The sequence below is a fragment of the Lynx canadensis genome, chromosome B2, assembly GCF_007474595.2.
Source record: "Lynx canadensis isolate LIC74 chromosome B2, mLynCan4.pri.v2, whole genome shotgun sequence".
Classification (NCBI taxonomy): domain Eukaryota; kingdom Metazoa; phylum Chordata; class Mammalia; order Carnivora; family Felidae; genus Lynx; species Lynx canadensis.
The window spans coordinates 28,541,903-28,686,081 of NC_044307.1; the positions used below are offsets into that span (position 1 = coordinate 28,541,903).

At 38.6% G+C, this 144,179-nt stretch overlaps 1 protein-coding gene across 3 annotated transcripts; it reads right to left on the reverse strand.

Annotated features, from left to right (window-relative positions):
* Nucleotides 1-317: 317 nt before the first annotated feature.
* DUSP22 (dual specificity phosphatase 22) lies at nucleotides 318-63,151 on the reverse strand. Of its 3 annotated transcripts, XM_030314976.1 has the most exons (8): nucleotides 62,858-63,151; nucleotides 49,030-49,063; nucleotides 40,252-40,334; nucleotides 16,042-16,091; nucleotides 5,943-6,017; nucleotides 2,924-3,095; nucleotides 2,410-2,482; nucleotides 318-640 (listed from the first exon to the last, which is right to left on the reverse strand). In XM_030314976.1, the coding sequence occupies exons 1-8, from the start codon at nucleotides 62,876-62,878 to the stop codon at nucleotides 594-596; spliced, it is 555 nt and encodes a 184-aa protein (XP_030170836.1). In that variant the 5' UTR covers nucleotides 62,879-63,151; the 3' UTR covers nucleotides 318-593. The 3 variants fall into 3 exon arrangements, with proteins under 3 accessions (XP_030170836.1, XP_030170835.1, XP_030170838.1); XM_030314975.1 differs by lacking the exon at nucleotides 318-640 and having other exon boundaries at nucleotides 1,016-2,482; XM_030314978.1 differs by lacking the exons at nucleotides 318-640; nucleotides 5,943-6,017 and having other exon boundaries at nucleotides 1,016-2,482.
* Nucleotides 63,152-144,179: the final 81,028 nt, after the last annotated feature.

The following is a 144,179-nucleotide window of genomic DNA, read 5'->3' on the forward strand; positions in this document are numbered from 1 at the left end:
GCCTGCTTCAGATTCTGCGTCTCCCTCTCTCTCTGCCCCTAACCCACTCGCATTCTGTCTCCATCTCTATCAAAAATAAACAAACACTTGGGGCGCCTGGGTGGCGCAGTCGGTTACGCGTCCGACTTCAGCCAGGTCACGATCTCGCGGTCCGTGAGTTCGAGCCCCGCGTCGGGCTCTGGGCTGATGGCTCAGAGCCTGGACCCTGTTTCCGATTCTGTGTCTCCCTCTCTCTCTGCCCCTCCCCCATTCATGCTCTGTCTCTCTCTGTCCCAAAAATAAATAAACGTTGGAAAAAAAAAATTAAAAAAAAAAATAAACAAACACTTAAAAAAATTGCTTAAACATCATAGTTAAGGTTAAAGAAATTGATGCAGCAGTGGAATTAAGGTAAAAATATTTTCTCTTGCTAAAAGAGTACCCTTAGTTCTCAACATATATCACCACCATCGCACATGTAGTCAATTTAAAATGAAAAACAAATTTACAAATCACTTCTGGATACTTAAAAATAAACTCTAGGTTGCTTTTCTTTTTGGCAGCACCAGCCTTAAGCTCTGTGGCTTTGCAATATTTCAGAAACTTCAGGTACATTACAGTCTTCTGAGAAAGGCCCAGTACTTCAGAATTCTTGGAGTGGCTGTGGAGAAAGAATATTACTGGCAACAAATATTAAAGCAACATTTTAAGACCTATAAGAATACATTTAGATGTTCATAAATGTACACACATATTTAAGGATTCCAGCTGATATCCTAAATATTATTTCTGTGAACATATTCACATTTCTTTTTGGTTTAAGAAAAAAAAAATGTACCTTATAGACAAATTATTTCAGCTGTAGATGGAAAAGTCCATGGCCACGCTGCCCTTTCCCAGTGTATATCAGGGGCCTATGTGGGTGTGTAGAGTTTTCTCTGGTCCCCAAAGAGCTCACCTGTGACATACCTTCTATATGCACAGGAAAACTGCTCTTCTTATTCAGGGGCTCTTTTGTTGGTGGAATTTGGAGAAACTGGGTTGCAACATCTTTTCTGGGAGAGGCCAAGCATACTTTTTCATTCTTGTGGCTTTGTGTGTTTAAACAATTTGAGGTGGTATAAAAGACTGAACCACGAGATTGCTCGCAGCATTCCAAGATTCCTGCTGCGCCACGCTGCAAACTGCAGACATTCTCCAGGCCTGCTGGCCTCGGCCTGAATGTGAAATTTTACCCACTAGAAAGCATCATTGGAGCTCCAGTCAAAAATTTTAAATAGCCCATTGATACTGATGCTTTTGTACTTTGGCTTCAAAAGCAATCATGACCAAACATTTTCAACTATGAGTTGATTACAGTAACGAAAACACCTTTTCAAAAAACATTTAATGAGGTAGCTGAGGTCGAATATCAAATCCACAGCATACACAAAAGTGCTTAATAAGTGCTCAGGCATTTTAAAATGTATTTTTAAATGCAAACTTGCTACAGTGCCTAATAAATGCTCTTCCCAATTCCTGAAGATGCATGCAAATGTTGCAAAGAGGCCCTTGCAGAGTGCTAACAGCAAGAGAACAAGAGGTTGAGAGCAAGTGAAGCTGGACAGGAGTAGAAAGGAAGGGCGCTCTGGGCATACAGCCTGGGTTGAAGTGGTTGGTCTCCCCATGGAACTTAAATATAGTCAGTGCCACCAAGAACAAACACTAAGTAGAACTCAGGGATATGATGGGCTGAGAAGGGGGTCTTGACTTGAGGTGGTAGGAGCCACAGCCTGGGACACTTTCACTGAAAGATTGAGGCAATGGTCAGAGCACCCCTTCTCTGTCTTCCAGGGCCCCTGGAACAACACTCAGGAGGGAGTCTGGACTCCTGCTGCTCTCACCATGACCACCCTGGATTCTGTTTGCTCACAGCCACAGGCTGCTTCCGGCTGAGAAGCTTTTAAAATGTTAACTTCAAATGACTTCCATGTGGAGTCTTGGAAAAAGGAAGGGTGGTGATACCAAGGCTGTCAGCATGGATTTTGTTACTGTTGCTGCAATATGAACATTCATGCTCACGGGCACACATGCACACTTGCCTGCACACAGGTGCACACATGAGTTGGTACGGGGCAGTCAAGCAGACTCCCCAAGCTCAGGCAGGGCAGAAGTTGGCTGAGTGAAGGGGCCTGGGGTGGGTTCATGGAGAAGAAGCCTGGATCCACCTTCGCCACCCTCCCTCTCCTGTCCTCCATGGGGGCAGTCAGTATTCCAGGGCACCCAGCAGAAATGCACTGAAGACAAGGGATGGAAAGGCAGGCACCAGATCACTCTGTTATTAGGTCTCCGTCGTATAGTTGCTGTAGGCCAGAGGAGGCAGGGTCTGAAAGCTGCTCCACCGCCTCGTACCAGGCTGGGACTCCACACGCCCTTGCTCTTTATATTTACCCAGAATGTTTTTGGCTTCTTCTGCATCCCGCAAAGGGCTCTCTCCATATTCTTCCTTCAGCCACTGTCGGTACTGGAGAAGTTAAAAAAACCAAAATGTCACACACACACCTGCATTCACATAGATTTTACCCATTACTTAACGGTACAGATTTTGCCACATATAAACAAGGAATAAATAGGCATTGGGTAATCATGGGTCTGTGGTTGGCCAGCCAGTGTCAAGCAAGAGAAATAACTGCTTCTTCCAGATTGTGGCCTGAGGACATGAAAGCAAGCCAAACCAAGAAAATGGTACTTGACCCAAAGGGAGATGAACAGAAGCTAATATTGGGTCTGATGGTAAAAGATATGTTCTAAGCTGAGGACTTTAATGGGGATGCAGGTGAGGCATTCTTGGACTAGATGTCTTCTGTGGGCCTTTCTAACTCCAACCTCCATGATGTACAGAAAGATTGTGGCATCTTCCCAGGGGCTGCTGTTTACATCACCAAAGTCTCCTGAACATGGTTACCTGGTGGACTTCATGCTTCTCAAACTCCTGGAGCTGTCTCTGGAAGCCCAGGTTGGGGTTGGCACAGGACCTCCCTGCACGCACAGTGTGCAGGGCATCCTCCCAGCCAAAGTCGGTGACAGTCATGATGTATGCGATCACCAGAGTCACGCTCCTGGAGACGCCAGCCAGGCTGTAGGGCCAAAAGAACTCACATGGGCAAAGGGTTTCAGTCCAGAAGTCTATCCTATGATTCACTGAGAGCAGGAGATTCTGTGGATCTCGTTTGAGAAAGTCATCCTGCCTTGGATTATGAGTGGACACCAAGCCAGTATGAAATTATTCAGAAACATATAAGCTTCTACTTTATTATACGCTTCTACTTTATTATACACTAGAATCTCAGGCATTCAGTATCTGTGTTAGCCTCATTTTTTTGTTGATTTCCTACTGGCTATGGCTTTGGACACTTCAGTTTTATGATTTTCTATGTTTCCTAGCCCCTCTTCACATATTCCCCATTTCCCAGGACAGAAAAAAAAAACTAACCAAAGCACATCAAAGGAACTTGAAGGGTCTTGGATCTATGCAATAAATCTATTCATAAACTGCAGCAGTTTAGAAGACTTCATTTTTTTTTTAAGTCTGGTTTTCTTAGATAACTGAAAAACCCATTAAATACAGAAGCTCTTAGGAAATATTTATTCTTCTTGACATAACTAAGCAGAGTACAAGAGAGGACACATTCCATGTGCTCTGGGATGTATGGGTCAAGAACGGTTAATTATATCAGGCAGGCTGAGTAAGGGACCAATTTTAAATGCATATGCAAATTAAGGTGGTCACAGAAGGCTGTGCTGCATCAGATTTAGAGTGTTCTAGCAACGGTTTAATATGGGGAAGTTTAGAAAATTTCTCATTTTTAGAAAAGCCTATCTTCAGATTTATACAACCATATGAAATACAAATTCCTAGAATATCATATCTACACATATTCAAATGATGATGATGATGATGATGATGATGATAATAATAATAATAATAAAACAATGACTCTCAAGTAGTGGCCTTTCTTAGGGTTTTATTTCAGAAATACTGAGAGCTTTTAAAAAAATACATCCTCTTGGGGTACAAACCTAGAGATTCTAATTCACCAGGAGCCATAGAAGCACAGGCACAAGATTTCAGAACTCCCCTTATATGGTCCCAACTGCACTCCTCAAAGTGCTTTTAATCAAATGCAGATTACCATTACAAAACCCACAATGTGTTACATGTCCTACTCTTTTTAAAAGTAAAAAAAGTAAATCACACTATTTCAAGAACTGCATAAAACTGCAGAATGCTGTTTTTTTCTAAAGCAATGAAATGATCTACTATCCCTGCTCTCCTATTATGGGTTACAGGTCCTTTGAACAGTTTAGTTTTCATTGATGGCTCTCCTGGATATCAAGCAATGGATCTCCTTGGTCAAGACAAGTTTATCACCAATCTCAGCAGCAACACAGCCCAGGAGACATCACTTCACATTTCCAAAGAGCTTTCACTGCAACAGCAACTTCTTTGGGGAAACTCAAAGGACTGTTAAGCTTTTTAAAAATATCTATATTTTACAATATAATATTGTCTCTTTTTTAAAAAACTGTGTATAGTTGACATACAATGTTACATTAATTCCAGGTGATTCTACAAGTTTTACATTATGCCGTGCTCACCACAAGTGTAGCTCCCATCTGTCACCATTCAATGCTAATACCATTGACTATATTCCCTACGCTGTACCTTTTATACCCATGACTTATTCATTCCAAAACTGGAAACTTGTATCTCCTACTCCCCTTCACCCATTTTGCCCATCCTCCTACCTCCTCCCCTCCAGCAACCATCAGTTTGTTCTCTGTATTTACAGGTCTGGTTCTGCCTTTTGTTTGTTTTTTGTTTGTTCATTCATGTGTTTTGTTTTTTAGATTCCACATATAAGTAAAATCTTATGGTATTTGCTTCCTCTGACATATTTCACTTAGCATAATACCCTCTAGATCTATCCATGTTGCTGTAAATAGCAAGATCTTATCTTTTTCTGTGGCTGAAGAGTATTCAATATGGAGCCTCATTCAATATAAAGAGGGAAATGCTCAGCCTGCACTTTAATGAACAGCAGAGTTCCAGCTCTAGGATGTTGGCTACTGGTTCCTTTGACATATTAGTTATGTGATTAGTATGAATACTAGTGGTAACAAGCATTTCATAATATATATAATTGTCAAATCACTACATTGTACACCTGAAACTAATGTCAACTATATTTAAATTAAAAATAAAAAAATAAAATATGAGAGCCAACACTCACTGAGAGCTTACCATGTGCCAGGTACAGTGCTAAGAACTTTATGTACATTGTCCTTGGATTATGTGCATTTTAATAGCTTTCTCTGCAGTGTGTACGTACTCGTGTATGTATATACATATCCACACAAAGTATAGCTGAATGCGGTAGAGAGCTATATATAAACTATTTATTTCTAAGAATCTATTCAGATCTTTTCAAAGTACTAAGCTAAACATACATAAAAGCCCCAATCTGCATATGTAGAAGAAATGGTTATTTTGGTGTTACACTAATACAATGCTAAATACCCACATATGTGATCAAAACTCTCCAGAAAGAAACGGTGTTTTGGAAGGTCATTGAAGTTTCAGGGATGAGCCCACAAAATCTGTACCCTCCACAGGAGGCTGTTTTGAGGGAATGATAGACATAGGCTAGAAAAGAGTTTTCTGTTGTCCAGTAACCTTGACAGTCACTACAGAAATCCTACTGTGAAAATGAAAATAAAAAAAAAAACATAGGGTTCTCTGTCATCAAAAACTAATGATGACTAACAAATGGCAGGGGTCAGATGGGGTGTATGTTCAAGATTCAGATGGTAGACGAACTATTAAGAGCTGAAATAATTAATCACACACAGAAAAACACTTGACAGAAATCAGGTTGAGAAGAAATGCTAAGCTATTATTAATTAGGTAGAGGCATACATACCAGTGTACAAGACAACCCTCACCCCTGAGTCGGCACTCGTGAATGAATTTAATACTTTCTTTGAAATGTCTTGTCCTGTAGGGGGAGAAAAAAAGAGAGAAGTGACATCTCTCTACTTTACTCAACATATGATGAAAAGAAAAAATCCATCTGAGGTTTCTTGAAAAGGTCTCAGAGTCCCACAGCTTCAAAACCGTGGTCACATTGTCTGGGTCTGGAGCTGCCTCAGCTTTAGAACCTTTCATACACAATGCTGAGGCTTGGGAAGGGCTGCCCATCTTCTGGGATTTTTAGAATTTCTCTGCAAGGAATCCCTGAAACACACAGTTGCCGCTCACCAGTGTGTGTGTGTGTGTGTGTGTGTGTGTGTGTGTGTGTGTGTGGCGGGGGGCGGGGCTTCTGCCTATCCCATTGGTCATTGGTGCCCCTGAATGCTCAGGACCATAGCAGTGACACCACACTGATGATCTGCACACCAGTTGTGCACATTCACAGATGTTCAGGTGAAGAAGGTGTCCTTATCATGCAGGCTTCCCAGTTTTAAAAGGTAGTTTACGGGGCGCCTGGGTGGCTCAGTCGGTTAAGCGGCCGACTTCGGCTCAGGTCATGATCTTGCGGTCCGTGAGTTCCAGCCCCGCGTCGGGCTCTGTGCTGACAGCTCAGAGTCTGGAGCCTATTTCAGATTCTGTGTCTCCCTCTCTCTGACCCTCCCCCGTTCATGCTCTGTCTCTCTCTGTCTCAAAAATAAATAAACATTAAAAAATAAATAAATAGGGGCGCCTGGGTGGCTTGGTGGGTTAAGTGTCCGACTTCGGCTCAGGTCATGATCTCACGGTCGGTGAGTTGGAGCCCCGCGTCGGGCTCCGTGCTGACAGCTCAGAGCCTGGGGCCTGTTTCGAATTCTGTGTCTCCCTCTCTCTCTGACCCTCCCCCGTTCATGCTCTGTCTCTCTCTGTCTCAAAAATAAATAAACGTTAAAAAATAAATAAATAAATAAATAAACAAACAAACAAACAAATAAATAAATAAATAAATAAATAAATAAAAGGTAGTTTACTTCTGGGGCACCTGGGTGGCTCAGTCAGTTGAGCGTCTGACTTTGGCTCAGGTCATGATCTCATAGTTTGTGAGTTCAAGCCCCAAGTCGGGCTCCGTGCTGACAGCTCAAAGCCTGGAGCCTGCTTTGGATTCTATCTCCCTCTCTCTCTGCCCCTCCCTCACTCATGCTCTGTATCTCTGTCTCAAAAATAAAAATGAACATTAAAAAAAGTAGTTTACTTCTGATGATTTGAAAAAGTTAATCATATTCTCCCATATTGGTCTCCCTTGACTTTGGTAGGTCCTGTCAGCATTTCACCAGAGAGCTGTGGGAAAATGGTAAGTGCAGCTTCAATCCCTGCTCAGTGGCTTACTGGCTGTGTGACCTTGGGAGAGTCACTTAGTTTCCCTCAACCTCACTTAAAAAGTGGAAATAATGTCTTACAGGGTGGAATGAGGTAATATATGCCAATATGCTTTGCAAACCATAAAGTCCTATATAATGATGAAACCATGATCCTTATTTCTTCTTATCCTTAGCTTTTTAAAAACCCTTTCTCCTACATATGTGTGTCAGCACCAACCACTTAGAGCACATTCTGGACTGCCTAGTGGGTTAACTATAAATATTCCAAGGGAACCTACAGAGCACATGCTTTTTGAGGTCTTCTACATTTGAATGACTTGTAAAGCAGTAAAACACCTGAAGTTGCCCATGGAATAAATTCATCTTCTTTTAAACACCAACTGAGTGCTGACTATTTCCCAGGAACTGTGCTGCAAGAGATTCAGAGAAGAATGAGATGTAGTTTCTAACCACATAAGCTAGGTCCATTGTTCTATGAAGGATGACAAGACAAATGAATGTAAAAAGACTGGCAAATTCAGGTGTGGCATAACAAACTCAGCCAGGTATCAAATGCAGAAGAAACTTAGCAACCTAAGTGTAGCTGCCCAGCTAGATTAAGACAGAGAAGCAATACAGGCAACTCAATGCGCATGCATACTTGTACATATTCCACAACCCACCATAAGGCATGATGTCACTAAACATGGAAGGTCCTAGGTGTCTAACTCAAGGGCTCCATATTCTTACCTAAAATTTCTAATTACCAGAATACTGAAAGACATGCTTTTGCTAACATTCCCAGGCACAAATGCTCCCAGACATAAACTTATAAAATGACTCAAGACATTGCAACTCTACTTGCAAACACTGCTTGGTATAAAGCAGGCAAGAAAAGATTCCTGCTGTAATTCCTGAAATTTGAAATGTCAACACTGAAACAGACCTCAGACAGGACCGTAAAGCAGAAGCCCATGGAAGCCAGGCAGTGTAGCAGAGTACACAGAAGGATGAAGGGATGCGGGCACTGTGATGTGACTGGCAGAATCCTGGCCCAAGGGCAAGGCACTGTAGGCAAGAGTGAAGGCTCGGTGCTGTTAGAGCTTCCCATCTCTCAAGCAAAAACAGTCTGCAGTGAAGTTTTCTGATTTTGAAGTATTAAAACTGTGGCAGACATCTTGAATCACTCTGATTTTGTTTGGGACAAATAGTCAGAATAGTTTGTCAGAATAGTCCATCCTACCTCTGACTCCAGCCATGGAGAACGAAAGAAAAGGTTGTGGGGTGAGGTGGGGACTTCTGGAAAAGTTTTCCCTTCCTGATGAAAGGGAAGCTATCTATCTCTGCCTCAGATTTCTGTTAGGAAACTAGAAGTGAGTGTCATGCTTACAGCTACATCAGCTGCTCTGTAACCACTGGTGATAAGCCCCTGGGGTGGAAAGGCAGCAAGGATACAAAGAGGGACCTCGGGGATGCCCTGGCCTGGGAGCAACCATCACCAGGTTTCTTGGTCAAGGCTTGAACTAAATTTCTTTATAACTTAAAACATTATCAATCAGACACTCTGCTACTTACAGCCAAATACAATCTACCCGGTATCAGCAACCAATTCAATAGTTTTAACAACACTGAGCCAACTCATCTGGCCTAGGAGCGGCTACAGGCTGCCCTTCTGCCATCTGCTTCATGGTTTGCGCAGTGCAGCCTGTCCTCCTCTGTAGGTCACTGCATGTGGCAGACACGCCAGAGGGTGGGGTGGGTCTGACTATAGATCCCAGGACCAGGACAGGCTGCCCAGAACCCAAGGCTCACCCCTGACTGCAGCCTGGCAGCTGAGGGGTGTGGCTAGAGGGCACACATATTTGTCCACTAGGTAGCCATGCTGGGATATCCAACAGTTCTGAGAGTCCTCTCCATGCCTGCAGCCCATGCTCATGCCTGTTTATGGGTCTCTTTCTAATCGTGCAGAGCTGCATCTGAGATAAGAGAGGCAGAGAAGAATACAGTAATCAGAAAAGGAAAAATAAATCTAGAAATGAATGACAGTTGCCAGTTTAGTGAAGAAGTCACAGACTGCCCCAGAACACACTGCAAAGCCCGAGTGCCATGAAAGTTAACTATGCCACTCTAAGTGGGTAGGACTTAGTGTTTTACGAGAACATGGTCAGTGCTATGGAGCTCATCAAGAACTTGCAAAATTCAAGTGACAACAAATGAATCCCTTTACTGAAACCTGAAAGTGGGAACAACTGCTTATATCTGGCTTTTATACCTGCATGTCCCAAACCACATGCATGATGAAACCTGGATCTTAAATATTGTGGGGTGTATCTGGGTTCTAACGTCAGTTTTGCCTCTTCTCAGAATAAGAGTGTGGGGTGGAGTGGGGTCAGCAGGGTAACATGCAGACCTGTCAGAGCCCAGAGAGAGCACATGAAAGAGCTGTGGGGACAAGGAAGTCATGAGGAGGTGCTCCTACTCTGCTCCCTGCCAGCCCTTTTCTCTTAGTTCTAACTGCATCAATCTTAAGCCTAAGACAAACCCACAAACAGCACCTGTCCACCACTGAGTTGGGGCAAGGGCTGAGGAACCCCACAGCAGGCATCTGTGAGAGAGAGGGTGGCTCACAGCCCAGCCTGGGAGTGTAATGATGCTAGTGAAGGGATGGCTTAAAGCCCCACCACAAAACTTGACTCATAAACACAATTAGGCAGGAGGCCACGCCAAGCAGACATTCCTAGAAATGCCTTTTCCAAGTAAAGCCAGGAGGCATGCGCATTCACTACTGCTTTGGTGTGTTGCAGGAGTGGGGGTTATTTCCAGGGAAGCTGATGACATAAGCTCTAGCACTGGTCATTAAACTCCCTCCTCCACAGCGGGAAATACCCGCGACTCTGGCCCTTGTTGCCCAATTCTCTGATGTGAAGCAGAAGCACATATCTCAAGCACCATCCCAACACAGACTGTTTCAATGAACACAGGTTCCCTATTCCTGCTCTTCATTTTGTACCTTCACTTGCATACCCACACATGGAGTAAGGTCTGTTGGAGGAAAGCCAGTGAGGCTCACTAACCTACATGTGTGTCACAAACTCATGTAACAGTGGTTGCTGCTGCCAATAATCTGAAGAGAACACCTTGGGTAGGGCAGAGGGGCAGGCCTTTGGTAGGCCCTCAGGGAGACATGTCCTCCATGAGCACTCAGCAAACAGCCCTGCAGCAGCCACTGTTGCCCTTCCTCCACTTCCTCAGTCTGTGCTGGCTGTCCTTCTTGAACAGCCTCCTCTCTCTCTCTGTCCAGAGGCCAAAAGCCAGGATCAGCCAGGTTTTCCTGACCTTCAGAGAGTACACAAAAAGACTGGTGGATGGGATCTAGCAAAACTACACCACATGATGATCATCTTTTGAGACTGAACAATGTGTGCTCACTCCAACACTGCAAGATTTTAAGGCTGTGATCCCCATTGTGGGATCTGAGGCAGCTCTGTCCTGCTGAAGACTCTGCTTATATGAGCAGGAGCTCAAGAGAGCTGGGCTCACTCCAAAGCCAGCAGTATCAGACTAGGCTGTATTGACAGCAAAGCCATGCGACCGAGGACACTTTTCCTTCCCACATATGTATATGTGTGTGTACACACAGACACGTGTACACGTCTGTACATGTATGTCGTATATGAAAGCAAAAGAGGAAAAAAAAAACAGGAAAGGCAAGCACTCTTAGATTTTTTTTTTCCTGGAAAAGGAATACTTAAAAAGATAAAGCAAAAAGTAAATGGGTGGAATGTTCTATCTGAGTGAGCCGGTGCTCTGGAAGGTGAGCTCAGATAGGAGAGCTGTTTCCTCCTGGGGCAGAATCCATGTAGGCCCCCTCAGCTGGAACACTCTCACCCCACCCAGAAGCAAGCAGGAAGGAACAGTCTCCACCAGTACAGACACTGGCAGAGCTGCTCTATTAGTGCACAGCATTTAACACATACAACTAACTCATATTTACATCAATGATTCCCCAACTTTTATATTTCCTGCACTTAAACATTTTTTTAATGGGGGGGGAATTTTATCATGCTTTTCATTTTGCTACATAAGGTCATTTTAAAAACAAAACAAAAACCTCTCTACCATCTACTATACCATCATTTCACAAAGAATAATTGAACACTAGAAAAACTAGGAGAAGAAAGTTTAAGACTAAAATACAGTTAAGTTCAATAAGTGAAGTCTTATAAAAAAACTCAATATCCATTTTCTGTGTATTTCTCATTCCTATGGGCTGCAAAGTCCTCAGGAGTCATGTGTGAGCATGTGTGTGTGTGTATGTGTGTGTGCACATGTATGCTCAAGTATGTATGCATCTGTCTGGAAACAGAACCACAGCACTCCAAGGGCCCACCTAGCTTTGATTTTGCAAAACTTCTTTTTAATAATTAAAACAAAGAAAAACTATAAGAGGACGAAAGAGTTGGATGTACAGAAGACATAAGCTAAATTAAAGAAAACATACACAAAAAGGGAGGTAGAATAAGGCAAGGAAGTTTTACTGGTACTTTAAATATAAGCTTTCTGTATTGCTAATTACCTCTTCTCCCCACAAAAACCTCAAGAAAGTTAGAGACCTGCTCGATACTCAAACCACTGAATGTCACAAAAGTTCTACTGCAATGATGCAATGCCACCAACTCCACAGCACAGACCAAACTCTCCTGTACTTGACATTAGAAGATTTAAAAAAAGTATTCCCTTAACAATATCTAAATAAAAAAATACCAATTTAATAAATATTAAAATAAGAATGAATAAATGATCTACCATATATCCAATAATTCACTCTCGAAATACATTAATACTCCTTACTTGGATAGCAAATATAATCTTATTTCTGGAATTGCTTACAGTTCATAAAAAATACTTTCACTTATCTAACCTAATACTACAAGAATTGTGTGAAATAGGTATTTTACAGATGAGAAGTGAGGTTAAAGTGACTTGCATAAGAAAATACACAGAGAAAGCAAAAGCAAGTATTTCTAAAAGCCTCAATTCACCACCCACCCCACATCAGCCACTCAGAGATCATGTAGTGTATGCATGTGATATAAGCTCTAGGATGCCTCTAATTGTGACAAATCATGCAAAACACCCCAGCCTTGGTCTGTGGGGGTATTACAACTATGAGAACTTGAACTTTCACATTTCCTGACTTTGAAAGGCAAGGTGGTTAGGGAACTGAGGTAAAATTTTAATGTGTTAATGTTATCTTAACCAGGTTTCTGCATTTTAAGTTCCTGGAAGATCAGAGGGGGAGTTTGTGAGGATTAAAGCCAAGACAGAAAATTGACCTTTCTGGGCAGCTTACAACCACTGAATGCCAAGTGAAAGCAGTTAGTTTCAAAAGGTCACAAACCTCTTACTAAGCATAATTAGCAAGAAGAATTCCTGTTGGTATAGGGGTTTGTGGGGTAATATTTAACATATAAAACTTTAAATTACATCTAAAGCTAAACAATTTAAAAAATCTGTAGGTTCAAAACAGTAAGCGATACAGTTTTCTAGAATTTATTTTGTCATTAAATATAAGACTTTTCAGGCATCAGTAATTAAAAGTGGCTAGACTAAAGAACTACTAGTTATAATTGTCTGAGTTAGCCAGAGCATATTTTCCAAGTGATGGACATGATTTCTCTTGCTTTTGTTAACCAGAGTATTTATCTCCTATTTGCATTGGTTGAGGGTACAGAAAGTGAAGGTTCACTGTCAGCTATATGTTCCTAATATTTGGTGACCACAGGCTACCTGAAGTGAACAGGCCACATAAAAAGTCAAGTATTCCATTTGCCAATGGTTAATAGTCTAATTATATCATGAAAGCATGCTTGCTGTTAAAACGTATGTTATGCTTCCAAAGAAACATTTGTAACACGGAAAGAGAAACTCCAGCTATTTCATAGGCTGTCTCTTAACATACACAGTAAACTCAAATTACAAACTTAACTCCACAATTGCCATGTAACTTCAGTAGAGCAAGAAATATTTATAAACTCATGGACATTGATGTGCCCGAAGTCTTACTTATGCATAAGATTTGCAATTACTAATGGATTAAAAATAAAAGTTTTCCCAAAGAATCACATAAATGCCTATGAACATAACTTTTAACAGGCGAGTGCCAGCTTTTCTGCCTTTCGATGAGTTATGGCCTTAACTTTCTTTTCCAATTGAAACAGAGGTTGTACAGCTGTAGGACTTCCCTCAACATAGCAGCAATGGCACGTCCTCTTGAAGTTATTCTGTCATTAGCCCCAAACATGGATGCTATGGTAACTACCTATTGAAACCTGGTGTCCCACCCTACACTTTCACCAAGATGTAAGGAAAGAGTTAAAAAGGCAAATCACACAGCTTAACAAGACCTCTGCACATATTTGGGACAGGAGAGAACAAATTCAAATCTTACAGGTTAGTCCTTTGGACCCAAGGTAACTGTGTTTGGGCTGGTTTTGCCAGAAGACCCGAACTGACCCATGAGACCCTGGAACTTGGAGAAGGTGCTGCTACATTTTCTGTCACTCTGGTCTTTCCATGTAAGCGTATCTTTCAAATCTCCCACTAAAGTGGGTCTCCTGAACACCAAAACTTGTTATTTCAACTATCTTCTTTTATAACTCTCAAGATATATGAATACACTTTTAAGAGAGTAAAAGTGTATTCTTATTCTCAAAAGTGCTTAGAGTTCATAGAGAACACTTTCATACATGTGATCTGATCTCCAAAAATCCTCAAGGCAGGTATTTTTTACATGAGGGAACTGAAGTTCAGATGGGTTTAAATGACTTGCCCAAGGTAGATACAACTAGTTTTAAATTTAAGATATCTAACATCAAGGTCTACTGCTTACTTGTCTATATAGTGCAGGACTGCTCAATGCTCAATCTTCGTTTGGTAAGTCAGTTATTGTCCTGGACATCAAGCACAATGCTTGGCTCCTAGCAAAGCTGAAATGTCCTGAGGGCAATCAAGTAGGTGGCCACCTTACCTCACAACAAATGCCCAGGATGTGTTATAATCTGATTCCTCCAAAGAGTCATATTGCCAATCAGGTATTGACAAGTTCAGCAGTATATTAGAATCTCAGTTTGAGATAAGAACAAAGCAACCATTTTAAAAATAGCCACCAAAACATGGGCAGAAGATTGCTGTGGTCTCCAGAGAAAGGCAGTGGCTCACTTCCTTCCGTATACACCATGCCCTTCCAACCACTTCTGTTTCTTGACACGACTAGTAACCAAGGAAGTTCTCTGGTGCTGCTTCTCCTCCTAGACCCAAGCTACTACTGTTTTCCTAGTGATCCTAGTAAAATCTTTCCTCTGTCATCCTCAGCCTTAAAGACTGACTTTTTCTGTGAAATATGGAGAGTTAGTGTAAAAAAAAAAGGCCTTATGCAGAACATATTTGTCCCTGCTTCAAATCTACCCTTGCCCTTTTCTCATCTAATCATATGCCACCTATCCCCTGTCCTATACCACCCCCCCACCCTTCCCTACATCAATCCATCTGACTCTAGCCCCATTTTTTTTTCAAACAGGTAGATCTCACAAAATTATTGTGTAACCTGGGATTTCACTGCTCTCTAGCAATCAAAAATCAAGATTTGCGAATGTTCCAGTATTTGATAGCTTTCAGAGAAGATGAACAATTGGGATACTAAACATAAGATTATATGGTCTGTAATTCCAATATGCAGGATTTGTAGGCAATAGAGCTTAAGAATCACGAAGGATGAATCCCAACAAGCCTGTGGGCTCCCAAATTCACAAACATCACCATAGCTTGTAACTTTCCAGATAAGATGCAGTAACCTGTAATTCTAGCATGGTTGCGTTTGACCTGCAATGTAAGCACAAGGCCAGCCTTGGAAGCAGGGGCTGGTATCTACTGGAGGCAATGAGTGGTTAAGTACTTTATTTCTGCCCCAGTGTCTGAGCCTGCAAGGTTCAAATCCATGCTTCAGTAAAATTTTACTCCATATCATGGTCTTCTTTAAGTTTATTTATTTATTTTGAGAGTGAGAAAGAGAGAGAGAAAGAGAGAGAGAGAGAGAGAGAGAGAGAGAGAGGGAGGGAGGGAGGGAGGGAGGGAGAGGGGGCATAGAGAGAGAGGGGGTGCATGAGAATCCCAAGCAGGCTCTGCTTGGGACTCAATCTCACAAACCATGAGACAATGACCTGAGCCAAAACCAAGAGTCATATACTTAACTGACTGAGCCACCCAGGTGCCCCTCTTTTTTACTCTTTTTAATTTGACTCCTAGAAAATTTAACATTACCTGCATAGCTTACATTTGTGGTCCACATTCTATTTCTATTGCACAGTGCTGCTTTTAGACAAAACCCAATAGCTTCCTTAAGGGTTTACTTCTAGAGAAGAGATGAACATGCTTAAGGTTTGGTTTAAGGCATCCTTTTTAAAAATTAGGCTCTTATAGACATCCCATCAGTGTTGTGTAGTTGAAGGACTGGCAAACAAGAAGCGTGCCTCCAGCTGCAGCTCTGCCTAACTTGGCAGCACAGACCTCCTATGGGCCTTGTTACCTCCCCTGCAGGGCAGCAGCTGTGCAAGGCATGAAGCATCCCATTGGCTCCAACGATTTCACAGTCCTTTACTTTACTGTCCTTTATTTGTTTTTAATATCTCCAAAAAATATAGGAAAAAACCAACTTACAGGTTTTGAGATGGCGAATCCGCTGCTGGAATGCACAGGTATTTAACTCCCTGTAGAATGATATAAAAAATTTAAGTAAAAAGACGATACTTAGTGGAGAAAAATATTTAAAGGAACTATTTACTCAGGTCAAAAAATAAAAAGTAAAAAGGAGAAGTTTTTCACTCATCTTTTGTTGCCAAGTAACCAGGGAAAAACTCTTTAATTAAGGTTCCTGGTTATTTTCCGTGACCATACATACAAATATTTATGCTCTAGTTTGCAAACAGCTTGTAGGTTTAGACAGGGTTTATCAAAAAAGTGAAATAATTGAGGGCTTCCCAGTAAGTGTCAACAAGTTTCAAAACTATGATTTCAAATGCTTGTTTACATATTTAGCATTTTTAAAATCTATTTCGTTTAAGATCTTGAGTGGCCAAAAAAGAAGCACTGTTAGTAAAAACTTTAACATGCTAAGTAAAAATTGTAATGTTATGTTACAGAGTTTTCTATATCATATTTTAGTAATCAGAGAGTTACAATTTCACTGATGCATTAGTAGGAACTTTACACATGCAAAATATTTTGATATATTTTGCTTGCTTTTCAAAAGAGTAAAAGTTTATGTACCAAACTAATACATTTTTTAAAAAGAATCGCCCCTGGGGTGCTTGGGTGGCTCAGTTGTAAATGTCCAACTTTAGCTCAGGTCATGATCTTGCAGTCTATGAGTTTGAGCCCCACGTTGGGCTCTGTGCTGACAGCTCAGAGTCTGGAGACTGCCTTGGATTCTGTGTCCCCACCTCTCTCTGCCCCTCCCCCACTCGTGCTCTATCTGGCTCTGTCTCTCAAAAATGAATAAATGTTAAAAAAAAATTAAAAAAAAGGGGCGCCTGGGTGGCGCAGTCGGTTAAGCGTCCAACTTCAGCCAGGTCACGATCTCGCGGTCCGTGAGTTCGAGCCCCGCGTCGGGCTCTGGGCTGATGGCTCAGAGCCTGGAGCCTGTTTCCGATTCTGTGTCTCCCTCTCTCTCTGCCCCTCCCCCGTTCATGCTCTGTCTCTCTCTGTCCCAAAAATAAATAAACGTTGAAAAAAAAAATTAAAAAAAAAAAATTAAAAAAAAAAGAAAAGAATGGCCCAATTTGAAAAAAACAAAAACTTCACATAGGTCTCCATAAAAATCTATTAAAAATGTCTGTGTGACCCAAAAAATAATCCAGTGAAGAAATGGGCAGAAAACATGAATAGACACTTCTCTAAAGAAGATATCCAGATGGCCAACAGGCACATGAAAAGATGCTCAACATTGCTCCTCATCAGGGAAATACAAATCAAAACCACACTCAGATATCACTTCATGCCATTCAGAGTGGCCAAAATGAACAAATCAGGAGACTATAGATGCTGGAGAGGATGTGGAGAAACAGGAACCCTCTTGCACTGTTGATGGGAATGCAAACTGGTGCAGCCACTCTGGAAAACAGTGTGGAGGTTCCTCAAAAAATTAAAAGTGGATCTACCCTATGACCCAGCAGTAGCACTGCTAGTAATTTACCCAAGGGATACAGGAATACTGATGCATAGGGGCACTTGTACCCCAATGTTTATAGCAGCACTCTCAACAATAGCCAAATTATGGAAAGAGCCTAAAAATGTCCATCAACTGATGAATGGATAAAGAAATTGTGGTTTATATACACAATGGAGTACTACATGGCAATGAGAAAGAATGAAATATGGCCCTTTGTAGCAACGTGGATGGAACTAGAGAGTGTGATGCTAAGTGAAATAAGCCATACAGAGAAAGACAGATACCATATGTTTTCACTCTTATGTGGATCCTGAGAAACTTAACAGAAACCCATGGGGGAAGGGAAGGAAAAAAAAAAAAAAAGAGGTTAGAGTTGGAGAGAGAGCCAAAGCATAAGAGACTCTTAAAAACTGAGAACAATCTGAGGGTTGATGGGTGGTGGGAGGGAGAGGAGGGTAGGTGATGGGCATTGAAGAGGGCATCTTTTGGGATGAGCACTGGGTGTTGTATGGAAACTAATTTGACAATAAATTTCATATATTAAAAAAAATAAAAAATAATGAGGAAGAGGGAAAGTCTATCTTTAGTGTGAAATAAAGATCTGAAATGGATTATATGAGTAAAAAAAATGTCTGTGTAAATTCATGCTACAAAAACTCAAGCTAAATTTGTTTTATTAAAAACCTAGTTGTTTCTTCTTCAGGGGGATTTATAGTTCCAAAGGTCTTCAATGTCAAGTAAAAGTACAAAATCTAGAAATCTCAGCAACTTCTTCAAAAGAATATGGCTCTGTGAGGACTTAAATGAATGATTTGTAAACCCTTCCTCCTTTGATAGCCTAATCTGATGGGATCTTGCCATGTCAAGGATAATAAATAGGAGAAGAAACACATCAAACACTAGAAAAATAACCAACCTAAGAGAGTAAATGAAGGAGAAATATGTAGAATCATGATATAGACTACCAAAAGTCCCTCAGCAAATAAAGCCATAAAGGAACTTGTCTTCTAGAGTTGCATTTTTTTTGCAGTTGATCATAAAATTTTACTGTTAATTCATATTATGAGGCATTTCTGTGTTGTATTTGCTAATGTAGTCTTATAAGGAACATCTAAATTTGCGGCCGCCCCAAACCCTTCCAGACTTCCACATTTCAATACTTCCCAACATTGTGAATCCCACTATTCCAATACAGAATCCACATAAATTATGTTTCTCAATCTCCTTTGCTATTAGGGTGTAGACTCTGGATTTAGTTGCATCACCTGACACACCTACTTGAAGTGGATTTGGAAACAGGACATGGGAAGAATTAGATGGGTAAAGAGCACCTGCTTGGCAGGTGCAGGTGGCAGCAGAGGCAGGTGGTACTGGGGGTGGGCGGGGAGACGTGGCAGCAGATCTTACTGTGTGATGTGGTCTGAGTGTTGTTCCTTTAACTTCAGCTGAAAGCCTGTTTCTCCAGCTCTTCTGAGGAGACCATAAGCTCTCAACAACTTCTTAATAAACCCCTTCCTGCTTAAACTGGCTCAGAGTAGAATCAGCTGTCTGTAACTAAGACCTGAGCCCTAAAATTCCCCTTCCTGTCTCCCACTATTATGAGAAGTCAGAAAAACCTTTTTTTCCTGTTTAATTCATATACACACTCCTGTTTTTCCAGCTTTGAGTCAATCATTACATCTTCCAACAAAGACTCTTAAGATGAGTTTTACCACTGTTAATACATATGAGAACACTTCAGCATGAGACCAAACACACTCAAACATGTCAAGGGTAAAGTTTAAGGATCAGCGCTAGAAGATAGTGAAGCAGCAGTTTCTCCCTCATTTAACTTTTGCTTTGTTATCCCTAATTGCCTCCTTTTGTCTCTATCCTCATTTTTCCCTGGACTCTGGGCACTGTGCTCTGCTGGAAATATTAAGGCAGTTGTTTGAAGTTCTAAAGCACCTCCAAACCCAAAGAGGTATTAAAGAAGTGATTTAAAAGGAAAAAATGGAAAAGGAAATGATACTGTAAAAATAAGTGATTTCACTCCTTCCCTCCATCAAGGTCAAACAAGCTTATTAGTATAGATACACATGCTGGTCATTTCATACACCCGTCATTGAAATGACTCATTTACTTTTTTCTTTTACTCTTAAGTGAGAGTTGGCCATGGATCGGGCCCAGAAGCTTATGAAATTCTTTCCTCCCACACACTTCTTCCAACCTCTTTCAGACCAATACTTCCAGAGGGATGTGAAGGATTTTCAGGTTTCCATGCTCCCTTCCACTGTGATTGTCATAGCCTGAGTACCTTCAATCAATCAAGGATGCTGAGGTGGATTCCTTCTAACATAAGATATAAAAATGCCTGTCACACATGCTGACAGCCACTTAATTCTAACAGAATCTAAAATCAGCCCAGCCCATATGATGGGAGGAAAGAAAAAAAAATAAAGAGAATGGACAGAAGAGGAGGTTAAATAGGTCTTAGCTTATTAAAAGCATTTACTATAAATGCCAACATCAGTGTGACTGGAAAGTACTTCACTTCCTTTAGGTGTTCCGTGAGTGGGGTCACATTCCCCTTTTTGGTGCCTAATGCAAAAAAGAAAAGGATACTGGCCCTATAAAGCAGGAGAAAACTGCACGAAGATGGCAAAGGATATCCTTCCCTCCATGCCCACAGATGATGAGGAGGTGACTTTCAGCCATGCTAGGCCCCTCACCCTCACTAACTGGGATGGGCATGTGGCAGCTACAGCTTCCCATCTGTGAAGCTCTAAGGAGGAACAAAGTAGCTCTCAGCCACAAGTTTGGGGATCCCCTACTCTTAAGGAAGGACAGAAAAAATATAAAACACAAGATCATATTCTCTCAAAAACAGAACAATAACCTACCTTGGCACATAGTAAACACTCACTAAATATCTGTTGAACAAGGTGAAAATCAATTAACATGAAAATCATACTATAAGAATACTACAAGTGAGAAAAATATTGTAAAGTGACCGTGCCTTAACCTGGTGACCACTAAAACAAGGGAGCTGAACTTTTAGCTATGCCATGGAAGGGCATGCTCCCTGCACAAGCTCCAGACATCAGTCTCCTGCCTGTCCACACAGTGAACAAACTATGCAAATACTATAAAGAAAGGAGTCAAAACTGTCAAAAAGGTTCAGCTGCTCACCACCCAAGAACATCTATTTATCTTGGCTTAGTCATTAACAAAGCACGAAAAGTGTCTCTCTTAGAGGCCACAGACTGCAGAACATGAAGTACCTGAAAAAAGCCTTCAGATGCCTGCACATGTGTACAATTCATGGCAGTTAATTACTAATTCAGAAAGCAGCAAGAGTGCTGACACCATTAAGGAACTCAGTGCTACAAGAAGGCTGGATAGACTTAAAATTATCCTAGTATTAATAGAACCCCCGCGAAAGACCATTCTCTAATGTTGAGGTCAGACAGAGAAAAGGGGCACGATGTGTTTAGATAAATTATGGAAAGCATAGCAAACAAAACAAAGTAATAAAAATCTTCTAGAACAAAATTCTAGAACAATCTGAAAAATTCATAAGTAATAAAAATAACACAGAGGGGACGTGGGTGGGAGGATGGGTAAAATAGGAGAAGTGGATTAAAAGTACATTTATGATGAGCACTGAGTAATGTGTATAGAATTCTTGAATCACTATATTATATACCTAAAACTAATATGACACTGTATGTTAACTATAAAGGAATAAAAAAAATAACAGTAATGTTTTCATTAGTATAGCACTTACTGTGTGATATTTACTCCTACTCCTACATATTACCTCTAAAGCTAAAAGAAAAATAAATAAAACTGAAGTTTATTATCTTTGAAATAAAATTATTAAATAAATAAAAATTCAGTATTTTCCATAATGTTTTAAAAAAGTGATTGGTGGAAAGCCAATTACCATTAAACTTTTATGAAGTTACTAAGCATCAAGTTGCAGATTTTCAAGTTAGGTACCTGGCCCAAGAATACAAAAACAGTTCAGTTAAGGGAAAGGGGCTCAGTATATGCTTTAAGACTGTCATGATGTCTAGGAGGTACAAAGAAAGAGCAGATAATTTCTTTTGACTACATGGCATTTTGAATGGCTTAACACATCCTGCAAATGCTATTAATACTGATAAGATGGGGACTAGAGGGAGGAAGAATGCAAAGAATTAAGAAAAATCCTCATATTTACACTGACCACATACATACTGAATATTCATAACAAGCAACATCAATTAATATTAAATAGTATGGAAAAAAACATTAGGAAAATACAGGAAAGAGGTTACATTTCAATGGGATCATCCAAAGAAAGCTTTTTGGGTAAAGCTTTTGTGTTAGGTTTTGAAAGACACCGTAGACATCAATTGACTGAAAAGAAAGTTTAGAAAGTATTCCAGAATATGCTTTTTGAGCAAAGTTTAAAGCTTTCTAAGTCCATATTCTCAAAAGTTCTAATATTTTTCTGTTTTCTGTTTCAACAAGCATAGTAACCACCAAAAGTAAGGTTTTTGCCTTTCTTTGGGGCTGAAACTAAAGATTACACTTAAAACGATACATAGACAAGTACTTGGAAAGCAGGGCCAAGATTCTGATTTCAGGACTAGTAAGAGATCAAACTCTCGCTTGTTTCAAGTACAATTTCTAAAATTCACTGTTCTTTTGTTTCTGAAACATATGAGGCTTTTGAAGAACCTAGCTGACATTCTACTTTTCTAAAGAAAGATCAAGCCCTTCAGAATCTGTTCTCTCTTTCCCAGGAAAACTAATAAAAACCAGTTATAGAATATAACTATTTTCTGTAAGGACTTATTCACAAACTAAGAGGAAACATAATAGGAAATGAAGTTCACTAAGGGGCCAGAATCAGGAAATCCATGTGATGGAAAAGTTATTTTAGCTGCTAATAAAAATGACCTTATTAGAAACCGTGGTTTCTTATCTTATCCCATCCAAATACTAGTAGCAATATGGAGTTGTCCTCTGAAGGAGATGACTGTTTTTTCTTTGACAATCACATTTACAAGATATCAGGGTGGCACACTGATATCGGACTCTGTAATTCTTACACACAGAACTCTATTAACACTGATCATCTAACCCCCATGACTGAATTGAGCAAAATAAGTTGGGGGCCCTATTAAGACCTAATTTCACCCAATTATCAAAAAATCTGACTCCAAAAAAGAAACAAAATTTTAAAAGATTTAAGTTTAGATTGTACCACACCTGATCAGAAGAGCACAGTTTGTACACCACTGTGAAAAACAAAGGTCTCTCCCACTCGAGAAAGTCACATTCTGCTTTTTTATTGTAGTAAAATATACATAAAATTTACCATTTTAACCATTTTAAATGGTTCAGTGGCATCATGTATATTCACATTCTCATCACCACCATCCATCTCTAGAACTTTTTATCTTCCCAAATGGAAACTCTATGTCTATTAAACACTAACTCCCCATTAACCCTTCCCCCAGTCCTTGGTAGCTCCCAGTCTCTATGAATTTGACTGCTTCTGCACTTTCATATAAACCTAAAGTAAACTCTGAAAAAATTAGTCTAGCCACACTAGGAAGGTCACAGACCCAAGAGATGGCAATTGCTGACTTGAAATTGTTTTCAGATGCACACAGGTTTGACAACCTTATTCTCCTTTATAAAGCCACCTCTTCACAGAGTGTCTCACTCGAGAGAAAGCATATGAAGATTTTCATCTAGTTTGTGTACGTGGATGCCAAACCCAGTAGCTGGCACACACATTTTGAATATTATTTCTCCTCAATTTAATAATTTTCACATGGCCAATAGCATTTTAAGGGCAAAAAGTAGAATACAAAATTATATCCACAGAAAGATTACATACGGAAAAACTTATGTATGTCTGTGGACTAAGAACTGGAAGTCGGCATAAAAAAACATGAACAGATAAGGTCCGGGGATGAGATTCTCAGCCATTTCTCTTTTTGTTTGTACCATAACCAAAATCTCATAGGAATTACTGTAGAAAATCACCACAGAAAATAAATGCAATCCTTTTGTTGTGCTATATAATAAATGTTTTGAGTCTAGATTCTAAACTGAAGATGCATTTTCTTCAGGCACCCATTTGCCACTGATTCTTCCTGCACCAGCTAAATTTAGGAAACACTACTACAAATAACAACTTCCAAGAACTCTGTGGTACTTGATGGGGTGGGGAGGGGTGGGAAGGTCAGAGTGGAGAAACAAGATTTAGCCCTTGGTTTGATTTTGTGAGAAAAAATGCAAATGAGAAACCTCCAACACCTGTTGGCTTCTTTCAGGTTAGTCAAAAAACGACATACATCTGACTCGTCAGATCAACCGATGAGGACCCAAATGCTTATTTTTGCTCGAGCTATTTCAATGAAGGCTAAAGTGGGCATAGTCAGCACATCACACATAGTGAGCCAACATGGGTGGGTTATGGGAAGGTAGTGAGGGAGATTCATGCCAGCTCTAACCCACCACTGAAAGCCGTTTTCTGTGATTTCAGTTGTGTCTGAGCACTGCTGATGTACCCAGTGTGACTCATGAAAACTCTCCAAACCAAGTAATTCTGCAGTATTACTTAACGAATGTTAATGATAAATGACCATATCAAAAAATTACCATGATTGAAAATGGATGCTTGTAAATCAGGAGAAATCAGCAGTAGATATTTTAGGAGCATTCTCTAATACCACTTGTAAAAGATACAAAGATAAATTTTTATCCGATCATATACCTCAGCTGCTAAAACACATTCAGTGGCTCCTTATTATATCTGCAAAGTAAAGAAGATCCACTTCAAAATCCTTCAGTACTTCTCTACAACTTACCTCCTAAGCTCACCTCCCCCAGCTCACCAAACTCCAGGTATCTGGGCTGCTTGAGAGTCTCTCCAAATGTTCTGTACTTTCCTGCCCACTTCTCCCCAGGCTTCCTTCTTCTCTCCAGTATTTTTTTTTTTCATATCTGGAATACCCTTCTCTTTCAGGACTCCTCCCAGGGGTACTTCCTTAGTGGAACCTCCCCTGATGTAACCTACCAGCCGCATGCCCAGAACCTTCCCTGACATCATCTCCCTCCACCTCAGGCTGACTCCACCTCCCTGTTCCAAGTGCCCCGACAACACACAACATGGCTGGCACACAGGCATCAAGACCACAGAATAGAGGACCATAACTGTCTTATGAATGGTCTCTCCCAATAGACCCTAAATTCTTTAAATGCCTAACCCTATCTTAGTCATCTTTCTTTCGGTATCCCAGTACCCTTCTCTTCAAAGACCATCAATAATGGTTGCTAAGTGAAGGAAGAAATGCATGGGAAAGAAGATCCATTTTTACAATTTTAATTCTAAAATAAGTCAGTCAGAGAAAGACAGATATCATATGTTTTCACTCATATGTGGATCTTGAGAAACTTAACAGAAGACCATGGGGAAGGGAAGGGGAAAAAAATTAGTTACAAACAGAGAGGGAGGGAAGCAAACCATAATAGACTCTTAAATACAGAGAACAAACTGAGGGTTGATGGGTGGTGGGGGAGAGGGGAAAGTGGGTGATGGGCATTGAGGAGGGCACTTGTTGGGATGAGTACTGGGTGTTGTATGTAAGCCAATTTGACAATAAATTATATTTAAAAAATTACTAGAATGGCCCATATATGTCCTTGAGCACTGCCCTAGGCTGGCCAGAGGCACTTGCAGTTGGCTCCAAAGTCATGACCCAGTGCAGACAGGCCAGGCACAAATGGTCTTTAAGGTCTAGGTCTCCATATTTAGTTTACTACATGCTCTAAATGGTCTCAGCAGAATCTTGTGAACAGTCTCACTAACAATGGGAAATAATAACTAAGGTGAGGGCAGGCAAAATGCTCAGGTATCTTCAGGACTGCATTAAATTGGGGAATAAATGGCCCCAGGCTTTAGACCCAACACAGGCTCCTGGATGATGCTGGCAGGATTTGCAAACAGGCCTGTGTTTATTGGGACACAGTCATGCCTGTTCATCTATACATTGTCAATAGCTCCTTTCATGGTACAGGAGACAGTACTGTACTGTAACAGGAAACTTAGGGCCCACAGAGCTCAAAATATTTACTATCTGGCCCTTGATAAAAATGTGTGCCAAGCCCTGGTCTAGTCAATGACATTTCACAGTCATTTTCATGGTTTCAAGTTCATCTTGCATGTCAAATTTTTCTTCTATATTTAAATGATATCCGATACAGAATAGCACCTTCTTTTTAAAAAAAAATGTTTATTTAATTTTGAGAGGTGGGGAGTGAACGTGGCAGGGACAGAGAGAGGGAGGCAGAGGATCCAAAGCAGGCTTGCACTGACAGCAGAGAGCCCAATGCAAGCTTGAATTCATGAACTGCGAGATCATGACCTGAGCTGAAGTTGGATGCTTAACCAACTGAGCCACCCAGGTGCTCTTGATACAGCACAGCACCTTCTTAGAATTGCGATATTCTAAATCATTAGTTGTGCTCAGTTCTCTTCTTTCTCTGAAAAAGAGGGGGACAGAGGAATCTTCCTCTAATATAGGACATTTTTAACAAAGAAATTAGATGCAATATGTGAAACACACTAAGTGCTGCTAGTAGGTGCTCAATAACTGGAAAAGGCAAGTTTGTTGTCAGTCATCTCTATCTTGATTGCAGCCTCAGGTTACAAGCAAATTCAGTGTTACACAGACCAGGCTTCAGAATGCTGTTAGCAGACAGCTCACTAGAACCAGTGGGAAGAGCCACATTCACTCTTGTTTGTCTACTAGGCCTGGATGAGCACACCTGCCTGAGTCATCCTCACCTTTTCAGCAAGAAGGTGACTGTTTCCCTTCTTAAATACATCTCTCTACTCAGGGAGGAACATAGCGTTGTTTCAAACATTATTTGTGTCCTATTTTGGAGATTACTAAACAAATGAGTTCTCAGACTCTCTCACTTATGATAGAACAATAAATTCACTGAAGACTGAGTTACTGACTTTGTAGATTGCCACTTGTCTTCAGTCTTGGATACAATCTGCAGCTTTGAAAAAGCTAAGAAGCTTTTTCTAAAGAGCACTCAATCTCTTGGGCCTAACATCACCTCCTCTATGTGGGATCAGACCTCGAAGTGGTTTGTTTCAAGAATTAAAACAAGCAGGTTTCATTCTTGAAACAAAACTGACCCTATGAGCTGTCCAGTCATACGTGGGTAGGGCTAATGTTTATGACATGCAAAGGCTACAGGTGGTAAAGGACAGTGCACGAGCCACACAAGAAGGGCCATGGAACTCAGAACAGTGAGAAAGAGCTATGGGCTGGAAGGGTAGAGAGGAGTAGGGCAGAGAACAGAACCTGTCCCATTTCTCCTGAATATAAGGAAGAGTATCCCTCTACAATGAAGGTAAATGTGGATTAGAGACTGCATTAAATTTCTGTTTCATGGAACATTCATGTACAACAGATAAGGGGTGTCCTATTACCCAAACATAATGGGGGAGTGCATTTTCCTTGCTCTGTTTTAAGGATTGGCTGGTCAATGTTCCATGGCCTTCCTTTGAAAGGGCAGCATTTTACCAAATCTTCCCTCCCCCACTGCTGCCATTGAAAGCAATCTGATGGGCTATTTTTATTTTGACAGCTGCATCCTCTTGCACTAGGCACAGAAGGAAGTCCCAGACCACTTTTGTTAGAGCCCATATAGGACTCACAAGGAGAGATCGAGCACTGGCCACCAAGGAGGTTAAAGGTCCCTCCTTCATTGGGGTCAGCAGGACCTCAGGATTACTGTTTGGGACTATTCAACCACAATGCCACCACACATACAGGAGCAACAGCAAGAGAGGTTTCCATTGGAAAAGCGGGCTAGCCTCAGTGTAAAGGAACATTTAAAAAAAACAAATACTTAGAAATGTTATTCTTTGTTAGCTATGACATAATTTTTGTTATTTTTTAAAAGAAGTTTATTTATTTATTTTGGGAGAGGGAGAAAGGGAGAGAGAGAGAGAGAGAGAGAGAGAGAGAGAATGAACATGTGTGTGCATGTATGCATGAGCGGGGCTGGAGCAGAGAGAGGGAGAGATGTGGGACTCCATCTCATTACTGTGAGATCATGACCTGAGCTGAAATCAAGAGTCAGACACTTAACTGACTGATGCCCCGATCAGGTGCCCTGATAATTTTTGTTCTTTAGGGCATAGTATCAGAGCATTCTATAATGCAGCTTAAATTAATCATTTATAGTAGCTTTGAAATTACCTTCTGCTTGGGTAGCTGTGGGGATGGTCTCCTTGACAAGGTATTTCACTAAATAGGTAAAGTCAAGTTGGACCAGTTCCACCATTTTGAAGCCCCAACTGCTTTAAAGATCTGTAAATTCTGAGATGATTTCTAAACTACTCTGCTTAGGAATAGTTTCCATGGTTCAATTTGAGGTCTGGGATCAGCTCTGTTTGTCTGTGATGCCTTACCCCATGCTCACACAATATCAGAAAAGCTGTCTCTTTGCAGCCATTTAAAGGGTAAAGGCATAGCCTGATGGCAGCTTTCCCATGTCCTCTCCATTCTCTGGAAGCTGGCTATGGTTCTCACCAAAGGAATCTTATGGATCATTTCCTTTTAGTTGGGAAAAATCTGAGAAGCAAATAAGTATGTCCATATTGGCCCTCAAGAGAAGAAGGCTCTAATTCAGATCTTGGATGCATCTACTACTTTTCCCTCACCAGTGCTATAAGCAGGTATGGCTTGACTAGCTCAAACTTTCACCATGTATTTCATTTGCTTTCCCATTAGAAAAGCAGATAAGAGCTAGTTGAAGATGATTCTAAGTAATGCATGTTGAAACTCAACATCTGTACTAGTTGTGGTGATAACTGAAAGGAGAAATAATTTCTCAATTCAAACCCAGGGTTTGACACAATTCTCTGCCCCAGCATACACATAAAGGTCTGTAAAACATCTCAGGAGTCAGACCACAGAGAGGGGGAAACATTTCAAAGAGTAGTATGGGCATGACCTGTCCACTTAGCCTGAAGTGAGATGATGACTCTTAGCTAGGTGCCATTGGTTTACTCTTGGGCTTTTAAAGTCAGTTTGGATCACTTCCCTTGCAGCTGTGGCAGGCACAAGGTCCACCTGCAGTGCCTACCAGCAATGAATTACTAGGAGCACCTAAAAATGGCAAATTTGCTTAAACCAGTCTTCAGTAAACCAGACTACATTTAAATATTTTTTATCTTATGGCTGAAAACAATAGTGCCTACAGAGCCATTATACCCTGCTTTGGGTCTTAATCAACAACCAACCAACCAACCAACCAACCAACCAATATAACCTTTAACTTCTCATTCCAATTTCTGACTACAGACTCAAAGGCCCCTCACCCAAGGAGCCTACAATTTGTCCAATTTCCTTGGGCTAGACATCCTCTGCCATTACCACTACGATGCTCAGATTTCCTGAAGGTCTGCCAGCTACACGCTGTGCTGTCCTAACCTGGAACCAAAAACATATTTCCTTATGAGGATACTTACTTTGGTTGTATCTTCCAAATTAAGCTGCTCTTCCCTTTTAAACTCCTTAGTAAAATTGGGCCCCTATTAAAAGCTTTCCAGAGTTTGCTCCTATGTCACTTGTTCTGCCTTCTAGTGCTAGCATCTAGCAAAACCATGCACAAGAATTTCTTGTTAAGGGTTGATGGCCAAAGAACTGCAGAACTGCATTATATCTGCACCAGAGCTCTTTTCTCTCTAACCCCTCTGTGCTCTGGGGTGCCCCTAAAGAGTACCTCAAGGACTGTACTCAAAAAAGTTGAGACTACCTAGCACCCATCAAGGGGTGTGAATTTAGGAATAATAATCAAGATTCATCTACCTCACCTGACACGTGACTGATGGGAGCATGTGTTTATATGCTTTCAATGTTATTAACACCACATAAAAGTCAGACGCTTCCATGCTCCCAGGATTCTGTTCATTCTCTAGCCTCCTATTCATCCTGTTGAAGCATTTTCTTGCATGGTTTTATTCCATCACAATGGCTTAGCTACAAGTCTACAATGATGATGCTAAACCTTCATCTCCAGCCTAGATCTCTCTCCTGAGCCCTGGACATATATTTCTATTCATTTGGGAATATCACATGAGCATTTCACCCAGAACTTATCTTGCTGCTTCTTCAATTCCAGCTCTGCCTACCCGAATGCTCACATCCATCCATTGGTGGTACATCTGTCTTTTAGCCCATCATGCTGTGGCCTCAGACATCCCTAGCTTCTCCCTTGCTTCACTCCCCATATCTAATTATAAACAATTCTTAGAAATGGCTTTCTGTATTTTGAAGCCGTTTTATGAAGTACCTACAAGTTCATGGCTGTTAAAATTTCTTGACAGATTGTTCCTTTTTTTCATTTATATAGTTCCTCCTTAATCCAATTTTATTCTTTTGCTTTCAATTCTATTTTGTCTGATAAAAATATTGCTATGCCACATTTCTTTTGGTTCATTTACACTGAAAAATCTTTGCTCATCCTTTGATTTTTAACCTTGCTGTGTCACGTTGTGGAAATGACTCTTCCACTTCTACAGAAAAATCCACTCTCAGCATCCCAGTTCAAACCATCACCATTTCTGACCAGGATTACTGTAAGAGCTTCCTAAAGTTTCCTTGATATCCATCACCCTCACTCATCCCATTCCCTAGTCAATACCCTGGAAAAGGAACCTGAATGTGTCACCTGACTTGGTTCATAAATCTTTGCTGAGTCTCTGCTTCACAGATAAAGCTCAGACTCCTCAACTTGACAAATAAAAACTTTCCAATCTGCTCTGAGCCTGCCTCTGCAGCCTGGCCACTCTGCCCTGATGAGCCTTTCACAAGTCACAGAACATGCCTTGCCTTTGCACATCTGGTGCCTCTGCATGCCTAGAGAAATCTCATTCCCCCACCCTGTCTGTGTTCACCATCAGTACCTAAAAAACTTTTGTTATCTCTTGAGACCACACCAAATTGTCAACTCCTTGGCAAATCATGGCTGACCTGGCTGGGTTAGCCATTTTCTCAAGTTCCCCAGAGCCCCTCACCTCTGTTATGCATTCACAACTTTGCACTGTTACAAGGATTTCTGTGCCTGTCTCTTCTTAATGCTGGGCCCCATCTTACTTCTTTGTATTTTATCCCCAATCCTTGTTACAAGGTAAGTAAACATCTGCTGAATCTGAGGGAATAACTCCTAATTTAGCCAAAAGGAGAACTGAGTATGGCCCCACCCTTACCCCACCATGTTGACCACCTTCTCCACTCTATAATCAGCCAATCTCCACACATCTCTTATGGCTCCAGGGCTTATTTCCCCCTTCCTGACCAGTCCGGAAGGGCTGCGAAGGGCTGCTCCTAGTCGAGACATACCTCCCCACTGAACCAAACCATACTGGTTCTACAAGGTTGCCTCAACACCCCTCTTTACAAAGTCTTCCCCAAACTTCCCAGCCCATGAGTCTGAATATTTTGCATAAATAGACAGAATTTCTACCATGTGCTTCAGCATTTATAGGCAATTTATGTAGTTGTATCAATGTATACTATCACTCCAGCTGAAGCACACAGGGGAGACCACAAGTTACATACTTCTCCTGAGACCGTGGTTTGGAGATATTGACAGATCAATGGGATATATTCCCCATTGAAGAAAAGGAGGGATGCAAACAAGGCAAGCCCACTTCAGAAACACTCAACACACAGTGTGCTCAGTACTTGAACACACAGGGGAGTCAGGACAGGAAGGACAAAAAAGGGCACTCAGCAAGAAATACTAAAAAAACTGGGACTTGATTTAGAGAAAAGTTTAGGAAGAGTGCTTTGTAAAAGTCTTCAGTTATGTGGAGAGGCTGGACAATATATATGAGTACTAAAGAGAAGGTTTACATCTGAAATGCAGGGTGCTCTAGAAAGCCAGAGAAAAGAAAGGTTAACATAGATCTGTTTCACTTAAGGACAAAAAAGCACCGTTTCCTCTCTAGAAGAAATAAAGATTTCAAGCCCCTTTTAGTCCATTCATGCTGGAATTCTGGTTTTATAACTCCATTTGCAAGTGAGCTTGTCACAGAGGGGTCAACAGCCAGATGGAACTTTCTTACGCACTTGACTGCCCACACACACGGAACTCAGACACAGCTTGATTCAAGAAAGAGCGATTACTAGACAGTTTTCGATACCTACCATAATCATTTCTATTTGAGTCATTTCTATTTAAGTCTGGGGTTGGCTTCAAACAAATTTACCTCAACACATGAAAGCTGCTGCAAGCCTTTGGTATGGTAGGTGCCACTGATACTTGGGTGGCATCAAAGACTTTCCTAGAGAGGTGAAAACAATGGGGGTTCACTGGAAACAATTGTCAATCTGAAAACCATGGTCAAACAATGATTTGTTTTCAAAGGGCCAGGACCTCATTAGCAATTTGATAGTGTGAAGGTTCTGCAATGCCAATAAACTAACTAAAATCATCCACATTGGATACACTGGCCAATCTACATAGGAAATCTCACCCAATGCTTCAAGCTGCACTAGGGGATTTGTGAATCTTAAGAAAGGACATAAATTCATTTAACTGAAACAATCAAATAGAAGTTAATTGATACCAAAAATAAAATCTAGACAGTTGAAAGGTTTGTCTCGGGCTACCTTCTCCCTTTCAAGATTAAGATAACTGAAATGAATGGTTTATATCCCCTGATCATGGACAACAAGGATGTAATGTGTCTGATGTCCAACATGCACACATGAATCCATAGGGAACACTTTTACCACAGAACCCATTCTGGCCAAGCCTCAATATCCACTTGTCACTACTACAGAGACCAGGGGTATGGCCACCCACCTGCCTGCCTCCCTTCCCTACCTTTCTTCATTCAAAAAGAAACTATGAAGAGACTCCCACTGTGAAAAAAATAAAACTAGACACAAAAGTGAAATTCATCCTTCCTACCCTCTTTTCCCATCCTACCCCACTTACCATTCTGAAGAATCTGGCACAGTCCTTCCAAACCCTTACCTGTACATTTACATGCATATAAATGTACACACAGAAATATATAATTGATATTTAATTTTATATAAATGGGATTATATTGTAGATATTATTTTACAACTTGCTTATTTTGCTTAACAATTAACTTTTTCCTGTGTATACCTATAAACCTTTCTCTTTTTGAATTGCTGCAGAGTATTTCTTAACATGGTTGTATCATAATTGATTACTATCCTTCTGCTGAATGTGTGGGTTGGCTCCAATTTTTTGCCATTACAAACAGAGCTGCAGTGAACATCGTTGCCCATACCTCTGTGAGTACAAGATAAAACATGTGGCTTTCATTAATTACCTATCCTCCTAGGGGAAATGTGTCCTATAGCTCCTGTGACTTGAAGGTCATGGGCAGGGTGGGGCCCTTGGGTCCTGAAAACTGAGGACCAACATGGATACCAGGTAGAAAGGCAGAGCTGGGGGTGACACCCTGCAAGTGTGCTTATGTGGCTGCCAAAGGAAGACCACGGGCAATGAGGATCTTCCTCATGAGCCAGAACACAAGCCCCTATGCTTGAATGTTCTCTCAGCTTTTCATGATCTGGCTATTAAGTCCTTGAAGTCTGAGACAATGCCTCAACCAACTCTGCCTGTACTTCAAGCATAGTGCCTTGGGTATGGCAAACCTTCTAATTGATCACTCACTGTCTGTGTCTTAAAATGTACTTTCCTCCTTGTAGGACAAAGCTTCTAATGCAAACCAAAGGTGGCTAAAGGATCCTTAAGAGATCAATCAGAACATCATAGAAGTATCACAGGGAATTCTTGGTTATAATAACTTAGCAAAAGATAATTCTGAACTAGAGTCCATAAGAACTCCATAAAACAGTACATCTACTTTTGCTATCACTTACTGACAAGTGAGGAACACAACAAACAAACCACATAAATGAGGCTACACTGCATTAAACAGATCCTCTGGCTTCACTTATAACTCATGGTTAATAAATCATTCTTGGCACAGCTCTTCTTTCATACCTCTCAATGAACTACAAATGATCAAAGACCTGATTTCCCACTTTGGAATGGAGTTGAAAACGCATGTGGCTCTCAGTTCATCAATAAGTGTCTGTATAGGGACTCCTGTGTACCAGACCCAGGTTGAGTACTGGAGACACCAAAGCAATCTCAGTGTAGTACTTGTCTGCAGTAGGCCTGAAGCCAGCTGAGGAGCCTGGACACAGTAAAGAGTTAGATATCAAACAGAGATTAAATAGCCATTTGATAGACTACAGAGGCTGTCACAGAGTGTATACAATTCACAACCCAGCTCAGAGTATAAACTACAAATATTACAGAAAAAAGGGAAGAAGTCCTGAGGTTGGAGGAAACTGGGAGTGTCCTTCTCAGAAGGAGAGCTGGGGCCAAGCTGTGAGGAAGGGTAGGGCTTGAGCAGGCAATAGCGTAGAAGAAAGAAGAGCATATAGAAGTTTCTTAAACTTTAAATGCCACTTAACACCTTGTTTCTGGTTTGATTTACACTTGGGAAACCAACTTAACTTTTGAGGTAGTGAAATGAGGAGGGTCACCAGACAGACATGTAGCAGACAACCAAGGTACATCAAGGAGCCCCTCAGTCTGCCAACACCACTGTCCAAGTAGACTGAATATCTCACCTTGGTGAGAGTTTCCTCAAAGTAAGTGGGTAATGAAGACAGCAGTACAGACATATAGATAACAATAAGTATCAGAACCAGAAGATGTGGCCAACTATAAACAAAACTAACAAAATGAAATTGTGAGCATGGGCACCTCAAAAAATGTCTTTAGTGTTAAAGGAAATATAAAACAGAACCACCAAGAATAAATGTCGTTTATGAAAACATCTTATTCTTAAAAAAAAAACAAAAAAACCCTTAAGTGGTTCAAAGTATAAAAGCCAAAACTTAAAATGGAAAGAATACATATCCATGCTGAACTCAAGCTCAAAAAACCTACCTGGTATACATAAAATACCCTGGTTTGACTATATGCATATAAACCACTGTTTTTTTTCTAGTTAATCCTAAAATATAAATCATTTAAAAATTAAAATTATTTGGAGGATTAGTTCAGCAAAGGAATGAGAATACTTTTTAAAGCATTTTTGTTAATAGCAAAAAATAGTTTTGTTTCCTGCAGGTGCTCTGGTTAAGTACACAGAATGAAAAATGAAACAACCTCTGAAATTTTTACATTAGAAAGATAGAGTTCTGTTTCTTTTTTCAGGGGAAGGGAGAAATCTTTCATTGCTCAATATTACTTCCTTAGCACCTACAAACAATATGGGGTTCCTGATATGAAAAAAACACCATCTTTGTGACAGGAGTTTTCACTACCCCTCAAATCTAGAGCAATCAGTAGACACTGAAGACACAGCTCACTGATAAGGAAACACTCCAGAAAAAGCAATCAACTCCCCAACCAAGTCCTACACATAGAAATAGATAAAGGGGTTTTTCCACCTTCAATATTTAAATTACAGGTCTGGACTTAACTTCTGTTTGAAATTAATGAATGTGGCAATGATTTTCCCCCTGGCCCTGCCACTTGCTAACAGGTGATGTGAGCAAGTCACCAGGTCTGATTATGCTATGAAGGAACCAGAACACTGCCATCCACCTTGCTGGGCTCTCAGTCTTTTTGGAGGATTGAAAGAGATTGGTATGACTGTCATGGAATCAGAGCTCTACCAAAAGTCATGTCTTGGGACTACCAGCTGGAATGCAACAGACCAGATTTTTCAAATTCTTATCATCTCCAAAAACCCAGTCAAATGCCTGGTCAACTGCAAATGTCTCCAGATTCATGTGGCAGAGGAAAAACCTTGTTCTCTGATCTTCATTGGCCTCTGTTCCTACTTGATTCCTAGTACTAAGGGCCTACCCTGAGCCAGAGCTCTTCCTCCACTGGACTTAATTATTACTGGTATTTATAAAATACCCATAATATATATCTTGTTTACACTCTAAGGGCTTCATTGGGGAAAATACTGAGATTAATTCCTTCTGTTATCTCCAGCATCTGTCCCAGGGCCTGGCATGTAGCAGGAGTTGAATCAATCAGTCAATCAATCAATCACTCCCTGCCTTCAAAGGCAAGAACGGTTTGGAAAAGAAACTCAACAGTGTGAGGACAGCATTCACAGCAAATAAAACAAAAAAAATTGCCAATTAAAAGTAATGAAGAATAGAACTCTGTGCTGGTGGCAGTATTGGAAAACAGGAACTTTCATACATTGCCAGTAAAGGCACAAATGGTATAACCCTTTCCAAAGCATATGTGGCAATATCTACTAATATTGCTTGCAGATTCAGAAGCATCAGTCCTGCAAGGAGAGGACCAAGGCAGTAAGGCACTCTGGGGAAATCTCTGGCTTGGGAAAGAAGATCCAGGTTCCTATTAAGCTACACAGACCAACTATGGGATTCTGGGCAAGTCCCTTCATGTCTCCGAACTTTAGCTTCTTTGTCTACACAATGTAGAATCAAAGTAAGTGATCTCTGGGACCCTGTTCATCTGGGATTCCTATGTCAAACACAGAAAAAGTAGGCATAGAAATGGAGTCAGAGCTCTTCAGAATTGTAGATGTTAATTTAGGGCTGACTCAAGTGAATATATAGGTCCCCAAGTTTCTACTGTTTCTTAGAATCATCATCCCAGAAAATCTACTCCTCAGATACTCTTCTGGAGAAAAAGAAATTGGGGCTTTGGACCTCTTTCTCTTGGCTGACCACCTTGCCTCATGGTTCAAAAGATAAGTAAACCTTGTCTCATCCACCGAAGAAGCATCAAAGACCACCTGGTTTTACTAGATGACCAGAGGTGAGGTGAGGCCCAGCCCCTCCACCCTGAGAACAGCACCTTTTATTCTTTCATTTCTTTTCTGCCTTTGGATTGTTAGAAAGAGTACAACACCCTAACATTATATTGGGAAACCCTTCTAAAAAGTACCTAAATAATAGAGAATCACATCTAATTTAACTGAAATCAACCAAATCACAAGTTCCTTAAAAGTCCTTCCTAAAGTAAAATCAATAAATGCATAACTAAAGATGTCTTTAGCATATTCATGAGGCTTTTCATGGCAGATGCACCAGAATGGTCACTGGTCAGGTGTTACAACAGGTTACAAATCATTATGACCACGAAAGATGTAACAAGCACTAAAACTATGCAATCTTCCATCCTACCAATATTAGGTTCTCACAACAATCTATATTAAGGCAGCCCCATTTGGTAATAAGATCGGGTTTAGCACCCTTTCCCTGATCACAGTCATCTTAGCTTACTTAGCTGTGTAAGCATCCCTCTGAACAAGTGCTCACCCAGAAAGCTCACCCTGGACTCTAATGGCCAGCAGACCCCTTTCCTGAGTCCTCCTTAATCTAAATGTCCATGACTCTATACAGCAGAAAATAGTGCCATGGGATGTTATTAGATAGTGTGTTACATAAGCAGGCGCGCGCGCACGCGCACACACACGCACACACACACACACACACACACACACACACACACACACTGGTTCCCTGTTTAGAAAGATTGATAAGTGTGTATCTTCAATGCAGAACTTGAGAGCTTTTAATAAATATGTGGATCTTCCAGAGGAGCCAATAGTGTGCTAAATTCCCTAAACTTCTTTATTTTTTGCAAAGTATCACATCCCAGGGCTACTGTTCAACAATCTACCCTTTTAGAATCTTCACAAAGCCCTTGACCTATGAGCTCTGTACTAGAAACCATATTGCACAATATGACTACCCTCTTTCACTTAGCTTCCATTACAATAAGAGCATACGTAAAGATTATAAAAGCCTTTGATACTTGATGCTAAGCACCAATTGCTTTTAAACCCATTCAAATATTTGTTGGAAATGAACGAAAGAAGTATTTACAGTGTAGTGGCTACATGGCAGCAGGGCTTGGAAACTCCTGCATGGAATTAGTAGCACTGAAACCCTTCCGATTTTCAATAATAACAACCTTGCCACTCCCAGACCAGCTCCAGACTAGTGTTGCCCAGAGTAAGTTAGGGGCCATTCAATAAACATGCATGGCTTTGAAGATTTCAGATCACGAAGGAGGTCCCAGCTGTCTCGTCTCCTATGCCTTATCCCTTCACCTTATATTAGGGCTTCTTACCAGTTTGGGGTTCAACTTATTGCAGTTGCTTGGCTCTGCACACAACCTGCCCTCTCACTTTCATCCCTGCTCTACTTCTCTCCAATGATCAAGGCTAGCATAACACAGAGCTGCTGAAGAATAAAATCCATCCCTCAATTTACCAACTCCAAACAATTTCCCTGATTCATCTCAGGCTGGGTGAGATCATGGCTTCTGGAACTGAATTTACAATTTAAGACACAAGAGTCCCTTTATGCACCAGGCAGAGAGCTAAACAAAGTTCTGCAACTTCTGGGACCCTAGTGAATCTCCTGTATCCCAGTAACTTAATGTGAGCACATGAGTTGAAATAACTTTTGGTGACTGAGTCTTCCCACTTGTACTGAGAGACTACTGTTTTAATTTTTTTATAGGAATGTATTTATTAATTACCTGTGAAGTTAAAACTGAACAAAATAAGAGGAGAAACATTAAAGTATATTATGCTATAAAATGATGGTCTAACTCTTAATGAATATTAAATCACAGGAAAGTACTTATTATCAAGCTGAGGTAAATAACAGCATTCAAAGACTACAATAGGATGTCGCTAAATACAAGCCACCTCTAAAGAAAAGGCACAGAATTTCTTTTTTTTTTTTTTTTCCCAAGCCAGTCCTTATAGACTGAGGTAAGGGAATGAAAAAGAATACTGATGGGGAAACACAGTTTTCCCACAGCTCTGAGGTTTTTGCACAAAGAGTGTCTCTTTATATTGGGTTATAATCCAACCTGTTTTACTTTCTAACCCTTTGTTTCCCACATGTAATGTGGGGGAGATTGGACAAAAAAGGTCCAGAGCTTTTTTATTTCTAACGTGCGGGTCTTGGTTCTGGACAGAAGTTACAATGTGAACAGATTTAAGGGCCATGTTCACGCATGGCTATGTGTTCCATTATATGGAGTATAAAGTAGTGAGGCAGGCCCGGAGGATGAGAGTGGAAAGAACATCTATGTAATTTATTAAAATAAAGGAAACCTCAAGCCTCATCTTGTGATTTAAGAGGAAGTCAATCATGACCAGTTTGTGTTTAACTTATTATCTTGACCATAGCTTGGCTATATTTTAAATATAAAACTATTGTTGACAGATGAAGAAATAGAGTAGCTATTTTCAAAGGAACTGTTAATCTCCAAAAAATGATGTGCTGTTGTTTTGTTTTCAATAAAATCATGCTGCAACACAAATTATAGCACCTTAACAAAAAACCAGAGCTGAAACAACAGAAGGAAGTATGAACTCACAGATCTGGAGAAGTGAACAGAGGTTTGTTCACCATCAATGGTTCTCTGGTACTATAACATTTAATAGAATTACTTATTATACCATGTTCTCATGTCTTTACACTAACTGAAATCTGGCAGCTCTAATTGATAAGGAAAATAAATTTAAAATAAAAGGTATGTTACCTGCTCTTGCATAATGTGAATTTAAATGAAAACAGCTTGAACTAGGATTATTTCTTCCAGAACAAGTAACCCCTCCCCTTCCAATACCCCATCCTAAAATAGAAGAACACCTATGGGTCACAACCACACATGTATTATTTTCTAAAAAAAAAAAAAAAAGGTAACTTGGGCTCTGTCAAGGCTAAAAAATAGAAGTAGATTTTACTCCTGGCCAACAGCTCAAACCATCCATTAGGGTAAAATTGAAGATGTGAAGGTGCTTTTGGAATTAGTGTACAGGCAGACACACCCTGTTTACTCGAAAACCTAAGCCATAACAAGAGCTTCTACACTGATAGTCCCTGTACCAGAAGCCCTGGAAAATCTCCAGTGACAATTTATCTTCCATTGTCTTTTGTCCTTAAATGTAAATGGTAGATAATTGAGCTCAAATGGGAAAAAAAAAAATCAGGAAATGAGCAGGCTGAATTTTTTTGGATTCTAAAGCTAAGGATAATATTGAAAACAAAGCAAACAGGGGCGCCTGGGTGGCTCAGTCGGTTGAGCGTCTGACTTCAGCTCAGGTCATGATCTCATGGTTCGTGAGTTTGAGCCCCACTTCAGGCTATGTGCTGACAGCTCAGAGTCTGGAGCCTGCTTCTGATTCTGTGTCTCTCTCTCTCTGCCCCTCCCCCGCTTGCTTGCGCACACATGCTCTCTCTCTCTCAAAAATAAATAAACATTTAAAAAAAATTTTTTTAAGAATGCAAATGAGTTTTAAATGTCTTTAACATCTAGAGGTAAATGCGGCATCAACTTATTCTTTGGTATTTAGCGAAGAAAGCCAAGCTAGCAATGTAGCAGGAGTATAATCAGAAGAAGAATACATTCTTCTGCCATGCCACAGACAGGGCATAGACACAAATATGGCCTGGAAACAAAATTAATATGCCCACAGGTACACAACATGAATAGGGGCACATGGAGTCAGAGAGAAGGTAGTTGCCTTCACTAATGTCCTATGCACTCCCAGGAAACACAAATAAAGATAAATGCACGTAGCTCTCCCTTACCTCCAACATAGGCCTGGCACTATCGTGGACAGACAGAATATGTGTCACCTTGTTCTTGCTCAATTGCTCTGCATCTCTGGCATCTGTCATAGAAGAAAGAACATGAGCATTTTATTCTTCTCTGCAAATGAATTAATCCTAAAGTTTAGCCAGGAAAAAATACAATATGACCTGCATATTTCTTTCTTGAAACTTCACAATTGGCCATACCCAATCTAGAATAATCTATATCTAGGAAAATTTAGGAATTGCTTTAATGTATTTTGCAGATAACTAAACTTATTTGTGATTGGCAGATTTTTTTGATACAAAGTGGTCACCTAAAACTTGAAATATATTTAGATTTATGTAGATTTATATTTATATTTAGAATCATGTAATCATGATTGTTGCTGTTTAAGGGAAGTGAAACTATGAGGTCATTTCATAGTTGCCATTTGTTAAATTGTAGACCCTCAGGTTGGTCTTATATGAAATATTAACTATAAAGTTGTTTAATATGTATTAATATTAAAAAATTACCTCTTAATAATTAATAATCTAAGTTACAATCAAATACAAAAGAGACACTCACTATGTAACATATAGGAATCTGCTAGGGATGACTTTACCCTGATGTTAAAGGCAGGGATGGGTTTAAATGCAGATAAGACTGTGTTTTACACCTACAATTCACTTCAGGGTCAAAGTAAAAATGGAACATTTTCTGGAAATCTCAAACAGAATTGTCCATAAGTTACCAGTTGGTTATTAAATTATTTGCGTATGAAACTAGGGAAACACCAAATTACATTCTCTTCTAATGCTCCTATCTAATGCTGTAGAAGAAAGACTGAATGAATATCCTCAAGTTGGAACCCTTCTGCTAACCTACAAAACGGGTCCACCAAGAAACAGCTCCCCTTATGCCCATGTCCTGACCTGGGACAAGCTTTTTTAAATGACACAGGGTAAAATGATAGAAAGTTAAAAAAGACTGAAAGTCAAATGTTCTTCATGTTTCTGGAAAATATTAATGATATGGGAAAATACTTTGGATATAATGTTAAGCAGAGTGTAAATGCAGGTACCAAACAATAAGTAGAATATGAGCTCAATTTATAAAAGCATGATAAAGACAAACACATATATGGAAAAACTGCTACAAGGAATTAGCTCTAATACTGATAATCTTGAAAATATGGAATTACTGTGTTTTAATATTTTTTTTATATTTTTTTGTTTTTTTGGGTTTTTTTGGTATACTCAACATAACTGGTTCTGAAAACTTAACATGTCTATGAACTATCTGGGGGGCTTGTTCGGGGCTCCAATTTAGTTCAAGGTCTATGGCAAGGCTGAGGAATCTGCAGTTTTCATAAGCCTTGATGATTATGTAGAGACTGAAACACTTTCATAAACATTTTGCACTTTCATAAACATGCACTTTATAAAGTCAGAAAAGAAATCTTTAAAAGTAATACTAAAATGCTGGTTTTAAGGTTTTCTTCATCAATCAACCATCTCCAGTTTCAAATTCAGATTTACACAGCAGCCATCTACACCAAACATAGGGGGATTCAATTCCAAACACCATCCCCCACTCTGCCCCCAACTATCGCAAGTTTTGGCATCAGTGAGTTTGAATTAAATAGGAACTAGAATCATTTAGGATCTCACTGGCAGTCAGCTTCCACATTCTCACCAACATGCAGTTTTTCCAATCACCACCAGTATGTATGTTTTAGCCAAGTGGTAAAGCAAGATCAAGCTAGAGCTTTGGGTGCTCACAGAAGAGCCCACACAAGGTGGGACAATACAGGGTGGGACAATACAGAGCAGCTGGTGGAGTGTTTCAAAAGCAGCCTCCTGACATTCTAGGGCAGGATCTTCTGGATTCTGATTCTGCCCAGAATTTGAATTTTAAATATTTGTTTAAATATACTTTTTCCTTTTTTAAAAAATAGCTTTCCTTGAGATAATTTACATGCTACAAATTCACCCTTTTAAAGTATATGATTCAATGGTTTTTAGTATATTCAGAGTTTTTGAACCATCACTGCAATCTAACTTTTTTTAGACATTTTTTTAAAGTTTATTTCTTTGTTTTGAGAGAAAGTGAATAAGAGCAGGGGAGGGGCAAAGAGGGAGAGAGAGAATCCCAAGCAGGCTCCTCACTGACGACACAGAGCCTGATGCAGGGCTCAAACTCATAAGCTGTGAGGTCATGACCCGAGCCAAAATCAAGAGTCGGACACTTAACCAACTAAGCCACCCAGGTGCCTCTGCAATCTAACTTTAAAACATTTTCATTACCTCATAAATATACTTTTATAACACAAATTAAAATAAACAAAAAATGTGGTTTGGTAATAAAAGTATGCTGTTTTGAATACAGAGAACCACTTGACCCCACATATGAGACAACAGATTGTTGGGCTCTAAAGAAAGGAGAAGCAACTCTTAGACAATAATGTTCCTTTTGTTTTGTGCTCCTTTCTGTTTTATTATAGTGCCGTCTGTACTGATACACCACTCTGGGATTACCTTATTCCATAAGCACATGCTCTAACTATTTGAGAGTACATAAAGTGCCTAACCAATACTTTTGGATGATGATATCGGAACTCTTACTCTTTAGGACTACAAATTATTGATGGTTCTGGATGACTACTTACAACCATAGGCACTGTGGTAACAAGCTGTGAATGCAGCTGTAAGACATGACCATGGGGTTATCAGCCCACTCACATGCATATGAAGTTTCACACCAGCTCTCCTTGGGCACAAAATCAAAAGAGTGGAACTTAGTCCTTTGCTGCTCAAACCAGAGTCTGTCAAGCAGCAGCATGGCATCACCTGGTAACCTGCTGGAAATACAGACTCCCAGGCCCACTACCTAACTACATGATCAGAACATGCATCTGAATAAGAACCCCAGAAGACTGTGTGCCCTGTACATATGGAGCTTTGCAGGGCCTCCAGGGAGTGAGCTATGACTTGGTGCCAATGATGTCCCTTCCCCACTGTAGCATGCCCTTTTAATGCCATTTCTAAGCCAGAAAACAACTCACAGCCACTTGCAATCACAAATGTAACATTATTAATGCAATAGCATTAATAATGCCAACTGGATGATTACAAGTTAGAATTCCCATGGAAAAAAATCTAGAAGAATATACACTGACCATGGTTACCCTGGGATGTAGAGTTTGGGGAAGTTTTCACTCTATTTAACATATTTCTATCACATTTGGATTTTTAAAGTTTTTATTTTATTTTGACTGATGAGCCTACATTACTTTTATAATCAGGAAAAGAAAACTTAAAAAAAACACTACTCACAAAATTCAACATAAATTACATTAATAAGTAAAACAGTCAATCCTTCATTGGTAAAATAGCTAACTATGTTCTTTTCCTCTCTCTCTCTCTCTCAACATCTCCCCTGACCCCTGGACTCTTGCCCACTCTTGCTACCTGCTTCTGTTTACCCCCCTGAGGCTTCATGTGGACTTCAGAAGAAGCAAATGTCATTTTTACATAGTGGGAGCACTGAAATAGAAACACCTACCTGATCTTTCTCCTTTGCTGTTACACATTCCCTCAGCAGAAGATCCCATCTATCACTGGTAAGACCTTGCTAAGGGAACATGTGGATTCCTGAAAGATGCTGTCTTCAAAAGGTAAAGTGGCAGCCACATGCTTCCTTAAGGAAGGGGAATTAGTGCTCTAGATCTTATACTGATACAGAAGATGAACAGGGGTAACCAGTCCTAAGATGTGAAAAATGCCAGAGTGGCCATGGGAAATAAGCTAGTCCATCAAAGTCAAGCAGAATTGTCTCTAATTGTCTTTGATTTTATTTAAAAATTAACAAAAATATATTGGAAGAAGCACTAGAAAATAACACCATTATCACAAGCACTCTAGAGAAACAGATATTTGGCAGGAAAGAACTTCTTTGATAATGCCTTTCCAATACTCAGAGTACCTGCTACACTGATTTGTGGACTCAAAAGCATGGCCATGCAGGATGAGTGAGCGAAGAGGAGAGCGAAGGTCTCTGTTTTAAAAGGGCCCAATTCCCTCTGCTCTGACCCTGATCCCCAAGCCATGTTCTGAGTCATTTCCCAAACAACTTTTGCCTTCCAAGTTGAGAATCTGCTCAGTGGTGGGTAAGTGATTCTGATCTGTTTTGTAGTTCTACTTCCCACTGTGAAATTTAATGAATTCTAGAGTTACAAATTATTGTATGTCACAATAACTTCTAGAGTTATAAATTAGCTGTTAGTGAGTTCAACTTTTAAGTGGATACATTTCCAACCTGGGCTGAGGGCCAAAATGGGGCAGTTCCTACCTATTCCCTTCTTTACTAAATGTGGGCTCTAACATTTATTGGTGTTGACCTTGGGCAAGTTTTTCTATGCCTCACTTTTGTCACCTTTAAAGTGGGAAAATGGTTAGAGTACCACCTCAAAGGGCTGCTGGAAATACTAAATGATATGCTTAGAATAGTGTTTGGCTGACATGTAGTAAATGTCATCATTGCCATCATTATTATTATCATTAGCACCAGATTAAGTTTCAAGGCTGCAGTATGGGCTTCAATCTCCATTACCACTGAATGTTTCCAAATACATGCTTATTCCGAAGACATCTGAATTCTAGCTCTTGCTCTACCACCTGATGCTCATCACTCACCATCTGATTCTCTTAGGCTCAGTTAACAGCAGATTACCAAAGATCAGTGTTCACCAGGTCAGCCTTATCTGAACAACTGGGGAACTACCACTGGGAACCATGGCCACTCTCACTGGCAGACGCAGAACAAAGGCTCTGAGACCTCAAGCATGTCTCTATGTACATAACCAGCACACACATAAGGTGTGAGCTTATTTCCCACATTTCTAGAAGTTTGTGGACACCTTCAAACAAGGACATGTCCTCTGTCAGTTCACATCCACTTTGGGATCTGCCAAATTGTGAAGCAGCAGATAAGCCTAGCCTCTTGTCCTGGAGCTCCTCGTCAAGCTTCCACTCCTGCCTTCCCTCTTAGCTTCTAGGCAGAGCCAGCTTTCAGCAAAGACACCTCAACTGAGAGAACCTCATCAAAGACCAGACTCCAGAAGCTGGGTTGGTTTGTGGGTTTTTCTCTAGGTAGAAAAATCACCAGGTGTTGGAAAACCATTTGTGATTCATTGCAAAGTTAAAAAAGAAAAAGGAGGAAGTTTCTGGGTGACATGTAAAGGATCACACTGGAAGGAAGGAAGGAAGGAAGGAAGGAAGGAAGGAAGGAAGGAAGGAAAGGTAAGGAAAGGAAGAGAGGCAAAAGAGATGGGGGAGTGAAGGAGGGGAGGAAGGAGCCAGGACAGGAGACCATTCAATGATTGGATTGAAGAGACCACAGCCATTAGAACCAAGGCCTGAGTAGCAGTGCCAATCCATGCTGTAAAACAATGAAGATCTCTCAGAAAGGCAAAAAAAAAAAAAATTCCATTAATTTTTCTTTATACATTTTTGTATTGGTTGTTGTGTTACAGTAGGCATGTGTTATTTGTAGTTTAAAAAGAGAAGAAAATGACAAATGAGACATCATGCTAAAGCACCTATGACAGCTGGATTCACTTTCCAGTCTAGTTCATCCTTATCACAGCCCCCTTGGTGTCTAGGCTGTGTAATGTGTCTTAGGGTAACATCTGGCTCGTGTGCGGTGGGGGGTAACCAGATTCCAAGGCAGACTGCCTCACAGCTTCTCTCCATGGTAGGACCTGCTCCCCTGTTCTGTACCTGCTCCTCTTGACTTTGAACCACTGAGGACTAAAATGTACATTCACGTCAGACTCCCAGCACAGTGCCACACACATTAGGTACTTGCAAAATGTTTATGAAATTAATGAATTAATTCACAGGCAACTGTATGGAGAGCAACACTTCCTTCCAGCCTCTTGTCCATTCACTGTATCATTATTCCTTTGTTTTAAATAAGCCTTACACTTGGTAAGTGTTAAATAAATGTTTGGTGAATTAATGAGTGAATAAAAAACGGCCACATACTAATGTCAGAATAAATGAAGACAATGAAAAAATATCAACCATCTGAACAGGAGAGGTATGGGCTGGTGTAGACATCTCTAATGGGTAAAACCCACAGCAAGAATCCAGGAACTGTGAGGGATTCCCGTGACACTGAATACTTAGAAAATAGGTATAGATTTTAGTACAAAGAGCTTAAATTTTTTTTAATGTTTATTTATTTTTAACAGAGAGAGAGAGAGAGAGAGAGAGAGAGCGAGCATGAGCATGAATGGGGGAGGGGCAGAGAGAGAGGGAGACACAGAATCTGAAGCAGGGTCCAGGCTCCAAGCTGTCAGTGCAGAGCCCAAGGTGGGGCCCAAACTCAGGGACCATGAGATCGTGACCTGAGCCCAAGTCTTATGCTCAAACGACTGAGCCACCCAGGCACCCCATAGTACAAAGAGTTTTAAATGTTCCCTGTAATTATGCGCCCATGACCTTCTAAAAGAAAGTAACCTACTATGAATAAGGATAAAAATATCATAAACTGTTGGCAGACATACTTAATTGGGTTGGTATTCATTACAACTTGTAATTTGTAAACACTTTCACATAGCAATTCTACTTCTAAGAATTTATCCTAAACTCTGTTCTCAAACACAAAGACATTCCCCTCTCTTTATGAAAGTAGTTAATAACTCCCTAAGTAACCCCAAAAGATAGTTGCTTCTTAATGTATTCCAGTACTACCGCCTACCTACCACAAAGTACTTGCTGCTTTTTCAGAACTACAAAGCTTACTAATTTAGGAACTCCAGTACTATTTTTAAAATGTTCTAGTAGCAATTAGCAGCTGTCAGCTCCCTATGCTCAATTCTCTTTGAGGTCAATTAACAGCACTAGGAGCCAAAAGGGGTGGTTGGCAGGAGAAGAGAAGGAAATAAACATTATGCAGAGAATTAAAAAAGAGCAGCATTATGCATTTTCTCATTCAATGTGGTTTCTCCTGAGGCATTTTTATTAATCAGTGGGTACAGAACCTAACATTTTCTGGGCTGTCCCTATGTGTGTTTTATTGGTTTCTCACGTACCACTTTAGCAAGATTTACTTTACAGAGCTAAGTCTTTTTTGATGGTTTTGGTGAGTAAATATAGCATCCTATAGCATTTTTTTTACTAGTGCAGAATTGTTTGGGGGGAGAAAACCTGATACAGATTCACAGGGAAATAGATATACAGTAATGGGATCTCACAGTTAAGTGATTTGTGGATATAGTCATCATATGGCTATGAAAGATAGGTGTTCCTTTATGCATATTTTCAGTAATTATCTTAATGGTTAATTTCCTATGACATTAAAGTAATTTAATATATATTGGGGGGAAAAAAGATTGTTTTTACAGTCATTTTGAACTTGAACTCAAATTTAAGCAACAACTTCAAAACAGACAGGAATGTATTCTGGTTTGCTCCAGGAGGGAGGAAATGCAGAGCCCTCTGAGGAGGTTAGGCTCTCTCCAACAGGCAGGCTTGTTTTTGCAAGTTTCCTAGGTCTACTCCATTCTATTAAGTATACATATCTCCAATGGTAAGGAACCAGTGTCTTCACTTAAACACACTCAGAACATCACATGGAAGGGGAACTAGGCCCCTCCCTGGAAACTAACAAAAGCCTGTTCACCCCTCTACTGCTGAAGAGCATTTTGAGACAGATGAGCTACAAATAAAAAAAGTCAGTAGCTAACAGTGAATCAATACACATAGAACAAGATGCAGAGAAATATGTAAGAAGAAAAGTCAACACAAGAAGAGGATAATCTACCAGAGATAAAATTACCACTTATTTTTCCCAGGTTTCTGAAAATGTATTAACAATAACCAGAAAACAAAAGTGATAAAAGATTATAGATAAGTTACATGGCTGCTAAATGTGCCTTTTAGCCATCTTCTTTTGATAATAATGTTCCAGCAAGCATGCAGAATTAAAATGAAGATCAAAGGTAAGTTGGAACCTATGTGGCCCCATACCACTCTGTCAGCCATTGGTTAAGGGGTTGAGCACAAGTATGAGGTCCCAGCAAGGGGCCTGGACAAAAGTGGTGGCTATGTGCAGATCAGATTTTGTATAAACTGAGTCGACACCTTCACTCAATCATGCTTGAGAAGCTTCAAGCTGATCTTTTAAGAAATAAACTCACCTTTGGTGGAAGCAGCCCAAAATGTCCATCAATAGATGAAAGGTAATATATATATATATATATATATATATATATATACACACACACACACATATATACATACACATACACATATATATACATATATGTATATATATGTATGTATACATATATACATATGTACACATATATGTATACATAAAAAATATATATACATATGTATACATATATATATATTTTTAAGGCTATATAGGTATATATAGCCTTAAAGAAGAAATAAATTCTAACACATATTACCATATGAATCAACATTATGATCAGTGAAATAAACCAGACACAAAAGGACAAACACTGCAAACACTAAAGCAGTACAATTCAAAGAGACAAAAAGTAGAATGGTGGTTTCTACGGGGCTGAGGGTGGGGGAAATAGTGCCTAATGGGCACAGAGTTTCAGTTTGGGAAGATGAAAAGAGTTCTGGAGATGGATGGTTGCAGAACAATATGAATGTACTTAATGTCACCTGAAGTCTATACTTAAAAATGGTATAAACGGCACATTTTATATTATGTGTATGTTACCACAATAATAAAAGATAACTCACCTTTGAAGTTGCCAATGTATAGGCCAGGCAGGATCTAAGAGAGAGACACAGATCAAATGTGAGTGTTACAGACTTGAAGCACACAGAGGCTGGGCCCTCACCACAGCAGTGGGAGCACAGCCCAGGCCTGTTGCCTCCCATGCCCACTTCCCGGCACCTTCCTATATGGACAGCATAGATGACTGGGCATCCTTGTTTCCAGGGCTCTGGCCCTGCCCACAGCCACTAGAAAGCCTGCTCAAATAGCTTGTGAATAGTTGCATGTTGGTACCCATCAGCTCATGGGACTTTAAAGACCAGGATCCCCCCACAGATCCTCACAGAGAGCCGCATGTTCTCCCTCACTTAAGCCCTGCAATGCTCCTTAGCATTGAGAGTACAGCCCCAAACCAAAGGGGCCCAAATCCAAGCCGTCTACCACTCCTCCCTACCCTTCCCCCTCTACTCCTCCTTTTCTCATAACACCGTAAATACCCCCCCCCCCCCCACTTATCTCATAGCTCCAGAAAACCTCTCTTTGCTGAGATCTTGGTGCATGCTCTTTCCAAGTCTGGAAGCTATACTCCTACTCTCCTCATCCCTCAGGTCTCAGCTCTGACTCACACCCTGGGGAGGCCTTTCCTGAGTCCAGAGTCTGGGGTAGGCCCCAGTTTCAGCACCCACAGTCCTTGGTATTCCCCTTATAGTGATGATGTCACAGGGTATTGCTAGATGAAGGTCTGTCTCCTCTGCTAGGCTAGAAAGCTCTTTGGACAGCAAACACATCCTCTCACTCACTGCTGTATATCTAGCTTCTGGCCCAGGGCTTGGTTCATGATTACTATTCAATAAAGAATTACTAAATGAATGAATCAACTGTGCATTTAGAAATAAATGCACAGGTTAATAAAAGCATACGTTTGCTCCAAAATGTCTACTTCTCCTAAGGCAGTGGTTCTCAAACAAGACAATCCATCAGAATCACCAGAAGGTGTTAAAAATTCAGATTTATGAACAAGCCCCACCCCCAGCCGCCATATAGAATGATTCAGTAAATCTGAGATAAGAACCAGGGCAGGGTTTTTCACACGCAACTCCCCACTTTGCAAAATACAAAGCTAATTCTTATCTGGCATTACTTTGTATGAAGAGTTTGAAATCCAAATACAGACACTGCTTTTGGAAGCTGACATGATTTTCAAATGCATACAGAATACTGGCCACTGCAGACCCTTGGTGCTGCCACCCCACACCCTAGCTCCATTCGCTCCACCACCCCTCAGCTCCATTTGCTTCACACTCCCTATTTTTATCCACTCCCACCAAGAAAGCTGAAAGCAGCATGTAGTAATATTCTTCACATGCATGGATTTCTTTGAGCATCTTCCTGACAACCAGCTACCTTGCTAAAAATTGATAGCATCTGTGCAAGTCACTGCAGGCAGAAGGTACTGTGTCACTGTCAAGGCAGCCTGCTGGAACACAGCAATACAGGTCTAGGGTTAGCTTCTGTGCTGGGGTACAGAGGTTGCCAAGCTGAGGGGCCACAGAACATAGCGACCAAATAGGGATACTTGTGAGAAGGAAAAATAATTTATTACTATAGCTGACCCTTGAACAATGAAGATATTGGGCATCAACCCCATCCACAAAGTTGAAAATCCATCAATAACTTTTGACTTATCCAAAACTTAACTACTAATTTAGCCTATTTTTGACTGGGAGCCTGACCAATAGCCTATAAATGCATATTTTGCATGTTATACGTATATTAAACTGTATTCTTACAATAAAGTAAGCTAAAGGAAAGAAAATGTTGAGAAAATAATAAGGAAGAGGAAATACATTTACAGTACTGTAAAAAAAAAAAAATCCTTGTACAAGTTGACCCTTGTATTTCAAACTTGTGTTGTTCAAGGATCAACAGTACTCCAGGACAACAGGCAAGACCCAGAAGTGATCAGGGCATGGGGATGTGTGATCACCATGGCTCACTGAGTTTGGAGAGTTCCCTTGGGGACTGAGAGGTCAGTTATATTCATGACTGAAGTCACAGCACTGAGGCAAGCCAGGTTAGATCTGTAACCAGGAACATGTGAAACAGTATCTCAGGGGAAAACACCAGCATCCATTGCCAAGGAGCTAAAACATTTGACAGGTCTTTCTTGAAACATAATCAGTCTTTGGGATTCTCCTGGGAGGAAGGGTGGAGAAAATACTGCATTATTCCTATTTTAAAATATAAGAACAATACAAGTTCATCTTAGAGATAGATCAAACTGATAGTCTCTGGCAGCTCTTGGCTGCATAGAGCTTTTTCATATGCAATCTCCTGTTGTACAGGGTCTCTCCTATCTTTATTAGGAGGTAACATTAGATACTAAAGGGTATAATCGTCACATGGCTCTCTTGGCTGATAGTACCAATGACTTCCTCCTTGACCAAACTTCAGTTAGGCTCCTTTGAGCCTTCCTCTTGACTAGGCCTCATCTGTGCCCTGCCAGTTTTGGCAAAGAATCCTGCTAAGCCTGTTTAGTAAGAATCCTCCCACTCTTGATATCCAGTCAAGCTCATTTCATACCTTTTATACCTAATCAAGTTCTTTTCAGTAATTTTCCATCCTTCCCTCAACTTGCCTGTTGGCTAGAAATCCCCACTTTTTCCTGTTGTATTGGGAGTTGAGTTCTGTCACTTGCAATAGTACCTCCCCCTATTTCAATAGCATCAAATAAGGTCTTCTTTACCACTTTTAATAAGTGTCAGAATAATTTTTCTTTTATAACATTGACCACAAATGGCTCCAGATTCATAAAATGGACAATTATAATGAACTATAATATAAGCATGTGTATTTGCCAAAAATCACAGAACATATAACAGCAGATGAATGGTTTACTGATTTCTGGTCACACATGGGCAGCATGCTTAGCACTCAGGATATAGGGGTGATGGAGAGAGACATGGCACTGCCAAAGGCCTACTTCCCTTGTGGAACTCCTTGCCTAGGGAAAGAGGAGGTGACTTGACCACTCTGGGATCGCCAAAGATTTCCAGGAGGCAGCAACACTTAGGAGACCTGCAGTTCATGGGTAGTGGGCCAGGAGAGAGGGAAGGACAGGCAGGGGAGCAACAGAAACTGCCAGTAGAGAGAAAGAAGGCCAATATCCACCAGGAGAGAACATGAGGGAGGCAGAGACACAGAAGGAAGAACAGGAGGCTGTGGTCCAGATTGTGGACCAGGCTGCATGCAGCAGACACAGACAGCCATGGAAAGCTTTCAGGGCTCTAGATTAAGTACCACTAAAATGATTAAGATGTGTGTAGCCATTAGCAATATCTTTTCATATATTTTTATTTAACATATCTTGGAAATGTCATGATAAAAATACAGGAAAGGTAAAGTTGTATATGTAGTCAATGTATTCATTATCATGTTTACCTCTGTAAAGGGAACACTGGGGGCTGTGGGGAGGGTCCAGGTAGGGCCACTTTGTATTGCTGTTTGCACTTTTCTATATGGTTTGGATGGTCTAACTTCATGCGAGCATTACTTCAATTTACTTTTCTTTTTAAGTGTATTTATTTTGAGAGAGAGTGAGAGAGAGAGAGAAAGCGCACATGAGCATGTGCAGAGGAGGAGCAGAGAGAGAGGCAGAGAATCCCAAGCAGGCTCTGTGCTAACAGCACAACCCAAACATGGGGTTCCATCCCATGAACCATGAGATCACGACCTGAGCCAAAATCAAGAGTTGGACACTTAACTGACTGAGCCACCCAGGTGCCCCTACTCTTTTAAGTCAAGAGAGGTTATTTGGGGAAAAGATTATGGCCCAGTTTTTCTTTTCTTTTTTGTACTTCTACTACTTTCTCTTCTAAAATAAATACGTTTCATATTATTTTTTAAATAAAATAAAGCAAGAACTTGAGATCACCTCTCTTCCTTGCTCTAAGAGCCATGGTTTTATGATTGCCTTTTTTTAAGTTTATTTATTTTGAGAGAGAGAGAGCACAATCAGGAGAGGGCAGAGAGAGAGTCAGAGAAAGAATCCCAAGCTGGCTCTGCACTGTCAGCACAGAGCCCAATGTGGAGCTCGAACTCACAAACTGCAAGATCACGCTCTGAGCCGAAATCAAGAGTCAGATTCTTAACTGACTGGGCCACCCAAGTGCCCCAGTTTTATGATTCCTAAATCCATCCTTTAGAAGCCAACGCCAGTCTGGCTTCCACTCCCTGCAAGGCTATCTAAAACCAAACATTATCTTCCCACCCACATTATCAATTCAAGTCTCCTGATGATGTCACTTTCTCCCAGTCACCCAGAGTGAAAACCTGGAGGCTACTCCCACCACAGTACCTCCCTCTCTCTTCCTTAATGCCTCTCTCCCCCCAGTGAGTTACAAATTCCCAGAACAGTCCTGGCTCCTTGGCCCAAAGCCACCACCCCAGATCAGAGCCTCAGTTCATATATGGGCTAGAGTAGTATCCATTGAACTAACTTCTCTGTCCCATCAAATTAATTTTTAAATGTCATATTCTCACTGGGTCATTTTCTAGATGTTTCATAGCAAACCTTTTATTTTCTAGAAAAAGAAAGCCAAAACTGAATTTTATTTTTATTTTTTAAAATATGTTTATTTGATTATAGTTGATACACACTGTAACATTAGTTTCATGTGTATAGTGATTTGGCAATTCTATACATTATACTACACTCACAAGTGTAACTAACATCTGTCACCATATGACACCATTACAATACCCTTGACTATACTGCCTATGCTGTACCTTTCATCCCCATGACTTACACATTCCATAACTGGAAACCTGTACTCCTCACCCCCCTTCACCCATTTTGCCCATCCCCCCCACCACCTCCCCTCTGACATCCACCAGTGTTTTCTCTGTATTTATAGGTGTGATTCTGCTTTTGGTTTGCTTATTCACTTGTTTTGCTTTTTAGATTCCACATATAAGTGAAATCGTATGGTATTTGTCTTTCTCTGACTTATTTTAACTGGCAAAATACCCTCTAAGTCCATCCATGCTGTTGCAAATGGCAAGATCTTGTCCCTTTTTATGGCTGAGTAATATTCCATGAGATAGATAGATAGATCTCACATCATCTTTATCCACTTGTCTATTATGACTCTTGGGTTGCTTCCATATCTTGGCTACTGTGACTAATACTTCAGTAAACATAGGAGTGCATATATCTTTTCAAATTAGTGTCCTCATTTTCTTTGGGTAAATACCCAATAGTAGAATTCTTGGCTCATGTGGTATTTCTATTCCAAAACTGAATTTTAACTGAAAATTTCAACTTGGCTTCCACAGGATGGTTCCAACTTACCCCTGAAGGATTTTCCCTATTTCTCTCTAATATGCAGCCAAGTCAAGTAACCCCCATTTTCCTATTACCCCTTACTGGTCCTGCCTTGCAATGTCACATTTCTTTGTTCTCAATATTCTCTTTAAACAGAGAAATAGTCCCCACTATTTGGGGTCCCTCATCCCCCTTGGCTATACTAAAAAAAATATAAACACTGTAATGGACAATTATTTTATTTTATTGGTTTCTTAGCCACGGAAGCCCTTTCTTATGTTTGAGGAATCCCCCCCACCACCCACTTTAGAGTGGTGGGAAGCACAGCCTAGCTTTTACTACAGAAGCTGCAAATACCCAGATATCTACTTTCATTTGTCTTTGCTGCTGTGACATGGAAATGTGACCTAAGTGCAAGAGGTCTCCACATCTGCTCCAGACTGGAAACCAGAGATAACCCAGAGCATTCTCTCCTACACTAGGGGCAGCAGGGCTGGTAGCACATCTGGAGCCTAACAATAGCAGCAGCAGTATCTTTGGGTAGCCCCAGAAATGCTCTCCCCAGACAAGTTCTAGGATCTGCTTCTGGCAGGGTAGCCTTAATTTGGTTCTCCAGCCTTCCTGGCCATCCTACCTATTATACCCAAAGCAACCACATTTGGCTTGTGTTGCTTACAACCACAGCCCCTGATGCAGGCCTTTCAACCCAGACAAAATGCACAAATGCAAATGAGCTGCACAGACCTTCAGGCAAGTCACAGACTAGCAAAGTCCTATCCACCCTGTAAACAGCAGCACCATTGGCACTCCCAGAATCAGTTAGAGATCACTCTGACAAGAGATTCCTCCCTTCTCTGGACTCTATTAGCACCCCATTAAACACTTACTTCTACTCCTTAATAGCTCCCCAATTTATTTGCTCCTCTTGAAACTTCTGTTTAGTACATTTGTTCAGCTTCCTCTAGCTTATTGTAACAGCCACCTAAAGATCTCCCTACCTCTGGACTTGTCCCTCAAAAGGAATCCTCAAACTCCCCTCTAAGGTGCAAAGTTGAGTATGTAACTCTTCAGATTAAAACCTTCTCAGGGTTCCAAGTATCTATCACCATGAAACCTAAATCTGGCACTTCAAGAGAGACCTTCACGAACTCAGGTTGCTATGTCTTCAGCCACAGCCCCATGCCTGCTTTTTACCCAAACTTCCCCATAGCTTTGTGACCACACAAAGATGCAGAGCGGGACCCCCAATTCCAGCATCCAGGTTTTAAGGGAAACAGCCGAATTTTCAAGTGTTATCAACTACATAAAAAAAAAAAACCCACCTTAAATATTGGGAGGGAGAAGCACAGGGGCCAGTGTTGGAGGAGAGTGGCATCCCTTTGGGATGCCAGAGCAGAGTGCTGGCAGAGGAAGGCTTAAATTTACCAAAATCAAACAGCCAATTTACTAAAAATAATTTAAGATGCACCTTTTTTGCATGCATTTAAACTTTTATGATTTAATTTTTCAAGTTTTTATTTAAATTTCAGTTAACATACAGCATAATATTAGTTTCAGGTGTAGAATTTAGTGATTTATCACTTATATACAACTCCTGGTGCCCATCACAATAAGTGCTCTCCTTAATATCCATCACCTGTTTAACCCATCCCCCTGCCCACCTCCTTTCCAGCAATCCTCAGTTTGTTCACTAGAGTTAAGAGTCCGTTTGCTGGTCTGCCTCCTTTCCCACCCCCTCCATGTTCATCTGTTTTGTTTCTTAAATTCCACATATGCAAAGAGGTGACAGAGCTATTTCAGTCAACTTTTAACTCCATTTTCAAGACCAGGAGAGTAAACTAGTGTTTCAAGGGCTGTAAATAGAAAGTGAATAGCTCAATCCCAGTTTCTTTAGTTTCTTCCATATAGAATTACACAACAAGATAAAGGAAGGCTACACGACTGGCCATCGGCAGAAAGAGAAATTACAGTTTTGTTTTCAAGAAAAATAAAAACCCCATGAATATTTAAACTTTTACTCCAGTCAGCTTCGTAATTCAAACTTGAAACTCAAAACATTTGACCCATCCACTTGTTGCTGGTAATCCTTAAGTACAGATAAAGAGAAAAATGAAATACAATCATTTTCCAGCATAAAGATGACTTGTAGAGGAGATCATGGAGGAGCAGAATGTTCATCTGGGACAAAGTGGCTGATCAATCAGTCAATTCATGAAGTCTGAGCTCAAGCCAGAAGCAAGAACGCAAAGCACATGAAAATCATTACCACCTGGAAGGAAAGAAAAGCATAGACCAAGGAAATAAGTGTGTATATGCAGTTTGGGAATGTTCTATGACTCTAAAATAATAAGAACTAGATTGGTCCTAATCATTTTTGGGCCTCCTGGAAAATAATTGTTCTTTCCCTCTTCTGAGAATGGTCTTCCTCCATTGTTCACCTGGGTGGCTCCTTGTCATTTAGATACTCCATGAGATGACAGCTCCTGAGATGGTCAGTTTTCCTGACCACTAAACTCCCTGACACCCTTCATCACACCACTCTGTTATTTTCTTCATCTTATTTATCAGAACTTAAAATTATTTTATTATTTGCTTGCTTTTTTGATTGACCTTGAAGGAGGTCTCTATTGTGTTCCCTACTCTGTCTCAAAAGCCTGCCACAGAGTCTGGCACATGAAGAGATAATAAAAGGTGATGGAGCATAGCATGAACTGCAGGAGAAGATGCTCTCTGGCACTACACTAGTCAAAAAAGATTCTTGTTTTCTGATAAAAGACTGTCTGCAAATAGAAAATGAAGGCAGACTCTTGCAGAAATACTTTGAGACCATGCTAAATATTTTCCATGGTTAATGGATCCTCTTCATCAATATTGTTCACACCCACACTATACTAACACTGGCCATACAGAAATACATAAAACCAAATCCTTAGCCACAAAAAAAGCACTTATGAACAAAATAATACTACTTCTAAGGCAGTAAATATTTTGAGTTTATTTTTTAAACATTTCTCTTAGTGCTTCAGGATGCCATGGAGTCTAAGAACACCAACCAAACAGATTTAAGAGATAAAATTCCCGATCAGGCAGCAGTACAAGGTCGTGGGGGGTAGGAGAATCTTAATTCTTCCCAAGTCAGAAATTTCTGGGTTTCAAAGCCAGGAGTAAGTGAGAGAGTTTTGGTGGATTCTCAGAAGGGTTAAATTTCACACACTTTCTTAATGCCATTTGGCCATGGACTTAACCAGTTTGCATTTACAAAAGGAAGAAACTGAGAATACTCTCGTATGCACTTAGAACATTGCCTTAAGCATCTTTCCTTCAATACAAAATAAAAATATAATGTTGAAAAGAAAAAATATCCAGAAGGTAGTACAGAGGACCAAAGACAGAGATTACCAGCATAGAGCAGTTTTTATCTGTACAGCTGTGTACATGGTATATTCACCTCCTGCAGAGGTACTCCTCTTGTAAGCTGCCTGGGTCCAGGTGGCAGGGTCTTCTTGTCTTTGACAAGAAGCCCAGTACAGGCTCTAGCACAGTGCTTTGACAACAGCAGGTGTTCAATAATATAATATGATGAACAGGGGGATGAACAGATGAATAAATTATGAAGGTGGCCAAGTCAGGTGCTGTCACATGGAAACAGTGGCATTCATAGCACAAGGATGTCTAACCTTCCAGCCCCTTACTATACAAAAACAGAGCTTCTCAACTTTTAAGGCCCTATTACACCTTTTGATAACAATCTAGTCCTAAGTCACACACACCTTCTCCTCTGAGTGGAGAAGCCTAGGCCAGTGGCTCTCAATGGGGGATGATTTTGCCCTCCAGGAGACACCTGGAAATACCTGAAGACACTTTTGGTTGTCACAATGGGGGAAGGGGGCAACTGGCACCAAGTGGGTAGAAGGCCTGGAATGTTGGTAAACCTCCTACAATGCATAGGACAGCCCCCACAACAAAAATTGATCCTGTCCAAAATGTTAATAGTGTATAAGTTGAGGAACCCTGCCATATGCTTAAGGAGGCATATTCATGTCTTTGATCTTTTCCCCTTGAACTAAACTCCTCTCTCAACTATACTCCCTTATCTTCCTAAGCAGAACACAGCTATCCTAAACCAATGTTATCACTATAACGATTAATGGGACAAATCTAAGAACACTGATAGCAGTGCATATTTGTACTTTACAGTTTGCAGGAATGTCTTCTAATAAATTCTCATTTGCTTCTCTCAAGAATATTGGTAGTATCTGGGGGAGGTATCATCATATTTGTTTTAGAGCAAATAAAACTAGATAAGCTAACCACCGTCTCTATGAATTGAAGGAGGTAAAAAAATTGAAGCTCAGAAACAGTAAGTGACTTGTTCAAGATCACACTCATGAAGCAGCAGAGTGGTAGAGATACCCCAAATCAGGCTTTGTGATAGCCCTACCCCTCTGTCTTTTACTACGGTGGTGGCCCAATGGAAATACAATGTGAGCCACACGTTATTTAAAATTTTCTAGTAGTCACATAAAAAGTAAAAAGCAGATGAAATCAATTTTAATAATATATTTTACTTAACTGAAATATATTCAGAATATATATTCATAATATTTATAATATACAACATACAAACTTATTTCTGTAACCAATATGTAAAATTATTCATAGAATGGTTTACAATTTTTGTACTGTCTGGTGTGTATTTTAAACTTAAATCACATCTCATTTGCAGTTAGCCACATTTTATTTTATTTTATTTTTTTTTTAAACGTTTATTTATTTTTGAGACAGAGACAGAGCATGAACGGGGGAGAGTCAGAGAGAGAGAGAGGGAGACACAGAATTGGAAACAGGCTCCAGGCTCCGAGCTGTCAGCACAGAGCCTGACGCGGGGCTTGAACTCACGAACCACGAGATCATGACCTGAGCCGAAGTCGGACGCTTAACCGACCGAGCCACCCAGGCGCCCCACACATTTTATTTTTTAAAATCTTTTAAAAATATATTTATCTATTTTGAGAGAGAGAGAGAGAGAAAGAGAGAGTGCATGCATGCAAGCGGGAGGAGGGACAGAGAAAGAGGGAGACAGAGGATCCAAGCAGGCTCTGTGCTGAGAGCAAAGCAAAAGAAAACTTAGGAACTAAACAATGTAGATTTTCTTACGACTGCTCCAAGAATAGCAGTTTTTATTTATATTCCATGTCCTCATGGAAGATGTTCTCATCAATACATTCCTGTCTCTTGTGTGGTAAACATCATGTCTCAGTTAGGTGGACACAGCATATTACACAGGCAATTTAAGGGAATGAGGCTTCTGTGTTCTGGCCAGTTAAAGATGTGAGGATGTAGAGAAAGAGAACACAGCATTTGTGATCTATTAGTTTTGAGCCTCATGTCATGTACCTATAGCATATAAAATCTAACCCTGACTATAACCCCGGGAGGTCTGTCTTTTCCTCTTTGTGGGAAATGGACCATCAGAGAGATTAAGTAACATGACTAAATTCCTAATGCTAGGTTTGGAACCTAGTTTCCATTGATTGTGAAGGTAGTTAGTGGAGGTCTTTTCTTTGTGCTAGGATGGCAGTTTATCCCGAGTGAATTCTAAAGACTCTGAAAAATAACTTGATAAAGCTCCCCAGAGCTCCAAATTAATTGCAAAATAGGAAAAGTCATCTTTTCTTTTCCTTCATGTTTGAGATTCACAAAAGGAGGAGAGAAAGGCAGGCAACTAAAACGATTCCCAAATAGATTCTCTGAATTGGCCAAAACTGTAATCACTAATGAGTTTATGGTGTGTCAGGCCCTATTTCGAGACTTTACCATACAGAGCAACTCATCTGATCCTCACCATAACCCCATGAAGTGCTATTGTTTTCATCCCTGTTTTATAGATGAGGTGCACAGAGGATAAATCACCTACCCAAAGTCACCCAGCTGGTAAGTGGAAGAGCCTGGACTCAAAGCCAGGTGTCTGGCTCATAGCTACAATGCAGAGTGCCTCACTAAGATGCTAAAGATCAATCTAGTAAACATCTATAGTGAGATTAGAGTTAAACTAAATAGCCTGTTGCATGAAAATGTCATGTTTCTGTAGAGTCTTTGAAAATTCCCAGTTGATGCAAAGCTCTTTCAAGGGTCTGAACCTCCTACTCTTTTGGGTGAGGACCTATAATGGAAACTCCTATACTGTCTTATTAATTCTAAGTACTATAATGTCCCATTACAAACAAAAATCTAGTCTAACTGAGCAGTATGTCAGAGAAATCCACTCTAAATGCTTCTCCAAGTGCATGTTTTTATCTCGGTCAACCTGAATTACTCACCTAAACGTGGGATAAAGAAAGCACTACCATTATAGGTAGGATGTGAGGACCCTCTGGTTCTGACACCTTAACCCCTGACTGACTGCCAGGGTTGGTTTACTTCATTCAGAACCCAGCTGCCCAAGCTGACTGCCTCTTTTTTCCTCACTGCTCTGTGTCCTCCAAAAGCATCCTGCCTTGTGGAAATCAAGCTGTCCATGGATTTCATAGGAAACTCACTTGTGACAATGGAGGCAAACACCTCCGTTGGTTCAATTGCTGGTCTATACCAAAGGTTCTATGAAAAACCTTTGTGTCATTTACCATTATACTCTCCCTCTGCCCTTACAACTAGCACAGCACAGCACGTTAGATATAATGGCTCTGTTTACAATACAAGATGGTTAAGATAATAACAACAAGAAATGTATTACTTCTTCAAAAGATAAAAATCATGACTATGACTGTTTTTGCTGAAAAGCCTTAAATTAATTTTGAACATTCAGGCAATTATTGGTATTATGTTCTTTGACTTATAATATTAAAATACTACAAATTAAATGCTGAAACAGGTGGAGAGTGAAGAAGTCAAGTGGAAAAAAACTAGAAAGAACTAAAGAAAAGCTAAGGTATGACTACAACTAGTGGGAAGGCAAAAAGAGACCACAAATTTAAAAAAGCACCTTTATTGTTGTTTTCATTTAACAAGCAGAAGGCTCATGGTGCTGATGGATTTCAGTGCTAATGGGGACATAATGCAAGTATTTACCCAAGAGAGAAATAGTCTGTTTCCAATCTTGATCACTGCCCCCCTCCCCCAACACACACACACACACACACACACACACACACACACACACTCAACACACACACACATACATACACACAAGGAATACAATTCTGGTTACCAAAAGCCTCAGATATGCAGGCCTAAATCATACAGTAGTTCTTCCATAAACTGTGTCTGCAGAACACAATAAACATGAAACAGGCAGGTGAAAAAACTTAACTGGGTACACAGGATTATGCCTGACTGAACTCTTCTTCCCAACCTTGAGTTCTAATACTCCCCCATCCCACTTCACACTCTAGCTGAAAGAACCAAACCACTGCTGACCCCTGTGCACAAAGAAAAAAAGAAAAGAAAGACAGCCACATTGTTATACCCACCAACTATGAAAGCTGAGTCTGTGTGGAGATGTGGGTGTGTGGAATACAATGGAGGCAGATCATTTAAAGGCCTATGAAGAGGTACTTATCTTTGGTGAGGACTTTTAAAAGTTTTCTAAGTCTCTCCTTTAAACCAGTAGTACCAGATCACAAAATCCTTAACCTTGTGGGTGACATGAACCCCAGGCAACTCTCAACTACAGGGCTAAAACCTGGTATCTTCCATTGTCAGGAAAAACACAACCTGAGAAGGGGGTTCTGGGGAAACTGGAGAGTAGAGGGTGGGGGGCAAAACAGAGACAAAAAGAAGAGACCAATACGGATTTTCTGTGAGGCAAAATCAGCACAAACAGCCAAACAGGTTGCCCTTGCTGCAGAAGCCATATTAATCCAGGATAAACCAAATCTGAATGTTTTCTCAACAACTCCCTCCCCTGCCAGGTAACACCTCAGGACTTAGGTCTCTGTCAACTTCTTTGTCCACATGAAGAAAAGAAGAAGAAGAAGAAGAAAGAAGGAAGAGGAAGAAGAAGAAAGAAGAAAGAAGAAAGAAGAAGAATATGGGAGAAACAGGAATTAAATAGCTACTCTAGTTTACTAATAATGTGGGTGGTGATGCTTCAAGAGTCGACTCTGGGAGAGAAGGGGAAGGGAGAAAAAGAAACCACAACCCCTCTGAGCTCAGCTGAGGTCTCCGCCGAACAAGTGTCAACGCTTTTAAAGAGCACGGCTTGCTCTCAGTCGCAGAGCACACAGGATGGCAGGGTAGGTGCGGAAGACTGCTTACCCAGAAGCCCGCAGGAAGCTGGAGACGGGGGCACCTCAAAAACAAAAACATCGCGAGCACCACGACAGGCGCGCCGCCCCGCCCTCCCGCTCCCACCAGGGGAAAGCGCACCCGGTGTCAAAGTCGCTGTGGAACGGAACCTGGCCAGACAGGTCGGAGCGAGAGCAGGGCACTCGTCGAGGGCTCTCTCCTTGCCCAGCAAACACCAGCCTCGGGGAAGGCTGAAAAGTGTAAGCAAAACCAGAACAAATGAAAGAAAGACACGTTACCTTGTTCATCCCATTCCCCATGGTGGCTGAATGCGAACTCTAGCACCCTTGGTAATGAGGTCGCAGGCTCACTAAAGGCATATTACAACACGAGGAGGAAGGAGCAGGTGGGGCGGGCGGGGGAGGAGGCCCTGGGGAAGAATTTCGTGCTCGCAGTATAAACAACTATAATAATAATCAGGGAGATCCAGGCCACTGGGTTTGCTCCAGGGAGCCGTCCTGGACTCTAAGGCTTTCCGCTCGTCCGACCCGGACTTCCCGGACGAACAGAGCAGAGGCACTGGCGCCCTTGCCGGGAAATGGTCTTGCTTTGCCAGTGCACGCCCCTTGTGCGCCCCAGCGCCCCTCCCTGGCCGGACCGGCTCCCTGGGACTTGTAGTCAGGCTCCCGGCAGCTGCAACCGCTCGCTCCGCCCCGCGCGGCCTACAGCTCCTTGGCGGCGGGAGCCGAAACCCAAAGCGCACGCGCAGCGCAAGCCTCGGGGGCTGCTGCGGCGTGCGTTCCGGGAGGTAGACTGAAGGGCGGGGGCGGGGGCGGGGTCTGGTGGTCGCGCAGGCACCGCCTCTACCCGGCCGCAGCGCGTCTCTAGGCCAGGTCCCCCGAGATCGGGGTCACCAAAACTCCCGCAGACCTTTTCCCCTGGGGCGACTCGGGGGGCCTGTTACCAGTAGTCACCACCCTGCCTCGACTCCCTCGGTGAATCAGGTGCTAACCTTGGTCTTCGCGGCTCCCCTGCCTGGGTTTTCTGAGTGCGACAGATTTAGGCCCGGGTTGGGGGATTCCTATGGCCCTGCCCCACCCACGGAGACCGAGAAGGCTCACCCGGTGGGAAAAGGTGGGCTCAATGACTCATCTCTGGGATGACTTAACCTCCCTACCCTGGGGGAGCAGATGGCGGGATCTCAGACCTCTTACCGTGGCTTTGGACGACTAGTGTGTGCCCATCTTCAGATTGTAAACTGACTGTAGTAGGTGCATAGTTGTGTTAATATAATTGCTTCTGGAAAGCCCCTGTCCTTGCTATGCAACGTAGTAATGTCTGCATTATGATTCTGTCTAGAGTGGAACACTTTCTAAGCTGTAGCAGAATTGTTTTGAGAATTCTGTCACCCCTACTAAACTCTTAATTTTCTTCCCTGGGGATGAAATCCTTGAGGTAGAGGTTTCTCAGTTTTATTGGTATATCTTCAATGCTCTGCACACAATAGGTGCTTAAATGTTTGTTAAATGAACATATGCACCAATCTAATATGGCCAGGCTCACCCCTGATGACCTCATTTAAGCTGCTCCTTCTTGCTCACAAAGTTACAGCCACACTGGCTTTCTGTGTGCCTCTTGAACTTGCCAGGCTGAACCTTGCACTCTATATGGACTGTGCCCCCTACACAGACCTAGCTCTTTGCAAAGCTGGCTCTGGTCTCAGCCTAAGTGTCACCTTCTCAAAGAGGCTTTTCCTGACCACCCAATCTAAAGTAGATCTTTCAAGTCACTGTCATATTACCTTATATTATTTTCTTCACAGCACTTAACATAATTGGACATTATCATATTTGTTTTCTTACATTTTATCTGTCTCACTAGAAAGCAGCTTCCAGATGAAAAGGACTTGGTGTCATTCATTACTATAGTCATGTGGCCTGAGACAATACCTGGCACGAAATACGGATTCCATAGATATTTGCTGAATAAATTAATGAATTCTAGGGGACTGAGAAGACAGCAGTTATATTCTGAGGGATGCTGATACTTTGAAAAGAACTCCCAGATTCCATCTGAGCCATTTCTCTCCTTATATTCCATATCTTCTGGGCAATAGCAGGGACCAGAACCCCACATGTAGGAAACCCCCACTCAGTGTACACCCAAACTGGCTCCCATAGGTTGGATAGAACCCAGATCAGGCATCATCCTTCCTAACCCTTGCTTCTGGAGTTTTCCTTCTCTACCACCTTCACCTCTCCTCTCCACCTTCTAGTCACTTGGAAGTCACTCCTATCCCTCTGCTCCTCACAATCGCTATTTTTACTGACTTCCTGCTCATCAATAACAAAGCATGGTTAACGGATTGCCTGGGGAATCCCAAGAACAACCTTTGTTCCTAAATCTCAGAGTGACCTTGGGCAAGATAATCAACTTTTCTGAACATTTTATTTCTCCTTAAAATGAGAGCATTTGACTGAATTTTTGAAGATACTATCTAGCAATAAATGAACTACTTCTTTTTCCCTCTACTTTACTGATGTTGTTGTTCTGGGAGTCAGATGAACTTTGAAGAACACAACCAGTTCATAAGTTGGTATTTTCCCATAAATGGCAGATCCATACCCAATTCTTCTTCTATAATCTATTTGGAATATTTCCTTTCTCTTATTCATTTCTTACAACCTCTCCTAGGCTCAGAACCTGCAATGATTATCACCTAACAGTCAAAAAGGGTGCACTGCCCTGTATTCAGTGTGGCCCCACAAGATCCACATGCCCAGAACTCATTTCACAATTGCAAGTTTTTATTTTTGGTTAAATGAGAAAAGAGGAGGCCATTAACATCAGAAATCAGAAGAATCAGATTTTTAAAATATATTCTTGTGTGTTTGTGAGGGGGGAGGGGAGACTATCTGCCTGCACTCCCCCATCCTACCATAGAACCTAACCCTATTTCTCTTCATCAGCACACAATAATTAACAGTTTGTCATATCTTGCAAGTATGGGGCTAAAGAAATGGAAAAGGGAAAGTCTTATCCAATTTGGCCACACATCCTGGTTTTCTCTCTTTTCATTTTCGTAGCAACACTTCAGAGATTTTCAGGTTCAGTTTTCATGCTGAAGGTGACCTTCCCATTTCCAAGTGCCTTCCTGTCTTCTTTTATTCTTTATAGTTCCTGATTATAGAAAGAAGGGAAGATAGAAGACTCCTAGATGAAGCTGGCAAGTTTCACATCTAAAGTAGAAACTATTCATTTACATTCTCTCTCATAAAATTTTTAAGTCATCATAAGCCTAGAGGAATTTCATTCCATGTAAGTTTTTTACTTCCACTTTCCTTCTTGTCATTTTCCTGTCTCTCAACACAATCAAAACCACAAATTTTGGTAATGACTCCAAATAAGTAAAGCCTTCACATGTGCACAAGAGAGGAGTAGTCTATTAAGCTGAGTCTGTACACATGTGGTGAAGGACAACCAGTTAATGGTGTTATTTAGTGAGTAATAACTGAACATTAAGGTAGTAGTACGCAAAAGCCACAAGCAGAAGCTCAATCATTATAGTCAACCAAATCATTAGGAGTGTTACTGATATTTTCAGAGAATTGAGATAAACCTCTGCCCAAGTGAAAAGGAATTATGTAATCTTCCTTGGTCTTCCTTTGTCCAGACTTTCTCAACCTCAGCACTGCTGATATTTGGGGTTGGATTTTTTTTTTTTTTTTTTTGCTTGTGGGGCTATCCTGTGCATTGGAGGCTATTTAGGAATACCCCTGGTCTCTATTACTATATGTCAGTAGCATTCCCTCAGTTGTGACAATCAGAAATATCTCTAGTCCTTGGAGAGCAAAAGGCACTTTCTGCCATTATCATCTGAATGATGGGGCCACAAGGATGAGATCTTTTAGAGATGAAATCTCTTTCTTTCTGTCACTCTTCCTCTCTATCTTTCTCTCACTTTATAACAAGTTAAATCTATACTATTAGATAATGTTAATCCTCCACAGAATTCTTAGGCTATGCTGTAAAACAAGAACAATCTAAGAACAAGAAGTTGAGATGAAGAACTAATATAACCAAAGCATTACTGAAAATAAAAGCAAGCTAATAAATTGTGGAGAGAAGAAAGATGGAGCCTAGGACTACTAAGCAAGAGCACAAAACATTTTCTTTGTTTCTCCAAAACTGTCCAGAAAGAGGGTACCCAGTTGACTGTTTGGGGTCAACCTCATCCTGACCATAAGGGTAGGCTCCTCAATGACTTCAACCTTTAAAAGGCCACCAATTTCCAGCCCTCCAAGTAGTCTTCTGATTATGAACTTGGTGTCCTCCTTCCCCTTATGAGGTTCGGAGAGCACAGACCTCAGAGCACAAGCATTTGGTGAGATCAGGGAAGAACAGTTAGAGGAATGGGCGTGCAGGTAGGTAAGCAGGGCAGAGAGATGGGGTTGGAGAATATGGGAGGAGGCCAGTGGAGAGATGCTATCAGACATAGTTGGGAGCCAATAAAGTCTGCTACATGTAGAGTTCTTGGGAGGGGTGGCAGAGGTAAGGCCAGTGTTGGAGGAATGGGGTTATCAAGGAGTTTATAGAGTGGACTATCAGGCAAAGGAGGAAATAAGAGCCCTGGTTCCTAAAAATCAAGTAGAAGGTGACACTATTGTCAGCTTACAAGTCATAACATGGATGCATATGTATTGTGAGTACACCTAACTTCCAAAATTCTAAGCTTCATGAGGGCAGGGACTTGTTGTCATCAATCTTTGTATGTAGTACCTATAATAGCTCCTAGTATGTGGGGAAACTGTCAGATTTTTTTTTTAACTAAAGAGAGAAAACAGCTGGGACGTTTTTGCATTTGTCATGTGAGGTTCAAGAATAATTCATTCTTTTATATGCTAGATACTCTATCAATACCTCATCTACCTGTTTTTCCTTTTTTAGAATAGTTTCCATGTGGGATAGCTCTTTGTACTCTGTACTCTTGTACTCTGTCGCTTGAGTTGCAGCCATAGCTGTAGTTGGTGGAGCCCAGTACTTTCTGTAGTTTTGCCCTTGATATCATGTTGTTCTTTGAGCTTTGATTAAGAAACCATTCCTGGTTTATGAATATCCATCTTTCAGGTTGGCTATGGTTATTTTCCTTGTGTGCAATTGACCTATGTTCTTCCCTATATCTGCCAAGAAAGGTCTATCTGAGACAACAAACAGGTTCTTTAAAATCTTCCATTGTCTAGGGGATCCTGGGTGTCTCAGTCAGTTAATCTAACTCTTGATTTCAGCTAAGGCCATGGCCTCACGGTTCATGAGATTAAGCCCCGCATATCAGGCTCCGTGCTAACAACATGGAGCTTACTTGGGATTCTCTCTCTCCCTCTCTCTGTGCCTCTTTCTCTCTCAAAATAAATAAACATTAAAAAATAATTTGCATGATTTAAAAAAGAAAGCTTTTTCATGGTTGATGATCCAAGCCCAAAGCTACTAAAATCTGAACTACTAATGTCTTTTTAGATTCACTAGAATATTCATCTTTTTAATTTGCCTGACAGTACTGGTATAAAATATAGCTTGGGCCTTGCTTTCTTACCCTAATTCACCTGGGCATGAAGAGATACACCAGGAGCTCTGACCAGTTACCTTCTATGTAGTACTATGTTAATGGATTCTAAATCTTCATAAAACCTGATTCAAAATGACCACATACCCTTATATCTAGTGGGGAGTGGGATGGTCCCTAAATGTCGCTGGTCAGAGTTCCCATCTGTCCACATTTATGACACCTGCATGGGCAGCCACCCTTTTAAAGGCACACTTCTGCTTCTTAATATGCCTGCAGGGCCCTAGGGCAGCCCGGAAGTGAAGATATAAAGGAAGATGGCAAGGGAAGCCCCAGCTCTGAGGAATGATTGGGCAAGAGCAGCCCTCCTTAGCAAACATAACATCCATCTGCTAAATGTTCCTTTAGAGTTTTTCTCCAGTGAAAAGCTGTGTGTTGGTAAGTTTTGTTTGTTTTTTACCCTTTTGTGTGAAACAGAAGTTGAACTATATCTGAAGATACTTAAAATGTCTGGGTAGGGGGCTGGAGAGAGGAGGGGGTTTCCTCAGAGAATGGAATGTCCCAAAAGAAATTTCACTTATCATGAGAGGGGAAGTCCATTTCATATGACATAATGGTGTCATTATTTAACACTCTATTGGATTTTACATTAGATAATATTGATCATTATTTTGATTAGTCATTCATCATTAAAACCCCATGAATTATGAGAAAACCGTCATACATAAAGAGCTGCTCAGGCTAGACTACAGACCAGGATTATCTTCTTTCTTATCCACACCAAAGTGAGGATGTTTTCTCACTGAAAACCTGTTCTCCAGGAGACTACCTTCCTCTTCACCACCCAAACTACCCCCAACCCCAGCCAAGAAGATCTCACCTAGAGCCACATTGTGTTATTCAAAGACCATTACTTTTCAAGTGCTGGTCACACCTGTGTGCCTTTTCTATGCAGGGTTTCAACTTCAGATCTGTGCAAATGACTAACACAAGAACCACAGCTGCAGAGAAGTTCAAGCTGTCATAGCATGGGGAACATTCAGTTCAGAGGAAGTTAAGGTATATTTCTCTTTGACTACTCATACATCCAGTAACCCCTAAAAAGGGCAAGAAAGTCAAAGGCAAAGCGACCCCTGCTTCACTGATACACAACTTGCATACTCTACATACTAGAACAAGGTCACAATCTGAAAACATTTATATTTGGCTTTATAATGACATCAGTTCATTCCCTATTCTGCTCCAAAATCTAAGGAAGTGCTTATTTTACCTCTCTTGTAATTAAAGGGTCCGTGATGGTGCTTTTTCCCTATTAAAGGCATAGTTCATCTCGAAGGTGATATGAAATCGGTCTCTACTTTGTGACTTTTAAATGGCAGTTCCTCTTTCTGCTTCGTAAGGTTTTTGTGGGCAGCCTAACAGGTGGACAAGTACAGTGATGGGTAGAAAGATAGCTAGATAACTGATATATAAGACAGTGTGATATGTGGATATTTTCTTTGTTTAATATGAAATTTATTGTCAAATTGGTTTCCATACAACACCCAGTGCTCATCCCAACAGGTGCCCTCCTCCATGCTCATCACCCACTTTCCCCTCCCTCCCACCTCCCCCATCAACCCTCAGTTTATTCTCAGTCTTTAAGAGTCTCTTATGGTTTGGCTCCTTCCCTCTCTGTAACTTTTTTTTCCCCCTTCACTTCCACCATGGTCTTCTGTTAAGTTTCTCAAGATCCACAGAAGAGTGAAAACATATGGTATCTGTCTTTCTCTCTATGACTTATTTCACTTAGCATAACACTCTCCAGTTCCATCTGTGTTGCTACAAAAGGCCATATTTCATTCTTTCTCATTGCCAAGTAGTATTCCATTGTGTAAATAAACCACAATTTCTTTCTCCATTCATCAGTTGATGGACATTTAGGCTCTTTCCATAATTTGGCTATTGTTGAAAGTGCTGCTATAAACATTGGGGTACAAGTGCCCCTATGCATCAGCACTCCTGTATCCCTTGGGTAAATTCCTAGCAGTGCTATTGCTGGGTCATAGGGTAGATTTTTTTAATTTTTTGAGGAACCTCCACACTGTTTTCCAGAGCAGCTGCACCAGTGTGCATTCCCACCAACAGTGCAAGAGGGTTCTGATTTCTCCACATCCTCTCCAGCATCCATAGTCTCCTAATTTGTTCATTTTAGCCACTCTGACTGGCATGAGGCTATATCTCAGTGTGGTGTTGATTTGTATTTCCCTGATGAGGAGTGACATTGAGCATCTTTTCATGTGTCTGTTGGCCATCTGGATGTCTTCTTTAGAGAAGTGTCTATTCATGTCTCCTTCCACACTTCCTCACTGGATTATTTGTTTTTCAGGTGTGGAGTTTGGTGAGTTCTTTATAGATTTTGGATACTAGCCCTTTGTCCGATATGTCATTTGCAAATATCTTTTCCCATTCCATCAGTTGCCTTTTAGTTTTGTTGATTGTCTCCTTTGCAGTGCAGAAGCTTTTTATCTTCATGATGTCCCAATAGTTCATTTTTGCTTTTAATTCCCTTGCCTTTGGAGATGTGTCAAGTAAGAAATTGCTGTGGCTGAGGTCAGAGAGGTTTTTTCCTGCTTTCTCCTCTAGGGTTTTGATGGTTTCCTGTCTCACATTCAGGTCCTTTATCCATTTTGAGTTTACTTTTGTGAGTGGTGTAAGAAAGTGGTCTAGTTCCATTCTTCTGCATGTTGCTGTCCAGTTCTCCCAGCACCATTTGTTAAAGAGACTGTCTTTTTTCCCATTGGATGTTCTTTCCTGCTTTGTCAAATATTAATTGGCCATACTTTTGCGGGTCCAATTCTGGAGTGTCTATTCTATTCCATTGGTCTATGTGTCTGTTTTTGTGCCAATACCATGCTGTCTTGATGATGACAGCTTTGTAGTAGAGGCTAACGTCTGGTATTGTGATGCCTCCTGCTTTGGTTTTCTTCTTCAATATTGCTTTGGCTATTTGGGGTCTTTTCTGGTTCCATACAAATTTTAGGATTGCTTGTTCTAGTTTCGAGAAGAATGCTGGTGCAATTTTGATTGGGATTGCATTGAATGTGTAGATTGCCTAAGCACCCACACACTTCCAAAACTCAAACAGGAAGAAATAGAAAATTTGAACAGACCCATAACCAGTGAAGAAATTGAATCAGTTATCAAAAATCTCCCAACAAATAAGAGTCCAGGAACAGATGGCTTCCCTGGGGAATTCTACCAGATATTTAAAGCAGAGATAATACCTATCTTTTTCAAGCTGTTCCAAAAAATAGAAAGGAAAGGAAAACTTCCAGACCCATTCTGTGAAGCCAACATTACTTTGATTCCCAAACCAGACAGAGACTCAGAAAAAAAGAAAACTACAGGCCAATATCCCTGATGAATATGGATGCAGAAATTCTCACCAAGATACTAGCAAATCGAATTCAACAGCATATAAAAAGAATTATTCACCATGATCAAGTGAGATTCATTCCTGGGTTGCAGGGCTGGTTCAATATTTGCAAATCAATCAACGTGATACATCACATTAATAAAAGATAAGATCCATATGATTCTGTCAATCCATGCAGAAAAAGCATTTGACAAAATTCAACATCCTTTCTTAATTAAAACCCTCAAGAAAGTTGGGATAGAAGTAACATACTTAAACATCATAACAGCCATTTATGAAAAGCCCACAGCTAATATCATCCTCAATGGGGAAAAACTGAGAGCTTTCCCCCTGAGATCAGGAACACGACAGGTATGTCTACTCTCACCGATGTTGTTTAACATAGTGTTGGAAGTGCTAGCATCAGCATTCAGACAACAAAAGGAAATCAAAGGCATACAAGTTGGCAAAGAATGAAGTCAAACTTTCACTTTTTGCAGATGACATGATACTATACATGGAAACCCAACAGACTCCACCAAAAGTCTGCTAGTACTGATACATGAATTCAGCAAAGTCTCAGGATACAAAATCAATGTACAGAAATCAGTTGCATTCTTATACGCTAATAATGAAGCAACAGAAAGGCAAATAAAGAAACTGATCCCATTCACAATTGCACCAAGAATCATGAAATACCTAGGAATAAACCTAACCAAAGATGTAAAAGATCTGTATGCTGAAACTATAGAAAGCTTATGAAGGAAATTGAAGAAGATACAAAGAAATGGAAAAACATTTTGTGCTCATGGATTGGAAGAATAAATATTGTTATGTGGATATTTTCAATACATCCTCACTGCAATAATTTTTAAGATATGGCCAATTTAAAATGAACTTTTGCTTTTAAAATCTGTTTTTGTTCAAGTCATAATAACCAAGCAAATGGGGAGGACGCTCTCCTCATTGTGGTTATTTTATTCAAATCATGGTATGAACCCTCTTTTTGGATAAAAGTATGTTTGTGGGTTTTTCTTTTCTTGAGTAATAGCAACTCTAGAACTTCAGGATGAGTCTAAGTGTTGATTCTAATTGCCAGAATTGCATAGCTGTCTGTCTTAGGGCTTCAGAGGTAAAATGTCTAATTAACTGATTGCAGAACTACCTTGAAACAGACCATGCTTGCTTCCAGTTATTAAATGTACTCGTTTTGTGGACTTAAGATAATAATCCCTTAGCCCTCTTTACCTATTTCCTAAAGAAATATATGGTTTTTGTTTGCATTAGTCACTTTCTGTTCTTTTTAAATTTGTAGAATTTCTTATTTCTAATATATTTAGTCATCACATAAAAAGAGGGGAAAATTTGGTTCTGTGAGTAGGTATAAAGCATCTGTCATGTGAGGTGACCAACTTGTCCCAGTTTCCCCAGGATTTTGCCTCTTTTAAGACTGAAAGTCTTGTGTCCCCAGAAGCCCTTTAAGTCCTGGGCAACCCAGAACAGCCAGTTACCCTACAGCTATGATGTATTTTGGGGAAATATGAATTCATTTGAAATGAGAACAAATACTTATCATTTAAGCATCTTCTTCTTTATTTAAAAATAGTCTATGTGTTTTATGTTGAAAAGGAGCAGCTGCCTCCCATCACTAAGCAGGGCCAGGCTGTTTTTAGCTCTGAAAGCTGCACAAAAGGCAAGAACTGGGATTTCCTAAAGGTTTGTAATGGGCAATCGATACTTTCCAGAGGGAAATATTGGCTGAAGAGAAGCCAATGTTAGTATTTCTCCCTGGAGAAAAATATATTTTTATTTTTCCCCAAATAAGTCAAGAGTTGTGTTAGGTTCCATTTGAATATTTTCCTAGAAACTATTTCAGAATAACTATGAGAGCCTAATATATTTTCCTTATGATATTAAATTGAAGATATCACAATGCTTTAAAGAATGAATAATTATTTCAAAGGAAACGGACAGTCTTCTAAAAGTGGTTATATTTTCATAAAGTGGAGGGTTTGGGTACATAAATCTATTAACGAATCATCTTCTTCCACTTCTTAAATCCCCTCACTTCCTACTGTCCCTGAGTCCAATTAATGCTCTCCAGGTAACATGGTCTTGGATGTCCTCATGCACGTTCCCCATCCAAGAATTGAGGTGGCTTATTTATTTATTCAACCAACATTTATTGAAAACTTATATACTAGGCATTGTGTTAGATGCTCAGGATACAGAAATATAAATAAAACTTCCCCACACTTAAATGTTTTTTTAATGTTTTTTAATTTTGACACAGAGAGAGAGCACGAGCAAGGAAGGGACAGAGAGAGAGGGAGACACAGAATTGGAAGCAGGCTGCAGGCTCTGAGATGTCAGCACAGAACCCTACACAGGGCTTGAACTCACGAGCTGTGAGATCATGACCTGAGCCAAAGTCAGATGCTTAACTGACTGAGCCACCCAGGCACCCCAAAACTGCCCCCATGCTTAACTCACATTTATTTACTAAGCCCATGGGAAAGGTCTTACATGTAAATAATTTCCATGTAATGTGGTATAATTGAGTTTGTAAAATTTGCTTTGGGACCTTACAGAAAGGACTGATGGCACTGTCTTAGCTGGCTCTTACATTTCCTTATTTCTGGTATGCAGGTTCTTTACAAATACATACATTCATGCGTGTTTCAAGCACAATGATTTTGGTTATTTAGAGCCAGTAATATAAGATTGACCTGTCTTAATGCCACATTCTGAAATTCTTGGTTCATAAGGTGTCATTTCCAAAAGTGTGATATTATAGGAAGTGATGCATATGCTTTATGTCTAAACATAATAAGGGCAGTGTCAAAATGTGCTCTTCCTTCGAAGCCAAACTGATTATAGTGGCTTCCCACCTCTCACCAATTCCCACCTTCTCACCTTGTCCTTTATCATATTCTTACAGGTAACATCTTTAAGGGGGAAGACTTTGAACTTCATAGAATTTGCAAATAAATAAAACCAGCTTAATTATATATATATATATATATATATATATATATATATATATATACATACATACATACATACATACAGGTATATAGGTTTGGGAAATATTCAGCCTTGTGAAGGGAAGCCTTTTTTCCTATACGTTTTGAGGAAAACCTGGCCTCAAGAGATAGACGGTTGACAATAAGCCAAATCAGCAAATCATATTTGGTATATACTAAAGAAAATTGAATTGTAGAACTCAAAGGGCCTTTGAATATCATCAGATTCTAGTCTAAGACATTTGGCAACTCAGGTATCAAAACATTAAATGATTTTCTTAGGGCTACACAGATAAGCAGTAGCAGAAATTATTTGCTGTTCCAGGTTCCCCTCTCATTACCCAGGCCCCTCCTCTGGGATACCCTAACCTTCCCACTACCTAGAAACTAGATTTACCCATGGTACCCTAAACTTAAAGACTTTAGGACTTTAAACCCTGCTCCTACTCCGAGCTGCTTATGCAATTTCTACAATACCATATAGGATATTATGAACCAATATAAGGATATTATGAACATCCACCCCTTAGAGGCTTGATGAGATTCCAGCTGAAGACAAAAGAGAGTAACAACTGCTTTGTGTGAGCAGTAGCACAAAGGCTGGCATCTGGAAAGTGGGTGGCAGTTAGGGGCATAGTAGGAGAATGAGAAATTGAAGGTAGGTTAAGGTTGAGTTGGATGCCTTAAATGAATAGTACATCTCTCTGAGAATCATTTATTAGGAAGATTAATCTGTCATTGGTTCTGAAGATGGAACAGAGGTCCACTAGGAAGCTGTTTTCATAGTCTAGAGATGTATTAGGGTTCTATAAATGTAATGCTGGAAAGAGAGTGATGGTGGGGGAGGGGGAAATGAGTCATTAGTCAGTGACTAATTTTACAACAAACATTTAGCACCTACTATACACCATATACCAGACTAGGCCCTAAATATATAAAAATGAAAATACACATATTTTACCCCCAAGGAATTTGCAGTTCCATAGGGCACATGGACGAGGAATTGGACAGTTGCCACATAATGTGCTAGGTATTGGGAGCAGGAGAGGCAAGTTGATAAGGAGATCCACAGGGAAGGCACTACAATAGTATCTCAGCAAGAAATGGAATCCAGTCAGATTGTGCAAGTAACTGCAATGAAGAATTTCTTAGTGAAAGGTTTCAAGGTTAACAGAACCCAAGATAACTGCTAAGGTAGCAGGAGACCAGTACAGTGGGAAGCTGTTGTAATCCCTAGGCCTGAATTAAGGAAAGGAAGACTAGATTGATTGGAGCCTACTAGAAGCTGAAGCCATGGAAGGAGGTTGACAAAGGCCCCTTGACTGGAGCTGTAGTTGAGGAGTTTTATGAGTTAAATTGTGTTCTCCAAAATTCATATGTTGATGGCCTAACTCCCCAGTACCTCAGAATGTGACTGCACTTGGAGAGAGGATCTTTACAGAGGTAATTAAGGTAAAATGAGGTCATTGAGGTGGCCCTAATCTGAGTGGTGTCCTTAAAAGAAGAGAATATTAGGATACAGACACACAGAAGCCCTTATAAGGACACAGGGAGAAGGTGGCATCTACAAGCGCAGGAGAGCGGCCTCACAACCGAACTTGCTGACACCTTGGTCTCAGACTTTCAGCCTCCAGAACTGTGAGACAATAAGTTTCTGTTGTTTAAAGAAATAAGAGATGTTTTTGGCCCATTCTGTAGTACTTTGTTGCAGCTGCAGCCCTAGCAAACTAAAACAGAGAAGGAAACAGCAATTGCTAGAAACATAACTCAATCAGTAAGCCCATGGGGAAGAGACATCCTGGCCTTGCTCTCCAACTGCTAGTTGATCTCACTTAAAAGTCAAACCCTCATGGAAGCCAGAAAAGGTGCCCAAGAGATGTGTTCCATATGTACAGTCTCCCAGGGCACTTGTAAGACAGAGAATGGTAAGATCTGGAGACACAAATAGAAATAATCAGCAAAGACATTTAATTAAGTCTTGAGAAATCAAGAAAGGTGACCTACTGGAGGTGACTCAAACTAAGTCTGGAATAACAAGTGAGTTAATATTAATAAAGCAATTAGAATTCTAGTTGGCCCATAGTAATAGATATATGTTACTGTAGTTATTGTTTTCACCACCAGATTTCTTAAATTTACTGTTTCTAGTTCCTCCTAGCAATTCTGGAAGTTTGGTGTTATTCTTCTCTTTTTATAGATAAGAAAATTAGGCTCAAAGAAATTTAAAAAATGGCTAAAGCCAGCTTTCACACTTAGGCCTGCCTTAGTCTACCACTGGGAAGTGGCAAGCATGGAGAATATATGTGTGGTGTGGGATCCCAGGGAATGCCAAAAGCTGAGGATGGAGCAGAAACATTAAAGAAAACTCTCTAGGACCTGAGATTCCACCCTAACCAGAGGAATTTGAAGCCAGTGGTGTACTGAAGATAACCAAAACCCAAATTCAACTCAACTCCTGACCAGATTGATTCAACTTCCTGAATTAAATACTTTGAAGAGTCATCCCATTTCTAGGGATAGATACTATATGTCTGAGTGTATATACAAAAGAATTGAAAGTATGCACTCGAACTTGTACCCCAATGTTTATTGCAGAATTATTCACAACAGCCCAAACATAGAACAACTCAAATGAAATCAAAGATGAATAGAGTTGGGCACCTGGGTGGCTCAGTTGGTTAAGCGTCCAGCTTCAGCTCAGGTCATGATCTCATGGGTCGTGAGTTCATGCCCCGCATCAGGCTCAATGCTGACAGCTCAGAACCTGGAGCCTGCTTCGGATTCTGTGTCTCCCTCTCTCTCTGCTCCTTCCCAGCTTGCAACCTGTTTCTCTCTCTCTCTCTCTCCCCCTCTCTCTCTCTCTCTCTCAAAAATAAATAAACATTTAAAAAAGTAGAAAAACAAAGATGAATAGAGAGACAAACTGTAGTCTATACATACAATGGGATATTGTTCAACCTTAAAAGGAAGGCAATTTTCATACAAGGATGAACCTTAAAAACATTATACTAAGTAAAATAAACCAGAAAATACGTATAAATGCTGTGTGATTCCATGTATAAAAGGTATCTAGAATAGGCAAATTCATAGAGATAGTATAATAGAGGTTACCAGGGCTGGGAGCAGGAAGTAATAGGGAGTTACTGTTTGGGAATGATAAAAAGTTATGGAAATGGGTTGGGTGAGGAAGATGGCAGTGGAGTAGAAGAACCCTAGTCTCACCTTGTCCCATGAACACAACTAGATAACAATCATATCATCCTAAATACCACAGAAATAGACCTGAAGACTGAAAAAACAAATTACACAGCTAAAGGGAGAGTAGAGACTACAGTGAAGAAGGTAAGAAGTGTGGAGATGTCATTTATGGGAGAAATGGGTCACAGGTGCTAGGGAGGGGAGGAAGGCATGGTCACAGAGTAGGAAGAGAGAGAGAGAGAGAGAGAGAGAGAGGAATACACGGGAATATACAAAGATAATGTTTCCCCAAACCCATGGACTTGGGAAATGAGGGAGGATGAATTCTGAGAGTTCTTGCAACCAGAGGGTCTTAAAACAAGGCGTTTTAAAGGTCAAAAAGCTTGGCTGGGATAGAGCCTAGAGGGCATTATGCTACTACTGGAGAGAAGGCAGGAAAACAACCCAGGGGCAGACAGTGTGGAAATAGAGATCTGAAGAACACGTTGGACACATAATGGGGAGATTATTCACTCTTCTCAGAGCATGTCCCTGAAAGGCTAAGTTCACTAAGATACCTCTCTGAGAACAAAAAGAGCTGGCTGGTGCCATTTTATTTCCATGCCCCTCAGCGTAAACATAGTGTCACCTGTGGGAAGCAGCACACACCAACACTGTATGCCTAACTTACATACACTAGGCCCCAACCCCCTGTGCCCTGGTGGGATTGCTCTTCTCAGTCAAGGTAGCTTTAATCTCAGGAGGGTGGGCTCCTTCCCCAGAAGACCAGCACAAACCCTAGCCCACATCATGTCTCCCAACCAGAGAGTTCTGCAGGGCCTCAGTTCTGGTGGAAATAGTGTCAGGTCTCATTTCACAAGCATACCAGAGCACACCTGGTTAAAACTCATCACATTCAGCCAAGGACCAAACATTGCTCATAGCAGGCAAGAGAACCTCTGCATATGACTGGCTTGAAGGATATAGCAGCAAAAACCCAACAACAGAGTGCACACAGCATATACCAGAGACACTCCCTGAAGAACCAAGCCCTGGGTGCTACATGGCATTGTCTTTGTAAGACCATTATACTCAGAATCAGGAGACACAACTAATTTTGTAACACTAAGAAGGTAGAGACTTAGACAAAATGCAATGACATTTATCCCAATGTGGCATTTATCCCAAATGAAAGAATGAGATAAGGCCACAGTCATAGATCTAAGCAAAACACATAAGCAACAAGCCTGATGGAGAATTTAAAACAACAATCATAAGAATACTCACTGGGCTTAAGAAAAGTATAGAAGACATCAGGGAGACCATTACCACAGGGATAAAGGAATTGAAAAAGAATCAATCAGAGATGAAGAATGAAATAAATGAGACTGGAAACAGTCTTGATGCAATGAAAAGAAAAAAAATGAAAGGAGCAAAAGAATGAGTTAGTGACCTAGAAGACAAAATAATGGAAAGTAATGAAGCTGAACAGAAGAGAGAAAGAATAATTGTGAAACACAAGAATAGAATTAGGGAACTCAGTGACTCCAACAAACATAATAACATTCATATGATAGAAGATCCAGAAGAAGAAGAAGAAGAGAGAAAAGAGGCAGAAAATTTATTTGAAGAAATAATAGTTGAAAACTTCCCTAATCTGGGGAAGAAAACAGACATCCAGATCGAGGAGCCACAGAGAACTCCTACCAAAATCAGCAAAAGCAGGCCAACATCAAGATGTATTGTAATTAAATTTGCAAAGTAGATTTTCCCCAACAAAATAAAAGAAAAATTAAAGGAGATTGTGACCACTGGACCAGCCCTGCATGAAATTTTAAGGAGGATTCTTTGAGTAGAAAGACCAAAAGTGACAAAGACAATAAAAGATCAGAGAAATCTCCAGAAACAAGAAAAGAAATAATACAATAGCAATACATATCTACCAATAATTACTTTGAATGTGAAAGGACTAAATGCCCTAATCAAAACACATAGGGTGATAGAATGGATTTTAAAAAACCCACCCAATCTATATGCTGCCTACAAGAAAATCATTTTAGACCTAAGGACATCAGCAGATTGAAAGTGAGGGATGCCCCAGTAGCAATACTTATATCAGACAAACTAGACTTTAAAACATAGACAATAACACTAGACGGAAGACACTATATAATCATAAAGGAGACAATACAACAAGAAAATATAACAATTGTAAATATTTATGCACCCAGCTTGAAAGCACCCAAATATATAAAACAACTAATAACAAACATAAAGGAACAAACTGATAATACAATAATAGTAGGGGACTTACTATAGGCATCAGTGGATAGATGATCTAAACAGAAACAATGGAACAAGGAACAATGGCTTTGAATGACACACTGGACCAGATGGAGTTAACAGATAGACTCAGAACATTCCACTTTAAATCAGAGGAATTCATATTCTTTTCATGTGCACATGGAATATTCTCCAGAATAGATCACATATTAAGTCACAAAATAGGTCTCAGTGAATACAAAAAGTTTGAAATCATACAAGGCACCATTTCTGACCACAATGCTATGAAACTAGAAATGACCTTAGGAAAAAATCTGGAAAGACCACAAATACAAGGTAGTTAAACGTGTTCCTAAGCAATGAATGGGTCAACCAGGACATCAAAGAAGAAATTTTAAAAAATACATGGAAACAAATGACAATAATAAAAAACAATGGTCCAAAACTTTGGGAATGCAGCAAAAGCAATCCCAAGAGGGAAGTATGTAATGATATGAACCTACTTCAAGAAGCAAGAAAAACCTTAAATAAACAACCTGATCTTACAACTGAAAGAGCTAGAAAAAGAACAAAAAACAAAGCCTAAAGTCAGCATAAAATGGGAATGAATAAAGATTAGAGCAGAAATAAATGATATGGAAACTAAAACACACACACTCACACACACACACACACACACACACACACACACACAAACAACCCCCTCCAACCAACACATACACACAACAGATCAATGAAACAAACCAGAAACTGATTCTTTAAAAAAAACTGATAAACCAGACTTAACAAAAAGAAAAGAAAAAGGACCCAGATAAATAAAATCACAAATGAGAGAGGGGGAATAACAACCAACACCATAGAAATGCAAACAATTATAAGAGAATATTATTAAAAACTGTATTTCAACAAATTGGACAGTCTGGAAGAAATGGAAAAATTCCTAAAAAATATAAACTACCAAAACTGAAACAGAAAGAAATAGAAAACTTTAACAGACTGGTAAATAACCTGCAATGACATTGAATCAGTGATCAAAAACTCCCACAAACAAAAGCCCAGGACCAGATGGCATCACAGATATATTCTACCAAATATTTAAAGAAGAGAAAATACCTATTTTTCTCAAACTGTACCCAAAAATAGAAATGGAAGGAAAGCTTCCAAATTCATTCTATGAGGACACCATTATCCTGACACCAAAACCAGATAAAGGCCCCACCAAAAACACAACTATGGGCCAATATCCCTGATGAACATGGATGCGAGAATTCTCGATAAAATACTAGCAAATCAAATCCAACAGTAGATTAAAAAAATTATTCATCACAATCAAGTGGGATTTATTCCACAGTTGCAAGAATGGTTCAGTATTCACAATCAATCAAAGTGATACAGCACATTAATAAAAGAAAGGATAAGAACCATATGATCATTTCAATAGATGCAGAAAAAGCATTTGATAAAGTAAAACATCCACTCATGATAAAAACCCTCAACAAAATACATTTAGAGGAAACAAATCTCAATATAATAAAGGCCATATACAAAAACCCACATCTAATATCATCCTCAATGGAGAAAAACAGCTTTTCCTGTATGGTCAGGAATAAGACAGAGATGCCACTGTCACCAGTGTTACTTGACAGAGTACTGAAAGTCCTACTGACAGCAATCAGGCAACAAAAAGAAACCAAAGACATCCAAATCAGAGACATCAAATCCAATAAAAGACATCAAACTTTCACTATTTGCAGATGACATGATACTCTATAGAGAAAACCCAAAGACTCCACCAGAAAGTGCTAGAACTGATGTAGAAATTCAGTAATGTCCCCAGCTTCAAAATCAATGTACAGAATTCTGTGGCGTTTTTATACACCAATAATAAAGCAACAGAAAGAGAAATTAAGAGATCAATCCCACTTACAATTGCACCAAAAACCATAAGATGCCTAGTAATAAACCTAACCAAAGAGGTAGAGATGTACTCTGAAAACTATAAATCACTGATAAAAGAAATTGAAGGTAACACAAAGAAATAGAGATGTTCCATGCTCATGGAGCAGAACAAATATTGTTAAAATGTCTATACTACCCTTAGCAACCTACACATTAAAAAAAAGTCCCTATCAAAATATCAACAGGAGTTTTCTCAGTGCTAGAACAAACAATCCTAAAATTTGTGTGAAGCCACAAAAGATCCCAAGAACCCAAAACAACCTTGAAAAAGAAAAACGAAGCTGGTGGCATCACAATTCCAGACTTTAAGTTATATTACAAAGATAGAGTGATCAAAACAGTATGGTACTGGTGCAAAAATAGACACAGAGATCACTGGAACAGAATAAAAAACCCAGAAATGAATCCACAAATGAATCAAATAATCTTCACCAAGTAAAGAAATAATATCCATTGGGAAAAAGACAGCCTCTTCAACAAATGGTGTTGGGAAAACTGGCAGCAGCATGCAAAATGATGAAATTCGACGACTTCCTTTTACAACATACACAAAACCAAATTCCAAATGGATTAAAGACCTAAATATGAGATCTGAAACCATAAAAATCCTAGAGGAGAACACAGGTGGTAATCTCTTTGACACCGTCCATAACAATTTCTTTCTAGATATGTCTCCTTAGGCAAGGGAAACAAAAGTAAAAACAAACTACTAGGACTTTATTAAAAGAAAAAGCTTCTGCACAGTGAAGGAAATAATCAAAAACAGAAAGTCAATCTACAGAATTGGAAAAGATAATTCCAAATTATATACCTGATAAAGGGTTAATATCCAAAATATATAAAGAACTTATAAAACTCAACATTCAAAAAACCAAATAATCCAATTATAAAATGGCAGAAGACATGAATAGACATTTTTTCCAAAGACATATAAATGGCCAACAGACACATGAAAAGATTCTCAATACTACTCATCATCAGGGAAATACAAATCAAAACTACAATGAGATATTACCTCACACCTATAAGAATGGATAAAATCAACAACACAAGAAACAAGAGGTGTTGGTGAGGATATAGAGAAAGAAGAACTCTCTTGCACTGCAAAGTGGTGCAGCTACTCTGGAAAATAGTATAGAGGTTCTTCAAAAAGCTAAAAACAGACCTATCCTATGATTCAAATATATAAATATATATCTACACACACTCACAATGGAATATATATATATGTATATATATATATTAGTGGAATGGAATATATACACATACACATGTATACATGTATATTCAATGTATACAATGTATACAATGGAATATATACATATATAATATACATATGTATACATATATATGTGTATATATATATTCCATTCCACTAGTATATATATGTATATTCCATTTTGTGTATATGTGTGTGTGTGTATATATATATTTGTGTATGTATGCATATATGTATATATATGTATACATACATACACAAAATGGAATATATATATGTATATACTAGTAGAATGGAATATATATACACACATATACACAAAATGGAATGGGATATATATATATATATATATATATATATATACACAAAATGGGATATTCAGTTATAATTCCATATACACAAAATTGAATATTAATTCAGTTATAATTCCATATACACAAACAGAATATTAATTCAGTTATAAAAATGAGATCTTGTCCCTTGTAAGGACATGGATGGAGCTAGAGAGTATTATGCTAAGCAAAATAATTCAGTCAGAGAAAAACAAAACCATATGATTTCTCTCATGTGAAATTTAAGAAACAAAACCAAATGAATATAGGGTTAAAAAGAGTGGAAAACCAGAAACAGACTCTTAACTTACTAGAGAACAAACTGATGGTTATCAGAGGGATGTGAGCAGGGGGGGATGGGCTAAATAGGCGGTAGGTATTAAGGAGGGCACTTGTTGTGGTAAGCACCATGTGTTGTATATAACTGTTTACTCCCTATATTGTAGACCTGAAACTAATGTTTATACAGTATGTTAATTTAACTGGAATTTAATAAAACCTTAAAAGCCAGTGTTATGTAAATGGACAGTGGTTTTGGTTGCACAACATTGTGAGTATATTTAACACTACTAAATTGTGCATTTAAATGTGGTTAAAATGACATATTGTATGTTATGCATATTTTACCACAAAATTTAAAATTGATAAATAACTTCAGAATACTCCAAGGCTTAGGTGGCTTCTCAGTTAGATATCCCAAACATTTAATGAATAAACAGTACTATCTTACACAGAATCCTCCAGAAAATAGAGAAAGAATATTCCTCAACACATTCTGTGAGGCCAGTATTGCCTTGGCATCACAACCAGAAAAGACAATATGAGAAAAGAAAACCACAGGCCAAATTTATCAGGAATTTAGGTGTGAAAATCCCAAACAAAATGTTAGCAAATCAAATCTACTGGTATATAAAAATATAACAGATTATGACCAAGTGAGACTTATTCTATGAATGCAATGTTGATTCAATATCGGAAAATCAAACAATGTGATTCACCATATCAATATACTACAGAAAAAAAATGACCATTTGAATAGATTAAAAAAAAGAAAAGAAAAAGAAACCAAAAACATCTGACACAATCCCACATCCATTCCCAACAAAACTCTCAGCAAACGTGGAATACAAGGGAACTTTCTCAACCTGAGAAAGGGTATTTCTGTTAAAAAAAAAAAAAAAAAACTTAATGGTGAAAAACTAAATGATGTCCCTTTACAATCAAGAACAATGCCAATATGTCCACTCTCACCGCTCCTATTCAGCATCATACTAGAGATCCTAGACAAAGCACTAAAGAAGGGCAGGGGGAGAAAGAATAGAGATTGAGAAGGAAGAAATACAGCTGCTTCTGTTTGTACATTACATAATTATTACATAGAGAATCTTAAAAAAATATACAAAAAAATCACTAGAGCTAGTAAGTGAATTTAACAAATCCACAGCTTACAAGATCAATATAAAAATATCATTTTTTAAATAAAATAGGAATGAAATAATGGATATTTAAATTTTTTTAATTTTATTTTTTAATATGAAATTTATTGTCAAATTGGTTTCCATACAACACCCAGTGCTCATCCCAACAGGTGCCCTCCTCAATGCCCATCACCCACTTTCCCCTCCCTCCCACCCCCCATCAACCCTCAGTTTGGATATTTAAATTTTATTTTATTTTTTTAAAATGTTTATTTATTTTTGAAAGAGAGAGAGAGAGTGGGGTAGGGGTAGTGAGAGAGGGAGACACAGAATAGGAAGCAGGCTCCAGGCTCTGAGTTTTCAGCACAGAGCCTGACATGGGGCTTGAACTCACGAACTGTGAGGTCATGACCTGAGCCAAAGTCGGACACTCAACCGACTGAACCACTCAGGTGCCCCAGGATATTTAAATTTTAAAGAATAGTGCCATTAATTTTCTTTTTTTAAGTATTTTATTTTTATATTTTTTAAGTTCCGTTAGTTAATATACAAGTGTAATATTAGTTTCAGATGTACAATTTAGTAATTCAACACTAACATAAAACAGTTGGTACTCATCACAAGTGCACTTCTTAATCCCCATGACCTTATTTAAACCATCCCCCTACGCACCTACCATTTATAATAGCACCAATAAACATGAAATACTTCGATGTAAATATAATATGTGTAAGGTCTGTGTGTTTAAAATTAACAAAACACTGATGAGAGAAATTAAAGAATATCTAATAAATGTAAGGGTATACCATGTTCAAGAATTGAAAAACTCAACATTGTTAAATGTAAAATGTCCCCAAAGTTTTTCTATAGATTCAGTATAAATCCCATTTATAGTCCCTGAAAGATTACTTGTAAAAATCAATAAGCTGGTTCTAAAATTTATATGAAAAGCCAAGGGAACTAGAATTATTGGATAAGCAATAAATTTCTTTATGATTTAAGCACATTTAGTTGAGTTTTATTTGTTGCAGCTAAAAGCATCATAGCCAATAAGAAAGCAATTGTTTTGGCAATAATATTTCTTAATGATGCCCAAATGTAAAATAAAATAGTCTTGCCAATTCAGGATGATAAAGCTCATTAAAGATACCTGAAATATTCATTTATAATACATTCTTCATAAGATGTTCAATAAATAATAATATTTGTTAATTATTTGCTGTAGGCCAGCACTCTTCTAGGTGCCTTAAATATATTAAATGATTTAATACTTATGATTCTATGATTTTGGTACTATAAGCCCATTTCAATTGGGAATTAAGAGCTAAGAGAAGTTAAGAGAAGGTAAATCTTCATCATCATGTGCTGAGTAAGTGGAAAGAATGTTATTTGTATCCAGGCAGTGTGGCTTCAGAGCAATTGCACTTGACCATTACTCTAATGTGAACTCTTTCTACAGTATGGATACTTACCTACTATTTGTATTTCATTATAGATAATCACATACAATCCCATATGGAATTCTAACAACTATTTTTTAATAATAAACTTATTTTAAATTTTTAATAATATTAACAGAGTTCTTATATGTTGAACTAACAGAATCACAGATTTAGAACCTTTTGGTTTTTTTTAAATTTCATGCACTTACATTTTTAGACATCTACTGTGATTTTAATTCTGCTAAAAGGAGAACATCTGCCAAATATTTGCCTTTTTTTGGCTGAGTTCATCTACGTTGGTGGAGGAAGCAACAAAGAGGAACCACAACTCCAAATCTAATTCTGAAGAACAACACATAACAATATAGAAGTATCCTTGTCTGCTTAGAGTAGGGACTAACGAAAGATAATCCTGGGCACAGCCAGCCACATATCTGAGAGTTTGGGAAGAGCATATTTTATTTTTAATTCAGAGAATATATGGATTTAATTTTACAAGACTAAATTACTGAATTACTAAAGATTCTTTTCATTCTAGAGGAGATAAATTGAATTTACTAAGTTGATACTATGTATGTGTCAGTTTTCTATCCCTGCTTTAACAAATTACCACAACCATGGGGGCTTAAAACAGCACACATTTATTAGCTTACAGTTCTGTAGGTGAGAGATCTGACATAGGTTTCAAAGGGCAAAAATCAAGGTATTTGTAGGCTGCATTCCTTTCTGGAGATTGTAGGGGGAAATCTGTTACCTTCTCATTGGTTTGTGTGCAAAATTCAGTTTCTGCAGTTGTAGGGCCTATGTTCATGTTTTCTTGCTGGCTGTAAGCTGAGGGCCATTTACAGCTTCTAGAGGTCACTAGGTGCTTTTTCTGTCTTCAAAGCATTGACAGCTTGAATCCTTTTCATATTGCATCTTTCTGACTCGCTCTTCTTTAATTGTCTTCCACTTTTTATTTAATGTTTATTTACTTTTGAGAGAGAGAGAGCAAAGAGGGGAGGGGCAGAGAGAGAGGGAGACAGAGAATCCGAAGCAGGCGCTGCACTGCCAGCGCAAAGCCTGATGTGGGGTTCAAACCCAAGAACCATGAAATCATGACCTGAGCTACAGTAGGAAGTTCAAATGACTGAGCCACCCAGGCACCCCTAATTATCTTCCACTTTTAAGGACTCACATGTTTAGATTGGGCAAGGGTAATTTCTTTATTCCAAGGTCCTTAACCTTAATCACATTTTCAAAGTCATTTTTTTGCCATGTAAAGCAACATATTTACAAGTACCAGGGATTAGAATGTGGGCATCTTTGAAGGACTATTATTCTGGTTACTATAAAGCATTGGTGAAGAATGTTTGCAGCTACAAATAAAAAACCTGGCTATAGTGACTTAAAGAAATAGGGATGTATTTTTTCTGTGATAAAATGAGATCTGGAGGCAGTGAGATCAAAGTTGGGTTGTCCATCGGGGTCTTTTATTTCTTTTCTCTTTTATCTTTCTACTCCACCATCTTTTTTTTTAATGTTTATTTTTGAAAGAAAGAGAGCATAGTTGGGGAGAGGGGCAGAAAGAGAGGGAGACACAAAATGTGAAGCAGGCTCCAGGCTCTGAGCTGTCAGCACACAGCCCAGTGCAGGGCTTGACCTCACGAACCATGAGATCATGACCTGCGCCAAAGTCGGAGGCTTAACCAACTGAACCACCTAGACACCCTGTCTACTCCACCATCTTTAATGTGTTTGCTGCTGCTGTTGTTGCTGCTGCTGCTGCAGTTCTAGACACTATGTCTGCATTGAAAGCCAGAAAGAAAAGGGAGACCCATTCTAGAATCCTTCCTTCAAACTTCTCTTATGCATCCTTGCTTAGAACTGGATTTTATGGCCACTTTTTTTTTCTAGGAAGTATGAAAAATAGAGTTTCTGGCAAAGATAATCTATGTTGTCTGGGAACCCTGGAAAGTCATCTCATGAAACTATCATGGGAAATATCTGGGGTTTTTAGGCAAAGAAGAACAAAGGAGAGTTCTTGGCTAGGCAGTGAACAATGGGTTATCTTACAGAATCAAAGCAAAAGTAAAGCAACTAAGAGTCAGAAGAGAAATACCCAGCATGTCTCCAAGAATTTGATCCGTAGGAACTCATGAGGCTTCACTCCCTGGATACTGCAATTACATGATTTTCCTCCAACAACTCCTCATCTCTGGATTCTTACTTCCAGATTTTAAATCCCTGGGAGAAACAATTTGACTCAGGTTAGGTCAGATGCCCACCTTTGGGTTGATTAACTATAGCTCTGAGGTCAGGGGCATTTATGCAGATGAGTCCTAACCCTAGAAGTCTGTCTGTGTTTGGGGACTGTTCTTAGAGAAGGGGTCATTATGAGATGGACCTTTAACCAAGAGATGTCTTATACTTACAAAGTAAACATGGATAAAGGACACTTAAAAATTAAAATTCTGACTATATGGCTGTGTAATGATTTTATTATGTGATAACAATGGCCAACATAATGTAGTAGCAGAAGTTTTTAAAAATGATGTTGGGAGGAGGGAGGGAAGATGGCAGCATAGGAGGATGCTGGGCTCACCACGCGTCGTGCTGATCACTTAGATTCCACCTACACCTGCCTAACTAACCCAGAAAACCACCAGAAGACTAGCAGAACAGAGTCTCCAGAGCCAAGCGCAGACAAGAGGCCCACGGAAGAGGGTAGGAAGGGCAGAGAGGCGGTGGTGCTCCACGGACTGGTGGGAGGGAGCCGGGGCGGAGGGGCGGCCCGCCTGCCAAGCAGAGACCCCAAGTCTGGCTGGCAAAAGCGGAGGGGCCGGAGGGAGTGTGTTCCCACAGCAAGTGGGACTTGACATCTGGAAGGTTATAAGCTAACAGCTCTGCTCTGAGAAAGGGAGGGCTGCAGGACAACGGGAGGGAGAGTTGTTGAGCCCCGGAAGACAGAGCGCAGCTTGGCGGGGAACAAAGGCGCTCGCCAGCGCCATCTCCCTCGCCCATCCCCCAGCCAAAATCCCAAAGGGAACCGGTTCCTGCCAGGGAACTTGCTTGCTCTGCGCAAACACCCAGCGCTGTGCTTCTGTGGAGCCACCCCTCCGGCAGCGGGTCTGACTCCCTCCTGCTGCCACAGGGCCCCTCTTGAAGTGGATCACCTAAGGAGAAGTGAGCTAAGCCTGCCCCTCCTGCCCCCGTGCACCTTGCCTACCCACCCCAGCTAATACACCAGATCCCCAGCACCACAAGCCTGGCAGTGTGCAAGTAGCCCAGACGGGCCACGCCACCCCACAGTGAATCCTGCCCCTAGGAGAGGGGAAGAGAAGGCACACGCCAGTCTGACTGTGGCCCCAGGGGTGGGCAGGGGGCAGACATCAGGTCTGACTGCGACTCCGCCCACCAACTCCAGTTATACACCACAGCACAGGGGAAGTGCCCTGCAGGTCCGCACCACTCCAGGGACTATCCAAAATGACCAAACGGAAGAATTCCCCTCAAAAGAATCTCCAGGAAATAACAACAGCCAATGAACTGATCAAAAAGGATTTAAATAATATAACAGAAAGTGAATTTAGAATAATAGTCATAAAATAAATCGCTGGGCTTGAAAACAGTATAGAGGACAGCAGAGAATCTCTTGCTACGGAGATCAGGGGACTAAGGAACAGACAGGAGGAGCTAAAAAATGCTATTAATGAGCTGCAAAATAAAATGGAGATGACCACGGCTCGGATTCAAGAGGCAGAGGAGAGAATAGATGAACTAGAAGATAAAATTATGGAAAAACAGGAAATTGAGAAAAAAGAGATAAAAAAAATCCAGGAGTATGAGGGGAAAATTAGACAACTAAGTGATGCACTAAAGAGAAATAAGCTACGCATAATTGGTATTCCAGAGGAGGAAGAGAGAGGGAAAGGTGCTGAAGGTGTACTTGAAGAAATCATAGCTGAGAACTTCCCTGAACTGGGGAAGGAAAAAGGCATTGAAATCCAAGAGGCACAGAGAACTCCCTTCAGAAGTAACTTGAATTGATCTTCTGCAAGACATATCATAGTCAAACTGGCAAAATACAAGGATAAAGAGAAAATTCTGAGAGCAGCTAGGGATATAAAGGGAGACCTATAAGACTTGTGACCGATCTCTCTACTGAAACTTGGCAGGCCAGAAAGGAATGGCAGGAGATCTTCAATGTGATGAACAGAAAAAAATATGCAGCCCAGAATCCTTTATCCAGCAAGTCTGTCATTTAGAATAGAAGGAGAGATAAAGGTCTTCCCAAACAAACAAAAACTGAAGGAATTTGTCACCACTAAACCAGCCCTACAAGAGATCCTAAGGGGGATCCTGGGAGACAAAGTACCAGAGACATTGCTACAAGCATAAAACATACAGACATCACAATGACTCTAAACCCATATCTTTCTATAATAACACTGAATGTAAATGGATTAAATGCGCCAACCAAAAGACATGGGGTTTCAAAATGGATAAAAAAACAAGACCCATCTATTTGCTGTCTACAAGAGACTCATTTTAGATCTGAGGACACCTTTAGATTGAGAGTGAGGGGATGGAGAACTATTTATCAAGCTACTGGAAGCCAAAAGAAAGCTGGAGTAGCCATACTTATATCAGACAAACTAGACTTTAAATTAAAGCTGTAGCAAGAGATGAAGAAGGACATTATATGATAATTACAGGGTCTATCCATCAGGAAGAGCTAACAATTATAAATGTCTATGTGCTGAATACCGGAGCCCCCAAATATATAAAACAATTACTCATAAACAGAAGCAACCTTATTGATAAGAATGTGGTAATTGCAGGGGACTTTAACACTCCACTTACAGAAATGGATAGATCATCTAGACACATGGTCAATAAAGAAACAAGGGCCCTGAATGATACATTGGATCAGATGGACTTGACAGATATATTTAGAACTCTGCATCCCAAAGCAACAGAATATACTTTCTTCTCGAGTGCACATGGAACATTCTCCAAGATAGATCATATACTGGGTCACAAAACAGCCCTTCATAAGTATACAAGAATTGAAATTATACCATGCATACTTTCAGACCACGATGCCATGAAGCTTGAAATCAACCACAGGAAAAAGTCTGGAAAACCTCCAAAAGCATGGAGGTTAAAGAACACCCTACTAAAGAATGAGTGGGTCAACCAGGCAATTAGAGAAGAAATTAAAAAATATATGGAAACAAACGAAAATGAAAATACAACAATCCAAACGCTTTGGGACACAGCGAAGGCAGTCCTGAGAGGAAAATACATTGTAATCCAGGCCTATCTCAAGAAACAAGAAAAATCCCAAATACAAAATCTAACAGCACACCTAAAGGAAATAGAAGCAGAACAGCAAAGGCAGCCTAAACCCAGCAGAGGAAGAGAAATAACAAAGATCAGAGCAGAAATAAACAATATAGAATCTAAAAAAACTGTAGAGCAGATCAACGAAACCAAGAGTTGGTTTTTTGAAAAAATAAACAAAATTGACAAACCTCTAGCCAGGCTTCTCAAAAAGAAAAGGGAGATGACCCAAATAGATAAAATCATGAATGAAAATGGAATTATTACAACGAATCCCTCAGAGATACAAACAATTATCAGGGAATACTATGAAAAATTATATGCCAACAAATTGGACAACCTGGAAGAAATGGACAAATTCCTAAACACCCACACGCTTCCAAAACTCAATCAGGAGGAAATAGAAAGCTTGAACAGACCCATAACCAGCGAAGAAATTGAATCGGTTATCAAAAATCTCCCAACAAATAAGAGTCCAGGACCAGATGGCTTCCCAGGGCAGTTCTACCAGACGTTTAAAGCAGAGATAATACCTATCCTTCTCAAGCTATTCCAAGAAATAGAAAGGGAAGGAAAACTTCCAGACTCATTCTATGAAGCCAGTATTACTTTGATTCCTAAACCAGACAGAGACCCAGTAAAAAAAGAGAACTACAGGCCAATATCCCTGATGAATATGGATGCAAAAATTCTCAATAAGATGCTAGCAAATCAAATTCAACAGCATATAAAAAGAATTATTCACCAGGATCAAGTGGGATTCATTCCTGGGATGCAGGGCTGGTTCAACATTCACAAATCAATCAACGTGATACATCACGTTAATAAAAGAAAAGATAAGAATGATATGATCCTGTCAATCGATGCAGAAAAGGCATTTGACAAAATCCAGCACCCTTTCTTAATAAAAACCCTCGAGAAAGTCGGGATAGAAGGAACATACTTAAACACCATAAAAGCCATTTATGAAAAGCCCACAGCTAACATCCTCAATGGGGAAAAACTGAGAGCTTTTTCCCTGAGATCAGGAACATGACAGGGATGCCCACTCTCACCGCTGTTGTTTAACATAGTGTTGGAAGTACTAGCATCAGCAATCAGACAACAAAAGGAAATCAAAGGCATCAAAATTGGCAAAGATGAAGTCAACCTTTCGCTTTTTGCAGATGACATGATACTATACATGGAAAATCCGATAGACTCCACCAAAAGTCTGCTAGAACTGATACATGAATTCAGCAAAGTTGCAGGATACAAAATCAATGTACAGAAATCAGTTGCATTCTTATACACTACTAATGAAGCAACAGAAAGACAAAAAAAGAAACTGATCCCATTCACAATTGCACCAAGAAGCATAAAATACCTAGGAATAAATCTAACCAAAGATGTAAAAGATCTGTATGCTGAAAACTATAGAAAGCTTATGAAGGTAATTGAAGAAGATACAAAGAAATGGAAAAACATTCCATGCTCATGGATTGGAAGAATAAATATTGTCAAAATGTCAGTACTACCCAAAGCAATCTACAAATTCAATGCAATCCTAGTCTGTATTGCACCAGCATTCTTCTTGAAGCTAGGACAAGCAATCCTAAAATTTGTATGGAACCAGAAAAGACCCCGAATAGCCAAAGCAATATTGAAGAAGAAAACCAAAGCAGGAGGCATCACAATACCAGACGTTAGCCTCTACTACAAAGCTGTCATCATCAAGACAGCATGGTATTGGCACAAAAACAAACACATAGACCAATGGAATAGAATAGACACTCCAGAATTGGACCCACAAAAGTATGGCCAATTAATATTTGACAAAGCAGGAAAGAATATCCAATGGGAAAAAAAGACAGTCTCTTTAACAAATGGTGCTGGGAGAACTGGACAGCAACATGCAGAAGAATGGAACTAGACCACTTTCTTACATCACTCACAAAAGTAAACTCAAAATGGACAAAGGACCTGAATGTGAGACAGGAAACCATCAAAACCCTAGAGGAGAAAACAGGAAAAAACCTCCCTGACCTCAGCCGCAGCAATTTCTTATTTGCCACATCTCCAAAGGCAAGGGAATTAAAAGCAAAAATGAACTATTGGGACATCATGAAGATAAAAAGCTTCTGCACTGCAAAGGAGACAATCAACAAAACTAAAAGGCAACTGATGGAATGGGAAAAGATATTTGCAAATGACATATCGGACAAAGGGCTAGTATCCAAAATCTATAAAGAGCTCACCAAACTCCACACCTGAAAAACAAATAATCCAGTGAGGAAGTGGGAAGATGATATGAATAGACACTTTTCTCAAGAAGACATCCAGATGGCCAACAGACACATGAAAAGATGCTCAACATCGCTCCTCATCAGGGAAATACAAATCAACACCACACTGAAATATCACCTCACATCAGTCAGAGTGGTGAAAATGAACAAATCAGGAGACTATAGATGCTGGTGAGGATGTGGAGAAACGGGAACCCTCTTGCACTGTTGGTGGGAATGCACACTGGTGCAGCTGCTCTGGAAAACAGTGTGGAGATTTCTCTTCTCAAAAAAATTTTAAAAATCTACCCTATGACCCAGCAATAGCACTGCTAGGAATTTACCCAAGGGATACAGGAGTGCTGATGCATAGGGGCACTTGTACCCCAATGTTTATAGCAGCACTTTCAACAATAGCCAAATTATGGAAAGAGCCTAAATGTCCATCAACTGATGAATGGATAAAGAAGTTGTGGTTTATATCCACAATGGAACACTACTTGGCAATGAGAAAGAATGAAATATGGCCTTTTGTAGCAACGTATTTGGAACTGGAGAGTGTTATGCTAAGTGAAATAAGTCATAGAGAGAAAGACAGATACCATATGTTTTCACTCTTCTGTGGATCCTGAGAAACTTAACAGAAGACCATGGTGGAGGGGAAGGGGGAAAAAGTTACAGAGAGGGAAGGAGGCAAACCATAAGCGTCACTTAAAAACTGAGAATAAACTGAGAATGGGGGTGGGAGAGAGGGGAAAGTGGGTAATGGGCATTGAGGAGGGCACCTGTTGGGATGAGCACTGGGTGTTGTATGGAAACCAATTTGACAATAAATTTCATATTAAGAAAATATGAATATTTGTTTAATTGTATAAAACTCAGAGTAATATATGAAATATATGGTAATTTTTTAAACTATACACACACACACACACACACACACACACACACTGTTGATGATGAGATCTTCTAAAATTCAAGGTAGGGAGATGCTGAAATTCAATGTAGAGAGGTCAGGAAAGATGATAGAGTAGAAAACTCCAGGAATTCTCTTCTCCACCTAGACAATAATTTTACTGGCAGATTGTGGGACTCTGGAAGTCTATTGGAAGGCTTGCAGCTTTCAGGGAAAGGCTTGGCTGACTTTAAGAATTAGGACATTCAAAAGCATTGCTTATATGGGAGAATTTAGAAAGTTACCCCACATGCCCAGAGAAAGATGCAGGTTCAGAAAAGACCCGAGAAGACCTTAATTTTACACTGTAGGCTGATACCCAGCACAGAGCACCCTTCAACACTTATAAAGCATAGCACCTCAACATGATAAAAACTATGGTTAACATCACACTCAATGGCGAAAAGCTAAAAGCTTTTCTTCTAAGATCAGAAACAAGATAAGGATGCGTGTTTCATCCTTTCTTTAGGAAAGAAGAAAGAAAGAAAGAAAGAAAGAAAGAAAGAAAGAAAGAAAGAAAGAAAGAAAAGAAAGAGACATCCAAATTAGAAAGGAAGGAGTAAAATGGCATCTATTTGCAGATGACATGATATAATATACAGAAGATCCTAAAGATTTCACCAAAAAAAAAACTGTTAGAATAAATTAAGTGAAGTTGCAGGATACAAAATCCATATCCAAAAGCAGTTGCATTTTTATACATTAACAATGAGTTATCAGAAATAGAAATTAGCAAAACAACTCCCTTTATAGTTGCCTGAAAAGAACAAAATACCTATGAATAAATTTTACGAAGGAGGTAAAAGTCCTGTATACTGAAAACTATAAGATGTTGATAAAAGAAATTGAAGAAGACACAAATAAATGGAAAGATTTACTATATTCATGAATTGGAAGGATTAATATTGTTAAAATGTCTATTACTACACAAAGCAATCCATAGATTTAATGCAACTTCTATCAAAATTTCAATGGCAATTTTCACAGAAACAAAACTAATTATCTTAAATTTATATGGAACCATAAAAGATCTTGAATAGCCAAGACAATCTTGAGAAAGAACAAAGCTAGAGGCATCACACTTCCTGATTTCAAACTATAACTCAAAGCTGTAGTAATCAATACACTACAGGTAAGACATACAAACACATATAAATCAAAGAAACAGAATAGAGACCCCAGGAATAAATCCATACATACGTGGTCAGTTAATTTGTGACAAAGGAGATAAGAATATATACTGGGAAAAGATAGTCTCTTGAATAAGTGGTATTGGGAAAATCGAACAAGCCATATGCAAAACTGGACGCTTATCTTACACCATCCACAAAAATAAACTCAAAATGGATTAAAGAATGAACATAAGACCTAAAATCACAAAGTTTCTGGAAGAAAACACTGGGAGTAAGATCCTTGACATCAGTTTTAGCAATGATTTTTTTTAATTTGATTTTAAAAAGGCAATAAAAACAAGAATAAACAAGTAGGAGTACATCAGGCTAAAAAAGCATCTTTGCAGCAAAGAAAATTATCAACAAAATGAAAAGGCACCCTTTTCAAATGGGAGAAAACATTTGCAAATCATATGTCTGACAAGAAGTTAATACCTAAAATACATATAATGAACTCATAACTAGCATAAAAATCTGAATAAAATTGGGGATGGGAACTAGACATTTTCCAAAGATATACAAATAACCAACAGACACATGAGAAGATGCTCAATATCACTAAATCATCAGGGAAATGCATATCAAAATCACAATGAGCTATCATCTCACACATGATAACATGGTGTTATCAAAAAGACAAGACATAACAAATGTTGTCAAGGGTGTAAAGAAAAGGAGCCCTGTTCACTATTGGTGAGAATATAAATTGCTACAAACAGTAGAAAACAGTATGGAGGCTCATCAAAAAGTTAAAAATAGAACTACTATATAATTCAGCAATTCCACCTCCTGAAGAAAATAAAATCACTATCTCAAAAAGATAGCTGCACCCCCATGTTCACTGTAGTATTAAAATAGCCAAGACATGGAAACAGCCTAAGTGTTCATTGATGGATGAATGATAAAGAAATACTACATATACACACACATATACATGATGGAATACTATTTAGTCATAAAAATTCATGCCATTTGTGATTACGTGGATAGACCTTGAGGGCATTGTGCTAAATAAAATAAGTCAGACAGAAAAATATAAATACTGTATGATTTCATTTATATGTGGAATCTAAAAAAAAACAACCCACAAAAAAGAACTTGTAGAATCAGAAAACAGATTGATGGATACCAGGTGGTGGGGATGGTGGAAATGAATAGAGTTGGTCAAAGGTACAGGCTTCTAGTTGTAAGATAAATATGTTCTGATATACAGTATATATATATATATATATATATATATATATATAGTTCTGATATACAGTATATATACATATATATACAGTATATATACATACATATACAGTATATACATATATACAGTACATATACATATATACAGTATATACATATATACAGTATATATACATGTATATATACATATATATACAGTATATATACATATATATGTTCTGATATACAGTATATATATAGTATACAGCATGTTGATTATATTTAATAATACTGTATTGTATATTTGAAAGTTGCCAACAGAGTAAATCTTAAAAGTTCTTATCACAAGAAAACATTTTTGTATTTATGTGAGGTGATAGATGTTAGCTAAACTTTTTATGGTGCTCATTTTGCAACATATAGATATATCAGATCATTATCTGGTACATCTGAAACTAATATAATGTTATGGGTTAATTATATTTCAATAAAACTGAAAAAAAGGATTAGAGAAATGGAAGGGGAGCTGGTAAATATAGGAAACAAAAATTAGAATTGTTTACAAAAATGAACTTCTTTTTTAAATTTAATTTAATTTAAATTTCAGTATAGTTAGCATACAGTGTTATATTAGTTTCAGGTGTACAATATAGTGATTCAACAATTCCAAACATCACTCGGTGCTCATCATGACAAGTGAACTCCTTAAACCCCATCACCTACTTTACCCATCCCCCCACCCACTTCCCTTCTGGTAACCGTCTGTTCTCTGTAATAAAGAGTCCACATCATGGTTTGTTTCTCCCTTTCTTTTATTTTTCTTTGCTTATTTGTTTTGTTTCTTAGATTCTGCAGATGACTGAAATCATATGGTATTTATCTTTCCCTGACTTATTTCACTTAGCATTATACCCTCTAGCTCTACCCATGTCATTTCAAATGGCAAGATTTCATTCCAATTATTGCTGAATAAAACTATAGTAAGATCTCCTCACACCTGTCAAAATGGCTAAAATCAAAAACACAAGAAACAAGTGTTGGCAAGGATGTGGAGGAAAATGAACTCCCTTGCACTGTTGGTGGGAATGCAAACTGGTGCAGCCATTCTGGAATGGAAGTATGGAGGTTCCTCAAAAAGTTAAAAATAGAACATAGGGGAAGGGAAGGATAAATAAGATAAAAAGAGAGACAGAGACATACCAGGAGAGACTCTTAAATACAGAGAACAAACTGAGGGTTGCAGGAGGGGTGGGAGGACGGGCTAAATGGGTAATGGGCATTAAGTAGGGCACTTGTTGGAATGAGCACTGGGTGTTACATGTAAGTGATGAATCCCTAAATTCCACTCCTGAAACCATTATTACGCTATATGTTAAATAACGTGGATTTAAATTTTAAAACAATTTAGGTCTCAAATAAATTTATTTGCTCTTATAAAAAAAATAAAACTACCGTATGATCCACTAATCACACTGCTGGGTATTTACCCCCAAAATATTAAAAAAAAAACTAATTCAACAGGATACATATACCCTTATGTTTATAGCAGCATTATTTACAATAGCTAAATGATGGAAGCAGCCCAACTGTCCATCAATAAATAAATGGATAAAGAAGATGTGCCATATATATACAATAGAATATTATTCAGCCACAAAAATGAAGTTCTTGATATATTTTTCCATTTACACAAAACACCACAGTACAGCCAAAGATGTTCTGAAGAAATCTTGGGAAAAGAGAAAACAAACCTATAAAGATTAAGTTTTTATAGCATTGGGAGGGGCACCTGGGTGGCTTAGTCGATTAAGTGTCTGACTTGATTTTGTTCTTTGTGAAAGTGCCTCAGAATAAACTCAACTGCTATGATACAAATATATTTGCAAGTTTGTGGAAATGGAAAAGGTCTCAGAAAATATCCTAGCAAACATCAGAAATCTATCATACAATTGCACTTTTTAAACATAAGGTAAGGGTCTTATCCCACTTTGTAAATAGTTTCTAGCAATAAAAAGTCACATAAAGGTGTCAAGACTGTGTGGCATATGCCCTAATGCACCCAATAATTCAAAAGTTTGTCTGTCTGCCTTTCTTTCTTTTGCCTCTGATTTCCAGAGTTACCACATTAAAAGATATAAATGTTCAGTTTTCAAAAATCAAAAAATCATAAGGCACACAAAAACAAAAAATCCAGGGAAGTCTGACTCATTCAAAGGTACAAATGATTGACAGAAATGATTACTGAGAAAGACCAAATGAGAGACTTACTAGACAAAGACTTTTTAAAAAAGTTCTTATTTAAATTCCAGTTAGTTAACATATAATGTAATATTAGTTTCAGGTGTAGAATTTAGTGATTCAATACTTACATACCACACCCAGTGCTCATCACAACAAGTGTCCTCCTTAATACCCATCACCCATTTAACCCATCCCCCTGCTCACCTCCTCTCCAGCAACCCTCAGTTTGCTCTTCATAGTTAAGAGTCTGTTTCCTTGTTTGCCTCTCTTTTTTTCTCTCATGTTCATCTGTTTTGTTTCTTAAATTCCAAACATGAGTGAAATCATATGGTCTTTATCTTTCTCTGATTTATTTGCTTAACATAATATTCCTTTTGCTTGATAGCTACAATAGTATATTTTATTTTATTTTTTCTTCAGGTATAGAATTTAGTGATTCATCACTTACATACAATACGCAGTACTGATCTCAACAAGTGCCCTTTGTAATACCCATCACCCAATTAATGCATCCGCCCACCCACCTCCCATCCAGCAACCCTCAGTTTTTTCTCTGTAGTTAAGAGTCTGTATTATGGTTTGCCTCTCTTTTTTTTCTGCCTACATTCATCTGTTTTGTTTCTTAAATTCCACATATGAACAAAATCATATATTTGTCTTTCCTGACTGACTTATTTCGCTTAGCATAACACTCTAACTCCATCTACTTCATTGCAAATCCCAAGATGTCATTCTCTTTTATGGCTGAGTAATATTCCATTACACACACACACACACAGACACACACATGCGTGTGTGTGTGTGTGCGTGTGTATGCCACATGTTCTTTATTCATTCATCAGTGAGTGGATATTTGCGTTCTTTCCATAATTTGGCTATTGTGATATGCTGCTACAAACATCAGAGTGCATGTATCACTTTGAATCAGTATTTTTGTATCCTTTCGGTAAATATCTACTACTGCAATTTCTGGATCGTAGGGTAGTTCTATTTTTAACATTTTGAGGAACCTCTGTACTGTTTTCCAGACTGGTTACAACAGTTCCCATCAACAGTGTAAGAAGGTTCCCCCTTTTCCTCATCTTCGCCAATATCTGTAATTCCCATGTTGTTAAGTTTAGCCATTTTGACAGGTGTGAGGTGATATCTCATTTCCCTGATGATGAATAATGTTGAGCATCTTTTCATGTATCTGGTGGCCATCTGTATGTCTTCTTTGGAAAAATGCCTATTTGTGTCTTCTGCCCATTTTTAACTGGATTATTTTTGGGGGGTGTTCATTTTTATAAGTTCTTTATATATTTTGGGGACTAACCCTTTGTCAGTTATGTCACTTGCAAATATCTTCTTTCATTTTGAAGGTTGCTTTTTAGTTTTGTTGATTGTTTCCTTTGCTGTGCAGAAGACTTTTATTTTGATGAGGTTGCAATTGTTCATTTTTGCTTTTGTTTCCCTTGCCTCCACTGGTGTGTCTAGTAAGAAGTAGCTATGGTCAATGTTCAAGAAGTTACTGCCTGTGTTCTCCTCTAGTATTTTGATGGTTTCCTGTCTCACATTTATGTATTTCATCCATTTAAAATTTGTTTTTGTGTATGGTATAAGAAAGTGGTCCAGGTTCATTCTTCTACATGTTGCTATCCACTTTTTCCAGCACCATTTGTTGATAAAATGGTCTTTTTTCTACTGGATATTTTTTCCTGCTTTTTTGAAGACTAATTGACCATATGGATTTGGGTCCATTTCTGGGTTTTCTATTCTGTTCCATTGACCTATGTGTCTGTTTTGGTGCCAGTACCATATTGTTTTGATCACTACAACTTTGTAATGTAACTTAAAGTCTGAAATTGTGATGACTCCAGCTTTGCCTTTTCTTTTTCAATATTGCTTTGGAATTTGTGGTCTTTTGTGTTTCCATACAAATTATAAGATTATTTGTTTTCGCTCTGTGAAAAATGGTGGTATTGTGATAGGGATTGCATTAAATGTGTAGATTGCTATGAGTAGTATGGCATTTTAAAAATATTTGTTCTTGGGGCGCCTGGGTGGCGCAGTCGGTTAAGCGTCCGACTTCAGCCAGGTCACGATCTCGCGGTCCGTGAGTTCGAGCCCCGCGTCGGGCTCTGGGCTGATGGCTCGGAGCCTGGAGCCTGTTTCTGATACTGTGACTCCCTCTCTCTCTGCCCCTCCCCCGTTCATGCTCTGTCTCTCTCTGTCCCAAAAATAAATAAACGTTGAAAAAAAAAATTTAATAAAAAAAAAAAAAAATATTTGTTCTTGAGATCCATGAGCATGAAAAGTTTTTCCATTTCTTTGTGTCATCTTCAATTTCTTTCATCACTGTTTTATAGTTTTCAGAGTACAGATATTTTACCTCTTTGGTTAGGTTTATTCCTATGTATCTTATGGTTTTGATAATTGTAAATGGAATCAATTGCTTGATTTCTCTTTCTGCTGCTTCATTATTAGTGTATAGTAACACAAGAAATTTCTGCATGTTGATTTTGTATCCTGCGACTTTGCTGAATTTGTGTATCTGTTCTAACAATATTTCATTGGAGTCCTTTGGTTTTTCTCTATAAAGTATCATGTTATCTGCAAATAGTGAATGAAAGTTTGACTTCTTCCTTGCTGGTTTGTATGCTTTTTTGTTTTCTTTTTCTTGTGTGATTGCTGCATCTAGGACTTTCAGTACTCTGTTAAATAACAGTGCTGAGAGTGGACACCCTGTCTTATTCCTGACTATAGAGGAGAAGCTCTCATTTCCCCCCCCTTTGAGTATATTAGTGTGGAGTTTTCATACATAAACTTTATTATGTTGAGATTTATTTCCTCTAAACCTACTTCGTTGAGAGTTTTTCTCATGAGTGGAAGTTATACTTTGTCAAGTATACTTTGTCAAGTGCTTTTTCTGCATCAATTGAGTGGATCATATGATTCTTATCATTTCTTTTTTTAATGTGATGTATGATGTTGATTGATTTCAGAATATTGAACCACGCTTGCAGCCCAGGAATAAATCCGACTCTATTATTTTGAATGAAACTTTTAATGTACTGTTAGATATAATTTATTAGTATTTTATTGAAAATTCTTGCATCCATGTTCATCAGGGATATTGGCCTATAGTTCTCTTTTTTAGTGGAGTATTTGCCTGGTTTTCATATCAGGGTAATGTTGACCTCATAGAATACATTTGAAAGTCTCCCTTCCATTTCTATTTTTTTGGATAGTTTGAGAAGAATAGATATTATCTCTTCTTTAAATATTTGGTAAAATATACATGTGAAGCCTTCTGGCACCGTATTTTGTTTTTTGGGACACTTTTGTTTGCTGATTCAATTTCTTTGCTTGTCATTTCTATCTTCAAGTTTTCTATTTCTCCCTGTTTCAGTTTTGGTAGTTTATATGTTTCTAGGAATTTATCCATTTCTTCCTGGGTTGTCCAATTTGTTGGCAATATATTTTTTCATAACATTGTTATAACAGTATTTCTGTGATGCTGGTTGTTATTTCCCCTTTCTCATTTGTGATTTTTATATATTTGGGTCCTTTCTCTTTTGTTTTTGATAAGCCTGGCTAGAGTTTCATCAATTTTGTGACTTTTTTTTTCCAAAGAACCAGCTCCCCTTCACTGGCCTGTTCTTTGTTGTTGTTTGTTTGTCTGTTTCCATATCATTTATTTCTGCTCTAAACTTTATTAATTCCCATTTTCTGCTGGTTTTAGACTTTATTTGTTGTTCCTTTTCTATCTTCTTTAGGTTTAAGATTAGGTTATTGATTTGATATTTTTATTGCTTCTTGAATATGCGTGGTGTGATCTCAATCTTTTTGTACTTGTTAAGGACTTTGTGACCTAGTATGTAATCTATTCTAGAGGATGACCCATGTGCACTTGAAAAGAATATGTATTCTCTCACTTTAAGATGAAATGTTATGAATATATCTGTTAGGTCCATCTGGCCCAGTGTGTAATTAAAGCCATTGTTTCCTTGTTGATTTTCTCCTTGGATGATCTATCGACATAAGTGGGGTGTGAAAGTCCCATACTATTACTATATTATTATCAACATGTTCCTTTATGACTGTTATTAATTGTTTTATATATTTGGGTTCTCCCATTTTGGGTACATAAATATTTATAATTGTTAGATCTTCTTGTTTTATAGTTCCCTTTACTATGATACAGTGCCCTTCTTCATCTCTTGCAGATTTTTCCCACTCAGCATGTTGAACATATCATGTATATCTGGCTTGCCAAGTTTCTGTGAAGAGATCTGCAGCTAGCCTTGTACATCCTCCCTTGTAATTTAGGGACTTCTTTTGTCTTGATGCTTTTATGATTTTTTCTTTATTATTGTATTTTGCCACTTTAAATACAATATGTCTTGGTGGTGGCCTGCTTTTGTTATATCCAGTTTTTTTTAATGTTTATTTATTTTTGACAGAGAAAGAGAGAGACAGAGACAGAGCATAAGCAGGGGAGAGGCAGAGAGAGAGGGAGACACAGAATCCAAAGCAGGCTCCAGGCTCTGAGCTGTCAGCACAGAGCCCAACGCAGGGCTCGAACTCACAGACCATGAGATCATGTCGGATGCTCAATTGACTGAGCAACCCAGGCACCCCTCCAGTCAGTTTTGAATCTCAGTTATTTCATTTTTCATTTCTGGCTGACTTTTTAAGCTATTTTATCACTTGATGTGGGTCTTCCTGATGTCTTCCATGCCTTTCTCAAGACCAGTGAGTATCCTTATGATTGTTGCTTTAAATTATCCATTGGGTATAATATTTATATCTGTTTCTCTTAAATCTCTGGCCATGAACTTTTCTTGTTCTTTCTTTTGGGATGAAGTCCTCTGTCTTGGCATTTTATCTAGAGTTCTCTCTTCTTATGTGTGTTAGGAAATCTTGTTATGTTTCCTACTCCTGAGAGTAATGGCTTCATGAAGAAGAGATCATATAACATCAGGGAGTATCACTTGTTCTGTGTGTGTGTGTGTGTGTGTGTGTGTGTGTGCACTCTGCTGCTATGTTTTGGCTGTTCTGTCCCTCAGGTCAGTCATCTGCAGAGGCTCTCTTTGCCTGCATTGGGTAGTCTTGGAGATGTCCAGAGTGCGACAAGTTTTTACTAGATATGCTCTGGTATGCTTGTTAAAAGAGGCCTAATGCTACTTCCACAAGAACTGAAGCCTTGTAGAATTCTATGGTCAGTAGATGTGGTGTATTTAGGATTTTTAGCTGGTCTTCTTGGGAAGGGGCCCATTGTGCTAGTCCTTAGGCACACTTACTCAGGAAAGTCAGCACTAGTGGAGTTCAAGGGGCAGGACTCAGCGTAAGTAAGTTAGGAAGCCAGTATTGGCACTATTTACTGAGGTTGGCTTATGATGAACGGTGGGAGAGGGAAATGGTGTCAGCCAGCTCCTTTGTCCACAGAGGGTCTCTGTGCTTGCTACTCTCAGAGAAACACACTCAGAAGAGCGAATAATTTCCCCTCCTGTGTCCCAGGCATTTTTCAGATAACTGTTTTCATGTTGTCTGTCTTCCAGTTCCTTGCCTGCCTGGAGTACAGTGCACTTTGGCCTTATACCAGTTATGCCTGCTGGATTTTAAGAATCGAGACTTTAGGGACATGCTGTGGCAGGGTCCTGAGCTGGTCTTCTGGGGGAGGGTGTCGCCATGCTGGTGTGGATGCAGGTTTGACCCAGAAGGGCAGTCATGCCAGAGCACAGAGGCATGAGATTTGGAGCAAAGCAGGCTAAACAGCCAGTGTCTGGGTTAGTCACCCTCAGCAGGTCTCTGCCTCTATGCAGAGATGGGGGTGGGGGGAAGAAATGCTGCTGACCAGCTCTTTTGTCTGGGAGACCTGTCTTACAAACACCATCTCTCACAGATGTGCTCCAAGAAGATTGAACAGTTTCTCCCCATGCTACTTAGATGGTCCTCAGATTGCTCTGTCTACCATGGGGTTACTTGCCTGCTTTCTCTCCAGGAGTAGGGAAGTGCCCTCAGGTCTGTATCCCAACCAAGCCTGCTGACCTCTAAGACTCCAGTGTTTGAGCTCCTATGGTTGCAAAAACAAAAATAAGCCTCTCTTGTTTACACAGTCAATAGTTTTGGGGAAGTGTTCTCCTTGTGTGTATCCCTATGCACTCCACTCTCTCTTGTATTTCCCTGGGACTAGGGATCCCTGCCTTCTGCAGCACTCACAATCCGTTTCTCTGCAAGTTGTGTCTCCACATTCCCTATCTTCCTCAATGTGGTGTCTTCTCTCCCCCTAGTTGTGCAGTTTGTTCTGGTTAGTCACCCTCAGCAGGTCTGTGCACCTATGCAGAGATGGTGGGGAGAGGTCAAGTCTTCAGGTCAATTTCTTGGGTATTCAGAATGATTGATAGTTATCTAGCTATGTTTGAGGGACAAGGCAAGCCTAAGGTCCTCCTAGTATGCCTCCATCTTAGCTCTAGACCAAGACTTTAAAACAGTCTCCTTAAAGATACTGAAAGAGCAAAGGAACACATGGACAAAGGCAGAAAAACGATGTGTGAGCAAAATAGAAATATCGATGATAAAGGCATGGAAAACATAAAAGGACCAAAATTTAATTCTGAATTTGAAAAGTACAAATGAAATGAAAAATACATTAAGCAATTTAGAAACAGATTTTTTTTGTAGGACGCCTGGGTGGCTCGGTCAGTTAAATGTCTGTCTCTTGGTTTTGGCTCAGGTCATGATCTCATGGTTTGTGAGATTGAGCCCTGATTTGGGCCCTGTGATGACAGTATGGAGACTGCTTGGGATTCCATCTTTCCCTCTCTCTCTGCCCCTCCCCAGCTTGCTGTCTCTCTCTCTCAAAAATAGTTAAAAAAAAAAAGGAAAAAAAACATTTTGGCAGGACGATGAAGTAATAGGAGGACTTGAAGAAAGAACAATTGAAATGATCAAGTCTGAGGCACAAAAATTTTAAAAAAAGATTAAAGGAAAAAAATACAGCTTTGATGACTAGGGGATATCATCAAGAAGATCCACATAAGCATTTTAGGAGTCCCTAAAGGTGGAGAGAGAGAATGAAACAGAGAGATATTTGAAAAAATAATGGCTAAAAACTTCCCAAATTTGAAGCATGCTATAAATCTAGAAATCCAAGAGGCCCAACAAACCCCAAGCAGGATAAGTCAAAAAGACCCTCACTGAAACATGTTATAATCAAACTGTTGAAAGCTAAACAGAGAATCTTGAAATTAGTAAAAGAGAATTTATTCATCACATACAAGGGACCCTCATTAAAATTTCAGCATGTTTCTCACCATAAACCTGGAGGCCAGAAGGCACTGAGTTGAGATTTTCAAAGTGCTAAAAGAAGAAAACTGTCAACTGAGAATTGTATATTTAGCAAAATTGTTTGAAAAAGAGGGGAAAATTAAGACATTCCCAGATAAAGGCAGAAGGAGTTTGTTAGCACTAGACCTCCCTGCAAGAAATACTAAAGGAAATACTTCTGGTAGAAATGAAAGGATGCTAGACAGGAGCTGAAAGCCATATGAATAAATTGAAATCTTCAATGAAAGTAAATACATGGTAATACATAGTATTATTGTAATTTGGGTTTTTAACTCCACTTTTTATTTTCCATGAATTTTAAAAGATAAATACATAGAAAAATAATTTCTAGTCACGGTTTGTGGCACACTATGTATAAATATGTATTTTTTGCCATCAATAACTAGAGAGGGTGAGGATGGAGCTGCATAGGAGCAGAGATTTGTTTGCTATTAAACTCGAACTAATATAAATTCAAATTAGAATGTTATAACTTTAGGATGTTAAATGTAACCACAAAGAAAATAGCTACAGGGCACCTGACTAACTCAGTCAGAAGACTAGGTGACTCTTAATCCCGGGGTTGGGAGTCTGATCTGTATGTTGGGTGTAGAGATTACTTAATAAATAAATAAATAAATAAATAAATAAATAAATAAATAAATAAACTTTTAAAAAAGAAAAAATAATTATAGTATGTACACAGAAGGAAATGAGAAAAGAATAATAATGATTTAATACAGTAATCTTCAGTACAATAATACAGCAATGCAAGAAATGAGTGACAAAACAGCTATTACCCTAAAGAAAACAAAAGCAAAATGGCAGAAACAAATTTCTACTTATTAATAAATAGTTTAAAAATAAAAATAGATTAAACTCTTAAATGAATATATACTGGAAAAAAATTGAATTTTAAATTTAAATTTATTTTTTTAATTTACATCCAAATTAGTTAGCATATGATTTCAGGAGAAGATTCCTTAATGCCCCTTACCCATTTAGCCCATTCCCCCCTCCCACATCCCCTCCAGCAACCCTTTGTTCTCCATATTTAAGAGTCTTTTATGTTTTGTCCCTCTCCCTGTTTTTATATTATTTTTTCTTTCCTTCCCTTACGTTCATCTGCTCTGTGTCTTAAAGTCCTCATGTGAGTGAAGTCATATGATATTTGTGTTTCTCTGACTGACTAATTTCACTTACCATAGGACCCTCTAGTTCCATCCACATAGTTGCAAATGGCAAGATTTAATTCTTTTTGATTGCTGAGTAATACTCCATTGTGTGTGTGTGTGTGTGTGTGTGTGTGTGTGTGTGTGTGTGTGTATCTCACATCTTCTTTATCCATTCATCCATCAATGGACATTTGGGCTCTTTCCATACTTTGGCTATTGTTGATAGTGCTGCTATAAACATGGGGGTGCATGTGTCCCTTCGAAACAGCACACCTGTATCCCATGGAAAAATGCCTATCACTGCAATTGCTGGGTTGTAGGGTAGTTCTATTTTTAGTTTTTTGAGGAACATCCATACTGTTTTCCAGAGTGGCTGCACCAGCTTGCATTCCTACCAACAATGCAAAAGAGATCCTCTTTCTCTGCATCCTCGCCAACATCTATTGTTCCCTGAGTTGTTAATGTTAGTCATTCTGACAGGTGTGAGGTGATATCTTATTGTGGTTTTGATTTGTATTTCCCTGATGATGAGTGATGTTGAGCATTTTTTCATATGTCAGTTGGCCATCTGGACGTCTTCCTTGGCGAAGTGTCTATTCATGTCTTTTGCCCATTTCTTCACTGGATTATTTGTTTTTTGGGTGTTGAGTTTGATAAGTTCTTTATAGATTTTGATACTATCCCTTTATCTGATATGTGATTTGCAAATATCTTCCCCCATTCTGTCAGTTGCCTTTTAGTTTTGCTGGTTGTTTCCTTCGCTGTGCAGAAGTTTTTATTTTGATGAGGTCCCAGTAGTTCATTTTTGCTTTTGTTTCCCTTGCCTCCAGAGATGTGTTGAGTAAGAAGTTGCTGCGGGCAAGATCAAAGAGGTTTCTGCCTGCTTTCTCCTCAAGGATTTTGATGACTTCCTGTTTTACATTGAGGTCTTTCATCCACTTTGAGTTTATTTTTGTGTATGGTGTAAGAAAGTCGTCCAGGTTCATTCTTCTGCATGTCGCTGTCCAGTTTCCCCAGCACCAGTTGCTGAAGAGACTGTCTTTATTCCAATGGATATTCTTTCCTGCTTTGTCAAAGACTAGTTGGCCATATGATTGTAGGTCCATTTCTGGGTTCTCTATTCTGTTCCATTGATCTGAGTGTCTGTTTCTGTGCCAGTACCATACTGTCTTAATGATTATAGCTTTGTAGTATAGCTTGAAGTCTGGGATTGTGATGCCTCCTGCTTTGGTTTTCTTTTTCAACATTGCTTTGGCTATTTAGGGTCTTTTCTGGTTCCACACAAATTTTAGGATTATTTGTTCTAGCTCTGTGAAGACCGTTTGTGTTATTTTGATAGGGATTGCATTGAATATGTAGATTGCTTTGGATAGTATCAACATTTTAACAACATTTGTTCTTCCTATCCAGGAGCATAGAATATTTTTCCATTTTTTTTGTGTGTGTCTTCTTCAAGTTCTTTCATAAGCTTTCTATAGTTTTCAGTGTATACATTTTTCACCTCTTTGGTTAGATTTATTCCTAGGTATTTTATGGTTTTTGGTGCAATTGTAAATGGGATCAATTCCTTGATTTCTCTTTTTGTTGCTTCATTGTTGGTGTATAGGAATGCAACCGATTTCTGTGCATTGATTTTATATCCTGCCACTTTGCTCAATTCATGAATCAGTTCTAGCAGTTTTTTGGTGGAATCTTTTGGGTTTTCCATATAGGGTATCATGTCATCTGCGAAGAGTGAAAGTGTGACCTCCTCTTGGCTGATTTGGATGCCTTTTATTTCTTTGTGTTGTCTGGTTACAGAGGCTAAGACTTCCAATACTATGTTGAATAATAGTGGTGAGAGTGGACATCCCTGTCTTGTTCCTGACCTTCCTTAGGGGGAAAGCTCCCAGTTTTTCCCCATTAAAGATGATATTAGCGTTGGATCTTTCATATATGGCTTTTATAATCTTGAGGTATAATCCTTCTATCCCTACTTTATTCAGGGTTTTTATCAAGAAAGGATGTTGTATTTTGTCAAATGCTTTCTCTGAATCTATTGAGAGGTTCTTGTCCTTTCTTTATTGATGTGATGAATCACATTGATTGTTTTGCAGATATTGAAGCAGCCCTGAATGCCAGGTATAAATCCCACTTGGTCGTGGTGAATACTTTTTTTAATGTATTGTTGGATCTGGTTGGCTTAAATCTTGTTGATGATTTTTGCATCCATGTTCATCAGGGAAATTGGTCTATAGTTCTCCTTTTTAGTGGAGTGTCTGTCGGGTTTTGGAATCAAGGTAGTGCTGGCTTCATAGAAAGAGTTTGGAAGTTTTCCTTCCATTTCTATTTTTTGGAACAGCTGCAAGAGAATAGGTGTAAACTCTTCCTTAAATGTTTGGTAGAACTCCCCCAGGGAGCCACCTGGCCCTGGACTCTAGTTTTTTGGGAGATTTTTGATTATTAATTAAATCCTTTACTGGTTATGGGTCTGTTCAACTTTTCTATTTCTTCCTGTTTCAATTTTGATAGTGTATATGTTTCCAGGAATTTGTCCATTTCTTCCAGATTGCCCATTTTATTGGCATATAATTGCTCATAATATTCTCTTATTATTGTTTTTATTTCTGCTGTGTTGGTTGTGATCTCTCCTCTTTCATTCTTGATTTTATTTATTTGGGTCTTTTCCTTTTCATTTTTCATCAAAGTGGCTAGTGGTTTATCAATTTTGTTAGTTCTTTCAAAGAACCAGCTTCTGGTTTCATTGATCTTTTCTATTGTTTTTTGCTGTTGCTGTTGTTGTTTGGGGTTTTTTTGTGTGTTTTTTTGGTTTTGATAGCATTAATTTCTGCTCTAATCTTTATTATTTCCTGTCTCCTGTTGGTTTTGGGTTTTATTTGCTGTTCTTTTTCCAGCTCTTTAAGGTTAGGTAGTGTATCTGAGATCTTTCTTCCTTCTTTAGGAAGGCCTGGTTTTCTATATACTTTCCTCTTATGACCACCTTTCTTGCATCCCAGAGGTTTTGGGTTGTGGTGTTATTGTTTTCATTGACTTCCATATACTTTTTAATTTCCTCTTTAACTTCTTGGTTAGCCCATTCGTTCTTTAGTAGGATGTTCTTCAGTCTCCAAGTATTTGTTACCTTTCCAAATTTTTTCTTGTTGTTCATTTTGAGTTTCATAGCCTTGTGGTCTGAAAATATGCACGGTATGATCTCGATCTTTTTGTACTTGCTGAGGGCTGATTTGTGTCCCACTACGTGGTCTATTCTGGAGAACAGTCCATGTGCACTGGAGAAGAATTCATATTCCACTGCTTTAGGATGAAATGTTCTGAATATATCTGTTAAGTCCATCTGGTCCGGTGTGTCATTCAAAGTCATTGTTTCCTTGTTGATTTTTTGATAAGATGATCTGTCCATTGCTGTGAGTGGGGTGTTGAAGTCTCCTACTATTATGGTATTACTATCAATGAGTTTCTTTATTTTTGTGATTAATTGATTTATATATTTGGGTACTATCACATTTGGTGCTAAATGTTTACAATTGTTAGGTCTTCTTGGTGGATAGACCCCTTAGTTATGATAACTAGAAATAAACCCTCATATATATGGTCAATTAATTTCAACTAAGACTGCCAAGACAATGCAAAGGACAAAGAGCAGTCTTTTCAACAAATGGTGCTGGGAAAACTGGATATCCAAACACAAAACAAAATTGAATCCATGCACAAAACTCAAAATGGATCAAAGATATAAATTTAAGAGCTAAAACTTTAAAACTCTTAGGAGTAACAAAACATTCAGGTGGATCTTCATAACACTGGACTTGGCAATTCTTTCTTGGATAGGACACCAAAAGCATAGGCAATGATAACAAAAATAGGCAAACTAAATTTCATTAAAATAAAAAATTTTGTGTATCAAAGGACACTATGAAGAAAGTAAAAAGGCAACTCATAGAATGGGATAGAATTATTTGTAAATTGTATATCAGATAATAGATTAATATCCAGAACAGATTTTAAAATCTCCTACAATTCAACAAGAAAACACAACCCAATTAAAAATGAGCAAGACTTGAAAAGATATTTTTCCACAGACGATATACAAACAGCCAAAAAGCATATGAAAAGATGCTTAGTTAGTATCATAAGCCATTAGAGAAATGTAAATCAAAACCACAATAAAATTAACACTTTTTATTCATTGGGATATTATTAAAAACAAACAAAAAAAAAAAACAAAAGTAACTAATGTTGGTAAAAATGTAGAGAAACTGGAATCCTTATACACTGCTGGTGGGAATATAAAATGGTGCAGCCCCTGTGGAAAACTGGGGTTCCTCAAAAAATTAAACATAGAATTACTCTATGTCCCAGAAACTTTGCTTCTAGATATACACTCAAAAGAATTTAAAGTAGGGACTCAGCTACTTGTAGAAAAATGTTGATAGTAGCATTATTCACAATAGCAAAAAAGTGTTCATCAACCTAAGTGTCCGTCAACAGATAAATGGATAAACAAAATATGATACATCAACACAACATGGATGAACCTTGAAAACGTTATGCTAAATGAAATAAGACACAAAGGACAAATATTATATGATTCCACCTATAAAGGTGATTTGGATAGTCAAATTCAAAAAAGAAAGAAGAATAAAGGTTACCAGGGGCTTGGGGGGTTAGGGTGGGGAGAGGAATAGGGAGCTATTGTTTAATGGGTCCAGAGTTTCTGGGATACTGAGAAAGCTCTAGAACTAGATAGTGATGATGTACGCAACACTGAATGTACTTAAATTAATGCCATTGATTTGTATCCATAAAAATGGTTTAAACTGTAAATCTGGTTATGCATATTTTACCATAATAAATTTTAAATTGAGAATGTATCCAAAGGCCCTTACCACATTTGGTGAGCCTTTTGTTCCTCAATTAAAAGGGTGGGTATAGAAGTTACTTAGAGAATACTTTACAAAACCTTGATTGGTAGTGATGGTAAAACAGTACCTAACCCACCAACACACACACACACACACACACACACACACACACACACACTACACTCAATGCTCTATCAAATACCTATTATATTTTGCAAAGCATTGAAAATATAGTAAATTCACTAATGATGCAAAATTTACATCCTCCCATACTGACAAAAACACATACATTCTCTAAGCACAAAGCTTATATGCACAAATAATTTTCTGCAACAAGACAAAATTTCAATTAATCACGATGGCAATTTAGTTATTTAATGCAACCAATAATCTAATATCACCAATAAAATGTAAGCAGTTATATCACAAAACCAGGGTTATATTCAGTGGACATGCATTAATAATCTACAATTTTAACATTACACCAGAAAAGGAACTGAATACAAAATTTCCCTTGATTTATGGTGGTCTTCAAATTTTATGGTACAGATTACCAATAAAACTGCAAAAACAGATCGTAAATATTTTCAATAAAATGGTAAAAAATTTAATGAGCCTTTAGGTTTCATATTGGGCTAAAGATTCAAAACATCAAGCTGGCCCCAATCTGTCAAAAATGACAGATAAATATATACAATGACTAGACAGGTTATTTAGTTATAATGGTGATACAGTCTTTATTTTAAAGTCTATGTTAAACAACATCGGTGAGAGTGGGCATCCCTGTCGTGTTCCTGATCTCAGGGAAAAAGCTCTCAGTTTTTCCCCGTTGAGGATGATGTTAGCTGTGGGCTTTTCAACTGATGAATGGATAAAGAAATTGTGGTTTATATACACAATGGAATACTATGTGGCAATGAGAAAAAATGAAATATGGCCCTTTGTAGCAACGTGGATGGAACTGGAGAGTGTAATGCTAAGTGAAACAAGCCATACAGAGAAAGACAGATACCATATGGTTTCACTCTTATGTGGATCCTGAGAAACTTAACAGGAACCCATGGGGGAGGGGAAGGAAAAAAAAAAAAAGAGGTTAGAGTGGGAGAGAGCCAAAGCATAAGAGACTGTTAAAAACTGAGAACAAACTGAGGGTCAATGGGGGGTGGGAGGGAGGGGAGGGTGGGTGATGGGTATTGAGGAGGGCACCTTTGGGATGAGCACTGGGTGTTGTATGGAAACCAATTTGTCAATAAATTTCATTAAAAAAATAAATAAATGAAGTCTAGATTGTCTGATATAAGTATGGCTACTCCAGCTTCTTTTGTTGACCAGTAGCATGATAGATGGTTCTCCATCCCCTTACTTTCAATCTGAAGGTGTCTTTAGGCCTAAAGTGAGTCTCTTGTAAACAGCATATAGATGGATCCTGTTTTCTTATCCATTCTGTTACCCTATGTCTTTAGAATGGAACATTTAGAACATTTATTACATATTATATCACTCTAGCAAGTACTGAAAGATATGAATTTATTGTCATTATGTTGCTTGTAGAGTAGGAGTTTCTGTTGGTGTTCTCTGGTCCTTTCTAGTCTTTGTTGCTTTTGGTCCTTACTTATTTGTTGTTTTTTTCATCTTTTCTCCCCTCAGATAGTTCCCCTTAAAATTTCTTGCAGAGCTGGTTTAGTGGTCACAAACTCCTTTAATTTTTGTTTATCTGGGAAACTTTTTATCTCTCTTTCTATTTTGAATGACAGCCTTGCTGAATAAAGAATTCTTGGCTGCATGTTTTTGTGATTCAGTACATTGAATATATCCTGCCACTCCTTTCTGGCCTGCCAAGTTTCTGTGGATAGGTCTGCTGCAAAGCTGATCTGTTTTACCTTGTAGGTTAGGGACTTTTTTTCCCTTGGTGCTTTCATGATTCTCTCCTTGCCTGAGTATTTTGTGAATTTGACTATGATATGCCTCGTTGATGGTTGCTTTTTGTTGAATCTAATGGGAATCCTTTGTGCTTCCTGGATTTTGATGTCTGTGTCTTTCCCCAGGTTAGGAAAGTTTTCCACTATAATTTGCTCACATAACCCTTCTACCTTATTTCTCGCTCTTCCTCTTTTGTGACCCCTATGATTCTGATGCTGTTCCTTTTTTAATGAGTCACTGATTCCTATATTCTTAAATCGTGCTCTTTTGCCTTAATCTCCCTCTTGTTTCCTGCTTCATTATTCTCCATAAGTTTGTCCTCTGTATCACTGACTCTCTGTTCTGCCTCATCCATCCTTGCCACCATAGTCTCAATTTGAGATTGCAGCTCACTTATAGCATTTTTAAATTTCATCCTGACTAGCTTTTACTCCTTTTATCTCGCAGAAAGGGATTCTAATCTATTTTCGACTCCAGCTAGTATTCTTATTATTGTGATTCTAAATTCTGGTTCAGACATCTTGCTTGTATCTGTGTTGGTTAAGTCCCTGGCTCTCATTTCTTCCTGCTCTTTCTTTTGGGGTGAATCCTGCTGAATTCTGTGGTTCAAGTTTTGCAGATTGTTGTGTTGATCCTCAGATCAGTTTCCTAGGTGTGCAGGGTGCTTTAGTGTTGGTCTAGCTGTATTTCATGGATGTTTGAAACATAAAAAACTTCCATGCTGTTCCTCCATCTTGGCTCCTCCCCCGAAAAATGGATTTTTAAAAATGATTTAACTATATGTTGTCTATAAAAGATTCACTGTAGATTCAAATATACAAATAGACTTAGAATGAAAGAATGGAAAAAGATACTCTATATAAAAAGTACCAAGAGAATAGGGGAAGGGGTATATGAATATCATACAAATAGACAAATCAGAAAAGTCTATAAGAGAGAAAAAGGACATTCTATAATAATAAAATTTCAATATAGCAAGTGATATAAACAAACATTTACACACCCTAATAACAGACCTTCAAAGTACATATAAAGAAAAAGCTGTCAGAATTAAGAGATATAGACAGTCATACAATAATAGGAGGAAATTTTAGTACCCTATTCTGTTGTGGATAGAACAACCAAGCAGAGAATAAATAAGAAATAGAGGATTTGAACAATACAATAAACCAAATAAATTTAACAGATGTATATGAAACACCCAGCAAAAACAACATACACATTCTTCTCAAGTATTCTTCTCAAGTACACATTGGACATTCTCCAGGATCGACCATATATGTTTAGGCACAAAACTAGCCTCAACAGATTTTAAGAGACTGATATACAAGGTATCTTCTGAACACAGTAAGATGCAGCTAGAAATCAATAACCAGGGGAAACAGAAAACAAATCACAAATATGTGGAAGTTAAACAGTACAATCTGAAACAACCAATGCATCAAGGAAGAAATCACAAAAGAAATTAGAAAATGCTTAATAGGTAAATGAAAATGCAAATGCAGTATACCAAAATTTATAGAATGCACTAAATGCTGTAAAGAGGAAAATTTATAACTGCAACTTCTTACATTAAAAGGAAGAAAGATCTCAAATCAACAATCTAATTTATACTTTAAGGAACTAGAAAGAGAACAAACTAACCTCAAAGCTAGCAGAAAGAAGGAAAAAAAAAGATTAGAACAAAGATAAGTAAAATAGAGAATATAAAAATAAGAGAAAAATCAATGAACCAGAAGTCGGTTCTTCAAAGAGATCAACAAATTTGACAAATATTTGTAACTAGTGAGGAGACTGAATCACTAAGAAAAAAAAAAAGAAAAAAAAAACCCTCCAAACAAAGAAAATCCCAGAGAAATTGGCTTCATTGGTATATACCACCAAACATTAAAAAAAAATAGCACCAATCCTTATCAAACAAAAAATTGAAGAGAAGAGAATAATTCTTAACTCTTTTTAAGAGGCTAGTATTGCCCTGATATCAAGACCAGACAAAACCTTTTTAAGAAAATAAAACTACAGATGAATATCCCTTATGAATATTGATGGAAAAATATTCCAGTAAATACTACCAAACAAAATTCAGCAGCATAGTAGAAGGATTATACATCATGACCAAGTGGAATTTATTCCTGCAATGCAAAGATGACTTAACATATGAAAATCAATCATGTAATACACACCAAATTAATAGACTGAAGGGGAAATTTTCACACAATCACTCAATTGGGGCAGAAAAAGCATTTGACAAAATTTAACACTCTTTCATGGATAAAAGCACTAATAAAAAACTAGGAATGAATGGAAACTACTCAACACAATAAAGGCCACATATGAAAAAAAAAAAACAGTAACATAATACTTGAAGGTGAAAGACTGAAAAAGCTTTCCCTCCAAAAGCAAGGAACAAGATCAGAATGTTCAATTTTACCATTTTTATTCAACAGAATATTGGAAGTTATAAATTGTCTTGGTCAGTAAGCCTGCTATAACAGAGTACCATAAACTGGGTGACTTAAATAACAGATGTCTATTTCTCACAGTTCTGAAGGCTGCGAATCTAAGATCAAGGTCTCAGACAGTTTGATTCCTATTAAGGTCTCTTTCGGGTCTGCAGATGACTTCCTCCTTGCTGCATCTTCACATTGCAGACAGAAATATCATCTCTCCTATGTCTTTTCTTAAAAGGGCATTAAGCCCATTCACAGTGCTCTATTTTCATGACCAAATTACCTCCCAAAGGCCCCACCTCCAAATACCAACACATCAAAGATTAGGACTTCAACATACGAATTTGGGGGACAATCAGTCCACAGCACAGCAGTATTGCAGTTAGGCAATAAAAAGGCATAAAAGGCATTCATATTGGAAAGAAGTAAAATTATCTTTATTCACAGATGACATGATTTTATATGTAGAAAGATAGATTACACACACACACACACACATACACACACAAAGCTGTTGTAACTAATACACAATTTCAGCAAAGTTGCAGAATACAAAATCAACATAAATCATTTGTTTTTATATACACTTACAATAAACAATCTGAAAAGGGAAATAAGAAAGCAATTCCATTTATAGTAGCATTGAAAGGAATAAAGTCTCTATAAATTAACCAAGGAGATAAAATACTTTGCTGAAAACTATGAAATATTGTTGAAAGAAATTAAAGATAAATAAATAAAAATACGTTCCGTTTTCGTTGATTGTGATATTTAAAGATGTCAGTCCTATTTAAAGGGATCTATACAGTCAATGCAATTCCTATGAAAATCCCAATAATTCCAACCACCTGAGTGGCTCAGTTGGTTGAGTATATGACTCTTGATTTTGGCTCAGGTCATGATTCCTGGGTTGTGGGATCAAGTGTTGTGTCAGGCTTCACACTGAGTGTGGAACCTGCTTAAAATTATCTCTCCCCCCTTTTTTCCTTCTTTCTCTCCCTCTGTCCCTTTCCTCCACTCTCTATCTTTAAATATCTCCGTAATTTTTTTTTAAGAAATAGAAAAATCCACCCTAAGAGACTCTGAATAGCCAAAAAAGAAAAAAAAAATCCTGAAAAAGAAAAAAAAATGTTTGAAGTGTTCACACTTCCTGATTTAAAATCTTACCACAAAGCTACAGAAATCAAAACACTGTGGTACTGGCACAAAGACAGACATATAGACTAATAGATAGGACAGAGACCCCATAAATAAGCCCAGAAATAACATAAATACTAAAATGATTTTTGGCAGGGGTACTTAAAACATTCAAAGGGAAAAAAGAGTCTTTTCAACAAATGATGCTGGGAAAACTGGATATTCACATAAAAACAATGGACTTACCTAATACCTTATACAACATTAACTAAAAATGTACGAAGACCTAGATATAAGAACTGATAGTATAAAACACTTAGAAGAAAACATTAGGGGTAAAGTTTCATCACATTGAATTTGGCAAAGCTTTCTTGGATATGACACAACAATTACAAACAACACAGGACAAAATAGACAAACTGGATTCTATCATACAAAACTATTTGCATCAAAAACTATCAACAAAGTTAAAAGCAATTTATAGAATGGGAGAAAATATCTGCAAATCCCATACCTCATAAGGGATTCATATACAGAACATATAAAGAACTCCTAAAACTCAACAACACCAAAAAAGAAACAAGTCAAATGAAAAATGGGCAAAGGTTGTGATTAAACACTTCTTCAAAGAAGATATAAAGTGACCAATAAACACATGAAGTTAAATGTCAGTAAGTATTAGAGGAATGCACATAAAAAAAAGATGAGGTATAATGTCACAGTACTAGAATGATTATTATTATAAAACAATGACAACAACAACAAAACAAAAAAGTTTTGTTGAGGACGTGGAGAAATTGGAACTCTGTGCATTGCTGGTAGGAATATAAAATGACAAAGACACTTTGGAAAATAATGTGGTGGTTCCTCAGAAAATTAAACACAGAATTACTGTATGGCCCAACAATTCCACTGGTCAAGGGATTTGAACAGATATTTGTTCACTCCTGTTCATAGCAGCATTATTCACAATAGCCAAATGGTGGAAACAATCCAAACAGTCATCAAAAGATGAATGATAAACAAAATGTCATAGAATGGAATGTTATTTAACCTTAAAATGAAATGAAATTCTTATATATACTACTACATAGATGAAGCTTGAAGACCATATACTAAATGAAATAAGCCACATACAGAAGGACAAATATTGTTATGATTCAATTCATGTGAAATGTCCAGAATAGGCAAATCTGTACATACCGAAAGTAAATTAGTGTTTGCCTTAGCATAGGGGACAGGAGATGGGAATGGAGAGTGGCTGCAGATGAGTACTTTCTTTTTAGGTCATGAAAATATTCTGCAATTAGATTGTTACTATCATTTTATAATTCTGTAAATATATTAAAACCATTGAATTGTACACTTTAAAAGGACCAGCATGGTATGTGAATTATAATTCAATAATGCTGTTGGGGAAAATGCTGGGAATGTTTAAAAATGACAAAAATAAATTTTATATCCATATATAATGTCAGTAGAGTGGCTGAGGTCAGTATCTGGATCCCTTCTCAGGCTCAGATCATCTCCTCTAATCTACCCTCAGTTTTAACCTTGCCCCACTTATTCCTAATTTTTTCTTAATAAGGCCACTGAGGACTCTTTTTCCCCCCTCTGTAGACACCATCTATTCCACCTCTTAGAATTACTAGTTCCTAAACTCAGCTAATTGTTAATGCCAGTCAAGGTTGCTCCTTCGGTAGATATTTCTGCCATGGACTTTTGTCAGAATTTTTTTTTTTAATATTATCTCCTCCACTAGTCACTAGCTGCACAAACTTGAGAGATGTATTAAATATTTAAAACTTGGCTTCCTCATCTGCAAAATGAAGACATTATACTTATATTCATTTTCTAGGGTTTGTGATAATTAAATAAAATTGATGCATCTGAAACTCTTAGCCAAGTCTCTGGGTCATCTTAGTGCTTAGTAAGTGCTTTTTATCATTTGATTTTCTATAGTGGAACACTGTCTTCTTTTGTTTTTAAGGGTGCCACTGCCAATTACAGCAAAATTAATCTTATTGGAATGATGTAACAACAAATTTTTTAAAAGTAAAGAAGTAAAAACAAAACAAAGTTTCTGTAGTGTATAGTGTATTAAAAAGAAAAAAAACTTCTCACCCTATAATTTTGACTCTTTCATTCAACATTCATTCAATAAATGTGTGGTAAGCAGAATAATGTTGTGTCCCCCATTCTTAGTGCCTGTTAATACATTACCGTACATGGCAAAAGGGACTTTGAACATGTGATTAAGGTTAAGGACCTTGAGATGGGAAGATTATTCTGGCCCAATCCTTAAAAGTGGAAGATGACAAAAGAAGAATGCTTTGGAAAGATACAATGTGAGAAAGACTCAACCTTCCAATTCCTTAAAAATGGAGGAATGGCTAATTTTGGATGTAAATTTTAAAAATAAAAATAAATTTAAAAATAAATAAATAAATAAAAATGGAGGAATGGCACCATGAGCCAAATCCAGAGGCCCCTGGAAGCTGGGAGTAGACCTCAGCTTACTGCCAGCAATAAAACACAAGTCTAGGTCCAACAACCACAAAGAATCAAATTCCATCAACAAACAAAGTGAGAAGGAAACATATTTTTCCCTACAACTTACAGAAAGGGATGTAGCCTCTTGGCATCTTGATTTTAACCCAGTGAAACCCATGTCAGACTTCTGACCTACAGAACTGTAAGCCATTAAATTTGTGTTGTTTTAAGTCACTAAGTTTGTGGTAATGTTAGGACAGAAACTAATACAAAATATTTATTGAGTTGAGGAAGAGTAGGGGTGAGACTGAGAGTTGCCCTATCTAGCCTCCACTGTTATCATCGTACATGATCCTAATACATTTGTCAAAACTAGAAAACCAATATTGGAACATTACTATTAACTGAACTTTGCATTTTATCTAGATTTTACTGATTTTTCCAATGTCTTTTCTTTTTTTTTCTTTTTTCTTTTTTTTCTGTTCCAGAATCCCATCAAGGATACCACCATTACATTTAGTCATCTACCTCTGGTCTGAAGCAGTTTTTCAGAATTCTTCATTTTGTTAATCTTGACAGTTTTGAGCAGTGTTGGTCAGGTATTTTGTAGAAATGTTCCTCGTTTGGGCTTGTCTGATGTTTGCTCATGGTTTGAACTGTGGTTATGAGTTTTGGGGAGGAAGACCACAGAGTTGAAGTGCCAATTCTCATCATACCATATTAAGGCTACATGCTATTAACATGACTTATTAGTAATAATAGCCTTGATTAAATAAGTGAAGTAGTGTTTTCCGGGTGTCCCTACCTACAAATTTACACTTCCCATGTCCATACCCTTCTCTTTGGAAGAAAGTCATCAAACAAAATCATCAAGCAAAGCCCTTACACAGGAGGAGGCTGGGGTAGGGAGGAAGAATTAAGCTACATGTCTTGGAGGGCAAAGATTCTACATAAATTATTTAAAATTCTTCTATATGTAACATTTGTTAATATTTATTTATTTATTTATTTATTTATTTATTCATTCATTAGTTCATTCATTCATTCACTTATTTATATCAGTATGGACTCCTGGATTTTTATTTTACACTTTGGGTTACAGTCCAATACTATGTTATTGTTTTTGTTGCTCAAATTGTTCCAAATTTGGACATTGGAAGCTCTTTCAAATTAGCTATTATGTCCCTTCAATATGTTCTAATTATGTTTCTTGGATACTTCCTTTCTTGTTGGCACCGCTAAATGCTCCAGACTCACCTTCTATTTTCCTTGTCACAATCCTTAGAATCAGCCATTTCTCTAAGAGCCCTGGTTCCTTTTATTGGAGAATGACATTAGAAATCAAGATCTGGGTGCTAGGTGTGCTTGTTGCTACTGGGGTACCATTGCTTCTAGCTCCTGTTAGTAGACAGAACTAGGATATCATATGTACATACTAACCCATGTATTCTCACTTATATATAATTATTTCTGTATCAACTGGTATCTGTAATAGGCTAAACATGAGCTCATTCTGATGTCTCTGACTCTAACCTAATACCATATAGTTCATTTTAGGGGGTAAGACTTTGAATTTTTTTTTCAGAAAAATCAGTTTCATGAATTGAATGATAATTATATGTAGCACCATGGACATTACCTTTCTCTTCAAACCTTCCAGTGGTCCCCGTGATAACATACAGACTCAAATACCAATTCTCAACTTATATATGTATGTATGTATTTTTACAACTTTATTGACATTGGTGTTAATTGACATTGGGTAATTGGGTAATAAATTGCACATGTTGGGTGTACAATTTGTTGTTTTGACATATATATGTATGTGCTTATACAGCCATCCCACAATTAGAAGAATGATTAATAAAGAATAAATTACCCATAATTCAGTTTTTTCACTCCCCCTTTCATAATTCCTCTGTCTTCTGCCCCACTCTGCCCCTCTTCCATCCTGAGTCAACCTGCTTTCCATCACTAAAGATTAGTTTGTATTTTACAGAATTTTACATCAATGAAGTCATGTAGTTTGTACACATTTTTTGTATGTCTGCTTTCACTCTGCATAGTTATTTTGAGGTTTATCCATAATATTCATATATCAATAATTGATTCCTTTATATTATTGATAGTATTCAATTGTGTGGGTATAGCGCAATTTGTTTTTCTATTCACCTGTTGATGGATATTTGGGTTGTTTTTATTTTATGGCTATAAACATAAAACTGTCATAAATATTTATGTACAAGTATTGTATGAACATGGCTTGATCATTTTGAATATGTTCAACTTATGTCCACACCAGAAGTATATGAGTGCCAGTTTTTTCCAAATCCAACACCAAGCCTGGTCAGTCTGTATAATTTTAGATATTCTTGTAGGTGGAAAGTGGGATTTCATTCCTTACTGACATATGATGTTGAATACATTTTTCTTCACTTATTTGTCATCAGTATGACTTCATTGTTGAAATATCTATAAAATGGACCATTTTAATGGAAGTGTTGCTTTTTTATTGGGCTTTGGGAATTCTTTATATATTCCAGATACAAGTCTTTTTTAAATATAAATTATTGTCAAATTGATCTATAATACAATACCCAGTGTTCATCCCAGCAAGTGCCCTCCTCAATGCCCATCACCCATTTTCACTCTCCCTCTCCCCCGCCCCCCCTCAACCCTGTTTTTTCTCTGTATTTAAGAGTCTTTTGTGGTTTGCCTCCCTCCCTCTCTGTTTATAACTATTTTTTCCCCTTCCCTTCCGCCATGGTCTTCTGTTAGGTCTCTCAAAATGCATATATGAGTGAAAACATATATCTGTCCTCTGACTGACTTATTTCACTCAGCATAATACCTTCCAGTTCCATCCACATTGCTGCAAATGGCATGATTTCATTCTTTCTGGTTGCCAAGTAGTATTCCATTGTATTATAAGCATATATATATATATATATATATATATATATATATATCTTCTTTATCCATTCATCAGTTGATGGACATTTAGGCTCTTCCCATAATTTGGCTATTGTTGAAAGTGCTGCTATAAACATTGGTGTGCATGTGCCCATATGCATTAGCACTCCTGTATCCCCTGGGCAAATTCCTAGTAGTTCTATTGCTGGGTCGTAGGGTAGTTCCATTTTTTGAGGAAACTCCACACTGTTTTCCAGAGCAGCTGCACCAGTTTGCATTCCCACAAACAGTGCAAGAGCTGATTTGTTCATTTTAGCCACTCTGACTGGTGCGAGGTGGTATCTCAGTGTGGTTTTGATTCGTATTTCCCTCATGATGAGTGACATTGAGCATACTTTCATGTGTCTGTTGGCCATCTGGATGTCTTCTTTGAAAATTTGTCTATTCATGTCTTCCACCCATTTCTTCACTGGATTATTTGTTTTTTGGGTGTTGAGTTTGAGAAGTTCTTCATAGATTTTGGATACTAACCTTTTATCAGACATGTCATTTGCACATCTTTTCCCATTCCATCGGTTGCCTTTTAGTTTTGTTGATTGTTTCCTTTGTAGTGCAGGAGCTTTTTATCTTGATGAGGTACCAATAGTTCATTTTTGCTTTTAATTCCCTTGCCTTTGGAAATTTGTTGAGCAAGAAATTGCTGTAGCTGAGGTCAAGGAGGTTGTTGTCTGCTTTCTCCTCCATGGGTTTGATGGTTTCCTGTCTCACATTTATGTCTTTTATCCATTTTGAGGTTATTTTTCTGTATGGTGTAAGGAAGTGATCTAGTTTCATTCTTCTGCATGTTGCTGTCCAGCTCTTCTAGCACCATTTGCTAAAGAGATTGTCTTTTTTCCATTGGATATTCTTTCCTGCTTTGTCAAAGATTGGTTGGCCATACATTTGCGGGTTCAATTCTGGGTTGTCTATTCTAGTCCATTGATCTGAGTGTCTGTTTTTGTGCCAATACCATACTGTCTTGATGATTACAGCTTTGTAATAAAGGCTAAAGTCTGGGATTATGATGACTCCCGCTTTGGTGTTCTTCTTCATTATTACTTTGGCTATTCTGGGTGTTTTGTGGTTCCATGCAAATTTTACGATAATCTGTTCTAGCTTTGAGAAGAATGCCAGCACAATTTTGATTGGGACTACATAGAAAGCATAGATTGCTTTGGGTAGTATTGACATTTTAACAGTATTTATTTTTCCAATCCATAAGCATGGACTATTTTTCCATTTCTTTGTGTCTTCTTCAATTTCCTTCATAAGCTTTCTACACTTTTCAGCATACTGATCTTTTACATCTTTGGTTAGGTTTGTTCCTAGGTATTTTATGGTTTTGGTGCAGTTGTAAATGGAACCAGTTTCTTGATTTCTCTTTCTGTTGCTTCATTATTAGTGGATAAAAATGCAACTGATTTATGTACACTGATTTTGTACCCTGCAATTTTCCCGAATTCATGTATCAGTTCTAGTAGCCTTTTGGTGGAGTCTTTCAGGTTGTCCAAGTAAAGTATCAGGTTTTCTGCAAAAAGTGAAAGTTTGACTTCTTCTTTGTCAATTTGGATGCCTTTTATTTCATTTTGTTGTCTGATTGTTGAGTCTAGGACTTCCAACACTATGTTAAACAACAGTGGTGAGGGTGGACATCCCTGTTGTGTTCCTGATCTCAGGGGGAAAGGTCTCATTTTTTCCCCACTGAGGATGGTATTAGCTATGGGCCTTTCATATATGGCTTTTATGATGTTTAAGTATGTTCCTTCTATCCTGACTTTCTTGAGAGTTTTTATTAAGAAAGGATGCTGTATTTTGTCAAATGCTTTTTCTGCATCTATTGACAACATCATATGGTTCTTATCCTTTCTTTTATTAATGTGATGTGTCACATTGATTTGTGGATATTGAACCATCCCTGTAGTCCAGGAATGAATCCTACTTGATCATGGTAAATAATTCTTTTTTTTCTTTTTTTTAATATGAGATTTATTGTCAAATTTGTTTCCTTACAACACTCACTGCTCATCTCAACAGGTGCCCTCCTCAATGCTCATCACCCACTTTCCCCACCCTTCCACCCCCCCATCAACCCTCAGTTTATTCTCAGTTTTTAAGAGTCTCTTATGGTTTGGCCCCCTCCTCTCTAATTTTTTCCTTCCCCTCCCCATGGTCTTCTGTTAAGTTTCTCAGGATCCACATAAGAGTGAAACTAAAAGGCAACCGACAGAATGGGAGGAGATATTTGCAAATGACATATCAGACAAAGGGCTAGTATCCAAAATCTATAAAGAACTCACCAAACTCCACACCCAAAAAACAAATAATCCAGTGAAGAAATTGGCAGAAAGCATGAATAGACACTTCTCTGAAGAAGACATTCAGATGGCCAACAGGCACATGAAAAGATGCTCAATGTCAATTCTCATCAGGGAAATACAAATCAAAACGACACTCAGACATCACCTCACACCAGTCAGAGTAGCTAAAACGAACAAATCAGGTAAATAATCTTTTCAATATATTGTTGAATTTGGTTTGCTAGTATGTTGTTGAGAACTTTTGCATCCATATTCATCAGGGATATTGGCCTGTAATCCTTCTTTTTTGTGGGGTCTCTAGTTTGGGAATCAAGGTAATGCTGGCTTCATAGAATGAGTCTGGAAGTTTTCCTTCCATTTCTATTTTTTGAAACAGCTTGAGAAGGATAGGTATTAACTCTGCTTTAAATGTCTGGTAGAATTCCCCTGGGAAGCCATCTGTCCCATGACTTACTTGTTGGGAGATTTTTGGTAATTGATTCAATTTCTTCACTACTTGTCAGTCCGTTCAAATTTTCTATTTATTCCTGTTTCAGTTTTGGTAGTTTATATGTTTCTAGGAATTTTTCCATTTCTTCCAGGTTGTCCAGTTTCTTTGCATATAATTTTTCATAGTATTCTCTGATAATTGCTTGTATTTCTGAAGGATTAGTTGTGACAAATTCATTTTCATTTGTGATTTTATCTATTTGGGTCCTCTCTCTTTTCTTTTTGAGAAGTCTGGCTAGGAGGTTATCATTTTTTTTTATCTTTTCAAAAAACCAACTCTTAGTTTAATTGTCCATTCTATTGATTTTTTGGCTTCTATATTGTTCATTTCTGCTCTGATCTTTATTATTTCTCTTCTTCTGCTGGGTTTGGGGGTTTCTTTGCCGTTCTGCTTCTACTTCCTTTCAGTGTGCTGTTAGATTTTGTATTTGGGATTTTTCTTGTTTCTTCAGATAGGCCTGGACTGCAATCTATTTTCCTCTTAGAATTGCCTTTGTTGTATCCCAAAGGGTTTGAATTCTTGTGTTTTCATTTTTGTTCATTTCCATAGAAGTTTTAATTTCTTCTTTAATTACCTGCTTGACCCATTTGCTTCTTAGTAGATGTTCTTTAGCCTCCATGCTTTTGGAGGTTTTGCAGCTTTATTCCTGTGGTTGATTTCAAGTTTCATAGCATTGTGGTCTGAAAGTGTTCATGGTATGATCTCAATTATTTGATATTATTGCAGGCTGTTTTCTGACCCAGTATGTGATCTATCTTGGAGAATGTTCCATATGTATTTCAGAAGAATGTGTATTCTGCTGCTTTAGGAAGAAAAGTTCTAAATATATCTGTCAGGTCCACCTGGTCCAGTGTATCGTTTAGGGTCCTTGTTTCTTTATTTTCTATGTTTCTGTTTATTTTATTTTCTGTCTAGATTATCTGTCCATTGTTGTAAGTGGAGTATTAAAGTCCCCTGCAATGATCACATTCTTACCAATAAAATTGTTTATGTTTGTGGTTGTTTTATATATTTGGGTGCTTCTGAATTCAGTGCATAAATGCATATAATTATTAGCTCTTCTTGATGGATAGACCCAATAAATTATGATATAATGTCCTTTTCCATTTCTTGTTACAGGATTAAGTTTAAAATCTAGTCTGTCTGATATGAATATGGCTATGCCAGCTTTCTTTTGACTTCTAGTAGCATGATAGATGATTCTCCATCTCCTCACTTTCAATCTGAAGGTGTCCTCAGGTCCAAAATGAGTCTCTTGTAGACAGCAAATAGATGGGTCTTGTTTTTTACCCATTCTGATACCCTATGTCTTTTGGTTGGAACATTTAGTCCATTACATTCAGTATTATTATTGAAAGATATGGGTTTAGAGTCATTGTGTTATCTGTAGGTTTCCTGCTTGTAATGATGTCTCCATTCATTTGTGGACTTTGCAACATTCCACTCAGAGTTCCCCTTAGGATCTCTTGTAGGGCTGGTTTAGTGGTGATGAATTCTTTCAGTTTTTGTTTAGGTAAAATTTCTCTCTCCTTCTATTCTGACTTACAGGCTTGCTGGATAAAGGATTATTGGCTGAATATTTTTCCTATCCAGCACATTGAAAATTTCCTGCCACTCTTTTCTGGCCTGCCAAGTTTCAGTAGATAGATCTGCTACTATCATTATGTGTCTACCTTGTAGTTTAAGGCCCGTTTATCCCTGGCTGCTTTCAGAATTCTCTCTTTATCTTTGTATTTTGCCAGTTTGATATGTCATGCAGAAGACCTATTCAAGTTATGTCTGAAGGGAGTTCTCTTTGCCTCTTGGATTTCAATGTCTGTTTCCTTCCCCAGATTGGGGAAGTTATCAGCTATGATTTGTTCAAACACATCTTCAGCCCCTTTCTCTTTCTTTCTTCTTTGGAACTCCTATGATATGGATATTGTTCCCTTTCATTGAATCACTTAGTTCTCTAATTCTTCCCTCATGATCCAGAATGTTTTTATCTCTATTTTTCTCACCTTCATCTTTTTCCATAAATTTATCTTGTATTTCGCCTATTCTCCCCTCTGCCTCAATTCTCACTGTCACTGCCTCTAGTTTATTTTGCACCTCATTATAGCATTTTTTTAGTTCATCATGACTATTTTTTAGTTCCTTGACCTCTGCAACAATAGATTCTCTGCTGTCTTCTATACTTTTTTCAAGCCCAGTGATTAATCTTATGACTATGATTGTAAATTCTTGTTCAGTTATATTGTTTATATCTGTTTGATCAATTATTTAGCTGTTATTTCTTCCTGGAATTTCTTTTGAGAATTCTTCTGTTTCATCATTTTGACTAGTTTTCTGTCCCTTGTGTGTTTTCAAAGCTTGTTATGTAGCCTGTACCTGTGAGCACTACTGTATTAAAGAAGGGTCATACATTGTCCAGGGCCTGGCCCTTCAGGAGGTGGTTTGGGGAGTGTTACTTGCTCTCTGTTATTGTGACTTTGGTTACTTTATCTCCTTACTCGTAGTAATGTTTTAGACCCTCTACCAGGTGTGCATTGATTTCTACGTTGAAGTAGCCCTGGAAAGGAAAATAAGCAACACACAAACAAACAAAAACAAAAAGCAAAAACAAAAAAACATAAACACCAGCTACAAGTAAACACCAGGGTGGAGGTAGTGCTGATGAAAGAGCATGTACAAAGAGAGAAATGACAGAGGTGGGGAAAAATAAAAAAAATAAAAATTGACCAGACAGAGCAACTATAAGGCTTAATCCAGAAAGAGAGAAAAGAAAACAAAGTAGGTGGGGAGACAGAAAAGAAAGTAGAATTGACCAGACACAGAAACTATGAAACTTAATCCAGAGAGAGAATAAGGAAAGTAAAGAAGGAGGTAGGGAAAAAGAAGGGGAAATTAAATTGACCAGAGAGAAACTATATGGCTAATCCAGAGAGAGAGAAAGGAAAATACAGAAGGAGGTGTAGAATATGTATGGAGTCCGATAATTAAATCAGGCATTGTAACAGCACTGGAGCAAACATTGACAGAATTGAAGGGAGAAGTAGTTCCATAATAATAGTTGAATACTTCAACATACCATTTTAAATAATGGATAGAACATAGAGAAAGAATATTAATATGAATATAAATAGATAGTTCAAACAACATTATAACCAACTAGAACTAATACACATATATAGAACACCCCACTCAACATTAGAATTTGCATTCTTCTCAAGTGCACATGGAACATTTCCCAGGATGGACTATATATTAGGCCACAAAATAAGTCTTAATAAATTTTTAAAAATTAAAATAATGCAGAGTATCATCTCCAGTCTCAAAGGAATATACTAGAAACAAGTGAAAAAACAAAAAAAGAAAGAAAGAAAGAAAAACTAGAAAAATCAGATATGTGGAAATTAAAATACTCTTAAGCAATGGGTCAAAGAAGAATCACAAAGAAAATTAGAAAATATTTAGAGGTGAATAAAAGAAAAAACAACATACGAAAACTCATGGGATGTAGCAAGAACAATGCTCAAAGGGAAACATGTAGCTGTAAATAGCTACATTTAAAAAGAAGAATTCAAATTTAATAACCTAACTTTACATCAGAATGATCTATAAAAAAGAAAACTAAACTTCCTTAGGCAAAATTAAAGGAAGAAATAATAAAAGTTAGAATGGAGATGAGTGAAATCAAAAAGAAAATAGAAAATCAATAAAGCCAAAGTTAGTTTTTTGAAAAGATAACAAAATTCACAAAATTTTAGCTATACTGACAAAGAAAAAAGAAGGTGCAGATTTCACAAAAATAAAAAGATTATAAGATAATATTATGAATAATTATAACCATCAAATTATATAACCTAATGATGTGGACAAATTCCTAAGAAACCATTAAACTTTATTAAACTAAAAGAAAAAGAAATATAAATCTAAAATGATCTGTAACAAGTAAAGAGATTGAATCAGTAATCAAAAACCCTTCTAATAAAGAATGTCCAGGACCAGATGGCTTCACTGTTGAGTTCTCCCAAACAACAACAAGTGAACAACAATCTTTCATAAACTCTTCCAAAAAAAAAAAAAAACAGGAGAGAAAACTTCCTAACTCATTCTTATAGAGCCAGCATTACCCTGATATCAAAGTCAGAAGACGTCACAAGAAAAGAAAATTACAAACCAACATCTCTTTATAAATATAGATGAAAAAATCCTTAACAAGATATAGCAAACAAAATCCTATGACATATTAAAATTATAATATACCATGACCATGTGGTATTTATGCCTGGAATTGCAAAGATGGTCCAAATAAGAAAATGGATCAATGTAATAGATTGATTACTTTAAAGAAGGAATTAGGGTGAAAGAACCCATATGATCAGTTAGATTGATGTAGAAAAGGCATTTGGCAAAATCCAACATCCTTCCATGTTTAAAAAAAAGAAACATTCAGAGACTAGGTGGGAAGATGGCGGCTTAGGAGGACGCTGGGCTCACTGCGCATCCTGCTGATCACTTAGATTCCACCTACACCTGCCTAACTAACCCAGAAAACCACCACAAACTAGCAGAATGGAGTCTCCAGAGTCAAGCACAGATGAGAAGCCCACGGAAGAGGGTAGGAAGGGCGGAGAGGCGGTGTGCACTCCACGGACTGCCAGGAGGGAGCTGGGGCGGAGGGACGGCCCGCCGGCCAAGCAGAGACCCCGAGTCTGGCTCGCAAAAGCGGAGGGACCAGACGAAGTGTGTTCCGACAGCAAGTGGGACTTGCTTAGCATCTGGGAGGTCATAAGTTAACAGCTCTGCTCAGAAAGCGGGAAGGCTGGAGGACAAAGGGAGGGAGACTTGCTGAGCCCCGGGGACGACAGAGCTCAGTTTGGCGGGGAACAAAGGTGCTCGCCAGCGCCATTTCCCTCACCCATTCCCCAGCCAAAATCCCAAAGGGAACCAGTCCCTGCGAGGGAACTTGCTTGCTCCGTGCAAACACCCAACGTGGTGCTTCTGCGGAGCCACCCCTCTGGCAGCGGGTCTGACTCCCTCCCGCTGCCACAGGGCCCCTCTTGAAGTGGATCACCTAAGGAGAAGTGAGCTAAGCCTGCCCCTCCTGCCCCTGTGCAACTTGCCTACCCACCTCAGCTAATACGCCAGATCCCCAGCACCACAAGCCTGGCAGGGTGCAAGTAGCCCAGACGGGCCACGCCACCCCACAGTGAATCCCGCCCCTAGGAGAGGGGAAGAGAAGGCACACGCCAGTCTGACTGTGGCCCCAGGGGTGGGCAGGGGGCAGACATCAGGTCTGACTGCGACTCCGCCCACCAACTCCAGTTATACACCACAGCACAGGGGAAGTGCCCTGCAGGTCCGCACCACTCCAGGGACTATCCAAAATGACCAAATGGAAGAATTCCCCTCAGAAGAATCTCCAGGAAATAACAACAGCTAATGAACTGATCAAAAAGGATTTAAATAATATAACAGAAAGTGAATTTAGAATAATAGTCATAAAATTAATCACTGGGCTTGAAAACAGTATAGAGGACAGCAGAGAATCTCTTGCTACAGAGATCAAGGGACTAAGGAACAGTCAAGAGGAGCTGAAAAACGCTTTAAACGAAATGCAAAACAAAATGGAAACAACAACGGCTCGGATTGAAGAGGCAGAGGAGAGAATAAGTGAACTAGAAGATAAAGTTATGGAAAAAGAGGAAGCTGAGAAAAAGAGAGATAAAAAAATCCAGGAGTATGAGGGGAAAATTAGAGAACTAAGTGACACACTAAAAAGAAATAATATACGCATAATTGGTATCCCAGAGGAGGAAGAGAGAGGGAAAGGTGCTGAAGGGGTACTTGAAGAAATCATAGCTGAGAACTTCCCTGAACTCGGGAAGGAAAAGGCATTGCAATCCAAGAGGCACAGAGAACTCCCTTCAGACGTAACTTGAATCGATCTTCTGAATGACATATCATAGTGAAACTGGCAAAATACAAGGATAAAGAGAAAATTGTGAAAGCATCAAGGGATAAACGTGCCCTTACATATAAAGGGAGACCTATAAGACTCGTGACTGATCTCTCTTTTGAAACTTGGCAGGCCAGAAAGGATTGGCACGAGATCTTCAATGTGTTGAACAGAAAAAATATGCAGCCGAGAATCCTTTATCCAGCAAGTCTGTCATTTAGAATAGAAGGAGAGATAAAGGTCTTCCCAAACAAACAAAAACTGAAGGAATTTGTCACCACTAAACCAGCCCTACAAGAGATCCTAAGGGGGATCCTGTGAGACAAAGTACCAGAGACATCGCTACAAGCATAAAACATACAGACATCACAATGACTCTAAACCCGTATCTTTCTATAATAACACTGAATGTAAATGAATTAAATGCGCCAACCAAAAGACATAGGGTATCAGAATGGATAAAAAAAAAGACCCATCTATTTCCTGTATACAAGAGACTCATTTTAGATCTGAGGACACCTTTAGATTGAGAGTGAGGGGATGGAGAACTATTTATCAAGCTACTGGAAGCCAAAAGAAAGCTGGAGTAGCCATACTTATATCAGACAAACTAGACTTTAAATTAAAGGCTGTAACAAGAGATGAAGAAGGGCATTATATAATAATTACAGGGTCTATCCATCAGGAAGAGCTAACAATTATAAATGTCTATGCGCCGAATACCAGAGCCCCCAAATATATAAAACAATTACAAACATAAGCAACCTTAATGATAAGAATGTGGTAGTTGCAGGGGACTTTAACACTCCACTTACAGAAATGGATAGATCATCTAGACACACGGTCAATAAAGAAACAAGGGCCCTGAATGACACATTGGAACAGATGGACTTGACAGATATATTTAGAACTCTGCATCCCAAAGCAACAGAATAGACTTTCTTCTCAAGTGCACATGGAACATTCTCCAAGATAGATCATATACTGGGTCACAAAACAGCCCTTCATAAGTATACAAGAATTGAAATTATACCATGCATACTTTCAGACCACGATGCCATGAAGCTTGAAATCAACCACAGGAAAAAGTCTGGAAAACCTCCAAAAGCATGGAGGTTAAAGAACACCCTACTAAAGAATGAGTGGGTCAACCGGGCAATTAGAGAAGAAATTAAAAAATATATGGAAACAAACAAAAATGAAAATACAACAATCCAAACGCTTTGGGATGCAGCAAAGGCGGTCCTGAGAGGAAAATACATTGCAATCCAGGCCTATCTCAAGAAACAAGAAAAATCCCAAATACAAAATCTAACAGCACACCTAAAGGAAATAGAAGCAGAACAGCAAAGGCAGCCTAAACCCCAGAAGAAGAGAAATAATATCAGAGCAGAAATAAACAATATAGAATCTAAAAAAACTGTAGAGCAGATCAACGAAACCAAGAGTTGGTTTTTTTAAAAAATAAACAAAATTGACAAACCGCTAGCCAGGCTTCTCAAAAAGAAAAGGGAGATGACCCAAATAGATAAAATCATGAATGAAAATGGAATTATTACAACCAATCCCTCAGAGATACAAACAATTATCAGGGAATACTATGAAAAATTATATGCCAACAAATTGGACAACCTGGAAGAAATGGACAAATTCCTGAACACCCACACGCTTCCAAAACTCAATCAGGAGGAAATAGAAAGCTTGAACAGACCCATAACCGCTAAGAAATTGAATCGGTTATCAAAAACCTCCCAACAAATAAGAGTCCAGGACCAGATGGCTTCCCAGGACAGTTCTACCAGACGTTTAAAGCAGAGATAATACCTATCCTTCTCAAGCTATTCCAAGAAATAGAAAGGGAAGGAAAACTTCCAGACTCATTCTATGAAGCCAGTATTACTTTGATTCCTAAACCAGACAGAGACCCAGTAAAAAAGAGAACTACAGGCCAATATCCCTGATGAAAATGGATGCAAAAAATCTCAATAAGATACTAGCAAATCGAATTCAACAGCATATAAAGAATTATTCACTAGGATCAAGTGGGATTCATTCCTGGGATGAGGGCTGGTTCAACATTTGCAAATCAATCAACGTGATACATCACATTAATAAAAGAAAAGATAAGAACCATATGATCCTGTCAATTGATGCAGAAAGGCCTTTGACAAAATTCAGCACCCTTTCTTAATAAAAACCTTGAAAGTCGGGATAGAAGGAACATACTTAAACATCATAAAAGCCATTTATGAAAAGCCCACAGCTAACATCATCCTCAATGGGGAAAAACTGAGAGCTTTTTCCCTGAGATCAGGAACACGACAGGGATGCCCACTCTCACCGCTGTTGTTTAACATAGTGCTGGAAGTTCTAGCATCAGCAATCAGACAACAAAAGGAAATCAAAGGCATCAAAATTGGCAAAGATGAAGTCAAGCTTTCGCTTTTTGCAGATGACATGATATTGTACATGGAAAATCCGACAGACTCCACCAAAAGTCTGCTAGAAAGAATACATGAATTCAGCAAAGTTGCAGGATACAAAATCAATGTACAGAAATCAGTTGCATTCTTATACACTAACAATGAAGCAACAGAAAGACAAATAAAGAAACTGATCCCATTCACAATTGCACCAAGAAGCATAAAATACCTAGGAATAAATCTAACCCAAGATGTAAAGGATCTGTATGCTGAAAACTATAGAAAGCTTATGAAGGTAATTGAAGAAGATATAAAGAAATGGAAAGACATTCCCTGCTCATGGATTGGAAAAATAAATATTGTCAAAATGTCAATACTACCCAAAGCTATCTACACATTCAATGCAATCCCAATCAAAATTGCACCAGCATTCTTCTCGAAATTAGAACAAGCAATCCTAAAATTCATATGGAACCACAAAAGGCCCCGAATAGCCAAAGGAATTTTGAAGAAGAAGACCAAAGCAGGAGGCATCACAATCCCAGACTTTAGCCTCTACTACAAAGCTGTCATCATCAAGACAGCATGGTATTGGCACAAAAACAGACCCACAGACCAATGGAATAGAATAGAAACCCCAGAACTAGACCCACAAACGTATGGCCAACTCATCTTTGACAAAGCAGGAAAGAACATCCAATGGAAAAAAGACAGTCTCTTTAACAAATGGTGCTGGGAGAACTGGACAGCAACATGCAGAAGGTTGAAACTAGACCACTTTCTCACACCATTCACAAAAACAAACTCAAAATGGATAAAGGACCTGAATGTGAGACAGGAAACCATCAAAAGCCTAGAGGAGAAAGCAGGAAAAGACCTCTCTGACCTCAGCCGTAGCAATCTCTTACTTGACACATCCCCAAAGGCAAGGGACTTAAAAGCAAAAATGAATTACTGTGACCTTATGAAGATAAATATCTTCTGCACAGCGAAGGAAACAACCAACAAAACTAAAAGGCAACCAACGGAATGGGAAAAGATATTTGCAAATGACATATCGGACCAAGGGCTAATATCCAAAATCTATAAAGAGCTCACCAAACTCCACACCCGAAAAACAAATAACCCAGTGAAGAAATGGGCAGAAAACATGAATAGACACTTCTCTAAAGAAGACATCCGGATGGCCAACAGACACATGAAAAGATGCTCAACATCGCTCCTCATCAGGGAAATACAAATCAAAACCACACTCAGATATCACCTCACGCCAGTCAGAGTGGCCAAAATGAACAAATCAGGAGACTATAGATGCTGGAGAGGATGTGGAGAAACGGGAACCCTCTTGCACTGTTGGTGGGAATGCAAATTGGTGCAGCCACTCTGGAAAACAGTGTGGAGGTTCCTCAGAAAATTAAAAATAGACCTACCCTATGACCCAGCCGTAGCACTGCTAGGAATTTACCCAAGGAGTACAGGAGTACTGATGCATACGGGCACTTGTACCCCAATGTTTATAGCAGCACTCTCAACAATAGCCAAATTGTGGAAACAGTCTAAATGTCCGTCAACTGATGAATGGATAAAGAACTTGTGGTTTATATACACAATGGAGTACTACATGGCAATGAGAAAGAATGAAATATGGCCCTTTGTAGCAACGTGGATGGAACTAGAGAGTGTGATGCTAAGTGAAATAAGCCATACAGAGAAAGACAGATACCATATGTTTTCACTCTTATGTGGATCCTGAGAAACTTAACAGAAACCCATGGGGGAGGGGAAGGAAAAAAAAAGAGGTTAGAGTGGGAGAGAGCCAAAGTATAAGAGACTCTTAAAAACTGAGAACAAACTGAGGGTTGATGGGGGGGGGGAGGGAGGGGGGGGGGGTGATGGCTATTGAGGAGGGCACCTTTTGGGATGAGCACTGGGTGTTGTATGGAAACCAATTTGACAATAAATTTCATATATTGGAAAAAAAAAAAGAAACATTCAGAAACTAGGAACAGAAGAGGACTTCCTGAACATGATAAAGGGAATTTATGAAAAATTTCCAGCTAATATCATACTTAATTGTGAAAGACTGAAAACTTTCTGCCTAAGATAAGAAACAAGACCAGGATGCCCATTTTTACTCCTACTTCAACATTGTACTGGAATTTCTAACCAAGCAATTAGATAAAAAAATTTAAAAACTATCCAAATTGATAGAGTCCTTATATTGAATCTATTTAATTTGGATTCCTTTTTAAATCAGCAGCTGAAAAAAAAAATTTGAACATACTGCTAGTGAGTCTCCTGTTTTAGTGTTGTGGAGGGATCCAGAAACAAAGGTATAGAAGGGACCATTAGAACTTATAACATGGGGGCAAAGTTATACTTGTGTCTCCACTCAGGAAGGGCCAGCGTGGACTCCAGCAAGATACATCAAGCCTTTTCATGGCCTGGCAGGGACAGAATCTGATGCCTCAGATGAGTCACTTGCACCTCGAGGAAAAGCAACCAAAAATGATGCACCTGCCCAGCTCTTGAGAAGTGAAGTTCCTGACATGGGCAAGGGAAGTGGGAAATTTGAAGAAGACCACCACAAAAGTGGAGGAAGTTTTACAACAGATGGGTAAATCCTCTACTCCTGAAAACATGTTTTTTGGCCATGTTATCCGTGATTAACACCAACTCAGTGACAGTGGGTATAATTTTTCTTTTTATCTTTCCTGTAAGTTCTGCCTCCCTCTATTGGGCTTATGTCCTTAACCCCCCATTATGGAAACCTGGCCTGATGCACCTTTTCCTGCTTTTAGTAATAACTCCCACCTCAAATAGATGATAGACATTACACTGAAAACTATAAAATATTGCTGAAAGAAATTAAAGAAAACAGAAATAAGTGGAAAGACACTCCATATTTATGTATAGAAGACTTAATATTGTTAAAATGTTAGTACTACCAGTAACCATCTACAGATGCAGTAAAGTCACTTTCAAATTTCAGCAACCTTTACTGAGAAAATGGAAAAGTTGATCCTCAAAGAGTATTCCAAGTATCCCTGAATAGACAAAACAATCTTGAAAAGTAAAACAAAGTTGGAAAACTCATACTTCCTGATTTCAAAACGTACTGCAAAACTATCATAATCGAAACAATGTGGTACTGGCATAGGGATACACATAACAAATGGAATAAAATTGAGGGTCCAGAAGTAAACCCATATACCTATGACCACTGGCTTTTGACCTGAGTACTAAGTTCATTCACTAGGGAAGGAATAATGTCTTCAACAAATAGTGCAGGGCAAATGAATTTCCACATGCAAAAGAATAAAATTGAACCCCTACCTTATATCATATACAAAAGTTAACTCAAATGGAACAACAGCCTAAATTTAAGAGCTAAACTAATAAAGTTCTTAGATGAAAACATATGAATAAATCTTCATGACCTTGAGTTTGTTTATGGATCCTCAGAGAAGACACCAATAGCACAAGCAAAAAAGAAAAAAATTAATAAATTAAACATCAAAATTTAAAAATTTTGTACATCAAAAGACATTATCAAGAAAATGAAAGACAACCTCTTGAATGAGAAAATATTTGCAAATCATATAGTCAATAAGGTGTATATATATAAAGAACTTCTACAACTCAACAACAAAGACAACTCAATAAAATGGGAGAAGGACTTGAATAGACCTTTCTCCAAAAAAGATATACAAATGGCTAACAAGCACATGGAAAGATTCTCAACATTATTAATCATTAGAAAAACTCAAATCAAAATTAAAAAAAATATCACTTTACACTTACCAGCATGACTATAATTCTAAAAATAGAAAATAATAAGTATTGGCAAGAATATAGAGAAATTAGAACACTTGTACACTGCTGATGGGAATTTAAAATGGTTCAGCCATTGTTGAAAGCAGTTTGATAGTTCCTCAAAAGGTTAAGCAGAAAATTACCACATTACCCAGGAATTCCACTCCAAGGTATATGCCCCAAAGAATTGAAAACAGGAACTAAAACAGATGCTTTATGCCTATGTTTATTGTAGCATTATTCACAATAGCCAAAAGGTGAAAAACACTCAAATATCCACCAACAGATGAATGGATACATAAAAATGTGGTATGTAAATACAATGGACTACTATTTGACAATTAAATGGAAGGAGAATTTGATAAGCACTACAACAGGAATGAACCTTGAAAATGTTAACTACAATAAGCCAGACACAAAAGGACAAAAATTTTATAAGTCTTCTTATTTGAACTATGTAGTATAGGCAAATATATAGGGGCAGATAAGGTAAATTAGAGGTTATTAAGAGCTAAGCAAGGGTTGGGGGCAACGGGAGTTCTTGCTTATTGGTTATAAAATTTCTGTTTGGGCTGATGAAAAAGTTTTGGAAATAGTGATAATGGTGGTACAATATTGTAAATGTAACCAATATGACTCAATTATACATCTCAAATTATTTACAATGATAAATTTCATGTTATATATTTTTCCATAATTCAAAAAAGCAGAAGAAGCAGTGGCCTTAAAATAAAAAACATAGTGAGTAATCTGTGTTATTTTTCTACTCACCAATCTCAGCTGCTATTTGTACTAGAGATCTCAAACATGTGATTCTTGTCTTCTGTGTCATTGGCAGATCAAACTAACTTTACCAGAAGTTCTAGGAACTGAACTGAAGTTCTAGGAACTGGACCAAGATTTACATAGAGGTATGAGAGCTTTCTTTCTTCTTCTTCCTTTCCTTCTCTATCTGCTTCACAGTTGATGATGAGACACATTACTTTAACACTACTCCCATTACTCCTGGATGTGCTAAGTGGATAGAAAGCCTTAGGACACTTCCAAACTATCTCCCAGGCCCAGCTTACTCTTATAGCTTCCTTCCACTGCCCTATGTGGCCAATGTTTCTGGTGACAAATAATATTCAGAAAAGATATATCTCAATTCTGCTAAAATGCACTGGAGCAGGAGAGCTTTTCTTAAGAAAGAAAATGCATAATGGCAAACATTTTGCAACCTAATTAGGGAAAGTCAGAATTCCTGGAGCTAGTACAAAGGTATACAGTCACATGAAGAGTTTCCCCTAAGCCCTGTATAAGAAATCCTTTGAAATTCTGGTTGTGCTGCATCCTTTGTGTATGCCATGTGAAGAAAGAATACATAATGAACTTAAATGTTAACTGGCACTTTATAGAGTGCCATGCAAAGCAAGCATGCTCAGAAATGTAAAAAAAAAAAAAGTGGAATAAATGATGATGTAGAACTTACCTATCTTTTTAAGAGAGACCAGAACTTAGGTCAGAGTATTTAGCAGGTACAGTGATGATAAAAAGATGAAGGGAAAATGGGAGAAGAGAAAGAACTCAAAGGTTGTAAGTAGGTGTCACATCAGAACTTAAGGCCAAGACATAGTGTTCAACAAAGTTCAAATGCTACTTTTGTGTTTAAGGCACAAAAGTGAGGAAAAGGTCAAAAAAAGGGGAAAAAAAGTAGTTTATCTGGAAATTGAGCAAGCTAAGAAACAGAATTCTGTTTTAACATTTAAGATAATTAAACTCTTATCAAGATTTTATAAGACTTCACTAAAATTTATTCTCTGAACTGACAAAATCACCAAGTCTTAAAATAAATAGAGTGTGGAGAAGAAAGCAATTTTCTATACTGCTGATGGGAATGTAAATTGGTAAAACAACTCTGGAGGGATATTTGGTAACATTTCCCACACTCCAAATGCATGTACCCTCTGACCCAACAATTCCACTTCTAGAATTTATCCTAGAGATAAATTATATAATTTATATATAATTATAGTTGTTATATATATTTATAGGGTGTTATATAATGTATGTATAAAGTTATTTATTGAAATATTTGTTTCAGCATAGGATTTAGAAACAATATAAATGCCCATTAGTTAAGGAATGCTTAAATAACTATGGTATGTATGTGCACACACATGTGTACTATAACACTATGTAGCCATAATAAAGAGCAAGAAAGTTGATAAGGGTTACGAAGAAATAATGTTAAGTGAAAAAATAAAAGTAAAGAAATGTGAATAGTATGCTAACTTATGTGTAAAAAAAAGAAGGGAAGACCACACATAATACATATTTGCTCATATGTGTATAAACATCTAAAGTATCTCTGGGATTACACACAAGAATTTGAGAACATATTGCTTTGGGGAGGGGAACTGAAGTAGCTAGGGATAAAGATGAGAGAAATATTTCTCATTGTATACCATTTTGTATCTTTTGAATTTTGAGTATACTAATTTTTAATTAAATAAAAATGGATCAAACTGAAATTGTTGAAATAGAGACTACTCTCTAAAGTAAAAGGTTAAATTAGCAGTTCTAGGTCATGCAGACTATTTTTTAAAGGAAGTTCACGTCTTTGCCAGGTTCCTAGGAGATAACCATTAAGCCCTTGGAACATCCTGTCAGTAAAGAGTATCTTTGTTTACCTGAGGCCACACCAGATCATTTACACTAATATCCTGATTTTATGGTGGGGGGCTTAGGCCATATGGTATCAGCTTGAACTCTGGAGGGACTGGAGACCAAAGTCAGCCATGTGGGCAGTTGGCCATGTCTACATAATGCTAGACATCAAGGGTTGGGTGAGTTTCCCTAGTTGGCAATACTTTCTGCATGTTCTCACACATCATTGCTTGGAGAATTAAGTGCTATCAATAAGAATGCCCTGGAAGGGGACACCTGGAAGCTTGTGTCTGGTCTCTTGCATTCTGCTCTATGTGTCTTTTTCAGTTGCTGGTTTTAATCTGTATCCTTTTGCTGTAATAAATTGTAATCATAACTACAATAACTTTGCCAAATTCCATGAGTCTTTTTAATGAAACATTGAACCTAAGAATGGTCTTGGAGAAAGCACAACATTTAATTCTTTACTTTCCTTTTGTTGAATCTTTAACACAAGAATTTAGCGGTATAATTTAAACTCATAGTTTACTTGTTTTTGATCCAGTTACATGTATTGTTCTACATAGGACCTTACACAAAAATTGGCCAAATAAGTTTGCAGTTTCTCTCTCTCTCTCTCTCTCTCTCTCTCTCTCTCTCTCTCTCTCTCTCTCTCTCTCTCTCACACACACACACACACACTACACTAAGTACAAACAAAACATTCTCCAAAAGTTAAAGAGCTATTTTCAAGAATTCTGATTAACGAATCAGTGACAACCAGGAGAATGGTCTCAAGTAATATTTAATTGACAGCTGGTACATAGACCTACAGTGATCATTTGTTATATCAAATGTGTAGAAGACAGGATGCTTGGAATACATTAGACGACAGGTTAAGGAATTATAAATGCTCTCTGATGGGCTGCAATTAGAGCCTTGAACTGACAAGATGAAATAAAAGAAGTATTTTTAGTTCTGCATGTATATATTTTTTAAAAGATATGAATATAGAAGACCTCAAGTAACAGCATTGATGTAAATGAGAACTAGAGGATTTTAGTTGACCAAAAGCTCCCAGCAAGTCAATAATGAAAACAAAATAGTGACATGATGTAAAGTTGAAATAATAGAAGAGTAATATCCATATGAAGAGAAGACATGCCATGTTGCTCAATTTGTGTCCTGACAACATCTGAAGGCCTGTGTTCAGGTCTTTGCATGACTGCCAAATGTGCACAGGAGAGCACCTCTACTCACAAGAAGCCTAGAATCCATGACACTTGACAAAGACTGAGTGAAACTGAGAAACAGACTTAAGAGAGAGAGTGTAGGTATTGGTACTATTCATGAAGCAGGTCAAATGGTGGGAAGTGTCAGAGGAGGCAGCAGTTCCTTAAGGTCAGCTAAGCATTAGTTGACTAGGAAGAATGAAGATTTGAGGTTATTAGACCCTCCAGTTTATAAACAGGAGCTAAAACTCTGGGTTATATAAAATCTTTCAACTTTATATGTTGGCAACTATATTTAAAATTAAAACCTTCTGCAATAGGAATGAGATCCCCATTCCTATGGGTAATATTTCATTGTATACGTACACCATATCGTCTTTATCCATTCATCAGTCGATGGACATTTGGGCTCTTTTCATTTTGGCTGGTGTTGATAATGCTGCTATAAATATCAAGAGGCATATACCCTTTGAATCAGCATTTTTGTATCCTTTGGTAAGTATCTAGTGCAATTGATGGGTCAAAAGGTAATTTTATTTGAACTTTTTGAGGAACCTCCATTGTGTTTTCAAGAATGCACCAATTTGCATTGGAGCCAACAGTGTAAGAGGGTTCCCCTTCCTCCACACCCTCACCAACTGTTGTTTCCTGTACTGTAAATTTTAGACATTCTAACAGGTGTGAGGTGATAGCCTACTGTAGTTTTGATTTGTATTTCCCATATGATGAATAATGTTGAGCATCTTTTGTGTATCTGTTAGCCATCTGTATGTTTTCTTTGGAAAATATCTATTCATGTGTTCTGACCATTTTTAATTGGATTATTTGTTTTTTGGGTGTTCAGTTTTATAACTTCTTTATATTTTTAAATACTAACCCTTTATCAGATATGCCATTCGCAAATATCTTCTCCCATTCCAAAGGTTACCTTTTAGTTTAGTTGATTGTTGCCTTCACTGTGAAGAAGCTTTTTATGCTCATGCATTTCAAGAATGAATATTGTCAAAATGTCTGTACTACCCAAGTAATCTACACATTTAATGCAGTCTCTATCAAAACACCACCAGCATTTTTTACAGTGCTAAAACAAACAATTCTGAAATTCACATGGAATCACAAAAAACTTTGAATATCTAAAGCCATCTTGGAAAAGAATCACAAAGCTGGAGGCATCACAATTCCAGACTTCAAGTTATAATACAAAGCTGTAGTGATCAAGACAGTATGGTACTAGCACAATAACAGAGACATGGATCTGGAACAGATCTATGAACCAATGGAACAGATCAATGGAACAGAATAGAAAACCCAGAAATCAACTCACAACTATATGGTGAACTAATCTTCAACAAAGTAGGAAAGAATGTCTGATGGAAAAAAAAGATGAAAAAAAATAGCCTGTTCAGCAAATGGGTGGGAAAACTGGACAGCATCATGCAAAAGAATGAAATTGGACCATGTTATTACACGATACTCAAAAATAAATTCAAAATGGGTGAAAGGCCTACATGTAAGACAGGAAACCAC

Excerpts from the sequence above, each read along its gene's own strand:
- DUSP22 (XM_030314975.1), bottom strand. The coding sequence starts at position 62,878 with ATGGGGAATGGGATGAACAAG. Across the intron at positions 3,096-5,942 it reads GAGGGTTGTCTTGTACACTG|CCTGGCTGGCGTCTCCAGGA; the intron begins GTATGTATGCCT and ends TTGGCCCTACAG. Across the intron at positions 2,483-2,923 it reads AGAAGCATGAAGTCCACCAG|TACCGACAGTGGCTGAAGGA; the intron begins GTAACCATGTTC and ends TAACTTCTCCAG.